The following is a 108,139-nucleotide window of genomic DNA, read 5'->3' as shown; positions in this document are numbered from 1 at the left end:
GTTCAACTTACTCAACCACTGTTCCAGCAAATTCATGATTGTGAAATGAAGTTTCTAACTTTAAAGGAAATCTTCTAGTAGCAATCATTTCCACTCAGAAGGATGAGTGAACTCCGGAAATTGGTAACCTATCGGCCTTTCACAATATTTTTCTTTTTAAAAAATTCTAACGAGATCTTTATTACATTAGATAAGGAAAATACATAAATGTATTATGTACAGTTTGCTCAGGTATAAACACTGCTTAATCTCAAAGCTAACAAAACCTCTAGTATGTATAATTTTTATTATGAAACAACTGTAAAGAAGAAAAAAAAACCTGAAGGCGGTTAGCTTGGCAGAGTTTAAAAAGGGTTTGGACGGTTTCCTAAAGGACAAGTCCATAGACCGCTACTAAATGGGGAAAAATCCACAATTTCGGGAATAACATGTATAGAATGTTTGTACGTTTGGGAAGCTGCCAGGTGCCCTGGACCTGGATTGGCCGCTGTCGGGGACAGGATGCTGGGCTTGATGGGCCTTTGGTCTTTTCCTGGTATGGCATTACTTATGTACTTATGAACCAAAAGGGGGGCAAGAAAGGAAAGATAAAGAAAACACGAAGAAAGAAGAAACTCAGGCTCCAGAGCTCTAAAAAGTTTATCATACAGAAAAAGCCAAACCAGGTCTCACTCACCCACAAAGCTCAAATTATGCACAGATCCCCAAATCTTTTCCCAAGTTATGAAAGATTTTTGCCTAATAGCAGTTAGTTTTTCTAATTTATATACAGTGTAAAGTCGAGATTTCCACTTAACCAAATGTGGGACTCCTGGTGTCTTCCAAGGAGCTGCTATAGTGAGCTTAGCCACATGTAGCAATTGGCGCACCAACAAAGTCTGATATTTCCAAAATTCCAGGTTCACTCTATTCAACAAGAAAATCCCAAGGTCCCAGGGAACTCTCAAAATCTGGAAGTGGATGGATTTCCAAAAAAGCAACTCTTTCGGGCAGGATCACCAAATATGGCCCATGACTTGAGCTCCACATCCTCTCCAACATAATGCAGAAGTCTGAAGAAACCAACGATGGAGATGAACCCAGGGTAAGATACCAGCGATAAACAATCTTGACATTATTCTCAAGAATGGTAGAGGCAATAGCTATCTTCACCAGAGATTTTTAAATGACATCCCAGTCCTCTGGCATATGTGTTAACACCCAGTTCACGTTCCCACTGAAGTCTATGTCTCTTTTCAGGGACCTGAAGATCCCTTAAATAACTATACAGCGTACTCACCAAAACTTTTATAGATCTAAAATTCACACAGGTGTCCTCCAAGAAGGTATAGTCCCCCCATCAACCTAGACTTAAAACATTTAAAGGACAATAAATGAGCCAACTGAACATAAGCATAATAATGGGATTGTGGTAAATCAAAATCCCAAGACAGAGTTTAGAAAGACATCTTCATTATAAAGTTGACTCCAGCTGGTTAATTCCTGTTGCTCCCTCAATCATACCAAGTGACATCGAACTCAACTACCTCAGCCGCATGGACACCTAAATGCGGAGTCCCACAGGGATCCCCCCTCTCGCCGACTCTGTTCAACTTAATGATGATACCCTTGGCCAAACTATTAGCGAACCAAAACCTCAACCCATACATTTACACAGACGACGTTACGATCTACATCCCATTTAAACAAGATCTAAAGGAAATTTCCAATGAAATCAACCAAAGTCTACATATCATGCATTCATGGGCGGATACATTTCGGCTGAAACTTAATGCAGAAAAAACCCAATGCCTAATTCTCACCTCTCAACATAACAAGAACAAATTCACAGCCATTAACACACCAAACCTAAACCTTCCAATCTCGGACACCCTAAAAATTCTTGGAGTTACCATCGATCGACACCTTACACTCGAGAGCCACACGAAAAATACTACCAAGAAGATGTTCCACTCAATGTGGAAATTAAAAAGAGTAAGACCTTTCTTCCCAAGGACTGTTTTCCGTAACCTGGTACAATCAATGGTGCTCAGTCATCTATATTACTGCAACGCAATCTACGCCGGCTGTAAAGAGCAGATAATCAAGAAACTTCAAACAGCCCAGAACAGTGCAGCTAGACTCATATTTGGCAAAACAAAATATGAAGGTGCTAAGCCCCTACGAGAAAAACTACACTGGCTCCCAATTAAAGAACGCATCACGTTCAAAATTTGTTCCCTAGTTCACAAAATAATTCACGGAGATGCACCAGCCTACATGTCAGACCTGATAGACCTACCACCCAGGAATGCCAAAAGATCATCCCGCACATTCCTAGATCTACACTTCCCTAACTGCAAAGGTCTAAAATACAAATTAATACATGCGTCAAACTTTACCTACTTGAGTGCACAGTTATGGAACGCACTACCGCGCAACTTAAAAAAGATCTACGAACTAACGAACGTCCGCAAACTACGACTTATCTCTTTCACAAGGCATACCACAAAGATAATCCAATGTGAATATACACAACTCCTCCACATATATTCAGAATTGTCTTATAGTATCTACTTATTATACTACTATCATGTTTTTCCTTTTCATTATCATGTTACCCAAGATCCTTCTGTAACACTAAATGTCTATTTTCTAATATATTTCCACCACTCATGATGTATTGTAAGCCACATTGAGCCTGCAAAGAGGTGGGAAAATGTGGGATACAAATGCAATAAATAAATAAATACATCTATAGATTGAAGGGACCAAACCCAATGGGAATTCAGGGTTATGGCAAATGGGAGTGTAACGAGAAAACTGAAAGTCCACCACAGGACTTAAGGAATCCTAGACCTAAAAAGTAAGCAAAATTATAGGGGAAACACCCTGCTGTAAAAATCTACGTCTACGGGGGAGCCATAACAGATATTTCAAAAGCACCAGCCCTACCTGATCTTGTTCAATTTGTACCCACAATTTAGAAGGATTATTTTGGAACCATTCAATCACTGAATGCCCTTGAGCTGCTTTGTAATAATTCCACAGGTCTGCAACCCCCAATCCTCCACTGGCAGCATCTCGAAAAAGAACCCGAAGGGAAAGTCTGGGTTTCTTACCCCCCCCCCCCCCAAATAAACTTATTTAATCCCCTGAAACGAAGAGAGAACCTGCCGAGGAACCTTAACTGGTAGCACTTGAAACAAATACAACAATCTGGGTAGCACATTCATCTTAATAGTGGAAATATGATCAAACCAAGACAAGTTCTGATGTTTCCAATGATCCAAATCAGCTTTAATAGCCAAAAAAAAAATTTTGGATAGTTAGCAGCATATAATTGAGAATAATCTGATTTCAACCATACACCAGTGGCGTACCAAGGGGGGGCAGTGGGGGCGGTCCGCCCCGGGTGCACGCCGCTGGGGGGTGTCGTGGCGCGCGCCTGCTCTGAGTTCGCTGACTTCGCGCGTTCGCTGCAGCTCCCCCTGCCCTTGAACAGGTTACTTCCTGTTCCGGGTCAGAGGGAGCTCCAGCGAACGCGCGAAGTCAGGGAACTCTGAGCAGGTGCGCGCTGCGGCACCCCCCCCCCAGCGGCGTGCACCCGGGGGGGGTTCCGCGCTGCATCGGGGTGGGTGCTGCAACCGGGGGGGGGGGGTCCACGCTGCATCGGGGGGGGGGTGCTGCACCCGGGGGGGGCGCCACCCCGGGTGTCCGCCCCCCTAGGAACGCCACTGCCATACACCAAGGATTCGCAGCCCCTATCCAGCTCACCAAAAAGAGAAACACTGCTGTATTTGTAGTAGAGACTTCTAGAGTCAGGTTAAGGGCCTCAGTTTTACTCATGTTTACCTGAAATCCTGAGACCCGGGAATAGGTTTGCAGCACAGAGATCAAATTAGGTAAAGTAGTAATGGGCTGTTAAAAACAACAAAACATCATCAGCAAACAAACTAATTTTATGTTCAGTGTCACCCACCGAAATCCCTCTGATGTCAGGATTGGTTCGTATGGCTGATGTAAGTGGTTCCATCACCAGGGCAAACAGCAAGGGGGATAACGGACAGCCCTGTATTGTACCTCCAGTGACAGAAAACATAGCCAAGTTTCCACCATTGATGCAAACACAAGCAGCTGGTTTGGAATAAAGCTCTAGGATCCAAGTCCTGAACAAAGGACTAATACCTATGCTTACCAAAACACAGTCCAAAAAACCCCAGTGAACCCTGTCAAAGGCTTTTTCAGCATCTATTCCCAAAAGGAAAGATTGCTGACCAGCCCTTGATGAAATGTAATTTAGCTTAATAATTTTTTGAATGTTATCAGCTGCTTGCCTCTTAGAAATAAACCCAATCTGATTGGGGTGTATCAAAGTAGGTAACACACAGCCAGAGCCCAACCACACAGCCAAAACTTTAGCGAGGATCCAGATATTCGCATTCAACACCGAAACAGGGCGATATGATTGACAATCTGTTTTATCATTCCCTTCTTTTAAAAGAACAGAAATCAAAGCCTCCAACATGGAAGAAGGCAGCTGAGCCCCGAACTTCTGCTAACAAAGGAGAAAGCTCAACTGCAAATGTTTTATAAAATTCCAAAGGAAGTCCATCTAACCCAGGAGACCCTCCAATTGCCATGGATCATATGGCCTTCAAAATTTCCTCAGGGGAAACCACCGCTTCCAAATGTTCCCGCTGGGGCTCTGAGAGGCAAGGCAGAGCAGACAAATCCAAATAGGAATCAATAGAAGAGGCCTGTATTTCATCATCTCGGGTATACAGCCCTTCCAAATAGTCACAGAAACAAGCCCTAATAAGGGTGGATTTATACAATAAATGGCCTCCATTGTCCTTAATTTTCCCAATTGTCCTATCTGCCTGCGCCTTCTGAAGCTTAGAAGCCAGAATAGAGCTTGCCTTACCAGAATATTCATAATAGCACTGTTTCATCTTATCCAAGGCAAACTGTACATCTTCGTTATAAAGCTCTCAAGAGACAACTGAGCCTCACAAAGTTCCCCCAATATCTTGGAAGAACCACTCAATTTATGTTCAGATTCAAGTTGGGATATACGGGTAAGAAAAAATTCTTTAAGGCAGTTAAACTTTCGTTTCTTTAAAACTGCAAGTTTCAAAACGAAACCCCTTGTAACTGTATTCAAGGCGTCCCATACCATAGAAAGTGAAGGACCAGAGTGCAAGTTATTTGATAAATATTCCTTCAAAAACTCTCTATACACCCACATTACAGAATCATCCTTCAAAATGGTCTGCAGACTCAGTACAGATTCTAATAACTCCGCTTGGCATGGGGCATGATCAAAAAGAGCTAAATTCCCTATAGAGGCAATCCCTGTGTGGCCCTGAAAGACTACATCCAGCAACACATAGTCAATATGGTAATATTGTCCATGGGGGGAATTAAAATAGGTATAATCTCTCTGAGTGTCACTGATCTCTCGCCAAGCATCATATAACCCCATCTCATTCACAAAAAGATTAAAGGCTTCATAACAGGTTTATCAGCCACAGAACGAATCCCTGTTGCATCTATAGTAGGGTTCTGACATGTGTTAAAATCCCTAGCATAGACCAAGGGGCCTTGAATAAAACCACCAATTTGAAGTTTAACTTCTGCCAAAAACTCAATCTATCCAACATTTGGAGCGTAAACATTGGCCAAGGTCAGACTCACCTCATCTATCTAGACCCGGGCCAATAAATATTATCCATGGGGATCTCTTTTTACCTTCTGGACCTGTGTTTTCAAATCTCTGTGAAACAAAATAGCCACCCCCTGTTTTTTAGCTTCAGAAATATCTGATGCAAACAATACATAAGAGTACGCTCTATGGTTTAACAAGTATTCGTGGGATCTTTTAAGGTGTCTCCTGTATAAAGACCACCTGTGCTTTCTGATGCAACAAAAATTGAAACAATAATGGATGTTTTCTGGGTAAGTTGAGACCATTCACATTTAAAGTTACTATATTCTTAGCAGGTGACATAATAAATTAATAAAAAGCAATAATAGCATCCCAATCCACCTGAGCTCCAAGGTCAAGATCAAAACCCTTATCCCCCTCCCATCCAACCCCCCCCCCCCAAATTAAAGCAGAATATAAAAAAAGCATCACAAAGCAAAAACAATCCAATCCCCAACCCCCCATCCCATACAAACAAAAAAAGAAAATCAAACACCCCCTTTCCACTACCAAAGGCCCCATAATCTCCCAGATCACCCCCCCTCCAAATTGAAACCAAGAGATGAAAGACATCCCCATCCTACATGGAATATCTAACCCCTCTCCCCACAAAAGAAAAATACTTCACACATCTCACACACTCACATACTTGCAACTTTATACATCCAATTTTACATGTTCAATTAACAGCAATGGTGCTCTCTTAACTTAGGAAACAACGTCTCCTAAATTATATAATAAGCAACTCAGCAAATATACTACTTAGTCACTAATTTTTTAAACCAAACAGCAAACAACTGAAAAACCAATTCTCCCCTCTCCATGTACAGAGAAATGACGAGCAGGGCAGACAAATGATGAAAGTATCAAGTCCTATAGTAGTCTATTACCAGTCATAGTTTCTCAGGACTTATGGTCCAAGTGGCGCTGGAGGCGTTTCCCTTTACTCGGCACTCTAGCCCAGCGTTTAGCCTTTGAAGCCACCATTAAGGAGGCCCAGGTGAAGAGACTTTAGCTAATCCTGCCTCTCGCAGAAACGTCCAAGCTTCATCTGGCCTCTTGAATCTATGCAAAGATCCTTGAAATGGAAAGCTGAAAGCCAGGGGTAAAAGCCAGCAATATTTAATCTGTTCTTTCTGAAGTGTTTCCAAGACAGGCTTGAATTCCCACCTCTTAGCCAAGGTAAAAGCTGATAAATCCTGATAGATTGTAACAAGAGCATCCTGAAATTGCAAGGAAGGAAGAGCCCGTGCCTTCTGCAAAATTGCCTCCTTATCCTCATATCTCGAGAAACACACAATAATGCTGCAGGGCATGTTATCTGAAGGACCGCGCAATGCCCTGTGAGCCCGCTCCAGTTCAATGGGGGGTGCAGATTCCATAAGCCCCAATATTGGCCGACACAAGGCCTGAATCACCTCCGGAACATTCTCCTGGTTGTTATTATCCGGTATTCCTCTAAATTGTAAATTATTGCGACGGCCCCTGTTCTCAATGTCATCTTCAAATTGAGACTCCAAGGCAGTATATTTTGTTTGTAAGTCCAATACCACTTCTCCCTGTTCTTCAGCTTGTACCTCCAGGTCCTTAAAACGAGCCCTGAGTTCACACATATCCTTATGCATAGTGCCAATGCACATCGCAAGTTCTCCACGCATCTCTTTCAGCTCTGTCAGTAAATTTCTGAAACAATGCTGAACTTCTCGGGTAATACTCCACAAGTTAATAGGCTACACATCCTCCTCATCCTCTGAGCCACTATGAGAAAGACCCAGTTGAGGCTTTTCAGGAGAAACATCACCAGATCAAAATTGACGAAGAGTCTCTTTAATATCCACAGATTTCGATTTTTGGGCCATCCTGAATAATCAACAAGACAGACCTGTGTAGAATCGCGCTTTACAACCGCAGATGGTTAGAGATGTAAGCTTATTTTGGGAGGAAGAGATGGAGTCCAAAATCAGGTGTCCATCTAGGAAGCTAACATCATATTCTCTCTCGCAATATTTTTCAACAACAGGATGGTACTCTATGCAAACCCTAACTTCCAATGATGGTCTTGGAATTCCAACAAACTAAGTCTATCAATCCTACTTTTTTTTTTGAAAGCTTCATGTAAACCAGGCAGAGTCAAACTCCGTACACATTAAATTGCAAGAGAGAATTGTTCTTTTACCTGAGCAGGACTAAGAACACTAGGAGGGGCATAATCGAAAGGGATGCCCAAGTTTTGCTGAGGATGTTCTCGCAAAACGTCCCGGTGGAGGGGCAGGAAAACCCGTATTATCGAAACAAGATGGACGTCCATCTTTCGTTTTGATAATATGGTCGGGAACGCCCGAATCCTGAAATTTAGGTCGTCCTTAGAGATGGTCATCCTTAGACTTGGTCGTTCCTGATTTTCGGCAATAATGGAAACCAAGGACACCCATCTCAGAAACGACCAAATGCAAGCCCTTTGGTCATGGGAGGAGCCAGCATTCTTAGTGCACTGGTCCCCTTGACATGCCAGGACACCAACCGGGCACCCTAGGGGGCACTGCAGTGGACTTCATAAATTGCTCCCAGGTACATAACTCCCTTACCTTGTGTGCTGAGCCCCCCAAATCCCCCCCCCCCAAAACCCACTACCACAACTGTACACCACTACCATAGGAGGGGCACCTAGATGTGGGTACAGTGGGTTTCTGGTGGGTTTTGGAGGGCTCACATTTACCACCACAAGTGTAACAGGTAGGGGGGATGGGCCTGGGTCCACCTGCCTGAAGTGCACTGCACCCACTAAAACTGCTCCAGGGACCTGCATACTGCTGTGATGGACCTGAGTATGACATTTGAGGCTGGCAAAAAATATTTTTAAAGATTTTTCTTGAGGGTGGGAGGGGATTAGTGACCACTGGGTGAGTAAGTGGAGGTGTTCCTCGATTCTCTCCAGTGGTCATCTGGTCAGTTCGGGCACCTTTTTGTGCCTTGGTCGTAAAAAAAACAGGACCAGGTAAAGTCGTCCAAGTGCTCATCAGGGACGCCCTTTTGTTTCCATTATGGGGCGAGGACATCCATGTGTTAGGCATGCCCAAGTCCCACCTTCCCTACGCCTCTGACACGCCCCTGTGAACTTTGGTCATCCCTGCGACGGGAAGCAGTTGGGGACGCCCAAAATTGGCTTTTGATTATACTGATTTGGGCGACCCTGTGAGAAGGTCGCCCATCTTCCGATTTGTGTCGAAAGATGGGTGTCCTTCTCTTTTGAAAATGAGCCTTTTCAGTTTTTTGTCTCTTTTGATCCAAATAGACTAGGATTCACATTTACCAAATGCATTATGGCTAATTGGTTTTATGAATATATTTCCAAAGCAGGCTTATTTTTGCAAGGCCATGTTAAAACCCATAATTTGTACACCATGACCACCTCGACAGCTGATCTGGGGGCAACATCCATTGACGAAATCTGCAGGACAGTCTTTTTGGAGCTCTATACATACGTTTACTTCTCCAAGGGATACTGTTTTCAGCCAGTCAATTCTATGAAACCTGTCTGATGTTTAATTGCCATGATCACTCTTTCCCACAAACACCTATTCAACAGGTTGTAACAGATGGAAATAATCTGCAACTGGAAAACCCTTGCAAATATAACTCACTTTCCTGTTTGTCCATAGAGAAAATTAAATTGCTGGTGTTCAGCCTGGACAGTCGGACACATGTTTCATACCTATCCTCCCACCTCCTTATTACTTTATGATATGGCTGAGGGAATCTCAGATGGTCACTGGGTATATGCAGCACACTGCATCACTCCTCAGTTCTGACTGACCTGTCCCACTGTACATGAAGTACACCGGTTACAGGTAAGTAACTTGGTACTGTTTTTTTAGAAGAAAGAAGCAACTGAAAAATTTCACCAGACAGACTGGTCAGAATGGCCACAATAGAGGGAAAAAAAAGTCCATAGGCTTTAACCCAGATAATGGAAAACTTAACTAAATGTTAAACAACAACAACAACAATACCCTAAGTGGTTTTTGAAATTTAAAGCCTGAAGATTAGGCAAATCAGCAAGAAAATGAGTGGGATAACAGTAAAAAAAAAAAAAAAAGGCAGCTGATGTCTCCAGCAGACAAAAAGGTACCGAGGGAACCTACAGGGTTGAAGCATGGAACACCTGTCCATAGGCACAGCAATCTTTAAAGCGATTTCCAAACTGTGGGTCGTGACCCCAAATGGGGTTCCAAATCTGCATCTGGGGTTGTGGCCAGACTATACTTAGGCTTACTTGGCTCCAAGAAAGGTGATGGATGAGGACAGCATCATAGCCGATGCTTTAGGAAGGCCAGGAGCAGCAACATGGATTCAAGGTATGCTGCCTCAGTCATCATGTGCTTTCTGTGGTCACAAAATGGGGTCATGGCTGTAGAAAGTTTCATAAGGTTCAGGTTCAGTTTATTTGATATACTGCAAAATTTTCAAAAGAAATATGAGCGCACTGCTTTAGACCTTTCCAGAAAGCTCTGGAAGGATCACTTGAATCTGCCTGCCTTCAAAGAATGTCTCTGCATGGAAATAACTAGACCGTAGCCATCCTCTCTATTGGTGGCCAGCGGAAGCTTAACTTAAAAGTAATATTTATAAATATTACAATCCTGCCAGTCCCCTCTATTCATCTTTATTTCTTCCTGCAGCCATTAAGTATATTTGAAAATAGAGGATAATTCATTAAACTGATAAACATATATATAAGAGGCAATTTTCAAATAGCCCATGCAGGTTCAAAGTACATTAGTACTTTTAGAAGGTACTTGTATAAAGTGGTTCCTAGTATTGGATGCCAAGAACATACATAAATTTCCTCTTCTAAAATGCCAGCCAGCACAGAAGTATGCACATTGTTAGCATGGCACGTACTTTAACAGTGGTTGTGCACATGGGTGGAAATTTGGACAAAGTAGGGGTGGTGGGAGCAAGTACTTGCAGTGTGGTACTGCCGACACAACCCATTCACTTTGGCAGACATTAGTACAACTTTGTAAACAGGGGTGTATAGTTTGCATAGAACTGGTGTAAGTGATCGTGCCTTAATTTAAGGTGCATTTTCAGTTACTAATGCTAGTATTTTATAAAGAAAAGTAGGCTTAAAATAGGTGCATTTTGGGTCCCTCAAAATAGGCACCTGCTTACAGAATCACCCTCTTACTATGTCTGCTTTGTAGCTAATACTCAAAAGAAAACAAACTAAGCAGTTCAGTTAGGAAACTTAGCCAGCATAAAGTGTGTGCACTAGAAGTGCCTGAGTACTTTATATTTACTCTTCGTATGGGTAGCCAAGAAATGACAAAATAAAAGTTTGTACTTTTGAAAATCCTAGGAATATGTGTTCTGTTTCCCTCCCTTAACCTAAATATACTGCCAGGAATGCATTTTTTTTAAACAAAGCTAAAACTGTGTGACCTGTGCAAGATTGGACAAATGTTTAGTCAAACAGGAAGGGGACTATTTTCCAACATCCAGTTTAACCAGGCCAATCACTATTTATCAAGGTAAATAGCTTTGCAAATTGCCCTCATACTGCCCATAAAAAAAAGGTTGAAAATGCAATATTGTCTCATTTGATCTTCTCACATGAAATTCCACAAAAGATACTTAAAATCAGATCTGGATTGCGTGTTCAGTACTACAAGGCCCCATCCTGACACTGAACATTTTTGTTTCTAAGCTCCTTCTCTTTCCACCTCCAGTTTAAGACTGAAATTAGCGAAACACTAATCTCACTGTCCAGGGGACAAGCTGAAGACCCTTCCCTTGGATTTCTTAGGAGATATGCAGACTCACACTGAGCCCAAGGGAGGCAGACAGAGCTCTGTGGCTCGCAAAGGGGGTGGGAGAAGCAAAGGAGGACAAAGCAGTTACTGACCTGACTGTTCTTGAATTCTCACCGTCGGACCTGAAAGGAAGAAATAAAAATCATTTCAACAAGAATATGAAGTGATCTGTAAATCTCCAGACTAATAATGGCATTTCATCTGCACCTTGGGAGATCAGGAAACATCAAATATAATGGCAGATAAAGACCACAACACCTGTCCAGTTTGCCCATTCTCCCTCCCTGCTGCAATACCACAGACCCTAGCTTTACCCCTTGTTTTCCCGCCCAGAGATAGCCCATAGGGGATGAAGAAGGATGAGGGGCTATATGCAGAAACTTACTGTATGATCTCATTAGCATAACTCAGTCAGAAATCAAAATAGGGCAGAAAAGTGTGGCCAGGTGCAAAAAACCACAATCATTCAACATTAAAGTCAGCCCGATTCTCACCACCGGAGGACCTCTGTGCCTATCCCCATGCTCTCTTGAAGTATGTTACTGATTTGTTCCAACCAACTTCTTTTGGGAGGCTGTTCCATGTACCAGATTACTATTTCTGTGAAGAAATATTTCCTTGCTCTCAGCTAGATTTACCAGTGTGTGCTAGCACAAGACCCCATAACACAAAATGAGGCCTGTGGTAAAATAACATTAATGGCTGTAGCATTAAGCACATAAGCAACCTCTGTTTCCTGTTTTCTTGGAGAGAATTTAAACTAATTTCTGACTGATTTATTTCAGCTAAATTACTTCAAATTCACTTCTTTTACCGAGTCATGCTAGCGGTTCCTGCACAGCAATGCTGACAGAGCCCATTCAAATTAAATGTGCTTTGTCAGCACTACCGCACCAGGTGCCGCTAGCGCAGCTTGATAAAAAAGGCCCTTCTGTGCCTAAATGTAAGCGCCATCTGCATGGTGAGGTTATAAATTACCAGCACTTATGTGTGGATGTTGAGGGTAAGGGCCTTGGAAGTTTTTCAACTGCCCAGCTATTTCAATTGAGCTGTTATTTGAGTAAAATTAAAAGTAAATCTCTGCTCACTCAAGTTTTTTTCTGCTCCAATTCTGTTCATATTTTTTTTCTAAACCACTTAGAATTCATAAGAACATATACTGTGCCATGTGGGTCAGAACATAGGTCCACTGAGTCCAGCATCCTGCCTCCAACAGCAGCTAGTCATAAGTTCCCTGTAGGGTACTGCAGCTCAGATCCATTCCTTGTTGCTCATGCCCAGGGATAAGCAGCAGCTTTTTCCCATGTCTAAATGGATAATATTAGTTGATTAAGGAAAGGAAAGGGGAAAGGATTTGATACACTGCCTTTCTGTGGTTGCAATCAAAGTGGTTTACAATTTGGTACCTGGGGCAATGGAGGGTTAAGTGACTTGCCCAGAGTCACAAAGAACTGCTGTGGGAATTGAACCTGACCTGGTCAAGTCCCCCCCCCCCCCTCTCCTTCCCCAGCTTTCAGGCCACTGCATTAACCATTAGGCTACTCTAGAGAACGACACGGGGACAAACTTTTTTCCCGTCCCCATGAGCTCTGCCCCCATCCCCGCCCCATCCCTGTGGATACTGTCCCTGTTCCAGCCCCATCCCCGCCCTGTCCCCACGAGCTCTGTCCCCGTTCCTTTCCCCGCAGACTTTGTCCCTGTCCCCTCAAGCTTCTCTCTGATCCCATCCGCAGAAGCCTCAAAGTTAGGATTTTATATTTAAATAATTTTATTAAAGTATAAAAAGCAACAATATTCTGTACAACATTCATTTTATAAATCACAACCAATACAGAACAAGAATTTAAAAAAAAACTGTCTCCTCCCTCAGAAGACTGCATCCATGACCAGAGCCAGCAGAGGATGAAGTGGCGCTGAGGAACAGCAGCAGAACCCCGGAGCACAGCAGCCCAACCATGCATCTCCTCAAACCCAGCTTTTCTGCTGTAACTTCCTGTTTTGCAAAACAGGAAATTGCATCAGAAGGCGGGAGTCAGCAGAGGAAGGAAGGCCCCAGAGCAGACCTATGGGGAATCTCCTTGCATCATGATGGGGAGGAAGGGAAGGGAGGGGAGGAAGAGATGCCGGACCTGCAGTAATTGCAGTTTTTATTTTCTTCCACGGGAGCAAGGCTTTTTACCACTCCTGCGGGGCGGAAAAGGTTTTGCTCCTGCACCTGCGATAAACCTTGGTAAACAATAACTTTTACTGCAGATTTACCACGGTTTACTGCGGGTCCCCATCCCCGTGTCATTCTCTAAGCTACTCCGCTAAGATCTAAACCATTTTTAATCCCAGCTACACTAGATGCGTTGATCACTTCTTTCAGCAACAAATTCCACAGACTGATTGTGAGCTGAGTAGAATTTAAATCTGCTACTTATTATAGTTACATGTAGCGCCCCTGGGCCTACTATTATTTGAAAAGGTAAACAACCATTTCCTATTTATCTGTTCCATCTTGTTCACAATTTTATAGATCTTTATCAAACCGCTTCTCTTCTCACAAGCTGAAGAGCCTTAACCTGTGTAGCCTTTCTTCATTGTGGAGATGTCTCATCCTCTTTATCATTTTTGTTTGCTCTTTTCTAGTTCTGCTATATCTTTTTTTGAGATGGGGTAACCAGAACTGCATACAGTACTCAAAGTGTGGTGGTGACATGGATTAATACAGACATAACTTCTACCATATTTTCAGTTTTATCCCACATTCCTTTTCAAATAATTCCTAACCTGTTTGTTTTCAAATTGCTGCTGCACACTGAGCAGAGGATTTCAACATTATCCACAAGGGCTCTAAGATCTTTTTACTGACCGGTGACTTCTAATGTAACGTAGAGCACTTTGTACCTATAGTTGGGATTATTTTTCCCTGTATGCATCATTTACACTTGTCCATACTGAATTTCATCTGCCAACCAGTTCCCCAAGGTTCTCTTGCAACGCCTCACAATCTGTTTGTGATTTAACAACTTTGAATAATATTTTGTCATCTGACCACCTCATCCATTGCTCCCTCTTTCAGATCGTTTAAAAATATGCTGCAAAGCACTGGTCCTACTGCTGATCACTGGAGCACTCACCTATTTACCCTTCTCCATCAGAAAAAAACTGACCTGCTCTTTATCACCTCTTTTAATCAGTAACGAAGACACAATAATGCACTGCATCTTATCCCATGTTTTTTTTAAATTTATGTTTCATGAGGGATTTTGTCAGATGCTGTTAGAAAATCCAGATACACCACATCAGCTGGCTCACCCTTATTCACATGATTATTAACACCTTCAAAAAAATCTAGCAGATTGGTAAGGAAAGAGTTGTCTTTGCTAAATTCATGTTGGCCAGTAATTTTGTTCATTTATTGCACATCTATGCTCTGTCTGCTGCTTAAAGTGTCTCTGATTCCATGGTAGATTTTCCCTACTTCCTTACCTGCTTCTGTTGTTCTGTGGGGTCAATATGCAAAGCTATTTACATGGATAAAATGGCTTAACTGGGAGGAAGTGACATCACTGCTGAGAAATGGCAGCCTAATTCCCTAGCTCTACTGGAGTGGGAGTAGAAATTGTTGAAAAACCAGATATTTTCGACTGAAAACCTACACTGTGAAATTCTGGCTTGTAGGAGGGATGGCAGTGTGGAAAAAACTAGATAAATTTAAATTTACGACTGCGAAGAGAGCCAGCAGCTCAAGTGCCCAGCAGAAGGCGGCGGTTCTCCATTCCAATATGACGGAGATGGAATCTGACTCAGACCCTGACCACGTGGAGCCTATGGAGAACGACGTGGAGTTGACTAAGCAAGATGTCGCTTGATGGTTCAAAGAATTGAAGGTGGAAATGACCGCGGTTAGGAACGACATCCAGGCGGCGGTTTTGGAGCTGCGGGTGGAGGTCTGGGAGATTGGGACCCACTTACAGCAGACGGAGGAACGCAAGGATGGCGTCGCAGAAGATTTGCAAAAGCTGTAATCAGAGCTGAAAATAGAACATAAGAGCAGAATGGAGCTGCAAATGGCCCTGGAGGAACTGGAGAACAGGTCCAGGCACTGCAATCTACACTTTAAGGGGGTACCAGAGGAGGCTTCCTATAAAGACTGTAAACAGGTGATAAAGGACATTAGTGCTCTCATCCTCAAAGCTGGAGAAAACGCATCAGAAGAGGAGGAGAGAGTATCCATTACTCTAGATAGGGTTCATAGAAGCCTGGGGCCCCAGAGAGATTCCCTGCCTAGGGATATCATCGCGTGCTTCCATGATTATAGTGTGAAGAAAAGCGATAACCATAGGCGAAGTGGAATGGAATAACTGCAAAATCAAGGTCTTCCAGGACCTAGCCAAGGCAACTTTACAGTGCCGGAAAGAAATGCGGGAGGTCACTACCTACCTACAGCAAAAGGGTTTGAGGTACAGGTGGTTATTCCCCTTTGGACTGCAATTTACTGTGGGTACCCAGGTGCGCAGAGTTCAAACTACAGCGGAGGCTTGGAAGGCCCTTTCAGAGATGGGTCGCTCGGACCTTCCTGCGTCGGCTGCGACAAGCTGGGTTCAAGGGTCGCCCATCAATTTGAAATCAGCGTGGCAGACGCTCATGGTGGTGGAGGCAGAGGGTCGCGGCTGGAGACAAATGATACTACCTGAGTAATCTGGGATTTTGAACTATTTTGTGATACAGTGATCCTGTATAGTTTCATGACATCTAGCAGGAGAGATGGGACAGATTGACCTAAGGATGGGGGAGGTTTGATGTCTTTTTGCTTGTGTGGAGAAGGATTGCAATGTGAGAGTGTGGAAGTGTGAGATGATTAATACAGTGTGGGTATATTATGCAATAATTGGAGGTCAGGATGAGTATTAGGTATTAAAAGGTGTGCTATCCTCTGGCAGTGGCGCACTTCCTCAGGGAGCTCACTGGCGGGTTCTAACTGTAGCCAGTGGACTGGGAATAAAGGGAGGGAGGGGGGAGGGGGAAGGAAGGGAGGTAGGGGTGGAGGGGAGGGGAAGGGTGGTAGGGAGGGGTTGTGGGTAGGATCATGGAATGTTAACGGTCTGAATGACCCAGGGAAAAGAAGTATTATTTTTCGAGAGTTGCGACATCTCAATTGGGACGTGGTTATGCTCCAAGAAACTCATGTGAGGAAGCAAGACATGTCACTGATACACCACAAGGAGTACGGTGAATGTTATACACATACTGACCCAAGAGGGGGGAAAACGGGAGGCTTAGCGAACTATATAAGATCAAGGATATCCTTTTCCAAAGAGAGCACATTTCTGGATGTTAATGGGCGGTGTTTGGTGGTCAAGGGGTGCTTGTATGATGAACCGGTTACTTTTGTTTATATATTTGCTCCAAACGCAGGGCAGTGGGAATTTTTTGAGAGATTAAGGGAGAATCTTTTACATTTTGTATCAGGGAGGGTGATTCTGGGGGGGGGGGGGGGGAGGGGGATTTTAATTTAACTTTGATTTCCTTGGATCGCTCAAGGGAGAGGGCGAGAGCGGCCCTAGCTCATAGGAAGAAGTTATTGCATTTGATAAGGATCATGATCTCCTTGATGTTTGGAGACTTCAGCACCTGGGCCAGCGTACGTACTCCTTCTATTCCTACGCGCAGCAGATTTACACAAGAAGAGATGCGATTTGGTGTGATTGAACCCTGTGGGATCAGGTACAGGAGGCAGAGATTGGGAGAATCCATGCTTCTGATCATGCCCCAGTGTTGGTTAACTTAAGGGGTTTGCATGGAGAGACACTTCAAACATTTTGGAGGCTGAATGAATTGGTGCTAGGGGATACAAAGATTTGCCAGGAAATTCGGGAGGTGATTAAAAATTATATTGCAATTAACGATACCAGGGAAGTGTCTGAGGGCATCCTTTGGGATGCCCTCAAGGCGGTAATTCAAGGGCATCTAGTTAAGTGGGGAGCGAGGCGTAAGAGAGAGAGAAACACAAAGAAATTTGGGCTTTGTGTTAAATTGGCACATTTGGAGTCTAGACATAAGGAAAGAGGAGGCTCTGAGGTACTATATCAACTGCTGGCCTGCTGCCTAGAGCTGCAAAAATTGAAGATAGATCAAATGGAATTTCAGAGGAGGTTAATTCAACAGAGATTCTATGAATTCAGCAATAAGGCGGGAAGAATGTTGGCCCGGCACCTTAAAAAGTGCCGTATGCAGCACACCATAACAAAAATTAAAGGGCCGAGAGATGTCTTGTACTATAAAGACAGGGAGATTAGAGACCAGTTTGTGTAGTTCTACACTAATCTGTATGCTAGAGGAGAGGAGGCCTCATTGTCCAAGATTCATGATTATTTAAATAGAGGTGGGTTGAGGAGCTTAGAGGAAGCTGAGAAGGATGGTCTGGAGGCCCTAATAACGGTCGAGGAGATTCTGGGAGTGATCAAAGGACTTAAGGGGGGGAAGTCCCCGGGATTAGATGGGTATACCGCAAAGTTCTACAAGATCTATTCTGTGGAACTGGCCCCTCTGCTTCGGAGGGTGGGTAATTTGTGCTTTGCAGGTGGGTCACTCCCCCCCAGTATGCATGAGGCGGGAATCTCAGTAATCTTAAAACCAGGGAAGGATCCCATGGTGTATGGTTCCTACCGGCCGATTTCTCTGCTTAATATCAACGTCAAGATTTTGGCAAAGATTATGGCTGACAGAATGTGCAGGGTGCTCCCTCAGCTTGTCCACACTGACCAATCAGGATTTGTACCAAAGCGCCAGGTAGCTGATAATATCAGGCATACATTAAGTCTTCTCTGGGAGGCAGGGGAACAGGGGATTCCATTCACCCTTCTAACAACAGCTGCTGAAAAAGCATTTGATAGGGTTGAGTGGCCCTACTTATGGGAGGTTTTGAGTGTTATGGGTTTCGGCCCCAAGTTTATTGGTTGGCTGAAGAGTCTGAAGGATGCTTGGGTGCACAAGGAGAGGAATGGTCACTAGGAAAAAGAAGGTGATGATGCTCCTGTATAAGACTAGTGAGACCTTATTCAAAATATTATGTACAATTCTGGAGACTGCACCTTCAAAAAGATATAAACAGGATAGAGTCAATCCAGAGGGTGGCTACTAAAATGGTCAGTGGTCTTCATCATAAAATGCATGGGACAGACTTAAAGATCTCAATATGCATACTTTGGAAGAAAGACAAGAGAGAGGAGATATGACAGAGACATTTAAATACCTACGCGGCATAAATGCACAAGAGTCGAGTCTCTTTCAATAATGAGGGGCATAGGATAAAGATGAAAGTGGATAAACTCAGATGAAACCCGAGGAAAAACTTCTTCATGGAAAGAATGGTGAATTTGTGGAACTGCTTCCTGTTGTTGGAGATGAAAACAATATCTGAATTCAAGAGAGCTTGGGACAAGTACATAGGATCTCTAAGGGAGTGATAGAGAGAGCAGATGGCATGGATGGGCAGACTGGATAGACCATATGGTTTTTATCTGCCTAAACTTTTCTATGTATCTATGTTTCCCTGCAGACAGAGATGAAACTGTGATATGCAAACAGAGAGGAGGGTGAGCCAGATTTCCAGATATGGGGACGTGCCCAACATCCCAAGAAGTAGTTGTGCATTATATTCCACATTTAGAGATGGAAATGCATACCAAAATCAGAGACGGAGTTGCATTCTCCATTTAGAGATGGAGCAGCACTCCAGATTCAGAGAAGGAGCAAAGCCATACATGCAGCAACAGAGCAAGCCCACATTCAGAGATGTAGTGGGGTCCAACAGACAGATATTTCAGCCTGGTTCCAAGAAGTTTGTATTCAAGGTTTTCTTTCAATAAAAATATATGGATTAAAAAATGCATTCTACATGTAAAGATGGAAAGGTGGTCTATATGCCGAGATAGAAAAGTGCTCAACCTCCAGAGATGACATTGAGCTCTATATCCAGAGGTGGAGCTGCATACTGCATCCAGAGGTGGCAAGGTGGCTCACAGAGCACCATCCTGTGCTAAACCATGACAAGACGGTGGCCTGTTACTGACCAGTTATCTCTCTATTCCAACTGCTCTGCTCCTGCAATTTGACACCTTGATTTCTCCCGTCACTAGTTTTCGCTATCTAGGCGTACTCCTTGATTCTAGTCTTTCTTTTGAGCCTCAAATCTCTGCTTTATGTAAATCCCAGTTTTTTCTTTTGTGCCAGTTGAGATCAGTCCGTTCTTTATTCGATCACGATTCATTTCACTCTCTAATCCTTCCCTTTTTATGTCCCATTTGGATTATTGCAAATATCATTTATTTAGGGATTTCCAATTCACTTCTCAAAAAATTACAAACATTGCAGAATACAGCTATTTGTCTCCTCTGCCATCGATGGAAATTTGATCATGTCTTGTCACTCTGAAAGATCACCACTGTTTACTGCATTCAATTCAAAATGCTGTTTCTGGCTTTCAAAGCTTTTTGACAGGGTACACCCTTGCATGTTTCTTCATTGACCGTACTGTACTCTTCAGCACGTGTCTTGCGATCTATTAACAATCACCGTGTGGTACTACCAGGACAACGCTCTGCCCAACTAGAGATCACGTCATAGTGCTTTTTTATTTGTTGCTCCACAACTTTGGAATTCATTGCCTTTGACTATATGCAACCAAGGTAATTAAAAAAAATTTAGGGCACTTCAAAAGGCGTGGCTTTTCAAAATGCATACTCCAGTGAGGCAGCCCTCTCGGGTGCGGGTACCTGAGAGACGGCAGGTATAAATGTTAGCTCCGAATGTGGATGCTATTTTAATTAGTTCCCTTGTGTGCATGGTTTCTTTCCTATTGCATTTTGTAGTTCTTTTCTAAGCTTCTTGTTTTGTTTGTAAACCCCTGTGATCTGTCCATCAGTTTCATTAGTATATCAAGTCTTGAATAAATAAATGAACAAATAAACTATGCTCCACAACACTCGTCCTTCCCTACACCCCTTCCCGTGCACTCCGTTCCCTGGATAAATTCTTCTTATCTGTTCCCTTCTCCGCTACTGCCAACTCCAGACTTCGCTCCTTCTGTCTTGCTGCGCCCTATGCCTGGAATAGACTTCCTGAGCCCCTATGTCTTACCCCATCCTCGACCATCTTTAAATCTAGATTGAAAGCCCACCTCTTTAACATTGCTTTTGACTCGTAACCACTTGTATCCACTCGCCTTCACCTACCCTCCTCTCCTCTTTCCTCTACACATTAATTGATTTGTTTGCTTTACTTTTTGTCTACTAGATTGTAAGCTCTTTGAGCAGGGACTGTCTTTCTTCTATGTTTGTGCAGCGCTGCGTATGCTTTGTAGCGCTACAGAAATGCTAAATAGTAGTAGTAGTATCTAGAGATGAAGCTGCACTCTATACCCAGAAATGGAGCTTCACTCTACACTCAGCAATGGAAGAGCACTCTACATCCAGAGATGGAGCAGCGTTCTACATCCAGCAATAAAGCTGCTATCTACATCCAGTGAAAGAGCTGTGCTCTACATCCAGCGATAGAGTTGGGCTCTACATCCAAAGATAGAACTGGTCTCCATCTTCAGAGAGGGAGTTGTGATCCCCAGTCAGAGATGGATCTGTGATTCATAATCAAAGATGTAGGCGTGCTCCACATTCAGAGATGGACCCGCAGTCCATAATCTGACGACGGAGTGGAAGAGTGGTTAGAGCACTGGTCTTGGCATCTAGAGGTGGCAGGTTCAAATCCCAATGCTGCTCCTTGTGATCTTGGGCAAGTCACTTAACCCTCTATTGCCTCAGATACAAACTTAGAATGTGAGCCCTCCAGGGACAAGGAAATACCCAGTGTACCTGAATGTAACTCACCTTGAGCTACTACTGAAAAAGATTTGAACAAAATCTAAATAAATAATAAAATAAAACAGAGTTGCACTCTAGATTCAAAGACTGAACTGACATGCATAGATGGAGTAAGGCTCTACCTTGAAAAAAGAACCATGTAGTACGTATTTATTTAGATTTTGCTCACACCTTTTTCAGTAGTAGTTCAAGGTGTTTCACTTGTACCAATACAGGCACATTCCAGAGACAGAGAAGAGCCACAATGGGAAGATGGAGTAGTCTCAGCAACAGAGACAGAGTCATACCACCTGTCCAGACTGGAACTGAGCCCCAGAGACAAAGACAGAGCTGTGTCCAAATCCAGAGGCTGAGCCATGTGATAAGGGAGGCAAGAAGCGTCATTAAGATGACGCCAGAGTGTCATGTCTTGCAGAAAGAACAGTAGAGGTGCCACTCAGAAGGAAATGCAGGCCATTTTCATAGGGTCCCAAGCAAAACTGCAGATCCACCAATGAATGGAACCGCAGAAGCAGGCCCAGAAGAAATGGCACAGACTAAATGTATATGAAGTTAAGGTATCCCCAGCGAAGAAGGGCATAGCTGATAGACATGAAAGCACTGTGTGAAATGCAGAAACCACCAAAAATTTTAAAATAAATAGGAGAGTAGGCCAACTGAGGAAAAAACCTCTGTGGCATAAAGGCAGCCCAAAGGGTGCATTCAAGGCAGCTGAATTCAGTGCATCCTCGGGCCAGAGGGCAGTGAAGGAGCCAAAAAATAGAAAGATTTTCCTCCATAACGTGGCAAAAAGACATGGATTCTAGAGCTGAAACTGACTACACGTCATGTCAAAGGAAATGGAATACCCCTTAGCTCAATACCACAAAAACCTGTTTGAGAAGGAAGCTGTCCATGCCAAAGAGAACCAAGTCTGCCTACTGTGATAAACTGTTCTGGGCATCAAATAAAACCTACCTTCCGAAAGAACACGCTGCAGAACGATGTCCTGTTAAAAATACCTGAAACTAGGCAGTCAGGAGAAAAGCCTAGTGCTGCAGGCCAAAGCCAGCATGAATCGTGCAGAATGATGACACCAAGAGTAAGGCAGAAAACTTCTCCGCCTCAACTGATAGTGCCATAATTGCTTGAAGCTGCAAATGGGCTTGAGAAGCAGGAGCTAAAAAAGGGTGCCAAAGCAGCCTTACCTGAACTGAGACTTGCCCAGCAAAGCCCAAATTAAGTCACTACCAGAGCTCTTCAATAGATAGCCCAAATACACCAAGACTGACAGAGAAGCGCAGGAAGGAAGACTGAAGCTGAACTGGAACCGGTGCTCTGAGGCAGCAGCTGAAACCTGTCACCGACCAAGGAGAGAGTAAGTAAGGATCTGACTCAAGTCACACACTTCGCCCCAACCACTGACTTTCAAATATGAAAAAAAGGGCTCAGAACCAGCACTTACCAGTTGAGAAAAGGATCGCTGAACCAAATACCTGTTGCCAGAAAGCCGGTCAACTCATATAAGAAGTATAGCAATTTGTATACTGCCTCAAGAAAAGCGTGGATAAAAGTGTATCTAGATTCTCAGAAAGCATTTGACAAAGTCCCTAATGAGAGAATCATGAGAAAATTAGAGTCATGTTCTGTTGTGGATTCAGAATTGGTTGATGGATAAAAAAAAACAGACGGTAGGGTTAAATGGCCAATTCTCTCAATGGAGGAGGGTGAATAGTGGAGTGCCCCAAGGATCTGTACTGGGACTGGTGCTATTTAACATATTTATTAATGATCTGAAAATGGGAACTGCAAGTGAGGTGATTAAATCTGTAGATGGCACAAAACTATTCAGAGTTGTTAGAACGCATGTGGATTGTGAAAAATTCCAGGAAGACCTTAGGAAGTTGGAAGACTAAGCATCCAAATGGCAAATGAAATGTAATGTGGACAATTGCAAAGTGATGCACATTAAGAAGAATAATCCAAATTACAGCTACTTGATGCTAAGATCCACCTTAGGAGTCGGCACCCAAGAAAAAGATCTAGGTGTCATCGTAGACAATACACTGAAATCTTCTGTCTAGTGTATGGCAGTGGCCAAAAAAGCAAACAGGATGCTAGGAATTATTAGGTAAGGGATAGAAAATAAGACAAAGAATATTATAATGCCTCTGCATCACTCCATGATATAACCACACCTTGAGTATTGTGTGTAATTCTGGTCACTATATCTTTAAAAAATATAGCAGAATTAGAATAGGTTCAAAGAAAGGTGACCAAAATGATAAAAGGGGATGGAACTCCTCTCATATGAGGAAAGGCTTAAGAGGTTAGGATTCTTCAGCTTGGAAAAGAGACGGCTGAGGGGGGATATGATAGAGGTCTACAAAATATTTAGTGGTGTAGAACGGATAAAAGTAAATAGATTTTTTACTCTTTCAGAAAGTACAAAGACTATGGGACATTCAAGGAAGTTTCTACTAGTTATCTAGTACTACTTTTAAAACAAACAAGGGGAAATATTTTTTCACTCAACAAATAGTTAAGCTCTGGAACTCGATGCCAGAGGATGCAGTAACAGTGGTTAGTGTATCTGGGTTTAAAAAAGGTTTGGACAAGTTCCTGGAGAAAAAGTCCATAGTCTGCTATTGAAATAGACATGTGGAAAGCCACTGCTTGTCCCTGGGTTCAGCAGCATGAATCTTGCTACTATTTGGGATTCTGTCAGGTAGTTGTGACCTGAATTGGCCCCTGCTGGAAGCAGGATACTAGGCTAGATGAACCATTGGTCTGATCCAGTATGGCTGATCTTATGTTCTAAAAATGGGGGAGTGAAGGTGGGGGGAGGGAACCGGCACCACCAGATTTCACCCAGCTTCATTCTTGATGCTGTAATTAAAGGAGCTAAAATACTCCGAGAGGAAACCCCCTGCTCACCTGACTCCCCGCTTGAACTGGGACAGGAGCTGGCTGAAAGCACCACAAAGGAGCTGCATGGTTTATCCATCATCCGTCTGGAGACAGAGAAAATACTGAACATTCCAGGCTATACGATACCCTTAAGGGGGAGAATCATGAGAACTATTTTTTCTCTGTCTCGATCAGCTGGTAGATGGATATAACCCATCCGTCTGGACTGGTCTGGTATTTCAATAAAATATAATTTAAAGAAAAACACAGTTCAGTCTCACCCTGGTTGCATGAATTAGACCAATGAATAAACATGTGAAAACACCTTAACCTTGAGACACCCCAGGACATGTGGAAACAGCAATACTTGCAAAAGCAGGCAGTCCATAGTGCCCTAGTATGAATCAGGGTACAGCAGCTGAATGAACACTGATGGTCAGGGGCCATGGGGGGTGATGATTCTGTTGTCATCTCTTTTCTAAGTCAGGCAGTGAAAATGAGCATGTTATACCTTTACAGTGATCAGTAGTACAGCTGTGGCTACACATTACCACCATTTAAAGGGATCATATCTTCTTAATCTTGGTTTGAAGGTTGGGAATGGATAGTTGTGTGCTGTTTGAATACTGTAACTCATCTCGGATGATCATGGGGAGGCGTGAAATCAAACGCTACTAAATAAAAATAAATGAAGCTTTGCATGGAAAAAAGGTATCTGTGTGACCCTTAAACCCAGACATGTCTACTGATATGCCACTTTATTCTCCTTGGCAGGGGCGGCTCAAGACAATCTGCCACCTGAGGCAAGCAATGAGCTGCCGCCCTGGCTCCTTCTTTGCCACCCCAGTTCCTCTTCCACTGCCCCTGCCATGATTTGACATCTCCTCCCTTCCTTCCCCAACCCCCTTCCCCAAATTTACCTTTTCTCTATTTTCAAAAGGCAAAGGCTGAGGCAGTGATCCCCACAGGTTGCCCTGCCGCTGGTCCCGACCCCTTCCGTGGCCTGCTTCCAAGGAAACAGGAAGTTACATCAGAGAGGCAGGCTGCAATAGAGAGAAGGGGCCTGGACTGCTGGCAAGGCAGCCTACGGGAATTGCTGCTGCCACTGTTGCCACCACCTTTTAAAAAAACAAGAAAAGAAATGTTATGTTCGAGGAAGGGAGCTGGGGAAGGAAGGGCGGGGGTAATGCTGCCTCAGAAGAGTAATGCCTGAAGCCAGTGCCTCAGGTGGCCTAATGGTAGGGCCACCACTGCTCCTTGGTCTTAATTAGCAATCCTGATACTGTGACCTCAGGGCAAGTCACCCCCATCGTCTTATGCATTCTGGTTTTAAATATCTTGCTTTCTTGATCTCTATAAAGTTTGCCCTCTCTATCTCACACACACAGAAATATAAAAAATGACAGAAGATAAGGACCATATGGCCTATCCAGTCAGTCCTTCTACCATCTACTATTCCTTCCTCTCAGAGATCCTATGTGTTTGTCTCATGCTTTCTTGAGTCAGATACAGCCTTCAGCTTTCCTCTCCACCACCTGCACTGGGAGGCCATTCTATGAATCCATCACCCTTTCCCTATAGAAGTGTTCCTTAAGATTACTCCTCAGTCTATCCACTTTCACCTTGCCCTCTCATTCCAGCGCTTCCTTTCAAATGACTCACCTCCTGTGCATTTATGCCACACAGGTATTTAAACATCTCTATCATATCTCCCCTCTCCCACCTTTCTTCCAAAGTATACATATTGAGATCTTTAAGTTTGTCCCCATACACTTCATGACAAAGACCACTGACCATGTTAGTAGCTGCCCATCCTGTTTATATATTTTTGAAGGTGTGGTCTCCAGAATTGTACACAGTGTTCTAAATGAGGTCTCACCACCTCCTTTTTCCTTTGGGCTATTTCTTTCCCTTTGCACTCAAGCATCCTTCTGGCTTTTGTTGTGCCTTTTCTACCTGTTTGGCCACATTAACATATCAGATAATATCACCCCCAAGCCCTGTTCTTCGTTTGTGCACGTATTAATTCCTGATCATATTCCACTGGTATTTTATCTTCTTAGGTTAAAGTGTAAAATATTAGCTGAATTAGCCAGCTTCCCTACTGTAAGTAAAAGCACAGAGGCATCTTGTGAAACTCTTTAAAAAAAAAAAAAAACAGATACACACACACGCTGGTTCTTTTATTATAAAAATGCTATTCCTTAATGTTAAGGATACAATTCCTGCTCCTCTCACAGTCCCCAGTACAGGAGTTACAGGCTAGCAAGCAAGACTAGGAGGAGGGATAATGAAATCTTTCCCTCTGTACTACCTTCATGGATTATTTAGATATGAAAGTCTGCAGAACTGGAAGGAGCTTCCTGCCTAAGGAAAAGATATCAAGGAGAAGTGAAAAAAAAAATCCTTTCCAACCACCTGCAGATTGAAGGATTTTTTCGATCCACCAGTAGTGATGGTATGTGCTCGACACAGAGCCTTGTACAGTTCCAGTATGTTTAACCCCCACTGTTCCAACTGAAGGGCTGATCCCTTCTCCCATCTATATAAGACAAGTCAGGGTCGTAGGGAACTTTCCTGGTTTAAACTGGGATTAAAACCCTAGCCACCTAATCTCACTGCCTTGTGCTGGTCATGTAACAAGCTCTGATGGTGAAAGGAGTTCAGGCTTCCTTACAGTCCCTGTGTCATCTAAGGGTGTCATCTAACCGCTCTAACCTTAAATTAAATGCACTCTCTACCCCCTGCAGGTGCTCTCTCCTTTCCTTGGGGGTCCTGGCTTTAAACAGAGGAAGGCAGCAGGAGGGTGAGGTGCCTGCAGCCTGCTAAGGGCTGGGGGAGGGATAGGAAAGTATCTGGAGTGCTTTCAGAAAGAGGCCGAGTGGGCGTCAGGAGCCTGGAAACACTCCCACTCCTGCAGCAGCAGCAGCCACCGTGTGACAGCACTTAGCAGCGATGAATATTCATACGATGAGGCACCACACAGTCGCTAAAGGAGGGGAGGGGAGGCAGAAACCCTAGATCCTCCTCCTGCTTTTCTTCTAATGATCCCCCCCTCCCCAAGCAATGGGCTTGTTGCTTGGGGAATGAGGGAAGGATTAAGTACATGATAATATCAACTACTCTGTTTTGTTAGGTTTTTTTTGTAATCCAGATCAGATCAGAAAACGAATAACCAGGTTTAGAGTGTGAAATGCCATTAGGGCAAATTAATACAACAATATAATTGGCACTAAAAACACAAGACCACCGTTGCTCAGCTCTACATTGCTCACATCCAAATGTGTCTCTTCCTCTATAAGCAGAGCCAGGTGGGGGAGGGGGGTGATGAGTGGCGGGGGGGGGGGGGGGAGCGGTAAATTCTGCAGATGCAGAGGGAGCACCGATTTCAATAAGCTACTACATGAACAGATGATACAGGTACCTTTTGTGTAATATTTAGAATCAGAAAGAAACAAGTAAGGCCAGTGCTCAGAAAGTCTCTAAACACACACACACACACACACACACACACACACACACACACACAAAAGATATGCAGACAGACACATATAGGGCTCACTACATTGTAGGCGTTACTGATTCCCCAGGACAAAGCCAGCCAAAATCAAACTTCAGCTGACATACAAAGCAAGTCTCACGTTCCCCCTACCCCTGCCCCCAGTCTGAGCCTCCCCAAAACAAAATGCAAATCTGAAATAATCCTCTGGGCAGGTCTAGTGCCAGGATTCCCCCAAAAAAGGCAAAAATGCTGCACTGATAAACTTTCAAAAGGAAGGCACAGGGCTGAGGTTACAGCAATGTCAGTGAGTATTTTCCAGCCTTCACTGCAGAACTATGACAGGTTCTACTGAAAAATCGCCAACCCTCACAATAGTTGCTGATTTTCTTAAATACTTAGAGGTCTTTTACATAGAAAGTGACCTTAGCCCTTATGCTGGTCTTTCTCGCACGCTAAGGCCATTTCTATGCAGCCAGAAAATGGTCAGTTTTCCATTTTCTGAATTAATGGTCTTGTGCTAATGAGGGCACCAGACATCAAACTACATTAGACTGAATCAAACTCAAGTAATTAATAGAGTCAAACTCCATTTGGTGTTTGATGTCTGGTGTCCCTCATTAGGTAATTAGCAAGGAGATAAGGGTTTTTTTTTAAATTACTCGATTTTCTCACTTACCTCTCACTCCGTACTTTCAGTGTTCACTATGGTGGATCCTCTTCAACTTCCCTCCCGCTTTCAGTTGGTGTGCCTCAGGGTTCTGTCCTTGGCCCACTCCTTTTCTCCATCTATACTTCTTCTCTCGGTGCCCTAATCGCTTCCCATGGCTTTCACTACCATCTTTACGCTGATGACTCTCAAATCTACATCTCCACCCCTGAAATCTCAACCTTAATCCAGGACAAAATCTCTGCCTGCTTGTCTGACATTGCTGCCTGGATTTCTCAACGCCATCTCAAATTAAACATGGCTAAAACCGAACTTCTCATTTTTCCCCCTAAACCCACCTCCCCTATTCCCCCTTTCTCTATCTCTGTTAATGGCTCTCATATCCTCCCTGTCTCCTCGGCTCGCAACCTTGGCGTCATCTTCGATTCCTCTCTCTCCTTCTCTGATCATATTCAACAAATCGCCAAAACCTGTCACTTCTTTATCTTCAACATTAGCAAAATTCGCCCCTTCCTTTCTGAACACGCCACCAAAACCCTTATCCACACCCTTGTTACTTCTCGCTTGGACTACTGTAATTTACTTCTCACTGGTCTTCCACTCAACCATCTCTCTCCTCTCCAATCTGTCCAGAATTCTGCAGCACGACTTATTTTCCGCCAGAATCGTTATTTATTTATTTATTTATTACATTTGTATCCCACATTTTCCCACCTATTTGCAGGCTCAATGTGGCTTACATAGTACCGTAAAGGCGATCGCCAAGTCCGGTATGGAAACAAATACAATTTGATGTTAGGTCGGGTAGGTTGGTATATTCAGGTACATAGGGATTAAGGATAGGAAGGAATATATAGAGGCATATTTTCAAAGCACTTTGGGAGGCTAAGTTCCATAGGTTTCTATGGAACTTTGGGAGGCTAAGTGCTTTGAAAATAAGCCTCATAGTGTCCAGTACAGTCTAAGGTTTTGCTGTTTTGCAGAGTTGATGCATCTAATTTATGTCAGTGGGGAATGCTTTTCTGAATAAGTAGGTCTTTAATGATCTCCTGAAGTTTAGATGGTCGTAGATTGTTTTCACAGACTTTGGCAGTGCATTCCACAATTGTGTGCCTATGTAGGAGAAGTTGGATGCATGAGTTAATTTGTATCTGAGTCCTTTGCAACTCGGGTAGTGGAGATTCAAGTAGGTATGTGATGCTTTGGTTCTGTTTCTGGTTGGTAGATCGATCAGGTCTACCATATATCCTGGGACTACACCGTGGATAATCTTGTGGACCAAGGTGCAGATTTTAAAGGTGATACGTTCCTTGATTGGGAGCCAGTGCAGTTTTTCTCGGAGGGGTTTGGCACTTTTGAAGCGTGTTTTACCGAATATCAGCCTGGCTGCTGTGTTTTGGGCTGTCTGGAGTTTCTTCATAAGTTGTTCTTTACATCCTGCATATATTCCATTGCAGTAATCTGCGTGGCTGATTACCATTGATTGTATCAAGTTACAGAATATTTCTCTCAGGAAGAAAGGTTTTATATGTTTAAGTTTCCACATTGCCCACACTAGCCCTCTCCTCAAATCACTTCACTGGCTCCCTGTCCGCTTCCGAATACAAATCTCTCTTGTCGTCCCCCTTCTCCTCCACTGTGAACTCCATACTTTGTTCTTTTTGTCTCGCAGCACCTTATGCCTGAAACCGTCTTCCCGAACCCATACGTCTAGCTCCATCTCTTCCTATTTTTAAATCTATGCTGAAAGCCCACCTTTTCACTACTGCCTTTGGCTCCTAACCACTACTCATTTGCCCTCCTCCTCTTTACCCATTAATTCCCTTGCCCGTTCTATGTCTTGTCTATCTGTTCTACCTAGATTGTAAGCTCTTTGAGCAGGGACTGTCTCTCTATGTCAAGTGTTCAGCACTGCATGCTTCTGGTAGCGCTATACAAATGCTATTAGTAGTAGTAGTAGTTTTTGCGACTGATTGGTTTTTCCCTTTTTCTCTTTGCTGGAACCAATTATATAAACGGACTCCCAAAGTGATAGAGGGGTTTTGATGCATCTGTATTTTTCCTCTATCGGGAGATTTGAGGTTCCATTTTGTTTAAATATTTGTTATCGTGAGAGACACCTGCAAACTATTTATTCAAACTTTCCAAGTTAATGGAATTGTTATTCAATTAAAGTTTGAAATTTCCCTCTTGTATTATAGAGATCGACTAGGAGAAGTCATTTTTATAACATTCTAAATGGAACAGGTAGCCAATGTTCATCCCTTAAAAGAGGTGTTATGTGATGTAGAAGGATGAGCTTTCCTCACACACACACACACATACACACACACACACATACACAATGTCCCACCACAGCAGAATGCAGCAGAGAAGGGTTTCCTCAAACACACACATACATGAACACAATGTCCAACCACAGCAGAATGCAGCAGAGTGAGCTTTCCTTACACACACAAACATGAATACAGTATTCCACCATAGCAAAATGCAGAACAAGCTCATACCCAGTGCCCAGTATAGCACAGACTGCGGCAGTGCACAGAGAACTGATGCAAGGGTACAGAGCACTGTAGACCAGTGGTTCTCAACCAGTGTGTCGCGAAACTGCAGTGACTGGGAGAGGACAGCGCAGGCAGCAGGAAACAGCCTGGCAGAGGAAACATGGCTACACTAATCCTAGCGCTGCAGCTTCTTCCTGGGCAGTGCAGGCAGCAAATCAAATTGAAAACTCTGCTAAGCGCGGTTTGCTGCCTGCACAGCCCAGGAAGGAGCCACGGTGCTACAGTTAGTGGAGAAGCCTCTACTGTGCCAGGCTGTTTTCTGCTGCCTGCATTCTCCCCTCCCAGATGCCACCCAGAAAGCTGAGGCTGCACTTTTTTGGGGGCGGGGAGGCACGGAGCTGCTGGACTACGGACAGAGGGGACACGGAGCTGCTGGAGTATAAGGGTTTGGGGGAGATGGGGACACAGAGTTGCTAAATCATAAGGGGGGAAGGGGAGATACTGGACCATAAGGGAGCAGGGGGAAGGGGAGGGGAGAGGACAGGGAGGTGCTAGACTATAGGGGTAGGAGGGGGAGGGGGACATGGAGATGCCGCACTATAGGGGTTTGATCTTCATCATAGTCACCCGATGCTAGGGTCCACCTTAGGAGTCAGCACTCAAGAAAAAGATCTAGGTGTTATTGTAGACAATAAGCTGAAATCTTCTACCCGGTGTACAGCAGAAGCCAAAAAAGCAAACAGGATGATAGGAATTATAAGGAAAGGGATGTAAAATAAGACCAAGAATATTATAATGCCTCTGCATCGCTCCTTGATGCAACCTCACCTTGTTCAGTTCTGGTTGCCGTATCTCAAAAAAGATATAGCAGAATTAGAAAAGGCTCAAAGAAGAGCAACCATAATGATAAAGGGAATGGAACTCCTTCCATATGGGGAAAGACTAAAGAGGTTATGGCTCTTCATCTTGGAAAGGAGACGGCTGAGGAGGGATATGATTCAGGTCTATAAAATCCTGAGTAGTGTAGAACGGGTAGAAGTGAATAAATTTTTCACTCTTTCAAAAAGTATAAAGACCAGGGGACACTCAATGAAATTACATGGAAATACTTTTAAAATAAATAGGAGGAATTATTTTTTCACTCAAAGAATAGTTAAGCTCTGAAACTTGCTGCCGGAGGATGTGGTAACAGCAATTTGTGTATCTGGGTTTAAAAAAAGATTTGGAAAAGTTCTTGAGATGGACATGGGGGAAGCCACTGCTTGCCCTGGGATTGGTAGCATGGAATGTTGCTACTAATTGGGTTTCTGCCAGGTACTTGGATTGGCCACTGTTGGAATCAGGATACTGGGCTAGACAGACCATTGGTCTGACCCAGTATGGCTATTCTTATGTTCTTATGAGGGAGAAGGGACACAGTTTCCGGATCATAAGGGGGGAGGGGAGTTGCTGGACAATAAGGGGGCAAGGGGAGGGGAGAGGACAGGAAGTTGTTGGCCTATAGGGATAATAGGGGAGAAGGGACATGGAGCTGCTGGACTATAGGTGTGTGAGGGGAGGGTAGAGGAATAACATGAAGCTGTAGGGCCTTAAGGAAGAGGGGAGAGCTGCTGGACTCCAGGGGTGGGAGAGAGAGAGGGGACACGGAGTTACTGGACTATAGGGGTGAGAGAGGAGGAAGGAGGGAGGCAGGAGGGGACATAAAACTGCAGGATCTTAAGGGAGAGGGAACAGGGAGTTGTTGAACCATAGGGGTGGGGAGTTGCTGGACTATAGGGGTGAGAGAGGAGGAAGGAGGGAGGCAGGAGGGGACATAAAACTGCAGGATCTTAAGGGAGAGGGAACAGGGAGTTGTTGAATCATAGGGGTGGGGAGTTGCTGGACTATAGGGGTGAGAGAGGAGGAAGGAGGGAGGCAGGAGGGGACATAAAACTGCAGGATCTTAAGGGAGAGGGAACAGGGAGTTGTTGAACCATAGGGGTGGGGAGTTGCTGGACTATAGGGGTGGGGAAGGAGAGGGGCACAGAACTACTGGATCATGGGTTGGAGGGGAGAGGGTTGAGAACAGAAAGTAGCATGATCAACATGACATGTCCAAAAAACCAAGGAGATGAGTAATAAGAAGTAGTTCTTTAATAAAGGATAAGACTCAACATGGCGCCGTGTTTCGGCGAACAACGCCTGCCTCAGGAGTCTGTGTGTTGTCAATGTCAGTAAAAAGAACTGGAGCAAGAACAAACCAAATCAAGCCTTTAAAAAGACTGATGATTGGTAAGTGTATCAGGCATATAGGTGAAGGGAGAACAAAACTGTGAAGAAAACTGAATATAAAAAGTGCCCGATAGATAGTATCCTAAGCTGGCGTCATTACAATCCATCTGGGAATTAATACAAGAAATGTCCACAACGCTTACTAAAACAGCACAAGATACTTCTTCTCTAGTAAGTAAAGTAGAAACTATTGCATTATCCTTGGAGACTCTGAGACAGGATACCGATTTAAAAGTAACACAGTTGCAGACTGAGGTGGTCAATAGAAATCAAACAAAATAAAACATGGAAAAGAAAATAAGATGATACCTTTTTTATTGGACATAACTTAATACATTTCTTGATTAGCTTTCGAAGGTTGCCCTTCTTCGTCAGATCGGAAATAAGCAAATGTGCTAGCTGACAGTGTATATAAGTGAAAACATTCAAGCATTGCTATGATAGTCTGACAGGGTGGGAGGATGGGGATGGGTCGGAGGTATGCATGGGGACATCAAAGCATATCATTGATATTCTAACAGGATGGGTGTGGGTAGGTGAGGGGAGGGTGATCAACAGAGACATACAGTTTTATGGTTTATAATGGGCTAGGAACCCCAGGTCCTTGTTAAGTCCTTTCTGTTGGGTGTTAAAATATTCAATCATTCTGACTTCAAAGGTCTTACGTTCTTGTATGGTTTTAAAGTTACCTTTCAGTATTCTCACTGTGAAATCACTGGTACAGTGTCCTGGTTCTGTGAAGTGCTGTCCCACCGGGGTGGGGGCCCTACTGGCTGTATTGTTCATACCAGTAGGGCCCCCACCCCGGTGGGACAGCACTTCACAGAACCAGGACACTGTACCAGTGATTTCACAGTGAGAATACTGAAAGGTAACTTTAAAACCATACAAGAACGTAAGACCTTTGAAGTCAGAATGATTGAATATTTTAACACCCAACAGAAAGGACTTAACAAGGACCTGGGGTTCCTAGCCCATTATAAACCATAAAACTGTATGTCTCTGTTGATCACCCTCCCCTCACCTACCCACACCCATCCTGTTAGAATATCAATGATATGCTTTGATGTCCCCATGCATACCTCCGACCCACCCCCATCCTCCCACCCTGTCAGACTATCATAGCAATGCTTGAATGTTTTCACTTATATACACTGTCAGCTAGCACATTTGCTTATTTCCGATCTGACGAAGAAGGGCAACCTTCGAAAGCTAATCAAGAAATGTATTAAGTTATGTCCAATAAAAAAGGTATCATCTTATTTTCTTTTCCATGTTTTATTTTGTTTGATTTCTATTGATAACCTTAAGAGTGGACTAACACGGCTACCACACTCCTCTACTTAAGACTGAGGTGGTAAATTTAAAAACGACAACAGAAACTCTTATAAAAGATAAACTAATGGTTTCAAGGAGACTTGAGCAGATAGAAAATCATAATCGCCGATTAAACCTGAGGGTGTTAAATTTTCCTGTAGCAACGGGGATTACCCCATTGGACTTTTTAAAGAAATATCTTACTGAAATACTTAGATACCGTCAGGAGGCAATTCCTCCTTTAAATAAAGTTTATTATTTACCGCCTTCGAAAAAACAACAAACATGAAACCAGAGACTCTACTGAATTTACCTTCTGATGGGATGCAAGATTTATCTGCTTTATTGGAGGAATCTTTGTCAGAGATTGAATCAAGAAGAACTTTAATTGTGTCCTTTATATGCTCTAATGAGATTATATTTTAAAAATTCAACTAAGCTCTTTTGTGGTCAAAAGATAAGGATATACCCTGACATGGTAAAAACAACACAGGATAAGAGGAAAAAATTTCTGGCTCTTAGAGAAGAAGTTAAAAGTATTGGAGCTAAATTTTTGCTTGTATATCCTCGTAAGTGTTGTGTTAAATATCTAGGAAACAAATATGTTTTTTTTGATCCTGACCAATTACAACATTTTTTGAATGCAAAATGAATAACGAACTAAATGGTAAATTGTTAATGAAGGAATACCTGATTAAGGTATAGGAAAGATGGAACTTCTGGACAGGCCTATTTACCTTAAAATTTATATTAATTGGACCTTCTCCTCAATTTCTATCTCCCCCCACCCCCACCCCCCCAGTATACTGTGGTCTAAGAAGTATATATATATTTTGTTTTCTCATTTTAATGGTTGGAATTCTATCCAACGTTTATTGATTTTTCTTTCGTGTTACTAATGCAAGTTGTCTTGTATAAAACTATAAATGCAATTAAAAAAAAGTGCCCGATAGGCAAATCGCTGTGTCAGGGGAGGGAGAGGGGACAGAGCTGCTGCACCATAAGGTATAGGGGACAGGGAGCTGCTGGACTATAGGGGCGTTGGTGGGTGGGAGAGGTGACAGAGCTGCTGGACTTTGGGGGGGGGGGGGAGAAGGGACACGAAGCTGCTGGACTATAGTAGGGGCGTAGGAGAGACAGGGTGTTGCTGGATAATAGGAATGGAGCATAAGGGAGAAGAGACAGAAAAATACTGGACCATAAGAGTGGAGAGAAAGTGAGGGCATGAAAGAAGACAGGCGGAAATTGGAGAAAGGACAAATGGATAGCACACACTGGAAGAGTGAAGACAGGAAAGGTGTATGGGTGTTCTAGGGCCCATGTAATATTTGTAGTACTGCCTATGCAAAGGTAAGGTTCAAGTAGTTTGAATCATAGCCATACTGCGTCAGACCAATGGCCTATCTAGCCCAGTATCCTGATTCCAACAATGGCCAATCCAAGTACCTTAGCCATCTCTCTCCTCTTCAATCTGTTCAAAATTCTGCTGCACGACTTACATTCCGCCAATGTCGCTATGCTCATATTAGCCCTCTCCTCGTCACTTCACTGGCTTCCTATACGTTTCCGCTACTGTTCAAACTCCTCTTATTGACTTATAAGTGCATTCACTCTGCAGCTCCTCAGTACCTCTCCACTCTCATCTCTCCGTACACTCCTCCCTGGGAACTCCGTTTACTGGGTAAATCTCTCTTATCTGCACCCTTCTCCTCCACCGCTAACTCCAGACTCCGTTCCTTTTATCTTGCTGCACCATATGCCTGGAATAGACTTCCTGAGCCAGTACGTCAAGCTCCATCTCTGGCCGTCTTCAAATCTAGGCTTAAAGCCCACCTTTTTGATGCTGCTTTTAACCCCTAACCCTTACTCACTTGTTCAGTACCCTTAGTTTATCATCCCCACCTTAGTAATTCCCTTATCTCTTATTTGTCCTGTTTGTCTGTCCTAATTAGACTGTAAGTTCTGTTGAGCAGGGACTGTCTCTTCATGTTCAAGTGTACAGCGCTGCATACGTCTAGTAGCGCTATGGAAATGATAAGTAGTAGTAGTAGTAGTATAGGAATTAGTGCTACTTTTTAATGATAGGTTTGCTATACTACATTACATGACACTTATATCCCACACATACCATCTAAGTTCAGTGTGGCTCACAAAAAGAAAAAACTGGAACTTCTCCAGGAATTATACAAATTAATTAAAAAAAACATATACATTATACAACACAACCACTACACATTTAAAATTTTTCTAAATAAGAACGTTTTCAGTGACTTTCAAAAAGTCATATAGTTAGATTGCCTTCTAATAGTGATTGGTAAATCATTCCATTGGCTAGTTGCCGAATATGCAAATGTACTAACAAAAACCTTTTTATAAACCATGTATGCTGAGTTACGATGTTTTTAGCTTTTGTATTTATGTTGCTATGAATCATATGACATGAGATGGGAGGGACACGGCTTTTGTGGATGCAGAGCATGTTTATGTTTAACTCAGAAAAATTGCTATACTGTGTCATACCAAATGTCCGTGAGGGTCATGTATGTGGTGCGTCACATATGTGAGCATCGTCTGTCAGGTGTCTCTTGACTGAAAAGATTGAGAACCACTGCTCTAGATGAATCTTCAGCCTTACATCCCCCCCACCAAACTTTAAGACCCTAGCCTGCAGTTCCCCCCCCACCCCACAAGATTTTGATAATTAAACTCAACAATCATGACCATCACACAAACATCCTATAATAATGCAAGTTAAAATAAGTGCTGGCTGTTCATTGAGTCTGTATGGCTGCCAGGACTTTATTGTTTACTTTGACTGTAGCTGCTCTTTGCTGCCCCCAAAAAGCTGCTGCCCTAGACTTGCCTAACGGTTGCACTGGCCCTTACTGCACACTTATAGTAAACATAGTAGATGACAGCAGAAAAAGACCTGCACGGTCCATCCAGTCCGCCCAAGAAGATAAATTCATATGTGCTACTTTTTTATTTGTACTGTCCTCTTCAGTGCACAGACCGTATAAGTCTGGCCAGCCCTATCCCCGCCTCCCAACCACCAACCCCACCTCCCAACCACCAGCTCTGGCACAGACCCTATAAGTCTGCCCAGCACTATCCCTGCCTCCCAACTACCAGTCCCGCCTCCCACCACCAGCTCTGGCACAGACCGTATAAGTCTGCCCAGCACTATCCCTGCCTCCCACCACCGGCTCTGGCACAGACCGTATAAGTCTGCCCAGCACTAGTCCCACCTCCCAACCACCAGTCCCAGCACAGACCGTATAAGTCTGCCCAGCACTAGCCCCGCCTCCCAACCACCAGCTCTGCCACCCATTCTAGGCTAAGCACTTCCTTTACACACCAGCAGCTACTGCCCTAGACTTGCCTAACGGTTGCACTGGCCCTTACTGCACACTTCCTTTACACACCAGCAGCTACTACAAGGGCATTAGCAGTGCAAGCTACACACACACACACACACACACACACACATGTTGTATAGATAGAGCACAGAGTAACAGTACAAGCTCAAGTACAATAGTATGTGCTTCCCTCACATAATAAGGTGAGAAAATGGCTTGGCTCAGTACTGGGATAACATAATAGTCTTCTTGGGGAGTGAGGGGTGGGGGGAGAGCTTCCACTGAGTTGGGTTCCTGAAAGCAGCTGCTGAAACAGCATGAGAGCTCCACAGGTACAGGCAGGATAGGTAGGGGATCCATAACTAACCCAAGTCCCATCCACCACTCCCTTTATCTCCCCCCATGAAGAAAGGAACTGGAAATTCTTCTGGCAGAGGTAAAGTTGTCAATCCTCTCCCTATGTGCTGTCATTACAGTAGGACTCCCGACAGAGGCATGGTTTGTGTGCACAGCATGGAGGGTTGGGAGACAGCTGGTCTCCCAGCACTTTAAGAAAGGCCTAGCCCAGTGCTTGTCAATCTTTATTGTGGCTGTGACTCCATAACAGCAACCAAACAAAACTGTGTAACTCCCTGGAGGTGCAGAATAATGATGTACCTATGAAGAGCCCACCCAAATTCTGACCCCAAATGTGAGTTTTGTGACCTCATTTGGGGTTCTCAATATTAAAAGTATTGATAACTTCTCTCAACAGAAATGGCTCCTATATCTCCAAATCAAAATGCCCAGCTCCAAACCAATTAAAGATTTGGATCTATCGGATGCACATGACACCACTGCTATGGCTCAATTTATCAAGCCAAGCATTACTTAAAAAAACTTATTTTTCCAAAATTAAAGTACTTGGCTTAAGAGCTTCTTCTTTTTAATTTCTTAGCTCTGTACATATTATACTAAAGGAGACTTTAATTTTGGAAAAATAAGTTTTTAAAAAAATATAAAAAGTAATGAAATGTTGGATCAATGACGAATACAAGCCCACTCTAAGCAATGCTCGGCTTGATAAATTGAGCCATAGTAGTGGTGTCATGAGCATCCATTAGATCCAATAGTGCTACTAGCTAAAAGTGTATTCTGTAAGGCAAATCTTTAATTGGTTTGGAGCTGCCCATATGGGGTCCTGACACACAGTCTGGGAACTCTGCCCTTGCCTATGATAAGCGACTCTATTACTGACCCTCTCTACCAACAGCACCCTATTAAAATAAGGATATGTCATTTCCTTTATTTATCTATTTTCATCACTCTGTGTATTATTTTGCAACCTGTATACAAATTATTACACCAATAAAATTTGTTAAATGTGAAAAGGACAACAGGGAGGGCATGAGAGGACAGTGACAGTGTCAATTCAATAACTGAACAACAAATTTCTTCCACTGCCCAACACTTTGTAAAGTAATACAAAACCCTGCAAAAAAATTCACTCAGCATCTTTACAGCCTAGAACTCTATACACCTCCTATTGAGAGGTACATATTGGAAAACATAACAAGTTGGACTGCTAACCACAGGGTCCTTTTACTAAGCGGTGGTAAGCACTAACACATGCTTACTGTGAGAGAAAATTCAGTACCACAGGGAACACTCAGGCAACCAGCAGTAGTTTTGGCATCTGTGCTCACTTCCCATGTGGGGTGTGTTTGGAGGCGGAGAGTAGGCATGCCCAGCACTTTTGCTTGCTTAAATTGTGCTCAGTGGCCAGCCCGGGCAGTGCAGAGGTTGTCCAAGAGAAGAGCTGAGGAAGAGCCAACAGTTATGTGGGTACCGGCGATTCAATGCCAGTGCCCACTTAGCTAAGCGGGCAGATAAAACCACACAAAAAGAAGTCCTAACTATGCTTGCAAGAACTGAGTATTAGCCAGTACTGCATAGCTTCCAGGGACAGGCCAGTAGTGTGCAAAGGTATAACCTTCCTCCCAATACCCTTCCCGGACCTTCTCATAACAACAGAAGCTCGCTCCACATGACATGACCCCCCAATCCCAATCCCCCTCCCCAAGAGAAAGATCTCTTTCCATTCTGATCTCTCCCTCCTTCCCTCCCTTACAGTAAGGTCCCTTTCCATTCCTTCCCCCTCCCTCCTTCTCCCTCTCCTCAAGGGTACGATCCCTCTCCATTCCAATCCCACCCTCACTCCCCCTGCCCAAGAGTATGGTCCTTCTCCATAATGAACCCTCTCTCTGCCCCCCAAGAACACAATCTCTCTCCATTCCAATCCCTCCCTCCCTTCCCTCCTGCTCAAAAGCACGGTCCCTCTCTATTCTGATCCCTCCCTGTCCCTACCCCCAAAGCACAGTGCCTTTCCATTCTGATCCCTCCCTCTCCCTTCCCCCAAAGCATAGTCTGATCCCTTCCCCTCTTCCTCTCCCCCAAGAGCATAGTGTCTCTTCATTCCGATCCCTCCCTCCCCCTCCTCAAGAGGAAGGTCCTTCTCCATTCCAAGGAGGTTACAGCTTCTTTATTAATTTTAATAAGAGGAACATTTTTTTAAATATACAATTTAAACCAAAGATAAATACTTCACACTACATTCCAAGAACAGAAACAAAATATGAGGAAAATAACATATCATACAGCTAACAGTGGCAAGTCAGCTAAGAAAACAGAACAAAACAAACTTACATTTTTTAATCCATAGATACTATGCTATGCTATATGACTCTTATATTCCACTAAGAGATTCTACGCAGATTACAAACAATAAGTCCTTCTTCAGGAGAATTTACAATTGCACATCTAATACACTGAAACAGTGGCGTAGCGGGGGTGGCTGCCACCCGGGGCGGATCATTGCTGCACCCCCCCCCCCGGGTGCAGACCAACATGACCCCCCCCCCCCCCCCACCAGCATAGCGCCACCCCGACACGGTCCCCACCTGTCTACGAGCTCCATCCATCTGCAGCGCTGCTGTAAAAATCGCTTCGTCGGCCCTTCCCTCACTCACTGTGTCCCGCCCTCTGAAGTAACTTCCTATTTTCTCAAGGGCGGGACACAGTGAGTGAGGGAAGGGCCGACGAAGCGATTTTTACAGCAGCGCTGCAGATGGATGGAGCTCGTAGACAGGTGGGACCGTGTCGGGGGGGAGGCGCTGCGCCGGGGGTGGGTGGACGGATGCACCCCCCCCACCCATTGACACCCGGGGCGGACCGCCCCCACCGCCCCGCCCTTGCTACGCCACTGCACTGAAACTAAAAAAAATAATCTCTCTCATCAATTGCACATCTAAAACATTAATTGCAGTTGTATATCTAATACATTGAACCTAAAAAGCATCCTTCTCATCAAACGCAATGAAACTAAAAAACACCTTTCTCATCAAACAAAAAAGACTTTAATGTTTTCCTGAAGAAATAATATTGTGTTATTTCCCAAATTTCTAAAGGCACTGTTCCAAAGCCTAATTCCCTGGTATAAAAAGGAACGCTCTAGCATGGTTTTCTTCCAAACACCCTTAAAAGATGGATAGTTTAATTTCAAACAGCATTCCGATCTACCTTGGAAAAAGATGATGAGAAATCCAATAATTAATCAGTCTACCAGATCCATCACCATACAGTATTTTGAACATCAAACATGCTTGCTTAAACTTCAATCTTGAGGATAAAGGAACCAATGTAGCTCTTTCAACAGCGGGGACGCTCTTTTTGCAGGGGTGTAGCCAGACAACAGATTTTGGGTGGGCCTAGGCAAGAATTGGGTGGGCACCAAGTATTCTCCCCCACCCCCTCCAAAAAAAAATCTCAGCTGGTGGGAAAACACTTCTTTCCACCTTGGCAGCAGTATTGCACTGAAAACTGAGCATGCGCAGGTGCCGGTGTTGTGGAGAGTAGCTTTTTTGTTACCATCAGGGGAAAATCTTCAGCTGGCGGAGCTTGGGATTCCCACCAATTACCACTAAATATGTGCTACTGTAGGGTGGGCCTGAGGCCATAAATGGGTGGGCCCTGGCCCACCTGTGGCTACGCCACTGTTTCTGAGGCTGTAAATCAATCTCGCTGCTGTATTCTACAGAAATTGAAGTTTTTGTAACAGTTTTTTGTAAGACCCCCAAATAGTGAGTTACAATAATCTAAGTATGCAATCAGAATTGCCTGTGCCACTGCTCTAAAGTTATCTGGGTGTAATTTAGATTGAATTGTTTTCAGCTGCCACAATCAGAAAAAAAAGTTTTTTAGATAAAGCCTTCACATGTAATTCAAAAATTAAGCTTGAATCAATTATGACTTCCAACACTTTTGAGTGGTCCTCAATCATTAGTTTCTCACCTGAACCCAATTCCAAACACTTAGCTATCAGCTTCTCATAATCTCCAAACCAAACAACCTTAGTCTTTAGTCTATTCAGTTGAAGAAAATTAGCTTTAGCCCAGTTTTGGAGGCAATCCCCGTCAAGAAAGTCATAGAATCTTCACACTTTTCTCGAGCTTCACACAGAAGAAAAATATAATCTGCATATAAGTAGACTAATACTCCCAAGGTGGAAAGCAGTGTCCCTATCATACTTAAATACAAGGAGGTTGAAGAAAGCAGGCGATGGGATGACATCAAAAAGTTGAAGTGAATTTGGTTAGTCGCTGTTTCCCATTCCCTGCGCGCAGTCATCATCTACTACACTCAAAACAAAGCAAGCAAACCTATGAGCTGCTGCATCCTCGTTGTCGTTCTTTATTGTTGATAGCATTTTTATTTAATCTCACTTATATTTTCAAACATGCTGGCTTGTGCAATATACGGATGTACATAGAGGATGTGTTGGTTTCATCGGTTAGAGTACTAATTTGTTCTACATTTTAAATCATTGTTTCATTTGGAGGGGCTGGCTATAGGGACTCCCTGTATTCGTGCAGAGATGTTTTCACCCAATGAAGGGCCACCAAAACAGACATCATGTTATGAGAATTAGGTATTTAACAATTATACTTACTATTTATAAGTACACTTTTAAAAAATGAATTAGGTTGAAACTGGGAGCATTTGACATCTTTTTTCCTGTGGCTACATCTAAAGAAAAAGGTGGCATGTGGGAACTTGCTCCTTTTTGTTTTGTGGAATTCAGTGGTATATTATGAAAATGAACTTGCTTTTTTTTACTACTACTATTTCATAGATATGTATTGAATAATGAAGTAGAGGCTTCCTTCATGCAGAAGTTCTATCCAGAGGCAGTCTAAATGTGCCAACACTGTCCATTTCAGCATACTAAAAGCTGCCAAGTTCATACAAAGCTAATTATGTTCAATGGAAAATGAATCTGTTGGCTCAGGCTGCTTGCTATGTGAATATCCCATCACTGTTTCATTATTGACACCAAGTATTACATATTAAGGGCATTTGCTGTAAACTTTGTTTTAATTTGTTTATCCAGTCCTTACATGCACATACTAGCTTCGAGCATGAGGATGATGCCTGGTGCATGTGCTGAAGAGTTATGCGTCAAGCACAGCTCTTCAGCGCATGCCCAGAGTGAGGGGGGAGGGGGAAGGAGGAGGAAGAAGAGCCGAGTTCAGAGGTGGACACAGTACTACCAATGCCAATGGTCCCGAGTCATTACAAACTGTTCTTCTCTTGAGATTTCACAGAGCCAAGGGAGTCTAACATGGCACGATCTTTATTATGCTGCCATTTAACAGATCAGGCTCACACAGCTGCTCCTTCCCTGCTTCAATACAACCGGGAACAAAAGTTCCCCGTTAGGGATCTTGTTCTGCCAGTCTAGTTTGCTTTCCCTCCTGCCCTAATGCCAGCTCCGAGCTAACGTAGGGTTTATGTCAGTAGGGTGCTATCATTCAGCACGCTGTTTTTCCGAACATGGAGCAGCTTCAGGAAAAGAGCATATCAGCATATATTAGCAGGCTACTTGCGTTGATAGGCTGTGCGCTCGTTTGCTCCCGCACTCCGTGGCTTTGAACATTAAGTACAGGTAAATGCAGGTGCTAGTCCAGCGCTAATGGTCTCTAGCATCATGGCTTGATTGCTTCCCATAAGGCAGGCACTTTCTCTGCAAACAAAGTGAAGGAGGAGAGACTGGGAGTGTATACTGTGTCACAATGCAAAAATATCAGAAACAGAGACCTGAAAAGTACAAAACTAAACCACCAAAATCTCTGTGCACACCAAGAAAAAAAAGTGGTTTAACTTAAAGGGGAAAAAGATCTCAGAAGCCAGACTCAGATTTTGTAACTCATTACGTCTAGTTCAACTGGTTGTGGATGTCTTTCGTTGATCCATAAAAACCCCTTCATTATTTTCAAATTTTTCTTGTGCTCTTAATAATTTTTCCCAATGCAGTACAAGAATCACAAAACTTAATTTAAAAATATGCTAATTTAAATCATTCAGCAATATGACTGCAGCCACAAAACAACATTTAAAGCGTCAATACTTAGCTTATAAACCCAGCCCGACAGAACCGTTTCACCGGTATCAACTGGCTTTCTCAGGGTCAGTGACACACAGGGCTTTTTTTGAGGGGGTACTTGGGGGTACTGAGTACCGGCACCTTTTCCATTGTCTGCTCAAATTGACCCATGGAACCCAAGTTTTAATGGAAGAGCTCAGGCTCTACACACCAATTCTGTCTTGTCATAGATTCTATGACTGGTTGCAGGTGGTCTGGCTATTATGGGGTGGGTCCCTCCGTGATTACCCCACTCCTGAAGGGTGGACAAGCATTTGAGTACAGGCACCTTTTTTGCTAGAAAAACAACAATGATGACACAGGATAAGTCAGTGGCTGTAGCAAGCTGAATTTTAGTGCTGACAGCATACAGCTCCCAGACCGGCTGCAACCCAACTTTCAAAATGGCACAAGAAATGAGTTACAAAATCTAAGTCTGATTTCTGAGATCCTTTTCCCCTTTAATTAAAACACTTTTTCTTTATATGCACAGAGATTCCAGTGGTTTAGTAATGTATATGGTGTCCTCATGTTGCTGGCCTGCATTACTGTCCTTAAACAGTTATCTACCTGGATAGTGGGCTGAATATCACCACTATTCAGACATTTGGCCCTGACCACTATCTAGTTACTACTGCTGAATATCCAAATTTATATCAGTCCAGCAGCTAGCATTAAAAAATGCTGACCACCCTGGCTAAGTATTGACCTGTATAATTCTTTTCCTTTTACTACTGAAATGACAGGGACCTGGGGAAAGGAAGAAGCGATATGGATCACCTTAAAAAGAGATGATAGAACCTCTGTCCACGTGGGTGTTGTCTACAGACCTCCAACACAATTGGAGGAATTAGATAAAGACCTGATCGCGGATATTCAAAAGTTGGGAAGCAAGAGAGAGGTGCTGTTGCTGGGAGATTTCAATCTGCCGGATGTAGATTGGAAGGTTCCCTCTGCGGAATTGGAAAGAAGTAGAAGGATCGTGGATGCTTTCCAAAGTGTTTTGCTCAGACAAATGGTGATGGAACCCACGAGGGAGGGAGCGACACTGGATCTAGTGCTCACATATGGGGGTAGCGTGTCAAATATCCGAGTGGGTGCCCACCTGGGCAACAGTGACCATCAAACGGTTTGGTTTGATATGACAGCTAAAGTGGAGAGCGGCCACTCAAAACTCAAAGTCCTGGATTTCAAGCTTGCTGACTTTAGTAAAATGGGGGAATACCTGAGGAAGGAGATGATGGGCTGGGAGGAAATACGAGAAGTGGAAGGACAGTGGTCCAGGCTGAAAGAAGCTATAAATAGGGCCACAAACCTTTATGTAAGGAAAGTAAATAAAAGCAAGAGAAAAAGGAAACCAATATGGTTCTCCAAGCAAGTGGTTGAGAAAATAAAGGCTAAAGAGTTGGCGTTCCAGAAATATAGAAAAACTCAAGAAAAGGAACACATGGAGGATTACCGGATGAAAATGAAAGAAGCCAAGAGAGAGATACGACTGGCAAAAGCGCAAGCGGAAGAACAAATGGCTAGAAATGTAAGGAGGGGTGACAAAAATTTCTTCAGGTATATTAGTGAAAGGAGAATGACTAAAAAGGAAATTGTGAGACTAAAAGATACTGCGAACCGCTATGTGGAAAATGATGAAGAAAAAGCAAATTTGCTAAATAGATACTTTTGTTCTGTTTTCACAGAAGAAAATCCTGGAGAAGGACCGCGATGGACTGGAAATAATACAATTGAGAATGAAGTGGATACAGCACCGTTCACGGAAGAAAGTGTGTATCAACAACTTGAAAAGCTAAAGGTGGACAAAGCCATGGGACCGGACGGGATCCACCCCAGGATATTGAGGGAGCTCAGAGAGGTTTTGGCGGGACCTCTTAAAGATTTGTTTAATATATCCTTGCAGACGGGAAAGGTTCCGAGGGATTGGAGAACGGCGGAGGTGGTCCCTCTTCACAAAAGTGGTGATAGGGAAGAAGCTGGAAACTACAGGCCAGTAAACCTCACTTCAGTTATTGGAAAAGTAATGGAAGTGATGCTGAAGGAAAGGATAGTGAATTTTCTGGAAGCCAATAAGTTGCAAGATCCGAGACAACATGGCTTTACCAAAGGGAAATCGTGCCAAACGAATCTCATTGAGTTCTTTGATTGGGTGACAGGAGAATTGAATCAGGGACGAGCTATGGACGTAATCTACTTAGATTTCAGCAAAGCTTTTGACACGGTTCCCCACAGGAGGCTCTTAAATAAACTGGAGGGGCTGAAGATAGGACCTGAAGTGGTGAACTGGATTAGGAACTGGTTGACGGACAGACGCCAGAGGGTGGTGGTGAATGGAATTTGCTCGGAGGAGGGAAAGGTGAGTAGTGGAGTGCCTCAGGGATCGGTGCTGGGGCCGATTCTGTTCAATATATTTGTGAGTGACATTGCCGAAGGGTTAGAAGGTAAAGTTTGCCTATTTGCGGATGATACTAAGATCTGTAACAGAGTGGACACCACGGAGGGAGTGGAAAACATGAAAAAAGATCTGAGGAAGCTAGAAGAATGGTCTAAGGTTTGGCAATTAAAATTCAATGCGAAGAAATGCAAAGTGATGCACTTAGGGAATAGAAATCCACGGGAGACGTATGTGTTAGGCGGGGAGAGTCTGATAGGTACGGGCGGAGAAAGGGATCTTGGGGTGATAGTATCTGAGGATTTGAAGGTGACGAAACAGTGTGACAAGGCGGTGGCCGTAGCTAGAAGGTTGTTAGGCTGTATAGAGAGAGGTGTGACCAGCAGAAGAAAGGGGGTGTTGATGCCCCTGTATAAGTCGTTGGTGAGGCCCCACCTGGAGTATTGTGTTCAGTTTTGGAGGCCGTATCTGGTTAAGGATGTAAAAAGAATTGAAGCGGTGCAAAGAAAAGCTACGAGAATGGTATGGGATTTGCGTTACAAGACGTATGAGGAGAGACTTGCTGAACTAAACATGTATACTCTGGAGGAAAGGAGAAACAGGGGTGATATGATACAGACGTTCAAATATCTGAAAGGTATTAATCCGCAAACGAACCTTTTCCGGAGATGGGAAGGTGGTAGAACGAGAGGACATGAAATGAGATTGAAGGGGGGCAGACTCAAGAAAAATGTCAGGAAGTATTTTTTCACGGAGAGAGTAGTGGATGCTTGGAATGCCCTCCCGCGGGAGGTGGTGGAAATGAAAACAGTAACGGAATTCAAACATGCGTGGGATAAGCATAAAGGAATCCTGTGCCGAAGGAATGGATCCTCAGGAGCTTAGTCAGGATCGGGAGGCGGGGCTGGTGGTTGGGAGGCGGGGATAGTGCTGGACAGACTTGTACGGTCTGTGTCAGGGCCGGTGGTGGGCAGCGGGACTGGTGGTTGGGAGGCGGGGATAGTGCTGGACAGACTTGTACGGTCTGTGCCGGAGCCGGGGTTGGGAGGCGGGGCTGGTGGTTGGGAGGTGGGGATGGTACTGGGCAGACTTGTGCGGTCTGTGCCGGAGCCGGTGGTTGGGAGGAGGGGCGGGTGGTTGGGAAGCGGGGATAGTGCTGGGCAGACTTATACGGTCTGTGCCCTGAAGAGCACAGGTACAAATCAAAGTAGGGTATACACAAAAAGCAGCAAATATGAGTTATCTTGTTGGGCAGACTGGATTGCCCGTGCAGGTCTTTTTCTGCCGTCATCTACTATGTTACTATGTTACTGTGGTAGCAAATTAGGAAAGGGCTTTCCACGGGCAAAAGGGTATTTACTTGCAAAAAATCCCCCTTTGAAAGCTGCCCCCTTTTCCTTCCCTTACAGGGCAAAGTACCCATGCTGTCAATAGTGGGAAAGGGGATAGGATTTGATATATTGCTTTTCCATGGTTACAATCAAAGCGGTTTACATTTTATACACAGGTACTTATTTTGTACCTTGGACAATGGAGGGTTACGTGACTTACCCAGAGTCACAAGGAGCTGCAGTGGGAATTGAACCCAGTTCCCCTGATTTTCAGGTCACTGAATGAACCATTAAGCTACCTCTTCCAAGAAGACTGGACTCAGCTTATTGACTAAACTGCATACACATTCTTTGTCTCACTTACTTTCCACCTGCAAAGTGTAAGTGAAAAAGTGATACCTGCAGCACCAGCCAGCCATCAGACTTTGGAAATTCCCCTTGCAGGCTAGCAAGTGCCTAGTGCCCACAGACCTGCAATGAAATGGGAAGGCTTGAAACAACCCTCCATTTATCTATTACTTTGGGAACACATATGTTAATTGTCATGCTAATAAAGTTTCTTCAATCTGAGAACATGGCATACAAAGGACTAAATTCTATAAACAGTGCCTAAAAAATCAGAGCCAGAAAAAAAGCGCTAAGCGCTATTCTATAAATGGCATTCAAAGTTGGACACCATTTATAGAATAGCACTTAGCACCGGGAGCATGACTACTTTTAGGAACGGCCATTTACACCAATGAAACCCTGGTGTAAATCCCTGCGCCTAAATTAGGCACGGATCATCCGAATTCTATAACAACGTTCATAAATTAAAGGAATGCCCGTGATCTGCCCATGACTTTCCCATAACCACGCCCCCTTTTTGGACTCATGCATACATTTTATACGTGAATCCCGCACCTAAATTTACGTGCATAAATTTTAATTAAAGGCAATTAGCACCGATAATTGCTTGTTAAAATTCCAATTATCTGAGCTAATGGCTCATTCATTATTATTCAATTAAATTGCCCATGCAAAATGGGTGCAAGCCCAAATTTGCACATGCAACTTAAGGCGCCATGTATAGAATTCATAAGAACATAAGCACTGCCATACTAGGAAAAACCAAAGGTCCATCAAGCCCAGTATCCTGTTTCCAACAATGGCCAATCCAAGTCACAAGTACCTGGCAAGATCCCAGAACAGGAAAACAGATTTTATGCTGCTTATCCTAGAATATGCAGTGGATTTTCCCAAGTCCATCTTAATAATGGCTTATGGACTTTTCTTTTAGGAAATTATCCAAACCTTTAGCTGCTTTTACTACATTCTCTGGCAACGAATTCCAGAGTTTAATTACTCGTTAAGTGAAGGAGTGTGGTAGCCATGTTAGTCCACTCTTAAGGTTATCAATAGAAATCAAACAAAATAAAACATGGAAAAGAAAATAAGATGATACCTTTTTTATTGGACATAACTTAATACATTTCTTGATTAGCTTTCGAAGGTTGCCCTTCGTCAGATCGGAAATAAGCAAATGTGCTAGCTGACAGTGTATATAAGTGAAAACATTCAAGCATTACTATGACAGTCTGACAGGGTGGGAGGATGGGGGTGGGTAGGAGGTATACATGGGGACATCAAAGCATATCATTGATATTCTAACAGGATGGGTGTGGATAGGTGAGGGGTGGGGTGATCAACAGAGACATACAGCTTTATGGTTTATAATGGGCTAGGAACCCCAGATCCTTGTTAAGTCCTTTCTGTTGGGTGTTAAAATATTCAATCATTCTGACCAGAGGTCTTACGTTCTTGTATGGTTTTAAAGTTACCTTTCAGGATTCTCACTGTGAAGTCACTGGTACAGTGTCCTGGTCCTGTAAAATGCTGACCAACAGGCATGGGAGCCCTAAGGTCAGCATTTTACAGGACCAGGACACTGTACCAGTGACTTCACAGTGAGAATCCTGAAAGGTAACTTTAAAACCATACAAGAACGTAAGACCTCTGAAGTCAGAATGATTGAATATTTTAACACCCAACAGAAAGGACTTAACAAGGATCTGGGGTTCCTAGCCCATTATAAACCATAAAGCTGTATGTCTCTGTTGATCACCCCACCCCTCACCTATCCACACCCATCCTGTTAGAATATCAATGATATGCTTTGATGTCCCCATGCATACCTCCTACCCACCCCCATCCTCCCACCTTGTCAGACTGTCATAGTAACGCTTGAATGTTTTCACTTATATACACAGTCAGCTAGCACATTTGCTTATTTCCGATCTGACGAAGAAGGGCAACCTTCGAAAGCTAATCAAGAAATGTATTAAGTTATGTCCAATAAAAAAGGTATCATCTTATTTTCTTTTCCATGTTTTATTTTGTTTGATTTCTATTGATAGAAGAAATATTTTCTCTAATTTTGTTTTAAATTTCTACTTTGCTAGTCCTAGCATTTTTGGAAAGAGTAAACAAGTGATTCACATCTACCTGTTCCACTCCACTCAGTATTTTATACATCTCTATCATAACTCCCCTCAGCCATCTCTTCTCCAAACTGAAAAGCCCTAGCTGCTTTAGCCTTTCCTCATAGGGAAGTCATCCCATCCCCTTTATCATTTTTGTCACCCTTTTCTGTATTTTTCTAATTCCACTATATCTTTTTTGAGATGTGATGACCAGAACTGCACACAGTATTCGAGGTGCAGTCGCATCATTCTCAGTTTTGTTTTCCATTCCTTTCCCAATAATACCTAACATTCTATTTGCTTTCTTAGCCGCCGCCACCGCCACACACTGAGTACAGGGTTTCAATGTATCATCAACGATAACATCTAGATCCTTTTCCTGGGAGTTAACTCCTAATGTGGAACCTTGCATCAAGTAACTATGGTTTGGGTTCCTCTTTCCCACATGCATCACTTTGCTCTTGCTCACATTAAAAGTCATCTGCCATTTGGATGCCCAATCCCCCAGTCTCGTAAGGTCCTCTTGCAATTTTTCACAATCCTCTTGCAGTTTAACAACTTTGAATAACTTTGTGTCATCAGCAAATTTAATTACCTCACTAGTTATTCCCATCTCTACATCATTTATAAATATGTTAAAAAGCAGAGGTCCCAGAACAGACCCCTGTGGAATCCCACCATCTACCCTTCTCCATTGAGAATACATATTTATGTATTTATTTATTTATTACATTTGTATCCCACATTTTCCCACCTATTTGCAGGCTCAATGTGGCTTACATAGTACCGTAAAGGCGATCGCCAAGTCCGGTATGGAAACAAATACAATTTGATGTTAGATTGGGTAGGTTGGTATGTTCAGGTACATAGGGATTGAGGGTAGAAAGAAATATATATGTGTCCAGTACAGGTTAAGGTTTTGCTGTGTTGCAGAGTTGATGCATCTAATTTATGTCGGTGGGGAATGCTTTTCTGAATAAGTAGGTCTTTAATGATCTCCTGAAGTTTAGATGGTCGTAGATTGTTTTCACAGACTTTGGCAGTGCATTCCACAATTGTGTACCTATGTAGGAGAAGTTGGATGCATGAGTTAATTTGTATCTGAGTCCTTTGCAACTCGGGTAGTGGAGATTCAAGTAGGTACGTGATGCTTTGGTTCTGTTTCTGGTTGGGAGATCAATCAGGTCTACCATATATCCTGGGACTACACCGTGGATAATCTTGTGGACCAAGGTGCAGATTTTAAAGGTGATACGTTCCTTGATTGAGAGCCAGTGCAGTTTTTCTCGGAGGGGTTTGGCACTTTCGAAGCGTGTTTTACTGGGGTTTGCGGTTGGGAGGCAGGTCACACTGTGCCCCCCCCCCCCCCACACACACACACACTTTGGGCTCTGGACCACGTTCAGGTCTGGCTACGCTCCTAGCATGCAAATGTTTCTGTATGTGGGAAGGTGGGTGGGTGTTGGGGAGGTATATGAACACACACCAATGCAGGGCAAGTCACTTAACCCTCCATTGCCCCATGTAAGCCGCATTGAGCCTGCCATGAGTGGGAAAGCGCGGGGTACAAATGTAACAAAAATAACAAAAAAAAAAATAACATCAGAGTCCATTGGACATGTGAATGCTACACTGTGATATCATCAACTCCAGGATGGTTTTGCTCTGTGAAGAGAGAGCACAGGCAGTTTGAGATAAGGCTATTTTGTTCAATCCTTTATGTATCACTGAACAACATGCCTGAAAACTAAAAGTGAAGCATCACACCTGGATTGCAGTAGTGCACCGGAAGTGCTCATGATGCAGTTTTGAACAGATAATATCCTGCAGGCTCTGGGGTGGGGATAATATTGTGTTAGAAGCACTCAGGATACATGGGTTACCATATGGCTCTAGAAAAAGGAGGTCAGATTGAGCCAGCCCAGGTTTTACTTCCATTAAAAGCAGTGGAAATAAAACCTGGACTGTCTCCATCTGTCCTCCTCTTTCTAGAGCCATATGGTAACCCGCCCTGGGGTGGGGAAGAGCTGCCTTTAAAAGGATTTATTTTATCATACCAATACTGGCATACAACACAAGCTGTCTTGCTGTAAAGTGCCATTACTGTCAGCAACTCACACCCCTCCTCTTCTCCCCCACCATTACTCATACTGGCTGCACCACCCCCTAATAACTGGGGGGGGGGGGGGGGGGGAACAGAACATAACTCACAAAGCATATCAGGCCCAAAGGCAATTTTCTTTAAGTGTTATTAGTTAGCAGATTGAGTCAATCCTGCTTGTACTATAAGCGCCAGTGGGCACTGCTGGACCTCCTTCCTGTGGAGCAAAAGCTTCAGCTCTGTTCAACCATGGCCAAGGGCTAAAACACAACTTCTCCCACAGCTACTCAGTGGGTGCCAGAAAGCTTTTTTCCCTAACAAGCTGAAAGGCTAGCTAATAAGCCCCCAGCTCCACAATGACATTACTGCAAAGCACATAAGGTGGAATTGTACAGGACAACACCTCTCACTGTCTCTCCATGTATCATTGCTCAGTCAGATCAGCAAAAGACAAGGACACATATTTCCCTACATAACATGTGCACACATGAGGATCTCTAACTTGCAGGAGGCAGGCATATCACTGGCCCATCATACCACAGAAACAACACCATTAATTACATAGGGGATTAGGAGAAGGCCTGCCTACTGGACTGGTACCCTTCATTCAGAAAGCAAAAAGAGTAATCTGGCCGTTAACCAACAGGAAGATCCTGGACACTAGGAACTCAACTACTGAAGCTGTGGATGTTACTGCTTCCAGAGCTAACAGAACACTTTGCCTGCAGCTACCAAACACTGCAGAAAGAACAGTCCAGTCCTGCAAACTCTTACATTGTACAGAGAACAGCCCAAGCCCTGACTCTCCTGCAAACAACTTGCAACCTTATACACTGCACAATGAACAACTCAATCTCTGCGTCTCCTGCAAACATGCAACTTTACACACTAAGCAAAGAACAGACCAAGCCCTGCGTCTTCTGCAGACATGCAACCTCATACACTGAACAAGTCCTGCATCTCCTGCAAATATGCAACTTCATACAAAGAACAGCCCAAGTCCTGAATATCCTGCAGACATAGAAACACAACAGATTTATCTGTAATAAAGTTGATTTGTGACAGCAGAGTGCTACTACAAATAAATGGCTTGCCAGCCCTTTGCCACCCCACTTTCAGTGATCCAGCACTTCTCCCTCTTCTACGGTCTATGCCCTGATCGTGACTGAATAGATAGGGATGGGCTAGAGTGTAAAGTTTAAGGGGCTTCGACGTTAGCTTCAGAACTTTTAGTACAAGAACAGTGCTAGGCAAACTTCTACAGTCCGTGCCCTGAGAATGGCAAGGACAAATCAAACTCGGGTATTCATATAAAGTATCGCATACCATTTATTTAGATTTAGATTTCGCTCACACCTTTTTCAGTAAAATTAGTTTATCTTGTTGGGCAGACTGGATGGACCATACAGGTCTTTATCTGCTGTCATTTACTATGTTACTATATATATGTTCCTGTTGCCTTGCACAGTCTGGCATTGCTCTCGTTGTTCCCTCCTCTCCCTTAGCGATCCTCCAGCATTCCTGTGGGCTTCCGGAAGCTTCAGCAATGAGAACAAATTGCTTCCGGCTGGCCCCAGAACTGTTCCCTCTGCTGTGTCCAACCTCCTCAGACACAACTTCCTGTATCCATGTAGGTGGGACACAGCAGAGGGAACACTTCTGGGGCCAGCTAGAAACAACTTGCTTTCCTTATTGATGCTGCCGGCAGCCCGCAAAAACACCGGAGGACCGCCAAGGGGGAGGAGGGAAGGATGAGAGTGATACCAGACTGTGCGGGGGCGGGTGGGAAGAAGGGTAAAAGAGATGCCATACCGTGTGAAAGGGAAAGGAAAGAGAAATGTCAGAAAGCGAGCAAGTTAGAGAGAGACAGAGATGGCAAACCATGAGGGGGAGGAATGCTGAACTGGAAGGAAGAGAGCTCAGATGAGGTGGAGAGATACAGCCACCCCCAAAGAGAGACAGAGAAAGGGAGACAGTGCTGCAGTACCTTTGGGACAGGGGAGGGGAGGGAGAGATGCTAGCCCTGGGGTGGGGTGGAATAGAGTGGGTTGTGAGAGAAAGGGAAGAGAAGGGAAGAAGCTGTACACAAGGAGGGACAGGGACAAGAGAGGTGATGCTTTACAGAAAAGATGGGAACACAGAAGCAATGAAGGTGGACATGTAGAGAGTAAAAAAATGTCATCTAGACAGGAGACCCTATAAAGAACAGAAGATGAATGACATTCGGGGGGGGGGAACAGAGCTGAAGATGGGACTGGGGAGAGGAATAGAGCACAAGATGAATAGGACTAGGGGGTGGGGGGAAGAGATAAGGAGAACAGATAAGATGAATGGGATTACGGAGTGGAGGAAGGTTCAGGTTCAGTTTATTTGATATACCACAAAATTTTCAAAAGCGATCTAAGGCATGTACCCAGTAAAAAAAATTTCTTTGGGTGGAAGGAGAAGGAAAAGAGACTACAATCAAACAAACAAAAGAAAAGAAAGGGCAGTGAGGAAAGGAAAGAATTATAAAACAAACAAAGATAAGTATCTGGGAGGAAAAAATAAAAAGGTGGCATAGATGACTGCTCCAGGATGCACTCTTACAGTGAAGAAAGGAGACGTACAAATTAATCATTTCCAGAGTGGGAAGGAAATGCCAGGGAGAAATATGTTTTAAAGTATGACTTGAATTTAGAAGTTTCAAGTTTATTAGAGTTTGATATACAGCCCATGTCTGAGTTGTTTACGTGGAGGGGCATAATCGAATGGGACGGGGAAACCCATATTATCGAAACAAGATGGGCATCCATCTTTCGTTTCAATAATACGGTCGGGGATGCCCAAATCTCAACATTTAGGTCGACCTCAGAGATGGTCGACCTAAATGTTGAGATGGTCGACCTTAGAGATGGTCGTCCCCGGTTTTCGGTCATAATGGAAACCGAGGACACCCATCTCAAAAACGACCAAATCCAAGCCCTTTAGTCATGGGAGGAGCCAGAATTCATAGTACACTGGTCCCCCTCACATGCCAGGACACCAACCGAGGGGCACTGCAGTGGACTTCAGAAATTGCTCCCAGGTGCATAGCTCCCTTACCTTGGGTGCTGAGCCCCAAACCCACTCCCCACAACTGTACACCACTACCACAGCCCTAAGGGGTGAAGGGGGGCACTTACATGTGGGTACAGTGGGTTTCGGGTGGGTTTTGGAGGGCTCACATTTACCACCAGAAGTGTAACAGGTAGGGGGGGATGAGTCTGGGTCTGCCTGGCTGAAGTGCACTGCACCCACTAAAACTGCTCCAGGGACCATTATCCTTATTGCTATCCCCAATCTTTTCCTCTCCATCTATTCCTCTCCATCTTCCTACTCCCACCTCCTAACGCCCATTTCCTTCTGCACCTCATTCCTCCTATGTTCAATTTACTTATGCACCTAATTCCTCCTTTTGGTCAATTTACTCATTCATTAGCCCCACTAATATTACGTTTACTACAAATTGTATATTCTTTTTACGACTTGTAATTCTTCTTATTGTTACTATGTAAGCCGCATTGAGCCTGCCATGTGTGGGAAAGCGCGGGGTACAGATGTAATAAATAAATAAATACTGCTGTCATGGAGCTGGGTATGACATTTGAGGCTGGTATAGAGGCTAGCAAAAAATTATTTTAGTTTTTTTTAGGGTGGGAGGGGGTTGGTGACCACTGGGGGAGTAAGGGGAGGTCATCCCCGAATCCCTCCGGTGGTCATCTGGTCAGTCCGGGCACCTTTTTGAGGCTTGGTCGCAAGAAAAAATGGACCAATTAAAGTTGGCCAAGTGCTCGTCAGGGACGCCCTTCTTTTTTCCATTATCAGCCGAGGACGCCCATCTCTTAATCACGCCCCAATCCCTCCTTCGCTACAGTGCCGACACCCCCCCGGGAACTTTGGTCGTCCCCGCGACGGGAAGCAGTTGAGGACGCGCAAAATCGGCTTTCGATTATGCCGATTTGGGCAACCCTGAGAGAAGGACGCCCATCACCAGATTTGTGTCAGAAGATGGGCGCCCTTCTCTTTCAAAAATAAGCCTGATAGTCATATACTAAAACAAGAGAAGATTCTAAGGTTGAGATAAAATATAAGGATAGGTAGACAGAGATGGGTAGGGAGAAAATAGAACTACCTGTATAATAATTGATAGGAAAGAGGTTATAGAAAGAAAAGAGGGAGGTTTGCCCATGAGCAGACATCCTAATAGAGGGAGAGGGAAGAGAAAAAAAATTAACCGAATTAAAACAAAAATCTTGTGGATAAGAGGGGAGAAGTAAACAGTCAGACAAAGGCATCTCTAAATAAAATACGTTTTATGTTTAAATCATTTTTATTAAGACTTAAAGATAAACAGTTACACCATTCACATATCCAAGGCCAGTGCCAGCTATACAATATCACTTTACCCACGCTTGGCATGGCTGCACTTCGAACTAACAATACTCACAACATTATATAACTTGGAAAACATTTTGATTATACTCGGAAAAAATCCCTGCCCTCCCCCACCCCCTCACTCCCTCCCATATTAATAATTGTTTCCAGCCTAGGAGATCTATAAAAGTCTTCAGAGGTACTACTTGAAGTACTGAAGCGCTCAATGCTGTAAACCACTAAAAATGTAGTAATCTACTACGTGCTTAATGGGGTAAAGTGAGCCACAACGGTTCCCAAGTCCCTACGAAGGCCTTCCCTGCTATACTAATGAGGTGCTCCATGTGTAATTGTTCTAACATATACGCTTTCCATCTCTGGTGTGCAGGGGGCTCCGTCTGCAGCCAGCCACCAAGTAGTGCTTTAACTCCAAATAGCACCACCTTGTTCAGAAATCACTTGAAACCCCGTAGGACTGGGCTGCTTAATACAAAATGCCCAAAGAAAACAAAGGTTGCCAAGAGACTTCACAAGACCACCATCTTGAAACCACTCCAGAAGGTCTGCACCAAGGGGCAGTGCCAAAACATATGCCCCAGAGTTGCATGTGTCCCTGCATAATTCAGACAGGCTCCTCAAGTGACATATCCCTCTGTTAGCCCCGCTGGGGAAATGTAAGACGAAGCAGGAACTTATAAAATGTTTCTCTTTGTTGAATATTGTCCACTTGCTTATAGAGATGTTGCAAAAAATCTTGTAAAATCTGTGGTGATATTGCATATTGCAAGTCCCTAGACCAGTGATCTGCAAGCTGTTGGTAGTTAGTTTCTGCAGCAGAATCCTGGAGAAATCGAAGATTGAAAGTAAGAAGTACTTTTTGCCATGCTCCCAAGATCAATGCTTCCACCAAGATGTCCTGTACATCCTCAGTCAGGTCAGTTCATAACAAGGATGATACATAATGGTGTAATTGCATATAGGCAAAATAATGAGAATGAGGCAAGTCATACATCTGTTGCAAATCAAGAAAAGATTTAATCTTCCCATCTTCAGTAATGACATGAAAAATGTACTTTATACACCTTGCAAACCATTGCGAGAAAATACCCTGGTCTTGCTGGGTTAGCACATATAGTCACGAATGAGTCACTGATGCCGTAAAACCAATATGGCAGCAGAGCCACTGCCATGTCTTTCTACCCACTCTGTATATGTGAGCAGAGCATGTATGTACCAGAAGGCAGTGGAGCTGTACCATGTAAAACACGGCTGAAGTTGATCCGTGATAGCATACTACACTCCAAGGAAGGGAGAGAAAAGTAGCTTGTATCCCGCAGCCAGTCATGGATATGCCGCATGCCACTAGCTATCGTTAAGTAACGTATGTTAAGGATTCTGCTGCACGACTAATTTTCCGCCAGTGTCGTTATGCCCATATTAGCCCTCTCCTCAAGTCACTTCACTGGCTCCCTATCCGTTTCCACATACAGTTCAAACTCCTCTTATTGACCTATAAGTGCATTCACTCTGCAGCTCCTCAGTACCTCTCCACTCTCATCTCTCCCTACATTCCTCCCCGGGAACTCCGTTCACTGGGTAAATCTCTCTTATCTGCACCCTTCTCCTCCACTGCTAACTCCAGACTCCGTTCCTTTTATCTTGCTGCACCATATGCCTGGAATAGACTTCCTGAGCCGGTACGTCAAGCTCCATCTCTGGCCATCTTCAAATCTAAGCTAAAAGCCCACCTTTTTGATGCTGCTTTTAATTCCTAACCCCTATTCACTTGTTCAGAACCCTTATTTTATCATCCTCACTTTAATATTCCCTTATCTCTTGTTTGTCCTGTTTGTCCTAATTAGATTGTAAGCTCTGTCGAGCAGGGACTGTCTCTTCATGTTCAAGTGTACAGCGCTGCGTACATCTAGTAGCGCTATAGAAATGATAAGTAGTAGTAGTAGATTCCCATTCCCCCATGCAGTCTAGGCTTCTGCAAAGTTTCTATGGATACCCTAGGTCCACCCCCAATAAATATTTCTGCAAATGACAGTGTAGCAGGCATTCGTCACGCTGTTGCAAAAACAATAGAAGCGGAAACACACAGAGCCAGCGGGGGGGCCTGGCACATATTAAATAGATGGATCCAGCCCCATAGCGAAAGAGCGTATCCAGTCCATAATTGAAGATTTCATGAAATGTCCTCTAAGAGAGGGGGTACGTTTGCAGTGTACAGGACAGAGAGATCTGCAGGAAGAGAAACCCCCAGGTATTTCAAACTATGCATCTCCCAGACCAACAGAAAAGCACCCCTCCACTGATTTCTAATTAGAGGGGTAAGGGGCATTGTCTTCGATTTATTAAGATTCAGTTTAAACTCTGAAAACTGTCCATATGTATGCACAAGGTTTAACAACCGAGATAATGATTCCGGCAGCTCTTGCAACAGAAAGAAGAGATCATCCGAGAAAGCCAAGGCCTTCACTTCATGGCTGCCCAGGTCAACCCCCTTAATGGTGGTGTCAGAAACAAACTCTTGTGGGTAATATAGTGTAATTTCCCTTAGTTATAGACAGAGGTATCATGCAAAGGAAAGTTGAATATTTGGACAATCAACTTAGGCGTAACAACCTAAGATTTTTGAATTTCCCAAAAAATCCTCTGTTACCTCCGGTGGAAATGTTACGGAAATATTTTCTGGAAATACTGGGGATTCCAAAAGAAGCTTTTACCCCGATTATAAAAGCTTATTATATCACAGGAATACAAACAACACCAGGGGATCCTCCGGATTTGAATGTGACGGAATTTCTTGAAACATCTCTTGAGACTATTACTGAACGCACGACTCTCCTAGTGTCTTTTGCTTTCGAGACTGACAGAAATAATATCTTAAGACTTTACTTCAGATTCATGGCCGCTCAATTTTACGGATCAAGGATACAGGTTTTTCCAGATATTAGTAAATCTACACAGAAAAAGCGGAGAGAATTCCTGGGGCTTAGGCCTCGGATTCTTGCATTGGGAGGCACATTGAAATTGAAATTTGCATGTAGATGTCTTATTTCCTTAAATAATAATCATTATGTATTTTTTGATCCAGACAAATTGAAGCACTTTGTAACTGTTAAAGAAAGTGGGAACGAGCAAATCTTGAGAGCACCAGAAAGGAGCTAAAACCGCTGGTAGTGGTTTGAACCTTATCCTCTCAATATTGTATTAGAGTTTTTCTCTTACTTTTCTTCGTTTTCATTTCTTTGTATTTTGATCCCCATTTTGTGGACTAAGTAAGTATGTTGTTTTCTGAAAATCCTTGAATGTATAAAGGATGGATATTTTATTTTTCCTGTGAAGTATTTCCTGTTTTGCCTACATTTATTTTATGTGAATGTAATATTGTGAAAGTTATAAATAAAGGAATTTAAAAAAAAAGAAACAATCTGTCGAAGGAGAGGTTCTACACATCACAAATAAAAGGGGGGACAGGGGGCATTTCCTGAATAAGGAAAGAATTTCTCCATTAAACAAAATCTGAGCCTGAGGATTTGCATAAAGGGTAAATATACCGTCATAGAACCAACCACTCAGGCCCACCCTTCTCAGAACAGTAAATAGGTGTGACCAGGGGACAGTGTCAAAAGCTTTCTCCGTGTCTAGACTGACAGTGCGGGTAAGTGATGCCTTCTGCAGTAAGTCATGGCCATTAGTATTTTATGCACATTATGCACTGGTTGTCGCCCCCTCGCAAACCATGCTTGCTCCACGCCTATCAAAAGGGGAGTTGAACTGCCATACGGTTGGCAAGTATCTTTGCCAATAATTTTATGTCGACATTTAAAAGGAATACAGGGAGATATGAGTCAGCATCATCACTCATCTTCCCCGGTTTTCTGATCAAAATAATAAGTGCTATATTAGTTTAAGGGGGGAAGTCCCCGCCTCCACCACTGCATGGAAATACTCTAGTAAAGGACCTATCAAGGGCATCTGTTGCATTTTATAAAAGGCTCCGGAAAATCTATCTGCACCCGAGGCAGAATGAGTTTTCATAGCCTTTAATGCCTCCTGAAGCTCCTTCGTTTGAATAGGTCTGTTTAAGGTCTCCAGCACCTCAGGAGTCAAACCAGGAATGTCCATCTGATCTAAAAATGCTGATGACTGGGATCCCATATACCCCTTGTGTGACAAGTACAAGGAGCTAAAATAGCTCAAAATTGTATTAGTTATCTTGTCACTACGGTTAGTTACTGCTCCAGAGGAGTCTTTCAGTGCCATTATGGTTCATGAGCCACCCCAGGTCTTAACCACGTTTGCCAGAAGGCAGGCTATATCTGCTTTCCCCCGATTAAGAGCTGCCAAGATTTTAGTCCTCTTCATCGGGGAAGATATGCCTCCTACATTCCAGGAGACTATTTTACATTGACTACTCAGTTATACACTTTCCAAACAGTATACCTTACACACACAGGGTGAATATTATGTTTACCAGCAATACCCAGCCCTCATCCCCGATCTGTGCCACATAGCTTCCACCAGCTGCCCAGAATATTAACGTTTCTGCCATACTAGTGCAAGGCACTGCCCTTATTCCAGAGTAAAGCAGTGTCTCTAAAGAATTACAAGTGACTTTTGTCTCTCTACATCAGCTAGATCTCCCAATATTCCACATTCTCTCCCTCCTCTCAACTTGGTAGCATTATAACTCTGTGAAGTTCTACAAAACATAAACAACCCCTCCCCACTAGACCCTCAAACTCTCCGACCCTCCTCAATCTGTAATAAGTCCACCACAGCATTTAGTAGTGGAAACCAGAAACCAAGAGTCATGCAGTGGGATCCCATAACCACACTGCACCCCAGTTAAACATTATACAGTGTTAGAAAACATCACAATTTAAAGTTACAAAAAACAGAACCACTCTGCACTCCAAATGAAAACACTGTGAGATCAGGCCAGTAGCATTGCACCAAAGAAAATTGGTTAAGCACACATTCATAGGTATCTTGCTTAAGTCACCTTAATGTCCACCTAAGTATCCATCCATTCAGGGTTCTTCTAGCAATACACTGGGAAGCTGTGCTAGAAGGCTTGCACTGCAGCTATGTTGTCATAAGCGCTCCACTTGCCATTATAAAATATTTTGAGTAGCGCCAGATACTGTAGCGCGAACTTAATCCGCTTTGTAAATAGCTCCGCACAAAGAGGGGTAAACTTGTGTCTCTTCTCCAGTAAAGAATATGAATATTCCTGAAATATTTTGATAGGGTGTCCATCATAACACAGATTACTGCGCTTCTGACGAAAACCCTGTAGGATTTCTACCTTGTGATTATAATTCTAAATTTTGATAATAACTGCATGAGGATTCCGATGGCCATCTTGAAATCTATCTCAAGACTTAGAGGCCCCACATGATCCAAAAGTGCAAATTCTGTAATCAACCACCACTCCAGGATGCTCGGTAAAACACAATCCCCCACTACTTCCAGGAGTCCAATAATCTGTAAGTTCTTGTGGCAGGACCTGTTTTCAAGTTCATCAATTTTGTCTGCTTGTAAATGCACTTGGTTAGTCAGGTCTGACAAAGATGTTACTGTGTGCAGGGACGCGTCTTCCAGCGCTGAAATCTGCTCCTCTAGCTCTCCAGCGCAACGGTTGGTCTCGGCCAGAAGTGCTTCAACATTCTCCAGCTAAGCAATTGTCCCAGTTGAGGCTTAAATACATGACCAACTGTGTCCGTAACTTGAGTTAACTGTTCTTTTGTGAAGGCTAAAGCGCCAGACCCATGACACCTTCCGACTTGCTGTCGCCTGCACGGTTTGTGTCCTTTTCTCTCTTTTCCCGTTTTCCAGCCATTTCTCCTGCTAAACTACTCAAAAATTTGTCCATGGGCATTTAGATACTCAGGTGCAGATAGAGAACATTTAGCTTGCTTGCAATGTGGTTAGTTTTGGTGCTGAATGACAGCAGGACCCATGGAGAGCAAAAGCACACGTCCTGTTGCTCTCAGTGCATCACGTGATCCCATAAAACAAGTTTTAAGTGCAGACTTAAATTTATCAAGAGAGGTTTCTAAGCGGAGATAGGAAGGAAGAGTGTTCCATAAAATTGGGCCAGATACTGAAAAATTACGAGTGGTGCCATAAGTAATGGAATAATTATGTCTTACCTGATAATTTTCTTTCTGTTAGTTACAGCAGATGAATCCAGAGATTTGTGGGTCATACCTGCTGCCTGCCTACTGACTCTGCCTGTACCTGGATCACTCTCTTGCCTGCTGCCTGTCTCGTAAGCCCTGCAGGCTGCCCGCACCTAGGGGCTCAACCTCTGGGGAACAGCGGTCAGCGCAGGTGAAACCTGGGGTTGTCTGGCCGCCAAGCAGAACCTGGTCCGAGTACTGGGCTCGGCAGCGCTCTACTTGGTACAAGAACTCACAGGTCTGACACTGCTGCAGCACACCATGAGATGTTCATGCAGGCATGGGCCACCAGCTGCCCCCACATCAGAGAAGAGAAAATGGCTATGCCTCAGGAAGGAGAAAAACAATTCAAGTGGCATAGTCACAGCTACCAAAACAACGAACCCCACAATCCTGTACCTGGAGTAAACGCAGCAAAGGGCAGAAAACACCCTTACAAGCGCAGGCACAAGCCACAAGCTGCTGATGAAAATGGGAAAAAGCAGGCCAGGAAACCATGAGATGTTTCCCCTTAGCTCGAGGCAAGAAGGAAATACACTCCCCCAAGGAAAAGAGGATAGCCCATACCAGCACAGCCAAGGCCTCAGAAAGAGAAGTGAGCTGCAGACCGAAAACACAGAGTAGCTTGGATAAGGCTGCAAGAGCAGATGAGAAGCCGAAAGTGACCTGAGAGCAATAAGGTCCAGGCTTCTTCTGTGCAGGAATTCACCATGTGAGAAGGAGCCAAAACCCCAAACCACAAAGGCAGACAAAAACCTCTGCCAATCAAGAGAACTGGCGTTGTCTGCACTACAAGATGCCCGAAAGCTGTAAAGACAGAAAAGGAGAAAGAGCAATCCAATATTGCTGTTTATGATCAAAATGGCCGCCGCCGACTGAAGAGATGTACTATAAAAAAGTGAACCAAAATCACTCCCATGCTGGCCCAGTAGTACTGTCCCGAAAACATAGGCAAACCCCAACACAGGCAGCTCAAAAAGAAATAGTGATTCTCTGCAGGTAAACTAATCCAAACAGCACAAACCCGTCAGAAGGGAAGAATAAAAGTTCATACAATTTTGCAGGCCTTCTGACTTCGATCAGGTGGCTGAATCCTTCAGACAGCTGCCAGAGTGCACAGCACCCCCTCTCCTCCAAATGCTACATAAGCAGAAATCTGCTCTTTTCCAGCATTTTTTCCAAAGTTCTGAGGAGGATGAGGAAGGAAATGGCAAGAGGGGGGGAGAGGAGGGAGGGACCTGGTATCACTAGGTGTACTCCAAGTCAGTCACCTGTACTGGCCTAGACACCCCCAAGCTCAACTGAATTAGGGAACCTGGAACAGGAGACACAGAATCAGGAGAAACCAGGAGCTTGTGAGAGACCGTCCACCGCCTGCTGGAGATAGAGAATACTGACTGACTAATGGGCTCATTTTCGAAAGAGAAGGACACCCATCTTTCGACATAAATTGGAAGATGGACGTCCGTCTCACAGAAACGTCCAAATCGGTATAATCGAAAGCCAATTTTGGACGTCACCAACTGCACTCTGTCGCAGGGACAGCCAAAGTTCAAGGGGGCATGTCGGAGGTGTAGCGAAGGCAGGACTTGGGCGTGCCTAACACTTGGACGTCCTTGACCAATAATCGAAAAAAAGGGCGTCCCTGACGAGCACTTGGATGTTTTCACCCAGACCTGTTTTTCTTATGACTAAGGCACAAAAAGGTGCCCAAAATGACCAGATTACCACTGGAGAGAATCGGGGATGACCTCCCATTACTCCTCCAGTGGTCACTAACCCCCTCCCACTCTCAGAAAACATCTGTAAAAATATTTTGTTCCAGCCTCTATGCCAGCCTCAGATGTCATACTCAGGTCCATAACAGCGCATGCAGGTCCCTGGAGCAGTTTTAGTGGGTGAGTGCACTTCAGACAGGCGGACCCAGCACCATCCCCCCCTCCACCTGTTACGTTTGTGGAGGAAACAGCGAGCCCTCCAAAACCCACCACAAACCCACTGTACCCACATCTAGGTGCCCCTTTCACTCATAAGGGCTATGGTAGTGGTGTACAGTTGGGGGTAGTGGGTTTTGGGGGCTCAGCACACAATGTAAGGGAGCTATGTTCCAGGGAGCATTTTATGAAGTCCACTGCAGTGCCCCCTAGGGTGCCTGGTTGGTGTCCTGGCATGTCAGGGGGACCAGTGCACTACAAATGCTGGCTCCTCCCATGACCAAATGGCTTGCATTTGGTCGTTTCTGAGATGGACGTCTTTGGATTTGAAAATCGCTGAAAATCAGAAATGTCAATGTCTAAGGACGTCCAAATCTAGGGACGACCAAATTTAAGGATTTGGACGTCCCTGACAGTATTTTTGAAACAAAAGATGAACGTCCATCTTGTTTCAAAACTACGGGTCTCCCCGCCCCTGGATCGGGACGTTTTGCAAGGACGTCCAAATCGCAACTTTGTCATCCCTTTCGAAAATGCCCCTCCACGTAGCCTACCATCCTATGTGGCAGAGTTCAGTTTGGTACTCTCTGTCTCCACCTGCTGGTAGATGGTCATAACCCAAAAGTCTTTGGATTCGTCTGCTGCTGATGACAAGGAAATGCCTGAGGTTGAGAACTACTAATAGATCCTGCTGCAATGATCAAAGGGTGCAGGCAGGGACATACAGGATTAATACATGGTCCAAGAAAAAGTGGGAGGATCTTCTAAGTAATTCTATAGGAGGCTGGTAGCCAATGAGTGGATCTGAGAAGCAAAGAGACATGGTCATACTTCCTTGGCCCTACAATTATTTTAATAGATGTATTTTGAATCAATTGAAGATGATGTAAATTTTTGGATCTAATACCCTGGTAGAGTGAATTACAATAATCAAGATGGCTAATAACTAAAGAGTGAATTAGTATTGTTTATCGTTTATTGGCTTGATATACTGCCTCCTTTGTATATGAGTCAAAGCGGTTTTTACAAAATAATATACTTAAGATAAAATACTAGAAAAGGAATGCCATAAGTTTGATAGAACAGAACCAACATTCAGAAAGTATATTTAAATTTGTTTATTGAAAATTTTCAGAAATACCAACACAGCCAAATACATGAACAGAATAACAAAGCAAGGCATGAAACATTCCAACAGAATATAGAAAAGTGCCTTGTTTCTTATAGCCCTCCCCAGAACGATGATGCCTCACAATATGCACAACTATCATACCACTCCTCTATCCCAATCCCTCCCCCACACAAGAAAACCAGAAAAGATGAACTACTCCTAGAAGAGGAATGTAGCTGCCCAAACTCATCAGAAGGTTACAGTGTGTTCAAAATAAGACTCCAGGTCTTAGGATGAAGGGAAGATATATAAGGGTCCCAGGTGGACGAAAACTGTTTCTTCCTCCTTTTTGTTTCTCCATCAACACGGTATGATGTAACAGACTCCTCCAACTCCAAAAGGAAGGAGAATCAGGGACAGTCCACACCAAGGAGGTTTGATTGAGAACAGGAGACGGTATGACGTCAAAAATTTGAAGCCACTTAGGTTTGTCTATGTTTCCCCTTCCCCGTGCAGCCATTGTTCTGTTTACACTCAAAACAAACCTATGAGCTGCTGCATCCACGTTGTTGTTCTTTATTGTTGGTAGCATTTTTATTTATTCTCACTTATATTTCCAAACATGCCAGCTTGTGCAGCATACGGATGTAAACAGAGGAAGTATAATAACAGAATAACTTTTCATAGGTAGAGTGGTATTTGTTATAAATCGTAATCAGTGTGTCATTTGGAGGGGGCTGGTTATAGGGACACCCTAGCATGTGTTATAACATGATGTCTGTTTTAGTAGTCCTTTACCAGGAGAAACACATCTCTTAATGAATATGAGAATCAGATGCTCAACATTCAGAGTTTCTATCTATTTACTTATTTATGGCAGTTATATCCCACATTAAACACGAATTAGGTTGAAACCTGGGAGCATTTAAAATCTTTTTCTTTCCTGTGCCTAGAACAAAAGAAGAAGATGACGTGTGGGAACTTGTTCCTTTTGTTTTGTGGAATGAAGTGGTATATTACAAAAATGCACTTAATATTGTTTATTACTACTATTTAAAAGAAAAATATTAAACAATAAGGGCAGAGCTATCTTCATGCACAAGTCCAGAGTCAGTCTAAGGGTCCTGTTTACTAAGCCACGTTATAGGCGCATTAACATTTTTAATGCACGTTAACCATGTTTGTGCGTTAACTGTGTACGTGCCTACAATATCCCTATAGGTGCCTATACAGTTAGCGCACGCTAATTATAGGTGCGTTAAAAACGCTAATGCGCCTTAGTAAACAGGGCCAGTTCTGTGGTTATATATTTATTTGTTCTTCAAGTCAGTTTTCAACAGCATTTTCTCAGTTATTACCCAAATGCAAACACAATTATAATGTTAATTAATAGAGTTTGGATGTTACTGAATTCCATTATTCTGTCTCACTGTCTCACTGTATTTCCAGTTTTGGCACAGTATAAGTCATCATTTTTCATTACATACCATACATTTTAAATGTACTGCTGTTTTTAATATGCTTGTAGGAGATGGCCTATCCTGATTTTAATCGCGATTTTTAAATCTTTTATTTTTGATCTTATGGGCTCGTAGGATCCATATTTATCTGTTTAAACTCATTTTTAGTAGTCTTTGGACCTTTTTAGAAGCTTTCAAGATGTTCTTCATGTGTTTTAAGGACTCTCTGACACTCTGAGATTTCTTCTGTGGTTGGAATGCATAGATGACATCATTGAAATGCATTAACATCACTGGCACACATAATTAAGTTCTCTATGCATTACACCACGTTTTTATTATTTTTTCTATTTTGAGGACTTTTTAAGAGGGGTTTTTTTTGCAGTTATTTTAGTTGTTATGGATCCTAGACCATCTTGGGATGTTCATTTTATATTTTTATTTCCAATCATTTTAACGATTTTCCACGGATATAAACACTGGCAATGTTTTGGTTTAAGGCCACTCTCAAGCTGTTTTTAGTGGTTCTGCATTTCAAGCATATGTTTTTACTAGTTTTTAACCAAGTATTGCTTGTTTTGAACTGTTTTTTTAAGTTCATTTTTTTGCACTGATTACGCAACAACGATTTTGCTACTGAGAGAAAAACATGCGATTTATACTAAATTGAACCTGCCGATTCCAAATATGAACTCCGAATTTGCCTGACACATCTAGATTTTAAGTTATACATGCAAAGCCTATTCACTTATAATATTAATGCATTATATATTGGAAATATTCCAACGGACATGCCTGGACCTGTCCGGACGTGCTCAGACAGGTCTATTGGCTGATGTCAGCAGTAAGTATATAAGGCAAGATGAACAGACGCAAATGTGTTAACGATCCGGACAATTTCTGCTACATATGTGGCAAATACACTGATCAGCACAAGAATCTGACAAAGCGAGTGCGCCTTGCTTACAAGTATTACTTTGACTGTCAAATTGGAGATCAAGATAAAAGCTGGGCACCTCATGTTTGTTGCACTGTGTGTTACTCTGGGCTAACGCAGTGGTTGAATGGTAAAAGGAAAGGAATGGCTTTTGCAGTGCCGATGGTTTGGTGTGAGCAGAAAAATCACCATTCTGTTATTTTTGCATGACTAAAATCAACGGATATTCAAAGAGAAACAAGTCACAAATTGTGTATCCTGACTGTGAGTCTGCTCTTAAACCAGTACCACACGATGTACAGAATCCAGTGCCTGCCCCTCCTGCAGCAGGAACGGCAATTGAAACTGACGCTTCTGATCCTGATGAAGGAGAAGATGTTGATTGGCATGATGTATTTCCTGATCCAGAACAACTGGAGGGTCAGCCGCACTTGCTGAGCCAATCAGATTTAGATGATCTGGTAAGAGATCTGTCATTATCTAAAGAAAAGTCAGAACTGCTAGCTTCTAGACTTCGGGAATGGAATTTGCTACAATGAAGCACCACAACTTCACACTTTTGTCATTGACACACCAAGTTAGCTGCGTACTATGCAATGGAAAGCGATGTCTGTTTCTGTACTGATGTAAATGGTTTTATGATGGAGTTAGATGGTACACATGTTTCCGATGAATGGAAGCTATTCATAGACTCTAGCAAAATGAGTTTGAAAGCTGTCTTGTTGTACAATGGTAACGAAAAACCATCTGTTCCATTGGCTCATGGGGTTGGAATGAAAGAGACCCATGCTTCTATGGAGTTAATTTTGAAAATGATCAAATACTCTGAACATAAATGCAGTGCCGTAGCGAGGGCTAATGGCACCCAGGGTGGGTCACCGCTGCGCACCCCCCCCCACGGGTGCAGCACGGTGTGACCCACCCCTGCGGCGCGACCCCCCCCCCCAGACCGCATTCTTACCTGCGGGAGGGCCAATCCGCCCCGAGTGAACGTCACTCGGAGAGCGTCGGCCCTGCTGGTTCCCTGCTCTCTCTGCCCCGGAACAGGAAGTAACCTGTTCCGGGGCAGAGAGAGCAGGGAACCAGCGGGGCCGGCACCCCCCGAGCGCGTGACCCGGGGCGGACCGCCCCTCCGGCCCCCCCCCCTCTTCCTACGCCACTGCATAAATGGAATATTTATGCTGACCTGAAAGTGGTAGCACTGCTGCTTGGCCTACAGTTAGGGTACACGAATCATATGTGTTTCTTGTGCCTATGGAACAGTCGTGATGACAAAAATCATTACAAAATTAGACAGTGGCCTCTCACTCTCGAGCACACAGTTGGTCGGTACAATGTACAACACAAATCACTGGTCGATCCACTTCAAGTTTATCTTCCACCACTTCACATTAAACTTGGTTTAATAAAAAATGTAATTGCACTTGATCTTGATGGAAATGGTTTCCAGTATTTGAAGGAGATGTTTAGCACACTGAAAACTGAGGCTAAAATAAAGGCCAGAATTTTTATTGGCCCCGAAATCAACAAACTAATGCATGATGACACATTAAGAACAAAACTCAACCCTCTGGAACTTGCAGCTTGGGATGCATTTGTGCTGGTAGTGCAGAGCTTCCTTGGGAACAGACGAGCTGAAAACTATGCTGAGCTAGTAGACAACATGCTTAAAGCATATGAACAACTTGGCTGCCGAATGTCATTGAAAATGCATTTCTTATATTCCCATCTTGACTTTTACCCACCCAATTTGGGACATGTAAGTGACGAACATGGAGAGAGGTTCCATAAAGACATTTCTACAATGGCGAACAGATATCAAGGCCGCTGGAATCCCAACATGATGGGGGACTACTGCTGGTTTTTGCAACAGGAAAATATGACCAGTCACAAATGCAAAAGCAGATGCCTGAAGCACTTTTAACAGTACTGGGCCTTGCTGAAGTAAGACTTTTAAACTGGAATACAAGACTTTTTAAAAATGTTGTTATTCCATTACATTTTCATATACTGTTTACTATGAAAACTTTGATGTAGATCAGGTAATTGTTGGAGTAAAACTCGTTCTGTAAAAAATTATTCAATGCTTTCCAAGTGCTTATTTCATTTGGGCAAACTTATGCATAACAAAATTTCCTGACGCGTTACAACAATTCTGACTTTGGATTTGGAATACGCACACTGAATTTAGTATAGGACAAATGGTTTTTGCCCAGTAGCACACTAAAAAAATTTTTTTTGTTGTGCTGTACCTCAGCATACATATAAGCTTGGTTTATACAATAAGTTTGCTTTCATTACAATCACAGCATTTTTATGAGAGACTGATCGCTGAATCTGTAAGTATATGAGTACTTTTAATGGATTCATTTTCTTTTTTAGCCTAGTGAGGCTGTTTTTATCATCTGTGGTGTTTTTGTTTCTTTTTTAGAGCTTGCTATGTTTTAACAGCTGCTCCAGCAAGGCGAATTTCTGAATTTTATATCAGCTGGGTAAGCCTCTCTGGTTGTTTTACTGTTCTACCCTTGTACATTGTTTTAGCACCTAGATATTAGGTTTTTTAGTATGGTGCTATTATTAAGAGTTCTTCTGAGAGTTCCTCTTGTGTTTATAAAGTTTATTTATTTATTTATAATTATGCTTTTAGAGGAATTTCTTACTAGATACTGAATGATTTTATTTTCATTTACAGTGGCCCACTGCCCCAGATGCTACCGTTTGTACTGGCAAAACATGGCCACGTCGGGCATTTTATGTTGAAATTCTGGAAGCTTTAATCTATTAATAAAAACTGTGTTTTTTTTTTTTTTTTTACAAGGGCTGCCTTGTTGTTTTATAAGTCATCACAAGGACAAAATATAAGAAAACCAAAGGACTGCATTAGGGGCTTATAGCCCAATTAGTTATGTTTAAACAAATGAGAGAGCTGCATTGAAGAAAATATTTAGTTTTACTATTTTGACTTATGAAAACCACTTGTCCCTGAAACGTGCTCAAAACAGAACAATCCATTTGTACAAAAGAGATGAGGTGAAGATGTGATTCCATGTGCACCAATGAAAGGAGAGTTTATTTTTACTTCCAATCTTTATAACACCAGGCTTCCCAAGGCAGATTACAACAGTTAAGATAAACCCATCAGTAACCAGGATATCCTCACTGAAATCTGGTCATCTATTACTGTATTGTACATAGCACTGTAGAAAAATGAGCACAAAACACAGCCTTTATTAGTGCTGTTTCCACTAGTTACAATATGTTTTGAAGCTGTTTTAGTGATATTCAGCTTTGATTTCATGATATTTATATCTATATATGTGACGCTTTCAAATAAATTAAAAGTTGTCAAATAAGTAAAATTTAAAAAAATCTTTTGCCTATCCAACTTGAACAGCTTTTGACTTTTTACAGATGGATCACGCTTAGGCAGTTCATTATTTCTATTTGCTGCTGTTTTGGGTGTACTTATGACTCCGCCTACTGCCAATAAGCTACACCTACTGGCTTCAATCCATATAATGGGCTAGATAGCCTCGTACCATCTACTGTTCTCAATCTCACCTCCTTGGTCCACATCTTCAGGATTGACCTTTTACCTAGTAATACTGTTTTACGGAGGAGCATATGACAACCCCTGCTCTGTGTCAGGATTTCTGAGATGTCAGGATTGCTGGACATACTTAGATTAATATGAAACCAGCTTTTGATAACTCCCCCCTCCCTCAGGAATCCCTGATGGTGGAAGATGGACCAAATGTTGCCCAGCTGCCTGCTAGCCCTTTGTTTGTCAAGTACCCCTATTTAACATACCTTTATCCTCTCTGGGCATCTGGGACCAGGGCTCTCTGAGAACAATGAATGCCAGACAGATAGGCTCCAAAACTAGGGACTTGAAAGATTAAAACCTGTGAAATTGCTCACCTTCCTTACATCAGGAAATTAAACTGGAGGTTGCAAAGGAAATAGCTGATAACAAAGGCTGGGAAGGAAAGAAGTTATTTGATCCCTCTCTGTTCTTGTTAGGTATATAAGGCAGAGCACATGGCTCTGCGCGGGCTTCTCTTTCTTTCTCTGCACACCCCATCTATAGCCCCAGAGCACCTGGCTCTGCTCCCCCCCCCTTCTCCTTCAGCCCTACTCCAAGGCTCTTTCTCTTTTTTCCTCTGAACACCCCTATCCTTACCTTTCTCTCATTGATTCCCATCTAAACACACATATAGATACAGAATTGTAATATTTACCTATACTAAGTGCTGTGAGCCTATATATATGTAAATACAATATACTTTCTATATATATCCAAACCCGTGTGGATTGTGTATTCTTGGGAACCCACTGCCTCTACGAACTGGACCAGGGACCATACCTGGACAACGAATGCTGACACTCTGCAATAGAAACACTTCATATTTATCCAACAAAAAACAGTAGCTCACAGCAGTATAGGTGAACCCAGAAGATCTTCTAAATAATGAACAACCTGGGTCCAAAAGTGTTGAACCCATGAACATTCCCAAAAAGCGTGGAAAAATGAATTATAGTGCACAGCGCATTTCTGACAGACTGGAGAATCAATACCTCCCATTTCAAATATTTGACATTGGGTGATATATGCTTGATGCAGCACCCTAAATAGACACTCTCTGAGATCTGCCACTATTGTCAAATTTAGAATCCTAGCAATCAATTTGGTCAAATCTAAGGAGGCAGGTGATCTGTGTAAATTCACTCCCCATTTGTCAAACAGGTGTTGTGTGTTTTTCAGAAGGGAGAATTTCAATATGGTTTTATGGATACTGAAAGACGATCTCTATCTTGTAAATCTATAAGAGAATGTAAACTAGAACTTTGGCAAACCGACAAGGACGAGACGTCTACTGTAGAAACTTAATGTTGCTATTGATGGTAAGCAAAGGTTTCCACTACACGAGCCAACGATCCACTCCCCAAAGCCCGAAGAGGTAGCAAACCATCTGTTGGATGTAGTACGTGTTACAAATGCGAGATTCCCAGACCCTCCCACCTTCTAAAGGTCCCAATCTCAATCTCCAGGAGAAACTCTGCATTACCCCAAATAGGTAATAGAGCAGAAGTATGGGGGGAAACACCCCAGATATGAGTAAGATCAAGCCACAATTTCTGTAAAGGATGTAATAAAACATTTCCCTGCAAGCTAGAGGGGAGTGCCCTCCCAGGTAATAAAAAACTGAAATGCCAGGGAGCAAAAAGCTCTGCTTCTATTCGAGTTGGAGTATAATCTTCCTTGTCCAGAAACCAATCCCTCGGGTGTCTGACTAAGCAAACCTGGTTATATGTGTAGATGTTTGGCAACCCCAAGCCCCTGGCTTGCAAATTTCCCAAAAGCATTTCAACAGGGACTTTCGGCTTCTTCCCACCCCAGCAACAATGGGAAAGATGACTATGAAGCTTACGAACATCCTTCCTCAAAAGTTTGAGGGAGCGCTTGAAAGATGTATGACCATCTGGGGAATTCCATCATCTTAAAAAGGTGAATGAATCCAGCAAGTAACAGTAAAAATCATTCAAACTTAATTGTCGCCCACTGCTCTCCAAACCAATGAATCCCGATTGAGGCTCCAATTGTTTTACTAATTATCAAATGCCATTTGAAAAAAAAATATTTTCAGCAGAGCCCAAAAAGAGGCATAAGATTTTTCTACTCTACGATGCTGTGGCAAGGAATTCCACAATGTAAAGCAAAAAGTGCTAGATCTAGTAGACTCCCATTTTGCTTTGGATGGATGGGGCAGTACAAGTCTGTTGTCTGTGAGATAGCGATGGGTAGGAAGTGGGATGTAAGAACTAATCAATGATGATAAATAATCAGGTCTGTTACTATAACATGTTTTATGTGGAAGAGTTAATACTTTAAACTTAATCCTGAGCTAGAATAAAGTAAAACAGAGAAAAGAAAATAAGATGATACCTTTTTTATTGGACTAACAATACATTTTTTGATTAGCTTTTGAAGATAGCCCCTTGCAAGCTAATCAAAAAAGGTATCACCTTATTTTCTTTTCTATGTTTTACTTTATTCTATTTCTATTGTTTACCATTGGAAGCAGACTAACACGGCTACCACATCTCTCAACTTAATCCTGAAATCTATTGGAAGCTAATGTAACTGCTTAAGAAGGGATGTGACATGGTCACGTCGCTTTGCCCGGCATAAAATCCTGGCTGTGGTGTTTTGAAGTCTGTAAATGTTTTAGATTAGTTTTGGTGATACCTGCATATATACCATTACAATAATCATACTGTGAATTGATATAAGCATAAAATAAAGAATGAAGATAATTTGTGTCCACATAATTACGGACCCTGATCTAAGTACAGAAGAGACCTGAGGGGAGAATGTGAGCACTGAATCCAAGGTGATTCCCAGGTACTTAAATGAAGTATGTTAAGAGCTGAAGGTTGAAGTAGAGGTTTTATTGCTCTAATCATACATAATTTGAATAATCGTGGAACTCTATAATTGAAAGCTGAGAACATTATTAAGTATTATACCAAAAACTTTTACAGATGAGACTATTGGAACTGGATTGTTAAAAAGGAGAGAAACAAGAGACTGTGATCCATCATTGCAAAAATGAGAGCATTTGTAGGGTTCAAAATCTATTATTGCGAAGCCAGTCTGTAATCTGCGTTAATTTGTTGTTGATGTCAGAGATGCCATTGGGATTAGATGAATCAAGGGGAGATAAGAGCTGAATGATGTCATCACCATAAACAAAAGCTGTCAAAGCAATGGATTGGGCTAAAGTCAATAATGGGGCTAAAAATAAATAAGATGGGGGATACGTTAGAGCCCTGGGGAACATCACAGGATGTGGTAAAAGGAGAGAAAAAAAAGAGTCCCAAAAGCAGACGATGTATTTCTACTCTGTAAAATAAGAGAGAAACCAGTCGGCTATTGTACCTGAGATGCCTATCTAATAGAGTCTGTCTAATAAGTGTTTTGCTTTCACCATAAATGATGAACATGAATGAAATCCACACGTTCATCATTTATGGTGAAAGCAAAACACTCAACAGGAAGTGTAATGAGTTGAAAATTGTGGACTTTACCTCCTACATAACGGACTATTTTACGGGACTTGATGTGGGAAATGTGGGATTTTATGTGATGGTGTTGTTTAATAATTTTGGTAATAAAGAATAATGTATTTTGATTTAGATATATGATTTGTAGTAGTCTAATTGAAACAGTTAGCATCTAGGAGATAGGTTGTATCGCACGATATAGCCTGCTATCCCTGAATATTCAATTCATATCCGGCTACTGTAAGTGGCCACATCGGGCTGCTTAAATAGCTTGTGTGCTGGTGCATCTTTAGACGGTTTAAAGTTAACCGGCCATCTTCGAATATCAACTTAGCCAGTTATAACTTTAAACCAGCTAAAAATAGATATTCAATGCCGGTCACTGGAAACGGCCTGGCATTGAATATCCAGGCTGACCACCAACTGTGGGAGTTAGTTGAGCTCCCTCCCGTGGTCTGAATATTGGCCCCTGTGCAATTTTGGCAATAAATTGAAGATTAGCAATAGTTACAGTTAATTCATTTATAGTCTGCTAGTACCAATCATATAGCTCACACTGGATTACATCAAAGATACTAGATCCAAATAGATCCAGGATGTAACAGAATAATCAATATCACTAATTAATATCAAATATTTATATCAGATAGAGACACTCTCAAAGACTAGCACAGATTAACAAATTACTTCCTAATTATATGTTTTCAGCTCTCTCTTAAAACTATCATAATCACTGATATGCCTTAATCTGAGTGAAAAAGATGGGTAAACAATTTCTTTGACACAATCCCTCAGGGGCTAGCTAGGAAAGGAGAACAGAGAGAAATTTCGAACATTATGAAATTGTTTCAATTTTGAAAACCAAACAAGAATAATCAAATATTGGGATATCAAGACATATATAATCTTAAATATCATACAACCCAATTTAAACAACATCCTAGCTTCAACCGGAACCCAATGTATCTTAATAAAAATGGTGTAATTCAATCTGATTTTTTAAGAGAAAAGATTAATCATACAACCGTAGTTTGAATCCTTTTCAATAAACGCATTGATAAACTCATATACACGATGTTACAATAATCCAGTTTGCTAAGGACTAGAGATTGAACCACCAGTTTAAACAGATCTTCAGAAAGATATTTCCAGATACTTCTTAGTTTCCTCATAACAATAAAGGAACTCCTCGCTAATGAATTGATTCCATAGACAGTTTATCATCTAGTATCATTCCCAGAATAGGACGATAATTGGAGCATTTAGAATATGGTTGCAATGGATCTTTTAGCTTGGGAATAAGACTAGCTGATTTTCATGAGGGGGAGCACAATGCCTTGAGATAACCTGGTTGTGACCATGGTATGGATATAGGGGACCAATGAAGTAACGAGTCGCTTAAGAGTTGAAGTAAGAATGGGATCATGTGGTGCTGCAGTAGATTTCATAGTATGAAATTGAACATTCAAGCCTCAAATAAAGATGGAGGGCATTCCAAAGATTTGGACTGGCTACGATAAAACACGAGTGTCTAGGGTAAAAATGTTAAACTAGATGACATGTACTGTGTGACGCTGAACAATATCATGTAAATTGTATGATGGTTTGTAATCTGTATAGTGATCTGTTGGTTGGCGTGTGATGGTGTGTGTCATCAATAAAAATTGTTTATCAAAAAAAAAAACCACGAGTGTCTGGTGATGTCTAACAAAACCTTAAAGAAGGATGGAACTGTCAGAAGACCTTGGGCAACAGAATGTAGGGCCTTTACAGGAGAATAGGGAACCAACAGACTAGCAAAGAAAGAGGGCAGGCCTGAAGATTGTATGTGATGATAGAGAATGTTGTTAAAAGAAATCCTATAAGATATTGGGCGCATATTGTTGGAATGTAATTGTATTTTACATGCATTGCCTGTCACCTATTATTTCTCTGTGATTACTCTGTGACCTCTGATGTGAATTACTTAGAGAGGTCACACAGCTATGCAACTTCCTGTGGGGGTTAGATGCAGCACATGCAGCACATGGAGCACATGGAGCTCATGATCTCTCCTAACCTGAGAGGATCTATGGTGGTGTGAGCATCCATTACCATCTAAGCACATGGAAGGAGCTGATAATACAAATGTATAGTAATATGTATATATAAGCCTGTCTGATTATAATCTAACTACAAACTGTGAGTAAACAGATGTTTTGTTACTTCAACTTTAAAGTGACTCAGCAGTGAATTATTCAGGGGTGAATGAGAGAGAGATGAAGAAAGAAATTAACATTTCTAAAGCTGAAGCTGTGTGTACTAAAATCTGCTAATTATTTACTACAAATAATCCAACAAAAGGGTTATGGGCCCAGGCCCAGGAATTGAAAAAGGGAGAAATATTACCAGGCAGAAAAAAGGCCACATTTTTTCTCTTAAGTTTTAAAGGAAAGATTCAGTCTGTCTCTCTCTCCCCCCACACAGCAGACAGAAGGCTAAGAAAATGGCTGAGGGAAGAAATTCACCATTTTTCTATTCTCTCAAGGTGCCTAAATTAACTGAGTTTAATTATCAGCAGTGGGAACTAAGATTCATATGTCTCCTTCGAGCAAAAGGATTAAATATATGCTTAGACCAAGACAGAACAGCTGAAAATATGGCTGAATGGGACAATGCAAACTATTATGTGAAGTGCATGCTTTTGGAAGCTCTCTCAGAGAAACAAGCCATATTAGTGGAGGGAAAAGATACACCAAAGGACATTTTATATAAACTGAGAACTATGTATGCAACTACATATGCAAAGCAGCAACCAATTTGGTTAGCAGAGTTGAATGAAACCAAATTAAGGGATAAAAGTAAATGTAATGATCACATTATGTATCTTATGTCTTCATTTCAAAAGTTAGAACTTTCTGGAATTCCCATGTGTGATGCATTGAAAAGAGCATTTCTTTTTACCTCACTATCAAAGAAGTTTGATGTTTTTAGGTCTGTAAATGAGGCCATTGAAGGGCAATCTTTTGAACAGACAACATCAAAACTAAGGCAGGAATGCATAATAAATGATTCTGAGGAGATGTGTTCTCAAAGTCAGTCAGAGAGAAATGAAACAAATTTCTTGGCAAAGAACAGAGGAAGGCGGAGCTATGGGAAAACTCCACCCAAGGGCAAGCTGATTTGCTACTCATGTGGAAAGGAGGGACATGTATCTAAATGGTGTAAGGAAACACAAAACACTCCCTCTAGCTCACCTAAGCCAATGGAACTAAAGAATTTTCAAACCAGGAAATGTATGAAGGACAAAGATAAACACAAGGGCTTTCTAATGGCAGAAAAATCTTTGACTATGGTAAATAATAATTCAAATGAAAGTACTTGGATTTTGGATTCAGGGAGCACATGCCATTTAACCAATTGTAAGGATTTCTTTCAGGAAATGTGTCCAGAGGAAGGTATTCTTAAAACTGCAAACGCAGGGACTGCTAAGATCCAAGCAAAAGGTATTGGATTCTTAAAATGCAAAGTGTCTAATGAAGTTAAAGAAATTCCTGTAAGTGATGTCTTGTATATTCCCCAAGCAGTTTGCAATATGCTTAGTGTATCTACATTAGATAAGAAGGGATTTGCGATTCATTTTGAAAACAGTAAGTGCACAATCTCTAAAAATGATGAAGTGTATGCTGAAGCTTTTATGCATAATGATGTTTATAAGCTGAACATTTCAGGTGAAGCCTCACATCTGGCGCAAGTAAGGAAGAATGATGGTAAATGTAGTCTGGAAATCTGGCACCGCCGCCTGGGACATCGTGATTCTAAGGTGATCCAGGATCTTTACAGTAAGCAACTGGCCACCGGCATTCAGATAAGTGCAGATGCTGGTAAAATGGAGAAATGCATAGACTGTGTTACTCAAAAAGGTGTGAGACCCTCATTTCCTGCATACACAGGAAATAGGAGTAATAAAGTGCTGGACTTAATACACAGTGACTTATGTGGACCGTTTAATATCCCATCATTGGGAAATAACAGATTTGTGCTAATATTCTTGGATGATTTCTCTAGATATTGTGTGGCCTATTTGCTGAAAGAGAAAAGTCAAGTCACAGACATGCTGAAGAAATACGTAGCCATGGTGAGCAATAAATTTGAAAGAAAACCAAAGGTTCTTCAGACCGACAATGGTGGTGAGTTCACTTCACAAAGCATGCGCACATTTCTAGAACAAGAAGGCATTCAGCATATCACAACAGTAGCTTATACACCAGAGCAAAATTCTGTTGCAGAGAGAAAATTTAGGTCACTTGTGGAAATGACCAGATGTATGCTGTCAGATAGCAATCTCCCTAAAAGACTATGGGGGGAAGCCATTCTCACAGCAGTGTACCTACAAAACAGAATGCCAACTAAAGGCGCTGAGCGCACACCACATGAGACATGGCATGGTAGGAAGCCAAACCTGTCACACATAAGAACATTTGGAAGTACAGCATATGCTCATGAACCAAAGCAAAGAAGGCATAAGCTGGATTCCACAACAGAAAGGGGCATTTTAGTTGGCTATGCTCCAGGACACAAAGGATATAGAATTTTGAATCTGAAAACTGGCATTGTTGGCATAAGACATGTTACATATTTTGATGAAAACAAGAGGGTTGATAAAGGCTGGACTATCCCAGATGAGCCTTATCATCCAGAATATGAAACTAGAACCATAATAGACATGCCAGTGTATATAAATGCCATACCAAGGCAGATGTCTGAAAGCAACTCACCTGTATCTAACGAGGAACAGGCAGAGGAAGCAGACACAGAAAGGATCATTGAAGAAGACAGTATAGTTGGAGAAGGGGAATCAATTGGAGAAGGACTCTCAGATTTAGAGGATGCGGAAAGGTCAGACCAACCTGTTGTCAGACGCTCATCCAGGGAAAACAAAGGTGTTCCACCCCCAAGACTGTCTTACCTAACAAAGTCAGCAGAAGCTCAAGAGCCCTTAACATGGGATGAGATTGAGAAAATGCCAGCAGAAGAAGCTGCTGAATGGCATAAAGCTGCACAAGAAGAAATTGATGCATTGGATAAAAATAATACTTGGATTCTTACAAAATTACCTCCTGGCAAGAAAGCTATAGGATGCAAATGGGTATTCAAGTTAAAAAGGAATGCACAAGGAAAAGTGGAAAGGTATAAAGCCAGATTAGTGGCAAAGGGATATCTTCAAAAATATGGAGAAGATTTTGATGAAGTGTTTGCACCTGTAGTGAAACACACGACAATAAGAACACTTCTGAGCATTGCAGTCTCAAAAGGCATGCAAGTCAAACACATTGATGTGAAAACAGCGTTTCTTCATGGAGAAATAACTGAAGACTTGTACATGGAACAACCAACAGGTTTCATAAATACAAAACAAAGACAGCTAGTGTGTAAATTAAACAAAGGTCTTTATGGATTAAAGCAAAGTGCAAAATGTTGGAATGAAAAATTGCATGAAATATTGACAAATTTAGGATTTAAGCAAGGTGAAGCAGATAAATGCTTGTACACTAGGTGCACAAATGGACAATATGCATACATTTTAGCTTTTGTTGATGATCTGCTCATTGCAAGCAAAAGTGAGCAAGAGTACAAGGACATTGTAAAGTGTTTAAACCTCAATGTTGAGATAAAAGAACTTGGTAATGTGTCATACTATCTTGGTATAGAAATTGAGAAACAAAATGATGGTTCTTATCTTCTAAGCCAGAAGCAGAAAATAAATGAGCTTATTGAAAGTTTAGGTATGCAAGATGCCCAAGTTGTAAGCACTCCCATGATCACTGATTTTCTGAAGGATGAAACAGTAAGAGAACCTTTACCAGATAACATCCAATATAGATCAGCCATAGGTAAGCTTTTATATCTAGCTACCACATACAGGGCTGATATAGCAAATGCAGTAGGAATTTTGAGCAGAAGGGTCAGCTCACCTACCAAATCAGATTGGACTGCAGTTAAAAGGATGGTAAGGTATTTAAAGAGTACCATTGATTGTAAATTAAAGGTTTCAGCCAATAGTAATCCAAAACTAATATGTTACTGTGATTCAGATTGGGCAGGGGATCATTCTAATTATAAATCCACAAGTGGATATGTGTTTATGTATGGAAATGTACAAATTTCATGGGCCAGTCATAAACAAAGTATTGTGAGTCTGTCTTCTACAGAAGCTGAATATGTGGCTGTATCGGAAGCGTGCAGAGAACTGATGTGGATTGAAAAACTTTTGCTGGATTTTGGAATAGATGAAAAGAGACCAATCCAGTTAATGGAAGATAATCAGAGCTGCATCCGACTGTCACAGAATGACAAGGTTCAGTCACGCACCAAGCACATCGCAACGAAATACCACAACGTGCGAGAGTTGGCAAAAGAAGGGGTCATCAGTCTACACTATTGTCACACCAGTGAGATGACAGCTGACATCATGACCAAACCGTTACCCAGAGAACATTTTGTGAATCTGCGTATAAAGCTTGGACTTTGTATGAATAAATAATTGCATGACAGTTATGCATGAGAAGGGGTTTGTTGGAATGTAATTGTATTTTACATGCATTGCCTGTCACCTATTATTTCTCTGTGATTACTCTGTGACCTCTGATGTGAATTACTTAGAGAGGTCACACAGCTATGCAACTTCCTGTGGGGGTTAGATGCAGCACATGCAGCACATGGAGCACATGGAGCTCATGATCTCTCCTAACCTGAGAGGATCTATGGTGGTGTGAGCATCCATTACCATCTAAGCACATGGAAGGAGCTGATAATACAAATGTATAGTAATATGTATATATAAGCCTGTCTGATTATAATCTAACTACAAACTGTGAGTAAACAGATGTTTTGTTACTTCAACTTTAAAGTGACTCAGCAGTGAATTATTCAGGGGTGAATGAGAGAGAGATGAAGAAAGAAATTAACATTTCTAAAGCTGAAGCTGTGTGTACTAAAATCTGCTAATTATTTACTACAAATAATCCAACACATATGTTCTGAAATCAAAAGAGAGGTAATATGATCAAATTTCCTACGGCCCTGTAGATGCTTAACTGCAGTGTTTTGTATCATCTGAAACCTGCGGATTTAATAGGCACACCTACCAGGAGAGAATTACAGTAGTCAAGTTTAGATAATACCAGTGAATGTATGAGAATATGGAGAGAAGCAGGTTCCAGAAAAAGAGCACATCTATCTTCTCCAGTCCTCCGGGATCACTCCCGACTCTAAAGAAGCATTGAAAAGGTCAGCCAGTGGAGCTACTAGAACTTCCCTAAGTTCCTTCAGTACCCTCAGATGTATGCCATCTGGCTCCATCATTTGTCCACCTCCTCACAAACACAGTCCTCTGAAAATCGTTCAGAGACTACCACCCCTCCATTTCTATTTGTATTTGTCTTCTGCCGTCCTGCTTCCAGCCCTTCAACTGTGAATATAGAACAAGAATATTTGTTAAGCAATTCTGCCTTATCTTAACAGCTTCAACATATTCCTTCCTTTCTTTCACCTTTGAGTCTCACAATGCTAGTTTTACACTTCCTCCTATCACTAACATATCTAAAAAAATGTCTTGCTCCCCCATTTTACAGTATTGGCTATTTTTTCTTACACTTGCATCTTTACTTTCCTGACTATCCGCTTTGCTTAGCTTTTTCAGATATTGTCGCCTGCTTCCTCATTCTGCGATCTCTTGTAGTTTATAAAAGCAAACCTCTTTTTCCTAACCTTTTCAGTTACTACTTCTGAGAACCAACGTGGCCTCCTTTTCCTCTTACTTTTATTTACTTTCCTTACAAAAAGGTTTGTTGCCCTTTTAATAGCCCCTTTCAGTTTTGCCTATTGTTTTCCAGGTTCTTCCAGATGTTCCCATCCAGACAGCAATTCCTTGAGGTAATTCCCCATTTGAATAAAGTTAGTTTTTTAAACTCTAGATCCTTCACTTTTGAATGAACCCTCTCTACACCTATCTTAATATTAAACCACACCATCTGGTGATCACTGGACGTCAGATGATCACCTACTATAATATCAGAAGCACTCTCCCCATTAGTAAACACTAAGTCCAGTATGGTCCCATCATGCTTGGGTTCCATTACCAACTGCTGGAATAGTTCCCCCTCTAGAGAATCCAGAATCTTCCTGCTTCTAAAAGACCCTGCAAAATGGGATACCCCAATCAACACCCGGCATATTAAAATCACATATTAGTAGTACTTCCCCTTTCACAGCTTTATTTTGAATGTCTTCAATTAAATCTCTCTCCACTTCTTCTCAGTGGCATAGCTACGTGGGGCCTGAGGGGGCCGGGGCCCCCGCAGATTCACCCCAGGACCCCCCTCCCGGCGAACCCGTACAACGTGCAGGACGTCAGCAAACAAATTGAAGAGCAGGAAGCGACTGAGAAGAAGACGTCGGCTGGCGGGGAGTGGGATCCCCCGCCAGCAAAAGTAAAGGTAGGCTGCAGCGGCGGCGGGTTCGCGGCGGGAGGGGGGAGCGGCAATGTCGGCAGTGGGGGGGCGGCGCCGGGGGAGGGCTAAAATGTGCCCCCTCCCCCCGGGCTCTGGACCCCTCCCCCACGGAAGGCTGGCTACACCCCTGCTTCTTCTGTCTGTGAAGGATGCCTGTATATCACACCAACGTAAATACATTTACCATTCCCTCTTTCCAGGTTGATCCACAGTGCCTCTTTCTTACCCTGTAGGTCCTGTAATTGTGTGGCTTTAATGTTATCTTTAACATATAATGCCACGCCCCCTCCCTCCCTTTCTTCCTACCAGGGGCGTATCTGGAATCCGGCGGTAGGGGGGGCCACAGCCAGAGAGGGGGGGCACATTTTTGCCTCCCTCCCCCCCCCCCCCGCCGCCGCCGCCGCCTCTCTCCACCCCCTCCCCGCCGTCAACCCTCCCCCGCTGCTTACTTTTGCTGGCGCCGAGGTCCGACCCGCAATCTCCGTTTTTCGTCTTCCTCCGTGGCCATGCTTCCAGGAAGTAACGCTGCAGTGCTGATTCGTTGAATCCAGTTCGACGTCTGACGTCAGACGCCGAACTGGATTCAACGAATCAGCACTGCAGCATTACTTCCTGGAAGCATGGCCACGGAGGAAGACGAAAAACGGAGATTGCGGGTCGGACCTCGGCGCCAGCAAAAGTAAGCAGCGGGGTAGGGTTGACGGCGGGGAGGGGGGCCAGGGCGAAATCTGCGGGGGCCCAGGCCCCTGTGGCCCCACGCAGATACGCCCCTGCTTCCTACCCTGTACTTCTTGGACAAATTATAGTCCAGTATAACTATTTCTCAGTCATGGTTCTCTGTGAACCCTGTATCCATGATTGCCACTAAATCCAAATCAGCCTCTTCAATCACAGCCTTCTATCTCACTGTATGACACACTGCAGGAAATAAAAATCATCTCCAAGCGTTTCTATCCCTTCTATCTCACTGTATCACACTGCAAGGAATAAGTATTTCTCTCCTTTCTACCTCACTGTATGACACACTGCAAGGAATAAAGAATATATCTAGGCATTTCTATCCCTTCTGTTTGCTCCCTGGGTGTCACCATGAGGTGCAGCTGCCTCTTTCTCTCTAAAGCCATGGCACAGCCTAGTTAGGAGGACTGAAGGTTCCACCATCCATCATCCAAAGGAAGTTCCAGGAGTACAGGAAATGTCTCACTAATATCTTGCTGGCCTGCTTCTTGCTTAATACATTTCAATTCCCATCAGCTGTACACTCCAAGCATTTCAAACAGCCACCTCCTCACTGGCTCTCTAAGTACAGCACTGCAGTATATCCCCCCCCCCCCCCCAAGCTTGTGAGCAGCTGCTTCTCTCCTCTCTGTCTCACACACATATTTTTGGATGATATACAACCTAGGGAATGATGTATGATGTGCACTCAGCCCCCTATTGCTTTCAGCCTTGGCCCTTATTTTGATTCTCCTTGTAGACCTGAACATGTTCTAGCAGCCTCCATTTCCAGAAAGAAAATCTGAGGTATAAAATACATAGAGGGGTCCTCACTTCACAAAAGACGCAGGACACACAGAGAGATTCAGCAAGTAACATAGTAACATGAGTAACATAGTAGATGACGGCAGAAAAGGTCCTGCACGGTCCATCCAGTAGGGAAACATATACAAGTACTGCAAAGACTGTGTAAATAGTGCAAATTGGCACATATACAGCAACTACACGGAAATGTAGGGTGAAACAGGAAACAGGAAACCGAAAATAGATCCAGCATGACATAAGGTAGTACCATAATCCTAAGTGTTCTTTCACAAGACATATTAAAGTGAGATCCTGTCAAAACTATAAAAAGGAAGAGTTGTATATCACAATTTTGACAGTGCTCAAAAGACAAAAGATAGCATAACTTATGAAACTCCCTACTTATAATCACCACTGACATTCCAGACATCAAACAGAAAAGAGTCAGAAAACAAGACTGCTTCAGAGCTGAAAAAGATTACCTCCCCAGAACCAGCAATACCACACTTAACTCCACTATGAATCTAAATGCAAGCTGCTATAAACTGAATCCAGAGGGCCCTGCATTCCTGGGTCAGCTGTGACCAGGGAAGCCATACAGCAATATTCACAGCCCCCCTGACAGGAGGGGATCATAGTCATTGAACAGTGGCAATACCTAAGGGGCAATTCTATAACAGGGCACTTAGAATTAGACATCTAGAGGGTGCGTGGTAGGAGCCTAGAAGTAGATTCAAGAAAGAGTGCCAAAAATCAGGCATGAAAAGTATAAATGCTAAGCGACAATTCTATAAATGTAATCGCATGCAGAATTGCCATTATAGAATAGAGTGTAAGTCGGCTTGCAAAAGTCTAACTTTAGGCACAAGCACTTACGCCATATCAAAGGCTAATGTAAATGTTCACATTTAAAGTTGTCAGGTGCACATGTCCCGCCCATGTGAATGCCCCCTTTGGAGTTGCACGCTATAGCATTCAGGCGCTAAGGGCCCAATATTCAATGCTATATAACCGGCCAGGAACAGCTCCTGATCGGATAAATAGTGCTTAGCCAGCTAACCACTAATAGTCAGCAGGAGATAGCCGGTTATCTCCGCTGAATATTAACGCTTAGCGGCTAGCCGCTAACAGGTTATGTCGCGTGACTTAGCCGGCTAAGCGCAAATATTCAGTATTAAACTGGCTAAGTTCAGTGGTTAAGATAGGCCACTAAAATGGCAGGTCTATCTTTGTCCACTATTAACTTAACTGGCTAGCGCTGAATATTCATTTAGCCAGTTAATTTGACACGGCCGAAACTGAAACTGGAGATTCAATGGCGGTGGTCGAATATGGCCTGGAACTGAATATCCAGGGTCAGCGCCACTGGCAGCAGCTAACTGCACTGCCTGCTGCCGACTATCGGGGGGTAAGTGTATAGAATAGTGCCACTACAAATTATTGCCAATTAACACCAATTCATGTCACTTAAGAGCTATTACTGATATTTAAGGCCAACTGGCACCTAATTTAACAATTATTTTATGCACAAAACTGGCACTATTAAATAAATTGATGAACAAATTTGTGCACTAGTTGGCAATTTTGGAACACAACTTTACAAAATGAGGGGGCTATTTTATAAAGGAAAGTAAGGTACATACATAAGAACATAAGAATAGTCATACTGGGTCAGACCAATAGTCCATCTAGCCCAGTATCCTGCTTCCAGCAGTGGCCAATCTAGCTCAAAAGGACCTGGCAGAAATTCAAATAGTGGCAACATTCTATGCTACCAATCCCAGAGCAAGCAGTGGCTTCCCCCATGTTCATCTCAATAACAGACTATGGACCTTTCCTCCAAAAACTTGTCTAAACCTTTCTTAAACCCAGATACACTAATCGCTGTTACTACATTGTCTGGCAGTTGAGTTCTAGTGCTTAACTATTCTTTCAGTGAAAATATATTTCCTCCTATTTGTTTTAAAAGTATTTCCATGTAATTTCAATGAATGTCCTTTAGTCTTTGTACTTTTTGAAAGAGTGAAAAATCGATTCGCTTCTACTCTTTGTACACCACTCAGGATTTTGTAGACCTCAATCATATCCCCTCAGTCCTCTCTTTGCCAAACTGAAAAGCCCTAACCTCTTTAGCCTCTCCTCATATGAGAGGAGTTCCATCCCCTTTATCATTTTGGTTGCTCTTCTTAGAACCTTTTCTAATTCTGCTATATCTTTTTTGAGATACGGTGACCAGAACTGCACGCAATACTCAAGGTGAGGTGGCACCATGAGCGATGCAAAGGCATTACAGTATTCTCGGTCTTATTTACCATCCCTTTTTAACATTCAGGTAAGAACATTTAAAGCCAGCTGGTGTAAAGTGCAAGTGCCCCAGTGTGACAGGAACCCTTGTAACTTACAGTATTCTGTAATTACATGTGTAAGTGGGAGCCCTGTCTATGTCCCACCCATACTCCTCCCCTGTGTATGCCCCCTTGCAAATAACACGCTGTGTAAGTTACGCAGGTATTTGCAGAATAGTGCTTAGGCAAATAGTAACATAGTAGATGACGACAGAAAAAGACCTGCACGGTCCATCCAGTCTGCCCAACAAGATAAACTCACATGTGCTACTTTTTGTGTATACCTTACCTTGATTTGTACCTGTCCTTTTCCGGGCACAGACCGTATAAGTCTGCCCAGCACTATCCCCGCCTCCCAACCACCAGCCCCGCCTCCCACCACCGGCTCTGGCACAGACCGTATAAGTCTGCCCAGCACCATCTCCGCCTCCCGCCACCGGCTCTGCCACCCAATCTTGGCTAAGCTCCTTAGGATCCATTCCTTCTGAACAGGATTCCTTTATGTTTATCCCACGCATGTTTGAATTCCGTTACCGTTTTCGTTTCCACCACCTCCCGCGGGAGGGCATTCCAAGCATCCACTACTCTCTCCGTGAAAAAATACTTCCTGACATTTTTCTTGAGTCTGCCCCCCTTCAATCTCATTTCATGTCCTCTCGTTCTACTGCCTTCGCATCTCCGGAAAAGGTTCGTTTGCAGATTAATACCTTTCAAATATTTGAATGTCTGTATCATATTACCCCTGTTTCTCCTTTCCTCCAGGGTATACATGTTCAGGTCCGCAAGTCTCTCCTCATACGTCTTGTAACGCAAATCCCATACCATTCTCGTAGCTTTTCTTTGCACCACTTCAATTCTTTTTAGATTCTTAACAAGATACAGCCTCCAAAACTGAACACAATACTCCAGGTGGGGCCTCACCAACGACTTATACAGGGGCATCAACACCCCCTTTCTTCTGCTGGTCACACCTCTCTCTATACAGCCTAACAACCTTCTAGCTAGGGCCACCGCCTTGTCACACTGTTTCGTCGCCTTCAAATCCTCAGATACTATCACCCCAAGATCCCTCTCCCCATCCGTACCTATCAGACTCTCCCCGCCTAACACATACGTCTCCCGTGGATTTCTACTCCCTAAGTGCATCACTTTGCATTTCTTCGCATTGAATTTTATGCACTCTACTATTCTAAACATTTACACACGGAATATATGTGTAAAGTTAGTACAGTGTGGAAACTGTAAATAATTACCTCTCATTCTCACCTGTAACTGTCTGCCAGCGGACTGTAGCCAACACCCTAGCACATACAACTTAAGTTCATTAACCAGAAAAGCAGGGCCAGCTCCGTGTAAAAAATGTAAAAAATAATCATCAACCATTTAAAACAAATATGAAAATCAATAATGAGGGGACACAGGATCACAAGGGTGGAAGCCTTCTAAAACCCTATTTGCAGTATTCCTAAAATCTGTTACCATTTCAATGTTTTTTTGCAAAAGGCCTGCACTAGTAGTGTTACAATAATTTAATATTATCAAGACTATTGTCTGCACCACAGCTACCAAGGAAGAATGGGACACCTATGGCTGCAGCTGTAGCAACAAAACTTCTACAAAACAGGATTAACTCACAGCAAATATATGATGCCCTAAATCTAAAGAAGAGTCAATCCACACCCCAAGACCCTTTACATGCTGCACCCATAAAATATGAGTATGGTGTACGTAAACAGTTTGATGCTGTGAAGGGCCTATGTCTCAAACTCACGCTGCCTCTGTTTTGGAGAAATTTAATTTTGATAGCCATAAGGGAAAATTTTCCCATCTACTTGCAGATAAAGACTCATGGTGCTATAGCCCAACACAGGCCTGTTCTGACACAGCTGCAAGTCCAAAAGGGCAGAGAAAATACTGATAGATCCCTCCTTATTCCCATTCTCACAGAAAAATAAATAAATTGAAAACACACAGAAGCCAGCTGGAAGCAGAGTCCCTCGCTGTGTTGTCACCCTTTCGGCTTCAGATAGCATACCGCAGAAAAGCTAGCGGGAGGTACTAGGTGCAGGTTTGGGGAAAGCAGTACCCCACAAGGGGGCACTGCATAACTATTTGCATACAATGTGCATTACAGCTCCTGGATGGACTCAGGCCAAAAAGGAACCTTCTCTCACTTATTTTAGGGCCATCCACTGCTGCCACTTCAAAGATGCACCATCATGGTATGCTGGCCCTATCCCCCAATCCTGCTTTCCAAGCTCTAGGGGCTCCCGCCTTGGTTTACCGAGCTACAAGGGAGAATCCATGCCCTTACTCTCCAGGTTCAGATGCCAAAATCTTAAATCCATCCTTGCTGACAAATAAAGGAGGAAAAGGATGGAGCATGATCTGTGACTGCACCAGAGGAAGTTACAAAGGGGCAGACTAGGCCCCTGATGGCGAACCTATGACACGCGTGTCAGCACTGACACGAATAGCCGTTTTCGATGACACGCGGCGCCGCTGCAGTGTGGTCTGCCCTCCCTCCTCGCTCCCGGAAACTAACCTTAAAGCCTCCTTTCACGTTGCAGCAAGCAGCAGCAGGGCAGGCCACTCCTTCCGTGTCCTGACCTCGCCTGACGTAACGTCCGCGAGGGCGGAGCACAGAAGGAAGGAGGAGAGGTCTGCCCTGCTGCTGCTTGCTGCAATGTGAAAGGAGGCTTTAAGGTTAGTTCCGGGCCCAGTAGTGGGTGGAGGGGGGGCCCGGCGACCTCGGGTGGGCAGCGATCTCGGGTAGGGGGGGCCCGGGGGCGGTCCTAGTAGCAGTGATTTTTCTTGAAGTGACACACCACCCGAGTTATGCTCGGTTTTTTGGTGAATTTTGACACACCAAGCTCAAAAGGTTGCCCATCACTGGACTAGGCAGTCTGTATGGCAACATCTTCTATCCTTCTGTATTTCAATCTTCAGAGGCCAAGAGGCTTAAAGCTGATCACAGTGCCACACAATGTCTCATTCAAAACAACACAAGCAAGATGAAATATACACTAGCAAATGAATCCAATTTGGGTTAAGTGCAAACATGTATTTGTGACTGTGCACTTGCTAAAATTTTAGAAATTATGCATTTGTCAGAAAAGAACAATCATACAACTCACTCCAAAGAGTCTTCCCTCTTTCAGTCATTGCCCCCTTCCTTTCCCGGGAGTCAGAGGATGAGAGGCCAATGGTGCAACCTTCCCATCTTCTTCAGTGCCCAAGTAGGGTGCAGCTGTACTGCTCATTATCAGACCCTCTCTGTTTCCCTCTCATCTCAGCAATAAACCATGGAGAGAAGGAAGCTGTTTAGACACACAAGAATGCCATTCTCACACCCACACAAAGCACTAATTACAAAAGTTAATGACCATCTCTCTCTCTCTTTTGGTTTGTTTGTTTGTTTTTTCTCTTGCATGGTGATGCAGCACTTGAAGCCATCACACTGAATTTAAGCCCAATGTCAGGAGCAGACTGCTGAAGAGAACAGGCGGGTAAGGGAGCTAATTACTGCTAACGGTGACAGAAAAATGCATGGGAAGATAGAAGAGGAGGAGGCAGCAAGACCAGCAGTTTCAGATGCAATGCCACATTATGGCTCTGGAGAACTCCCTTTCTCCTCTCACTGTGGGGACAAGATCTTGTGCTGGGACCAGAGTTGCCACCCCAGCACCCCAGTCAATCAAAGAGGCTGGTCGAGTCCTGGTTTCATCCCAGTGCATAAATTAATAATTTGGATTTTCTTTCACAAACCAGTGAAAAAATCTTAACTTCAAATCCATGCATGCAATGCATGAAACCAGGACTGGGTCAGCCTGTTAAAGGGATCCGGAGTGAGGTACCAGATATAACAGGGACCTAACCTTAAAGGAGCATTACAGCTACTTATGCTCTTGGGCAAGTCACCTAACCCTCTATTGCTGAGCCCTCCAAGAACAGAAAAATACCTTCTCCACCTTAATTTACACCACTTCCAGAGATTTTGGGCTTGCAAGCAGTATATAAGAAATTAAGAGAAATAAAATTTCTCTTCACAATAAAGACTGGTCGGTCTGTTAAGGGGGTCTGGGGCGAGGTGCTAGCTAAAACGGGAACCTGTCCCAGTTTCAAAAAAGGAAAAAGCCTCGCATTTCTCTTCAGAACAAATCCAGACTGGAACAAAATTGTCATACAGAATCAAAGTACAAGTCCCTCTAGCCCATCATGCTGTCTCCAACAGCTACAACCAGTAGCTGATCAGATAAGCTGTATACACAAGAACCACAGGGTGATCCACCCCCATCCTGTCCTTCCAGTATGAGCTACATGTGGAAAGCTCTGTGGGAGAAGGTGACTAACTGCTGCCAGGTTCATGTGGTACCCAGGTAGTGCTCCTCAGCTTTACTTCTAATACTGGGGACATAGATTGATCCATCGCTGAGGCAAAAAAAAAAAAACCATTAAAAAATACCAGTTTGAGTTTCTAAATACTTCTCCTTATCCTCGCTGGGCTTAGAACACTTTTTAAGCAGTCTAGATGTGAGGCTCAACCTGCCAAGTACAGATGTTGCCCAGATGCTGTAGGCAGGTGCCAGAGGTAGCAGACCTATTCCTGTCTCAAACACAACATTGCTGAGCAGAAAATGTATGCTGGGCTAAACTCCATCTCCACCCTCAGACCTGGATGTGGGGAGGAGTGTTGTAGGAGGAGGGGGGACTGTTTCTGATACACACAATCAAGCTTTTTCCATTGAAGGAGCAAATTTATGGAATCATTTGCATGATTATTTAAGACTCTGTTCAAACAGACAACAATTTAAGAAATATTTGAAGATGTATTATTTTATGAAAGCTTTTATTGATGAATGATCTTGGATTTTTCTGGTGGTTCTCCCTAGATAGAGATCGTATTATTCATGAATTAAATTATTGTAGTTTATTATATTCTTGTTTGTTGTGATTTTATGAATGTTTTTATTGTAACCCACTTTGGTAATAAAGCAGGATATACATTCTGAAAATAAATAAATAAACATTGATCCATTACTGAGTTTTCTGACCCCAAAGTCACAGTATCAATCAGGAAAGAAGGGCAAGTTCACCACCCTCACAACCCTATTCTGATTATCTCATAACACGGCAATATAGTAGCTGTCAGCAGAAAAGGCCCATTCTGGCCCACCCAGGCTACTTGGCTGCCCTACAGTGCTCTAGCTGAGGACATTAACCAGCTGACAATCAGAAAAGCTTGACTGCACTGGCTCTAGCCATCATGCTTCCTTGCCCTTACTATCACCCACTGTGATAAGAAATATCTCCCAGCTTTCAGATGTCTAAGCTTAACCACCTACAACAGATTAGGTCTTTTTTTTTTTTGCTTCAACTTTGGTTTTACACAAAATTATGAACTACGGCAAGACTAACGCTGTTTTGCTAGAAAATGCTATTTTTAACTTGACAATTCCACTCTTCCTCCTGCCTCCACACCAGGCCAGGCACCAACAAAGAAGGCAGCAGCACAGGGACAAGTATTCCCAGTGGTTGTGGTTCCTCCATCTCCCACATCTTTCCAGACTAGAGAGAATGCATGGGAGGGCAGAAATGGAATGGCTGCAGGGACTGGAAACATGCACACTTCCGATGTCACTGCAATACTCCTGCTTCCTAACATGATGATCTATATGGTGAGAGGGGAACAAGAAGTAGAAAAAAAAAGGAAGGGGACAAGCACACAACAGCACTCACACTGGTGTTACTCCAGCTCTAGAACAGCACAGGAACCTAGGATTGAGATGAGGGAAGGAGGAAGAAGATGAACAAAGTGGAGACAAGAAGGGTCAAGATATGAACCAGGAGGAAAAGGGAAAAGGATAATCAGAGGGAAATAGGGAAATAAAAAATAAATTAGGGGGACAAGGAATTAGGCCATAGTTTTTCATGGGTTGCTACTTGTCTGTATCTTAACAGCAATTTCAGGCATAAGTGTGGAAACTACAGTAGTGCATTTGCTGTTGTCATAGAGATATTATTAATGTGTCAGATTCTGGCATGGAACCTGTAGTATTTTGGCAAAACCACTATTTTTGACTAATGTCAAAGTTAAAAAAAATAAATAAGAAAAAAATCATAGTGAATATAGCGACCACTGGCTGTCTGGGAGATGACAGAGATCCAAGCCAGATTTCCTGACATCTTTAAAATAGGAAAAAAATTCTAAGCTGGGACAGAAGAGATATTTGAGCTGCTGATGGAGTTAGTTCAGCCAGAACTGACAGACCAGAGAGTTAGAGATCCCCTGGATTCAGTAATCATCTTTCCCATAGATTTATTATTGTAAACTCTGCCTCACATCAATTACAATAAAGCCTTCCAGTAAGATGGTTGGGGGGGGGGGGGGGTCCTTTTTTTATAGGTTTCCATATACTGTATTTATATAGGCCTCCGAAGGGACTCACATTTTTTTTTTCTGCCATTGCCGAAGGACGGTTACCACAAGTAAAGAGTTTCCAAGTGCACCTGTAAGTGACAGTACTTCCTGTAGGCAATTCAAGATACTGCGTGTGGTCCATAGAGTAAGCGCTACTGGGAATGAAAGAGCCCTAGCTGGGGATGATCAGGGCAAGGCTATGAAGACCCGCAGTTTTTGTGAAGGGGAGAGAGGTAGTGTGTCTCTCAACTTTATGATCCTTAGAAAAAAAAGAGAGAGAGGGATGAAGGGTTCGGCATGATACAGATCTTGTTTGGGCGCAAGCACAACGGCAGTGGGGGGACCTGAAGGTGGGGGAAGAGTGCGCCTTCCTGAGCTGTCCCAGGCCGGCTGGTGCTGATACCAGTTACTCACTTTCTCTGCAGGGTGGTGGCCGGGCTAGTGCTGGTGCTGGTGCTGTGGCCCCCTCCGCCGCCGGGGCTGGAGCTCCTGGACGCTCCCCGGCTCCGCTGGCTCCGCTCCCTTCCCGAGTAGTGGCCCTCGCGCTCCTGGTCGCGCTCGCGGTGCCGGTGCTGCTGCTGCTGCTGCTGGCACTGGCCCTCGCGGTAGTGCTGCGGCTCGCGATTGGGGTAGTGCGGAGGATCCCGCACAGGCTGCGGGGGGTCCCGGCAGTGGTAGTCCCGGTGGTGACGATGCTGCTGCTCTCGTTCCCGGTTTTGGCCCTCGCGCAGGTCCCGGTTCTCCTGGCTCAGCCGCTCCAGCTGCACCTCCAGCTCCTCGATGCGCCGCCGCTGCGTCTCCAGCAGCTTCTGCTGGCTCTCAATGATGTTGTTCAGTTCCAGCAGGTACTCCACGGCCCGGTTCGGGCTCTCGCCTCCCGGGCCCGGGCCGGACCCGGGGCCCGGCCCCCCCTCCATGCCGCCAGCCGCAGAGTGAGCAAAGGGAGCCGCCGCAGCTTCTCTCTGCGCGTCACAAGGGCGCGAGGTGGCCGGAGGGGAGCGGGCTGCCCCCAGCCATGCTTGGTCCCCACAATCCCGAGCCGCGGTGTGCGGAGGCGGCGGCGGTGGGCAGCGGGACAGACCGTGCAGCTGCTGCTTTTAATGCAAAGCCAAGCGAAACGATGCGATGCTCACTGCCACCGCCGCTACTGCAGAGCCCGGGAGCGCGCGCCGGCGCGGTGCTGCGCGAGCGCCTCACTGCCAGCCCGCGAGACACGCTGACAGCTGTGGCAGGGGAGCTCGAGCTCACCGTGTGCCCGCCAAAATTCCCCCAGGTGCACCCACTCGCCCTGGACACAATACAGATCACCACAGCTGGGGGTTCAGACTGAAAGGCCACTTTCCCCTACCCTGTGCTGTAGCCCAACACTGAACCGTTCAGTGTTGGGCTACAGCACAGGGTAGGGGAAAGTGGCCTTTGTACACTGGTCGCTAATGATTCCAAGCTCTCACATTGCACTGCATTCCTCTTCAAAAACCTTGCTGGCCACCCTATAAACATGCTGGCAGGCTGGGCTGTGTGGATCAACATACTGGGATGGGCAACAAATCACTTAGGCCAAGAAAAAGGAGCAGACCTGCTGCTGGGCTGACCATAAGCATGTGCTTCTCCTGAACTGCTGGTCAATGCCATGTGGTGGGCCGTGGCACGGCACCAAATGTTGCCATCTTAACCTGGGGCTGAAAGACTTTAAGGACCCCTCCTATCATAAATTATGCTATAAAATGTATTAAAATGACTTTCATTCACATTCCGTTAGCTCTGGTTTGGCAGAAGTTAATATGAAATGTTAGAAGTCCTAGCAGTAATATTGGTATCCATATGTCCAGGTTGTGTGACAGGCTGCAATGGGAGAATCAAACAGCAGGGTCTGTCTGGGGGGCTGCATGTTCTTCAAATAACTAGGAGATCCAGTGAAAACACATTTGGATTGTTACAGATTCTTAGGGTTAGTCATGGGAAAAGGACTGCAGCTGGCAATTAAATGGGGATCAAATATATATACTTCCAACCAAGATGATGGAATGCAAAGGAGAATGGCAGTTGTCCTTGAGAAAGAGAAATATTGCAGATGATCATGCTCTGTGACTGTTAGCTGGGATATGTGGAGGAGTAGCATAATGCTTAGATCAGTGGGCTAGGCACCAGGGAAACTAGCTTCAAATCCCACTGATTCCCTTTGTAATCTCAGGCAAATCACTTAATCCTCCATTGTCACAGGAGCAAAATTTAATTGTAAACCGTTTTGCATTTTTCACAGAGACTTCAATTATAAATAACGTGTGTGATGGTTAAAAGTAGCCAACAATATTTACTATTATGTACTTGCTTACTGAAGGACATAAAATGGTCCAAACTTTATGAATATTATGTTAACAGTTACTTGGTAGACCCAACCTTATAAATTGGAACTTGTGTCAGAATTTTTTCCCACCTATTTTTTGAGCATATAGCATTGACAATGATTTCTTTAGGAGCACTTTGCTCCAGCAATAGTATGCATTGGAGAGGGTCCAAGGTTCCTCTGTCTGGCTATCTAGCCATACATTTACACATTCTACTAAAAAGACAAGAGACTGGATGAAATGCCAGCAGGGTAGCATGGAATTCAGGCCCTGCCACCCGAAGAGAAGTGCTTACATTATTTAAACCTCTGTAGTAGTAGTACTACTACTACTACTTAACATTTCTAGAGCGCTACTAGGGTTACGCAGCGCTGTACAGTTTAACAAAGAAGGACAGTCCCTGCTCAAAGGAGCTTACAATCTAAAAGACAAAATGTCAAGTTGGGGCAGTCTAGATTTCCTGAATAGAGGTATAATGGTTAGGTGCCGAAGGCGACATTGAAGAGGTGGGCTTTGAGCAAGGATTTGAAGATGGGCAGGGAGAGGGCCTGGCGTATGGGCTCAGGGAGTTTATTCCAAGCATGGGGTGAGGCGAGGCAGAAAGGGCGGAGCCTGGAGTTGGCGGTGGTGGAGAAGGGTACTGAAAGGAGTGATTTGTCTTGAGAGCGGAGGTTACGGGTAGGAACGTAAGGGGAGATGAGGGTAGAAAGGTAAGGAGGGGCTGCAGATTGAGTGCATTTGTAGGTTAGTAGGAGAAGCTTGAACTGTATGCGGTACCTGATCGGAAGCCAGTGAAGTGACTTGAGGAGAGGGGTGATATATCGGTCCAGGCGGAAGATAAGACATGCAGCAGAGTTCTGAACGGATTGAAGGGGGATAGATGGCTAAGTGGGAGGCCAGTGAGGAGTAGGTTGCAGTAGTCAAGGCGAGAGGTAATGAGAGAGTGGATGAGAGTTCGGGTGGTGTGCTCAGAAAGGAAAGGGCAAATTTTGCTGATGTTATAGAGGAAGAAGCGACAGGTCTTGGCTATCTGCTGGATATGCGCAGAGAAGGAGAGGGAGGAGTCGAAGATGACTCCGAGGTTGTGGTCAGATGAGACGGGGAGGATGAGGGTGTTATCAACTGAGATAGAGAGTGGAGGGAGAGGAGAAGTGGGTTTGGGTGGGAAGACAATAAGCTCAGTCTTGGCCATGTTCAGTTTCAGGTGACTTGTTTCAATGAGAACTCATCTCATGACATACTTGCCCCTTCATTGGTCAATAACACTTTAATAATTTCCAACATTATCTTTTATAATATAAAGAAAGTAAATTTAGCACTTAGCTTTCAAGCAGGACCAATATGCCAACATAGGACATGTTTTGCAACCAAATTCACAGAATCAGGGCAAGGTCCCGAAAAATTAAAAGGTAAGTTAAACACAAAAATATATAAATTAATAATATACAGCATCTAATTAAAAACTTTTTCATACTTACTATTGCAAGTGCTGTCACTTCTTACAATGTGCCTCATTCAATGTGCGAAAACGGATGCTGACTAATAAGTCACAAGTTTAGACTCAACCAGTAAACGGTCAGGGGCTGGCCCAATAAAAGCTGCCAATCAAATAAATTAATTCCAATCAATCTCAAGATTAATGCCAGCTGGAGCTATAGTGTCAAGAGTGAAAATCCAACATTGTTCCTTATAGTTTACAATTTCACAGGATTATCTCCCCCACAATCCATTTCAAGCTTATCAATGACACGCCATTTAATGTAATTGACAGAATGATCATTCCTTGTCATCTATACCAGACCAGTCCAGACTAATGGGTTGTGTCCATCTACCAGCAGAAGGAGACAGAGAAAATACTGAACATTCCAGGCTGCACGATACCCTTAAGGGGCAGTTTACTTGGAACTATTTTCTCTGTCTCCTAGCGGATGGTGGATGGATCGTGCAGCTGCTCTGGATTGCTAGCTGGTAGCTCCTGTCCCAGATTCTTCTGGTGACAGTGGAGCCAGGGGTATGCTGGTAACCGTGTTGGGGTTAGTTTTAGATGATACTCAGTGGTCCTGAGTTCCTCATCTGCCAGCTAGGGTGATATCCAGTGACCCTGGTTCCCTCCCCTCCCCTGGCTGTCTTTATAGCAGGGTGATGGTTGATTGTGGCATGGATTAACTTGTCTCCCCTGTGGGGGTTCTTCTCTTCTATGGTGATAGGTAGACGTGAATTTCTGCCTCTGAAGTAAGCCTTTATTTATTCCTGTCACTAGTGAAGAAGGTTGTTAAAAAAAAAAAGAAGAAACTGTTTTTTTTTCTCTCCTTTTCTGCCTCTGAGGTAAACCTTTATTTATTCCTGTCACTAGTGAAGAAGACTGCTTAAAAAAAAAAAGAAGAAGAAACTTTGTTTTTCATTTTTTCTCTTGCCTGTTATCTCATTTATTTTTAGTTCCTTCTTCTTAGGGCCTCCTTTGTTTTTGACGGGCGCTATCCTTGCGTTCGGCTTTGCTTCTCTGCTCTCTCAGGTTTTGGCGGGCCATTTTATTCCCTCGTGGTGTTTTCGCTCTTTCCCACCTTTGGCAATGTATTCTAGGGGACTGCTTGCAAAGTTTCTTTGAATTTCGCTGGCTGGCATCTGATTCTGATCTTGCACCCTTCTGAGCTGGTACCAGTTGTTTTGATTTTTTTTTTATGTGGGGCACGGCTTGTGTCTGGACCACAAAACTCAGTTGTTTTTCTCCTCTTCATGGTCCTAGACGGCGGCTGGTTCAGAGGGCAGCCCCGTTGCTGGAACTTGTACCTTTGCGGTTCAGAGGTCTTAGTCTGGGAACTTAAAGTCTTAGTTTGGGAACTTAAAGATTGGGGTTTAAAGGAGGAATTGTAGGTTAGTGTTAGGCAAAATAAAAATATAAAAAGCAATTTTATCAACTAATCTCCATAGTCTTTTCCACTTAGTTTTAAAAAGTTTGTACCACAGCATTAACAGATAGAATCTAGCAGACACTGCAGGATCTAGTTTAGTATTAAGGGGGAATAAAAAGAGAGAGAGAGAGAGAGAAAAGCAAGCATCATTAACTAGTTGCCTTGAAGAGGCTCATTTTCAAAGCACTTAGCCTCCCAAAGTTCCATAGAAACCTATGGAACTTAGCCTCCCAAAGTGCTTTGAAAATATGCCTCATAGTGTTCAAACCCTTTTCCCATAGTTTTAAACTGAACATTTCTCTAGAAATAGGCATTTTCCCCATAGTTTTAAACTGAAACCTTTTCTAGAGGTAGAAACTAAACAGCCAAAAACTCTTTGTTCTAAAAGGCAGTTATTTTCTGTTCCTTGGCTGCTGGAGAGGTAGCTCATCCAGTGACCTCAATTAAGTGTTAATTAAGGTGTGGGGAAGTAGAATACTTGCATAGGTTGCTGAGTCAGCTTCAAAGAGCCAAAAAGGCCCCTTAGATTCAAAACTATATAAAAGGAAGGGAAAGGGAAATGGGACTTGATATACTGCCTTTCTGAGGTTTTTGCAACTACATTCAAAGCAGTTTACATATATTCAGGTACTTATTTTGTACCAGGGGCAATGGAGAGTTAAGTGACGTGCCCAGAGTCACAAGGAGCTGCAGTGGGAATCAAACTCAGTTCCCCAGGATCAAAGTCCACTGCACTAACCACTAGGCTACTAAAGAGGAAAGGTCCCACTGAACTTTCTTTCTGAGAAGTTCCGAGAGAAGAGGACATTTCTCTGGTAAGTGAACACTATTTTGCTTTGTGCTTTGGGAACTTAAAGACTGGGATTTAAAGGAGGAATTGTAGGTTAGTGTTAGGCAAAATAAAAATATAAAAAGCAATTTTATCAACTAATCTCCATAGTCTTTTCCACTTAGTTTTAAAAACTTTGTACCACAGCATTAACAGATAGAATCTAGCAGGCACTGCAGGATCTAGTTTAGTCTTCCCACCCACCCCTAAGACAACTCTTCATTTATAGTCAGTTATTGTAATTAGGGTAAAAAGCAAGGAGTGCTCTTACAGAGTTTTAAATGCATTTCATTACCATCTAAGAAGGAAATACTAAATAAATCATACAATATACTGTACTACTAAACTAAATATAAACTAAAAGACACTTTTATATTAGGCTAATATCCTTAATTCTGTAGCAAGTTTTAAATTATTGAAAAACTCAAAAACACTAAGATGGAGTCAGCAGTCAAGCAGCAAGAGGGGTGCTATCCAGTCTATTGCACTGAGTGTCACATGTATGATTATCTCCCAGTTGGTGAGATGTCATATGTGTGTGCCGGTGCAAAGAGCTCCTAGCTCTCAGAGAACATGTCTGTTCTCTTGAGGCTAGAGTAGCAGGCTTGGTGGAGCTGAGGGAGACAGAGAGGTACATAGAGGAGACCTACAGGGATGTTGTAGAGAAGTCCCACCTCCAGTCTGGTAGCCCCTGTGCTACCTTGGAGAAGGGAGGTCTCCTACAAGGACAGCATCACCCTGGTGAAATAGAAAGTACTCCTGTAGCCAGGACCTGCCCACCAGGGGATGTACTATCCTCTCGCACTGAGGATATGTCTCCAAGTGCTGCCCGGGAGGGAAAGGTTAGGACAGCTGTTGTAGTTGGTGATTCGATCATTAGGCATATAGATAGCTGGGTGGCTAGTGGACGTGAGGATCGCCTGGTGACTTGCCTGCCTGGTGCGAAGGTGGTGGACCTCACACATCACCTAGATAGGATTTTAGATAGTGCTGGGGAGGAGCCGGCTGTCTTGGTACATGTGGGTACCAATGACATAGGAAAATATGGGAGAGAGGTTCTGGAAGCCAAATTTAGGTTCTTAGGTAGAAAGCTCAAATCCAGTTCATCTAGGGTAGCATTTTCTGAAATGCTACCCATTCCACGCGCAGAGACCAAGGGACAGGCAGAGCTCCGGAGTCTCAATGCGTGGATGAGACGAAGGTGCACAGAGGAGGGTTTTAGATTTGTTAGGAACTGGGCAACATTCTGGGGAAGGGGGAGCCTATTCCGAAAGGATGGGCTCCACATTAACCAGGGTGGGACCAGGCTGCTGTCGTCAGCATTAAAAAGGCAAGAGAGCAACTTTTAAACTAGAAATGGGGGAAAGACCAACAGTCGCTCAAAAGCGCATGGTTCGGGATAAGGTATCTTTGAAAGATATCACCAAAACAAGGAAGATAGGGTATCCTGATAGTGAGGTTGCAAAAGAGGCCGTAGTAGATCCGGTGTCCCTAAATAAAAATAAAAATCAGACAAAAGATTGCAAATTAATACTGTCAAGTACTAAGCATTATGTAAATAGGAACAACAAAGGAGTAGCCTAGTGGTTAGTGCAGTGGACTTTGATCATGGGGAACTGAGTTCAATTCCCACTTCAGCTCCTTGTGACTCTGGGCAAGTCACTTAACCCTCAATTGCCCCTGGTACAAAATAAGTACCTGAATATATGTAAACCGCTTTGAATGTAGTTGCAAAAACCTCAGAAAGGCGGTATATCAAGTCCCATTTCCCTTTCCCCCTATATGCGAATGCCAGGAGCCTAAGAATTAAGATAGGAGAGTTAGAATATATTGCCCTAAATTAAAAATTAGATATAATAGGCATCTCTGAGACCTGGTGGAAGGAGGATAACCAGTGGGACACTGTCATACCGGGGTACAAATTATATCGTGGTGACAGAGTGGATCGAATAAGTGGAGAGGTAGCATTGTATATTAACGAGAGCCTTGAATCAAACAGATTGAAAATTCTGTAGGAAACAAAACACTTATTGGAATCACTGAAGATTGAAATTCCTTGTGTAAAGGGGAAAAGGATAGTGGTAGGAGTGTACTACCGTCCGCCTGGCCAGGATGAACAGATGGATGCAGAAATGTTAAAAGAAATTAGTGACGCAAACATACTGGGCAATACAATAATAATGGGTGATTTCAGTTACCCTGATATTGACTGGGTAAATGTAACATCGGGGCATGCTAGGGAGGTAAAATTCCTTGATGAAATCAAAGACAGCTTTATGGAGCAGCTGGTACAGGAGCCGATGAGAGAAGGAAAAATTCTAGACCTAGTCCTTAGTGGAGCGCATGATCTGGTGTGGGAGGTAATGGTGCTGGGGCCGCTTGATAACAGTGATCATAATGTGGTTGGATTTGATATTAGCCTTGAAGTAAGTATACATAGGAAATCAAATACGTTAGTGTTTAACTTTAAAAAAGGAGACTATGATAAAATGAAAAGAACGGTGAAAAAAAAATTAGAGGAGCGAATGCGAGGGTCAAAAATTTACATCAGGCATGGATGCTGTTCAAAAACACCATCCTGGAAGCCCAGGCCAAATATATTCTGCGTATTAAAAAAGGAGGACGGAAGACCGAACGACAGCCAGTGTGGTTAAAACGTGAGGTGAAGGAAGCTATTAGAGTTAAAAGAAAATCCTTCAGAAAATGGACGAAGGAACTGACTGAAAATAATAAGAAACAGCATAAGGAATGTCAAGTCAAATGCAAAGCGCTGATAAGGAAGGCTAAGAGGGACTTAGAAAAAAAGATTGCATTGGAGGCAAAAACACATAGTAACATTTTTTTTAGGTATATTAAAAGCAGGAAGCCAGCAAAAGAATCGGTTGGACCGCTAGATGATCGAGGAGTAAAAGGAGTGATCAGGGAAGACAAAGCCGTAGCGGAGAGATTAAATGAATTCTTTGCTTCGGTCTTCACAGAGGAAGATTTGGGTGGGATACTGGTGCCGGAAATGGTATTCGAAGCTGACGAGTCAGAGAAACTTAATGAATTCTCTGTAAACCTGGAGGATGTAATGGGGCAGTTCTACAAACTGAAGAGTAGCAAATCTCCTGGACCGGATGTACTGATAGAACTGAAAAATGAGCTTGCGGAGCTATTGTTAGAAATATGTAATTTATCCTTAAAATCGAGCGTGGTACCGGGTAGCCAATGTAACGCCGATTTTTAAAAAAGGTTCCAGAGGAGATCCGTGAAATTATAGACCAGTGAGTCTGACATTGGTGCTGGGCAAAATGGTAGAGACTATTATTAAGAACAAAATTACAGAGCATATTCAAAAGCATGGATTAATGAGACAAAGTCAACATGGATTTAGTAAAGTGGATCCTGGTCTAGGAGAAACAGTTCTTCTCCTTGTTGCTCGGATATGACTGTTGCCTTCCTTCCAAGGGGGGTCCTTTGGCATGAGTATCTTTGCTGCTTCGTTTGCTACTCTCGGGACAGGGGTACTTAGTTTTTCTTTTGCTCAGGACGTTTGTTTTATGTCCTACGGCTTCAATTCCTTTCCTAGTGTCTAACTCTGTTCCATTTTGGTAGCCTGGTGGTTTGGATATTCGAATCCTTTTCTGCTGATCACTTTTTGCTGTGTGTATAGCTTTGATGATTTTTCAACCTTCTGCATTCTTCTTTTCTCCCGCTCTCTTTGGGAAACTGCTTTGCTACATCCCATTAGTCTGGACTGGTCTGGTATAGATGATAAGGAAGGAAAAATGATGTTCTTACCTGATAATTTTCTTTCCTTTAATCATACCATACCAGTCCAGATGCCCTCCCTGGCTAAAGTCTGTCAGAGTGTTGTTTCCTTTAGGTATCCCTGGCTGTTCCACAATGCTTCAATATGGTGAGATGTCCTACAGCACTGCCTACTTCATCTTCTCTATTCAATCTCCTGCCACTTGTTGTTGTGCCAGCTCTGCATGACTCCTGTTACTTGGGATCACGGAGTTCTTTCCCCGGATTCAGGGGTAGATCTCTATGTGCTTGGGCAAGCTCGGTATAGACCATTCTCTCCCGCTTACTTTACTGTGAGGGAGGTTGCAGTTGCCTTCGGCCAAGCATGAACAGTGAGGTTCTGCATATTGGCTCCAAGAGTTTGCCTGTTTGGTATTAACTGTGTTTTCTTCTAGATTTCAGAGCACCATTGCTTGGCTATTCGAAATACTGAACATTCCAGGCTGCACGATACCCTTAAGGGGCGGTTTACTTGGAACTATTTTCTCTGTCTCCTTACGCTGGTAGATGGACACAACCCATTAGTCTGGACTGGTCTGGTATGATTAAAGGAAAGAAAATTATCAGGTAAGAACATGATTTTTCCTTATCATGCCAGTGAACAACCAAAGGTGCAGTGCAAATATTTCCTGAGATGAGGCTTGTGTTCTGAAATCTTAATTTAACTGGTCTTGATAAATATTGCGAGGGGCATTGTATAACATAAATCATGTTAGCAGACTCAAAATTGGTGCTACTTCTAGAGTAAATGTCAACATTAGAAACTATTATTGATGGTCCTTCTATTGTCTTGTCACACCATTGACATCTCCCACATCTCACAGAAACATTGAGATGCTCATTATTAAGTTGGTGGTGCACATGCCCATGGTTCTTTGGACTCTACTGCCGCCTCTTCCTCTTTTTGCCCACAGGAAGCCAATGCTAGTCTTGACCCTTTCTGGTCTTTGGTGTTGGTGTGCATGGTGCATTTATCCATGCAACACTGAGTGGACGCTAATCATCTTCCCCTGCCTCTTCTCTTCCTTATCAGCATAGTTTGTGTGACATGATACCAATATTATGCTTTCTACATTCCTGTTCATAACCCATGCTACAACACCCCTAATAGTGGCCCTATAGGCATGAGATCTAGGGCCTAGACCCTGCCAGCGTCTGTTTAGAAATGGCCCAGAAACCACTGTTATAGATGTCACTACTCAAAGGGCACTAAGGCCATATTGGTCATATGATTGCTATGACACTGACCTTACCAGAAATATTGTGTGAAGCTATTCGTTAATGCCAAGTGATTGGATTTTGGGAAATCAGTGTGGTTTATCTTCGGAACAAGAGGCTGGATGGTCCCACCAGGAATAGTTGCATTCAGGTGTTGGATTTCTCAGTCAAGTCCAGATCTTCAGAGTCATGCATTGAAGGGAAATGCTTGAACTTACATAAGTACATTAGTATTGCCATACTGGGACAGACCAAAGATCCATCAAGCCCAGCATCCTGTTTCCAACAGTGGCCAATCCAGATCACAAATATCTGCCAAGATCCAAAAAAAGTTCAAAACATTTTATGTTGCTTATCCCAGAATAAGCAGTGGATTTTCCCCATGTCCATTTTAATAATAGTCTATGGACTTTTCCTTTAGGAAGCCATCCAAATCTTTTTTAAATTCTGCTAAGCTAACCACCTTTACCACATTCTCTGGCAACGAATTCCAGAGTTTAATTTCACGTTGAGAGCAGAAAATATTTTTCTAATTTATTTTAAAATTTACTACTTTGTAGCTTCATTGCATACCCCCTAGGCTTAGTATTTTTGGAAAGAGTAAACAGACGTTTCACGTCTACCCGTTCCACTCCACTCATTATTTTATAGACCTCTATCATATCTCCCCTCAGCCGTCTTTTCTCCAAGGGTGCTCTTTGATTCATAAGTAAAGTCCTTTAAGTCCAGGTCTTAGGAACTTCAATAGAGCCAAGAGGATTTGGATAGACAAGCTGAAGTATCTGCCTGTCATTTGGGATGACCTGGTCAGCTCCCTCAACCTTTTCAAAGGCTTGAAGACCTTCTTCAAGCTAGACTTGCTGGCTCCAGTCAAGTAGACTCAACACCTTTCCCATCTAGTCTGAACTGCTTGAAGCTGAGATGATCCAAGAAATTATAGACCAGTGAGTCTGATGTTGGTGCCTTGCAAAATGTTAGAGACTATTATAAAGAACAAAATTACAGAGCATATTCATAAGCATGGATTAATGAGACAAAGCCAACATGCATTTAGTGAAGGGAAATCTTGCCTACATTTATTTGAAGAGGTGAACAAACATGTGGATAAAGGTGAGCTGGTTGATGTGGAGGGGCATAATCGAACGCGAACGCCTATCTCCATGGGTGTCTATGTCCAAAAACGGGTACGTGAAGAGGCGGGACAGACCGTATTTTTGAAAAAATGAACGTTTTTCAGCTGGGCGTTTGTTTTTTTTAGCGATAATGGAAACTAAAAACGCCCAGCTCAAAAACGTCCTAATCCGAGCCATTTGGTCGTGGGAGGGCCACGATTCGTAGTACACTCGCCCCCCTGACATGCCAGGACACCAACTGGGCACCCTAGAGGTCAGTGCGGTGGACTTCAGACAACGCTCCCACATGCATAGCTTCCTTATCATGGGTGCTGAGCACCCAACCCCCCTCCCCCAAAACCCACTACCCACAAATGTACAACACTACCATAGCTCTTAGGGGTGAAGGGGGCACCTACATGTGGGTACAGTGGGTTTTGGAGGCCTCCCATTTACCACCACAAGTGTTACAGGTAGGGGGGATGGGCCTGGGTCCACCTGGCTGAAGTGCACTGCGGTACCCACTAAAAGTGCTCCAGGGACCTGCATACACGCAGGCCTCTAGGACTTGTTGCTGCTATATAACATTGGCACACCAGTTGACACCTGAAGACTAATCTCTCCGAAAATGTCCTTAATTGAATAAGCATGCTTACTCACAGTTAACTGCAGATCAGAGGTTGTGCTCGACTGGCAACGAGTCTCCCTGGTACTGAGATGAGCAGTAGGTCCGAGCTGGCAGAATGGTGTACAATGCCCTCTTTCAGCCACATTCAAGGTAAGAACTAAGTTCTGTAACGTGGCTAACACGTGAAAGGGATCTAAAACTGGCTTACAAAAATGGCCACTACCTCATGGACTACCAGAAACAAAACAGGGCACACTCTGATCCAGTAAGCAGGGCGAAAAGCACCATGGGAGTAGAGCCTACCAACTGCCAACATCGTGAGCATTTGCCACAAGCTAGTGGAATCACAGACCCAATACCCTACACCCACCACAATGCATTGCTGATGTGAATCTGCAGTGCGCTTAACAGAAAAGGTGTCACACTCACCCGAGAGCCACATCAGAACCAGGGAAAGGCTGTCACAGGATAGAACACATTCTGCTGTCATGGAGGTGGGTACGACATTTGAGGCTGGCATACAGGCTGGAAAAAAAGTTTTTAAAGTGGGGTTTTTTTGGTGGGAGGGGGTTAGTGACCACTGGGAGAGTCCGGGGAGGTCATCCCCGATTCCCTCCAGTGGTCATCTGGTCAGTTGGGGCACTTTTTTGGGACCTGTTCGTGAAAAAAAAAGGGTCCACAAAAAGTGACCCAAAATCGCGGTAAAAACGCCTTTTTTTTATTATCAGCTAAAGACGCCCATCTCTCCTCGGCCGATAACCATGCCCCAGTTCCGCCTTCACCACGCCCCCATCAA

The 108,139-nt window shown here is 43.3% G+C and overlaps 1 protein-coding gene across 1 annotated transcript; it reads right to left on the bottom strand.

The window, feature by feature from the left end:
* Positions 1 to 9,996: 9,996 nt before the first annotated feature.
* Positions 9,997 to 95,427, bottom strand: LOC115462008 (IQ motif and SEC7 domain-containing protein 2-like). Its single transcript, XM_030192056.1, has 3 exons — positions 94,925 to 95,427; positions 11,598 to 11,627; positions 9,997 to 10,141 (listed from the first exon to the last, which is right to left on the bottom strand). The coding sequence occupies exons 1-3, from the start codon at positions 95,425 to 95,427 to the stop codon at positions 9,997 to 9,999; spliced, it is 678 nt and encodes a 225-aa protein (XP_030047916.1).
* Between the last annotated feature and the right edge of the window lie 12,712 nt (positions 95,428 to 108,139).

The sequence above is a fragment of the Microcaecilia unicolor genome, chromosome 2 (genome assembly GCF_901765095.1).
Source record: "Microcaecilia unicolor chromosome 2, aMicUni1.1, whole genome shotgun sequence".
In the NCBI taxonomy this organism is placed as follows: Eukaryota; Metazoa; Chordata; class Amphibia; order Gymnophiona; family Siphonopidae; genus Microcaecilia; species Microcaecilia unicolor.
Note: the sequence above shows the minus strand (reverse complement) of the source record. Positions and strands in the feature narration are given on the sequence as shown.

Excerpts from the sequence above, each read along its gene's own strand:
- LOC115462008 (XM_030192056.1), bottom strand. The coding sequence starts at position 95,427 with ATGGAGGGGGGGCCGGGCCCCGGGTCCGGCCCGGGCCCGGGAGGCGAG. Across the intron at positions 11,628-94,924 it reads GCCACCACCCTGCAGAGAAA|GTCCGACGGTGAGAATTCAA; the intron begins GTGAGTAACTGG and ends TCTTCCTTTCAG. Across the intron at positions 10,142-11,597 it reads GAGAATTCAAGAACAGTCAG|TATATCAAATAAACTGAACC; the intron begins GTCAGTAACTGC and ends AAAATTTTGCAG.